Genomic DNA, 140,000 nt, shown 5'->3' with positions numbered 1-140,000 from the left:
AAAGATGAAGTGGATATTCTGGTTGGCGTTGTTTTCTGACCAGTCCAGAGTGTATTTCTGAGTTAAGACTGTTTTACCAATGCCAGCCACTCCCTTTGTCATCACTGTTTTGATTGTATTTTCTTCTCCAGGTAAAGGTTTAAGGATGTCATTTAATTTGATAGTTTTTTCTTGTCTGGCTGGTTTCCTGGATGCTGTTTCAATCTGTCTGACCTCATGTTCCATATTGACCTGTCCACTCCATCCCTCTGTGATGTAGAGCTCTGTGAAGATCTTAGTCAGAAGTGTTTTTTGTCCTTCTTTTGTGATCCACTCCAACAAACACTGAAACTTCTCCCTCAGAACAGACTTAAGTTGTTGTTGCCACTCAGCAGCAGGAGTTCCTAAATGATCAAAGAACAGAGGACATCAGTGCATGTTATGGTAAATGTGCTTCTCAAATGAGAGGTTTGGTTTTAATTCTAAAGTTAAAAGAAGATCATGTGAATGCTGCCGTATCTGCAGAGCTATGTTAAAGACTTCAATTTGATGTCAGATTATATAATAAATTGACAATGATGAACCACTTGAAAAAAAGAAAACAACAGTTAAAAAACAGTTGAAGATTCAGGCTTCCTATTGTTATTTATTTATTTATATATATATATATATATATATATATATATATATATATATATATATATATATATATATATATATATATATATATATATATATATATATTTGTTTTTATTCATCTTTAGTATTATATTATCACAATTAACCACTTAAACCCTATATATCGTACTTAGTTGACAGGAGTCCCACAGGGCTCCATAGTAGGTCCACTCGTTTTCACTCTAAACTAAATATCTTCACAGAAAGTAGCTGATCTACAAGCTCACAACATGCCGTACTTCAATGTGTTATGAGCTTTGTGTCCCGCCATTTTCCACTGAATTTACGCCTTAAAATAGGGACACTAGGTTCATGTTGTTTAATCACAGTGAATTACACTTACGTCCTTTATTATATTTGTAGCCAATCAAGAGAGAGAACCCCACAAAGATAATTTATCAGCTATAATTGTATTGTGTTCCAGTTCCAATTGTCATCATGAATCACAATTCATCATCAAGAAATTACACTTGTTTATCCTGTATCCAGCAGGAGTTCTCAAGAGTTTGTCTGACTGCTGAATTGTTTACAAGTACTCACATTGAGGAGAGCAGTCTGTGTCCTTGTTTAGCATGTTGTTGTTGTTGATAAAATAATAACAGCACAATCAAAAAACACTTTTGGTGGTAAACTTTAAAATAAAACCCATGTTATTGTGGATTCTAAATAAAAACCTATACATGTCAATGTAGGACAAAGATAAGCAAACTGAAAATGGTTGCTGAAACTGTTTAAACATCAGTTAAAATAATAACATAATAATAAACAACAGGTAGTAAGAGAAGAGAAACACACATACCAGGTTCTAGATCACTGTTCACGAATGATGTTGGATCAACTCTTGTTCTTAGGGGAATTCCTATACAAACATGCAAGCACACGCACGCACAACATATACACACCGCACAGAGACACAAAACAAATGTCAGTTATTTCCATGAACAAATGAGAAGCAGTTCTATGAGTAAATTAGAACTCTGCATCCAGCAGAAATATAAGTGAATTTTAAAAAGGGAAACACATAATAAATGTCTTTTAGCAGACCAGCCTCCATGTGGAGGTCTGAGCACAGGACCTGTCCTCCTTAACATGTCTTCACTTCTCTGATCTATTATTTGATCAAATAAAACACACAACAACCATGTTTTATGAAAGCTCTCTACAATTAATTTAGAGTGATGTTGCTGTTGTTGTTGTTGTCACAGTGAGATGGCAGCAGTCAAATAAGAAATGCATATAAAAACATTGTAAAATGACTATAGTCACTTGTGCATTTTATAGACAGAAACCATTTGCTTTCAATTTCTTCATCAGATTCATCATCATTGGCTGCATCAGAGTACAGAGAAAAGATCAGTTTAATTTCACGTTGTTACAGTCAAGTTAAGAAATCAACACCAGCTTCATTTTAGGGCTGCTGCAACTATCAGTTATTTTCTTTGCCTATTTTTCTATTGATTACTTTTTTAATTAATCTAATAGTTTAGAAGGGCATTATTTGAATATAAATGTATTTTTTAAATATATCATCAACCATTATTTTATACTTCATCGCACAACAATGTTGAAAATAGTAGATCTACAAGCCCACAATGCTTTGTGATGCATTGTGAGCTTGAAGATCTGCTATTTTCACTATTTTTTGTTTGTATGTTTAGAATTGCTTTAAAATTTTCATATGCAGCCTAATACGACCAAAATAGGGATCAGCTATTAATCAATTATTTCATTAAATGATTGATTATTGATTATGCTTTATAATTGATTAAGTTGATTAGTTTGATTTACTGCTGCATTCCTACTTCATGTTCTTGTTGGCTTTGTCATGTGAGGAGACGACCCAGATGCTAACAGTGAACTGTCAGATATACCAGCCACTGAAAGGTCACTTCACACACTTACAACTCTGTTTTATCACCTCTGGGTCCATATTTATCAAGCCTCTCGCGGTAGGAATATCAGTCCTAAGTTCCCAACAAGGTGATCCTACTTTAAGACACAGTAGCAGGAGGAATGTTGTCAATATTCATTTGTTAGCATGGAGCTCCTGTCTCCACCAGAATGTAGGAGAGCTCAAGAGCTAGAGAATAATATTGTACATACTCACACTGTGAAGAGTCAAAGTAAATTCTTAAGGTCATGTTTTTGTTTATTTTATTCTGTGAAAAGAATTATTGATGTCTTATTTCTTTGAATTTCCCTCTTCTAAGCTAGGGTCTCTGATAACACACAGGTTCATTCATTGCCCCACCACACAACGTCATGTATCCTAAAAATCTGGTAAATTCATGCAAATAGCTGCATTCCATGGAGTGGTCCTTGTCATGGATCAGATAGCACATTTAGATAATTGTCCCAAGCACAGATGAAGATAAATATGTGCATTGAAAAGTGATACCACAAAGTGGTTGTGGATGCAATTAACTACATACTCCTTGATGTTGTGTTTATTTATACATTTTGGCAAAGAAACTTTTGCCTATAACCTAAGCTATTTAGTTTAGTATATTCGTTTTCTGTTTTATGTATTCATTGATGTGGAAGACCAAACCTAAACAACCACTGCAGGTGTCCATAACCCATTAAAAGCAGGAAGGCATCTGTGTCATTTTAGATTTTAGCCATGTATAGCACATTGGGTCTCAAAGTGGGGTCCAGGGACCCCCAGTGGTCCTTGGGGAGGAGGGGGGGGGGGGGGTCCAGAGGGGTCCCTAGCAAAAGTAAAATATAGCATCACAATCATTTTAACCACTTTATCCATTATTTTGTACTTTGGATATTCAAAAATAGCAGATATACAAGGTCATAGCGCATACCTTTGTGATGAGCTTGTAGATCTGCCATTTTAAAAATATCAAGAACATTTGTGCAAATCTTTGACATTTTAAACTCAAATGCTTCTTTCTGGGGATCCCCCTGGAACAAAATATTTTGAGATGGGGGTCCGCGGCCAAATACATATAATTTTGGGTGGTCCTTGACATGAACAAGTTTTGAGCACCACTGATATAGCAACATAGGTTTTTCAGAAAAAACTTAGAATCAGTCTCAGGTCTTAATGGGTTAAGAGAGTCTTTCATTGTCAAGATCACACAGCTCGCAGCCTGTGAGGCATCACCGCTTTGTTGAAATATGTAACAGTGTAGCGGTGCAACAGTTAATCAAACTAATCGATTTAATCGATTATAAAAAGTTGATAATTGAATAAAACAATAAATTAATGTCATTATAGGTGTAAGTTTAAAAAAAATGTAATAGTGAGAATAGCAGATCTACAAGCTCACAACACATTGCGATGCGACGTGTTGTGAGCTTGTAGATCTGCCATTTTCACTATTTTAAAGTATAAAGTTATGATTTGTTGATATATAACGTTTCTCGATGAATGGATTAATTGGAAAAGTAATCGGTAATAGCTAAGAAAATAAACGATAGTTGCAGCATTACAACACAGATTGCTAACAACGCCAAGTATTCTCACAGGAATACTTTAAATACTCAATACTTGAGCTCAGGTTAATTATGAACACACACACATCATGTGTTATGGTTGTTTTGCTCATCCCTATGGATACTATTATTATTTTCATAATGACAATATTTTATAATTATTAATGTGGGAGTCCTGCACACATTTAAAAGAGCCGCCCTGTTAAGAGTGTGAGTTCTGATTGGAGTGTAGAGAAGTGTGGCTGCTTTGGTAATGACCGGCTTAGCTGTGATGCCAGGAAGCTAGGCTGATTATAAACAATCAGCAGACTGACAGCTTATTACAGCTGAGGCGTGTATGACTCCTGTGCTCTGTATGAACTAACACAATGCTTCATGAATAGTTTATGAAGATACAACGTTTCGTATCATACCTGATGAAGGTCCGAGCGACCGGAATGTTGTATCACTCAGTCTGCTGATTGTTTACAATCAGCCTAGTTTCCTACTCTCCAATCACAGCTATGCCGGTCATTAACAAAGCAGCCACACTCTTTACACTCCAATCAGAGCTCACACTCTTAACAGGGCGGCTCCTTTAAATACAGCTTCTCCACTCACTCGCTTGTTATAAGCAACTTTGGACTTGTTTTTCTGTAAAGTTGCTTGTAAATATTGGTAGTCATTTTGCCCTTTTTTCCTCAAGATTGTTTTGAAAATCGTAGATTTACAAGCTCACAACGTGACGCATTGTGGGCTTGTAGATCGTCTATTTTCAAATAGCTGACGCATATAGGTTTGAAGTGCTCATGTAGCCTAGTCGTTTCTTTTGGGCTTGTTTTCATAGACCTGTTTGCTTATTTATCTCGCGAAATCTGGCAATACTGGTCTGCTGCTGCTTTAGCTGCCTCCTCCACCCCAACCTCCACCTTTTGATCAGAGTCTGGCATAGGGTCAAATAGGGCATAGCAGTGGCGGCCATTTTCTGGTTCCACTTCAAAATAGTCAATGCATTTTTCCCATTGACATTTCCAAAAATATTTATATCAACTATTTTAAGCCTAGAATCAAGCCATCCAGGGTCCTGGTGAATCATGACCATAAAACGTTTGATTCTGTGAAAAAACTTTTTTGAAAACGGCAAAACAAAGGGTATTTATTAAATATGGTATATCATGTTCCTGACTGAACTGCTGTAAGTGACAGTGTGCAGGACCCCTCTTTCTTTCTCTTCTCAAGTTCATAACTCCTATATAAGCACCTGTCCATTTCAATAAGGACTTTTTCTACTAAATTATTATTATTATAAATTAGTTGGAGGTTCAACTCCAGACCAAGTCACATCACAAATTCCACAAATAAAATTCTCACACTCACGTTCAGGATCATCCACAGGCTCAGACCCATGTGAAGAAAACCTCTTCTGTATACGACCTGAGATAAAATTCAAACAGTGATAACATAACAGTGATATTAGGTTTCATGTGCAATCATGTGTGCGCTCGTGCGCCCACACCCACACACCCACACCCACACACACACACACACACACACACACACACACACACACACACACAATTCAATTCAAAGGGCTTTATTGGCATGAGAAAACATGCCACACACACACCTTTGACATTGCATGTAGCTGCTTAGCAGTAACTTTGAAAGCATACATTACAGTCATTTAGCAGATGCTTTTATCCAAAGCGACTTACAATAAGTGCATTCAACATATAGGTAGGGAACAAAACTACTAATCACCAGAAGTATTAAGTGCATTCTCTTCTAAACCAAGCAACTAAGAGTATACTTAGCGCTAAAGTAAAAGTGCAATATATTATCAGCTACCTACTTTCATAAACAGATGAGACAAAATAGGAAAATCAAATGAGCAAGAGCTAAAACAAATAAGTGTATCGAATAAACAAGATCCAATAAAATATAACAAGAGTTCAAGTTAACAACAAGTAGGCAAGGTGAAGAGGAAGGATAGTGTTTCCTGAAGAGGTGGGTTTTCAGCCTGCGGTGAAATATGGGCAGTGACTCCGCTGTCCTGACATCAGTGGGGAGTTCATTCCACCACTATGGGGCCAGAACAGAAAAAAGCTGTGACCGTGTAGATCGGCCAGAAGGACAACTGAGCGACGAGGCAACCAGCATGTTATGTGTAACTTAAAATCAGTAGAGAAACTTACCACGATATTTCACACCCAGCATCAAACCCACTGCAATGATGAGAGCAACAATAATGCCTCCAACAATCCCTCCCACAGGTGTCTGTTTCACAGGTTCAGGTTCTTAGGAGACAAAATAAACAATTACATTACTGGGTTTAATTTGCTTTCAATTCAAGAATAATAAACATGCTCTGCATTTAGTTGATCATTTTATTTGTTTAAATAATGGGAGTTCTCATGCCAATAAAGCCCTTTGAATTGAATTGAATTGAAATTGAGATGTCATCATTTTAAACACTCAGGTACATACAATAACTATAAGAGTATTTTCGTGTAGATGTGTAGCTGGTTGTATTTCTGGCAGGTCTTAAGGTCCTTACACACCGGGGCGATTTTTTCGTGCGAATAATGCGTTTTTAAAAAAAAACCTTATAAAGTCAATGGCTCCGTACATGGAGCAAAAAAGCGAAGCGAAAAAGCGTCTTTTAATTATTCGGAATGAGTCCGAATTTTGCGTATATTCGCTATATTCGCCGGTATGTAAGGACCTTAACTCTGCCAGCTGATCAGACTGAGTAGCCTGACTAATAGGCTAACGTCTTTATTTGTTCTATTTAACATGTTTTCTTTCCCTTTGCTGTCATTCTACCTCTATTCTCTCTTCTCACAGAATACTACAAAATGATGAAGCGCACACGGAAAGATAATTTCACCCACTGCTTTAGGGGTGAACGGGGTCGGTTGACGCACCCATTTCTATTTCCCTCCCTGCACAGAGATTAATTAATTTCATGTAACCATACTTTTTTGTGAACAAGAGACACTTGTCCTCTCCCATTACCCGCAGTCCGTTTTAATTTTAGTGAAACGAGTCGAACGCAATCGGTAAGTAAAGTGACGTTGCGCTACTCTCCGCACACGGCCGCCAGTCGGGGCGAATGGCGCATACATGGGGGGAGGACGGCGCGGTCGGATGAAATGTCCAATAACAAGCACATAAGTTACATTTCTGGCATCTAACTCTCATTGATGCTTCAGTAGAATCCTCCGAGCAAATGACCATGCTGATAGTCAAATAAATGTATCATGTTAATGTCGCCTCTGACTGTTTCCTCAACTTTGTGCCAAAACATGCGCCGTTCGTCCCTCCCTGTCTGTAATGCACCGAGTGGCTTAATGCGCCGTTCGTCCCTCCCTGCCCTCCCCGGATGTTTCGCTAGCTAGCACAAAAGCTAATGAATATTTTTCAATGGAACCTTCACTGAGAGTTAGCCCACAGATTAGCCTAACAGACAAAATCCATTTACAATCTTCACCAAATAAACACAGCAGTACAAATGGAAAACACTCAAATAGGGTATTTTTTACTACAGTGTGGAAATACACAAAAGTGGCTTCAACTCTGTCAATTTTGATCAGAACTGGGAAAAAATTTGTGTCTGATGTTTACGACCGAAGACGAAGAGGGTGACGTCGCCGGATGTGACGATTTTTTAGTGTAGCATGAAAAAAGGTCCGTGCGTCAACCGTCCCCCTGCGTCAACCGACCCCATTCTCCCCTACACTATAAGCTGTGATGTGACAAATACAACTGACTGTGATTCTTAGCCACAAGAAAATGAAACGCATGAAGTATAGATCAGTTTGAGATCATTTCAGAAACAATTATGACTTAAAACTTGAGGGTAAATTTCGCAAAGTTCTGATTGCATTCTTCCCTCCCTCTTTATTTTATCATCATCATCATCATCATCATCGTCATTATTATTGTGGGCTCGCTGCAGCGAGCCCACAAAAGTATGGCACCATATACTCCCACGTACTTTCACTTGAAAACTCCATTCAAAAAATACAGCTTACTGTGGACAAGTGTGCTTGTACTTTTCAGAAATTATTTGTAGTTTTTGAAATATTTAACTTTAAGCACCCAATGCATTTCCAATGGGTTTTGCTAGTGGGGAGAGAGAAGGACAGAGGAGAAATTCCCTGTGTTTTCGTACATTCACTGTGGCCGCATTTGTTACACTACAGACATGTTTTTTACATCACCAAGATGGCACGGGTCTGCTCTCCAATTTAATTAATAAATAATTAAATATCTAAGCTGTGTGATGTATACATTGTAAGTTAAGACCATTAATATAAACCCATGTCTCTCTTCACTCTAGAAATCAGTTCAACTGGTGCTAGATAGCTTGTCAGTCATTGGCTACAGTGGTGCTGCAAAGCAACTGAGTATATTTACTATGCAAGTGCTTTCAATGCACAGTTTAATTTTGAGGTCCTTTTACTTTCCTTTCCGTTTTTGTTACTTCTACTCCACTACAATGACAGCATTTGACAGCTTTAGTTACTTGTTACTTTGCAGAATTTATTATTAATACAAAACCTACAGTAACCACAAACAGCCGATCTACAATGTGACGCGTTATGAGCTTGTAGATCTGCTATTTTCTGAACATTGAGTACTTTTACTTTGGTACTCAAAGTATATTTTGATGCTAAGACGTTTGTACTCTGCAAGCTCTGACCCCCCCCCCCCCACACACACACACATACACACACCGTCATACTTCAACTATTCAAAAAAAGACGATCTAATCTACAATGTGATGCGTTGTGAGCTTGTAGATCTGCTATTTTGGGAAAACCTTGACAGTTTTTGGAAAGTGTGAGTACAGGGGGTGGCAGCGGCCGGATGGCAACTGCCAGGTTCCCAGTTCGATCCCGGGCTCCCCCAGAGTTAGTGTCGAAGTGTCCTTGAGCAAGATGATGAACCCCTAATTGCTCCCGATGAGCAGGTGCCTTGCATGGTTTCCTCCGTCATCGGTGTATGAATGTGTGTGTAAATGGGTGAAATTTTAACACTAATGGTGTGTATTGGTCAACATGACCTCACACAAGGCCCCCCCCCCCCCCCCACACACACACACACTGTAAACCATCGGAAATAGCTCATCTACAAACTCACTGGAGCCAGGGGGAAGCACAACACACCCATCACTCCTGCCCCCTACACCCCTCCATCCCCCCTTACCACCATCAGCTATGCAAGCAGGTGTGTAACTGATGACAATTGGGAGAATGATAACCGGTGCTCCCGATCTGATCAACCGGAGGCAAGTCTGCACCCACACACAACGCAAAGACAGAGATACAGAGTCAAACTGAATTTGTACTTTTTATAACTACATTTTTTGGCTTTAAAGCGAGCCCCCATTGTTTCTTTATAGGAACAATATTTTCTAGTTATTATTATTAATATCAATTATTAAGGAGAGAACTGACATAATACATTAATTTTAATTACTTACTTGGGATGTCAGATTCTATTCCAACAATGTAAAGTTAGTTAAAGATAATTAATTAATTGTTCCATACTTTACTGAGAGAGCACAGAAGCCAATCAAAATGTCATCCGCATTAGGGGCCAAAATATCAGTGTTGTCCCTGTAACACAGTGGATGCATTTCTACACATTGTGGAATAAACTACATACCTTTGTAAAACAGGTTGATTAAGGCATCACTCTGCTCCACACTGAACATGTTCTTCATTTCACAAAATAATTGTTTAACCTTCTTCCCTTCCTCATCGTTGGTGATATTAGACTCTTTAGAGTTCTGTCCAGAGTCAGATACCATCCATTCCCCTTCATCTTTCTTCCAGCGATAGGTGACCGGACCTGAATCTTTGATCATGTCCCCGTAACAGACGAGTACACAGCTGGTAGAGTTAGATGTACAAGGTTCCTTGATGGCCACTTTTGGCTTTGGAACTTTCTCTATTAGGAAGAAAGAGTGAACATAGCACAGAACAGACTGCAGTTAGAACATTATGCTGAGAAAAACACATGTTGGCTGTGAGATCTTCCGTAATGGTTGCGGTGCATATACATGCAGGGGGAGCAATGTGTTTTTTTTAATGCTATCCATTCATCCATTCAAAGCTATGAAATGTTGAGATCATCTCAACCTTATGCAAATGAGAAGCTAATTTTGGGCACAAGTCATTCAGATTGAATGAGACAGGGCAGCAATGGTTTTGTCAGTGACACACAGCACCACTTGAGATTGACAGAAATGAGACAAAGTTTATCATGGATATTATTAAGCGTCCAGATCTGAATGGATAGACAGGAGTTTATAAATGGCCCGCTGGCTCTGATGTGCTTTATAAACATTACTGGCCAGTGAAAATAATGCTTTAAAAAACAAAAAAGTTTTAAGTTGCTTGATTCAGTATTTAGATATTTGATATTCATTTTAACAGACACGCCCCCTTCCATACAAACCCATTGTAACTTCAAACTCCATTTGAACGATGATAGATTCATCGAAAACACTCGTGGAGTTTGAAGTTACAATGGTTTGTATAGGAAGGGGGCGTGTCTGATAAAATGAATATCAAATATCTAAATACTTAATCAAGCAACTTAAAAACTGTCTGAGTAGACGTTAGAATGACCAAACATGTTTGAAAATGAAATATCCCTTTAACATCTAATTTCACATTATTTCCTTGTGGTAGGCCTACTGTTGTTTTGTAATGATTTCTGTAAAATCGTCTGGGTAATTACAACATAGCATTTTTAGAGTTCGACCTCCGACATCATATTGGACAAAACCGAAGAATAAACCTTTTCACAGATGGGTAACTCTGCCCTGCCAAGCTAAAGTGCAGTAACTACGAGAAAAAAAAATCACTGAAAAAATGAAGGGATTCAACTACCAAATGATATATCGGCATATAAGTGATATTACACTAATTGTACATCTGTTCTTGAGGTAATTGTTTAATAATGAATTGCCCAGGTAATTGCCCAACCTGTGAATGTGATTACCCCTCTCACATGTATCTGTGCTGTTATGGTTAAACCCATTGGCTCAGTCGGTATAGAGCACTCGCCCTTTGACCACATGGCCATGAGTTCAATTCCGGGCACCGCCAACTCAGCGTATGAGTAGCATGGCTTGGGTGCCACAAGTCGTGCGGTCAGTACTGGGAGCTGATGGTAGTTGTCTCCCAGAGTTCTAGCGCATTGTGAAGCGGGGACAGACTCCTCCGCTCTGGCTGATACCTACAATAAGCCTCTCCGACCAACTACTTACTTACATTACTATTTCAGGTCAAATACAGTAGCTGAACTGACACAGCACTGATTATGTTCAGCATCACAATAAGTAACAGATAAAGTACAACACATAACCATGACATTTATCCTTCACAGAAAACAATCCATACTTACTGATCACTTGAACCTTCTTCCTGCTCTGCAGTCGGCCGTTTACCTCCACAGAATATTCTCCACTGTCTTCTATGGTCATGTTGTTGACGACCAATTTTCCAGTTTCTTTAATCAAATTTGTGCGGTTTCTATATGTCCCATAGTAATCTACATCAGGGCCAAAGCCCTGATCCCATTCTGCTACCTTATTGGGGCCATGTTTCCACAGGATGCCAGTGATGGGTTCAGTAACAGAGTTGGTATCTGGAAGCAATTCAAGGACTCCATCCCGTGGAATGTATGTCACATCTTGTTGGTCTGTGTGGAAAAAAATAAATAATAATAATTTCAGTCAAGTTGAACAGTTAAAGCTGTCGGGTTTAGAAGCACAATAAGCAGCTATATTAGACAAAAATAAAATTAAAAACATAAATGAACAAATACACCAAAACTCAACAATCTCCCCCACTGAGCCCAATTTGGCCCCACTGAGCCCACTTTGGCCTTGGTCCTTGAATGTGGACACGACGGCACAAGTATGCGGTGCGGTGCGGTGCGGTGCAGGGACTTCCAGTGGAAACCCAGCATAAAACTTGCCTGGATAAACCCTGAACTTCACATAGTGTGTGTGTGTGTGTGTGTGTGTGTGTGTGTGTGTGTGTGTGTGTGTGTGTGTGTGTGTGTGTGTGTGGGTGGGTGTGTGTGTGGGTGCGTGCGTGCGTGCGTGCGTGTGTGCGTGCGTGCGTGCGTTTGTGCGTGCGTGCGTGCGTGCGTGCGAGAAGTTGGCATCGTTGCATTCTTAAAATTCATGCAAGTTATGATATTGATATGTTATGCACACAGAAATGCTATAACACATCCATGCCAGTAAGGTAAGAGGTGAAGTATTCTACAGACATGTCAGATACTGTCTGTCTGTCTGTCTGTCTGTCTGCTCAACTAGTAGTGGTCCCACCAGACCCAGGATATAAATATTTCAATAGCAGGGAGACCAAATTAGCGTAATAACATTTTATTCAGAAAGTAAGTTACATCTTGTAGCTTCAAGTGATTAGAATATAGTATTCAATTCACTGTGCAACCATGCCATGCCAACCATACCATGGATGTTGCCTGAGGAATGTTTTTCACCACTTGCCAAAAACATGTCACCACATCAACATACTGTTCTCTAACGTCATCTTATCTATCACAACTGATCCTACAGAGCACACCACGGAGCGACTGCACACGCACGGACACTTACAAACAAACCATCCCACACCAATGACTGCTTTTTTACACCAACGTACACATTTCTACTTTCTACATGCACATATATACACTTGTCTACATTCCAAGGAGGCGTTTCGCCTCGTAAACTGTACAGCGATCTGATGACTATCTGACGACTTTGAAAGTCTTGCAGTGTGGGGGCATACTGTAACTAGGCTACTGATGTTATCCTATTAAGCCTGTAAAGCATGCCCTCAACTACAGTCACATGTAAGAAATGTAGCACATGTGTAAATAAATACACAATTCACATATTGTATAAACATTTTAAAACTCCCTAGAATACAGTGGAGACCATCAGAAAGAACCAAAACATAACAATAGAGAGTAAATCTCAACAAGTCACAGATATAGTTTGGCTTTTTTTTAAATAGTAATGAGAATAGAGGCCAGGAGAAAATGACAACATCTGTCTATTGTACGTCTATTCTAAATGATATGTAGCCTATTATGCACTAATAACACAAACTGACTTTGTGTGTGGTGTGTATCCGGACCAATATATTCAATAACCATAATACTAAAATTGATCAGTTTCAAAATCATAATCTCCTCCTCCAAACAGAGTGATGTGGCCACAACTCAGTATATAAAGTATTGTATGCATTTTGCAACTCAGTAAATACAGTATTGTATGCACTATATGAATCAGTAAACTAGAAAGTACTGTTCCTGAAGAAACAGTGTGGGATCGCTAAGAATGTTGCAGGTATTGAGTATTGATAGTGTTATAGGTTTGAAAGGTTTGAAAGGTTTGAAAGGTTTAAAGGGTTTGAAGGGTTTGAAAGGTTTGAAAGGTTTGAAAGGTTCTAAAGGTTTGAAAGGTTCTAAAGGTTTGAATGGTTTGAAAGGTTCTAAAGGTTCTAAAGGTTCTAAAGGTTTGAAAGGTTCTAAAGGTTCTAAAAGTTCTAAAGGTTTGAAAGGTTCTAAAGGTTTGAAAGGTTTGAAAGGTGTGAAAGGTTTGAAAGGTGTTAAAGTATTAGTGTTAAACGTTTTTATAGTGTTGGCAGTGTTGAATAGTGTAAAATGTATTTTTTTAGGGTAAAACAGTGATAGCTAGGTTCTAATAGGCGGTTGCTAGGGTCTAATAGGTGGTTGTTAGGGTAAAACAGGTGGTTACTAGGGTAAAACAGGTGGTTGCTAGGGCCTAATAAGCGGTTGCTAGGGTCTAATAGGTGGTTGCTAGGGTCTAATTGGTGGTTGCTAGGGTAAAACAGGTGGTTGCTGGGGTAAAACGGGTGGTTGCTAGGGTAAACAGGTGGTTGCTAGGGTGTAATACGTGGTTGCTAGGGTCTAATAGGGGGTTGCTAAGGTTTAATATGCAGTTTATATGGTCTAATATGCGGTTGCTAGGGTACAAAAGGTGGTTGCTAGGGTAAAACGGTGGTTGCTAGGGTATAATAGGTGGTTGCTAGGCTCTAATATGGTGTTGTTAGGGTATAATAAGCAGTTGCTAGGCTCCACTGTGGCTAAATAGCATTTCTCCATTGAAATGAATGGGATTGTTTTAGCAGTAAAAAGTGAAATATCTCTAAAAGTACAAATTATTTCAAAAATTCAAATGGTAGCCAATATGTCCTAAGTAGGCTGAACGTTATAGAGTTGGAACGGAGTTTCTAGCTAAAAGTATGAATTTCCCCATTGAAATTAATGGGCTTTTTTTAGAAGTAAAAAGTGCAATATCTCTAAAAGTACAAATGATTTCAAAAATTTGAATGTAAGCCGACATGTCCTGAGTAGGCCGAACGTTGAAGAGTTGGAACGGAGTTTGTAGCTAAAAGTATGAAGGACTAGTTAGGTGCCAAAAAACAGGGGTGACATAAATAAATATTGACAATAACAGTAGTGTGATCGCTTTAGCGATCCCACAATAACAGTAGTGTGATCGCTTTAGCGATCCCACAATAAAGTATTGTATGTGCTATATGGGGCCAGGAGGTTCTGTTACAGTTCCCCCAAATATCAGAATGAGCAAGTCACGTGATCTAAGTCAGGCAGAGGTTCCCAAACCTTTCAGCTCAAGAAAAGATACATTTGTCGTCAAACTTACACAAATTTACTATGAAGCCCGATTTCGGAGTGAAAACAGCAATCAACACATCACAATGTGACATGTTGTGAGCTTGTAGATTAGCGAATTTCACTATTTGTTAGATTTGTATGCGGTGCCAGCTGCTTCTACCCGTGGTCGTGTGTCTTTGTGGGTTTGTCTGAGCACGGCATAAACAGCTGCAGCTTGCAGCTGATTGCAACACAAAGATCCTATCCTACACTTCCGCAAGGTGTCCGGTGTTTATCTGTTCACCTCCTAATAGCACAATAATGCATTGCATGCCATTCAATAAACTACATTTAATGCTTTCAACTTTCCTTTCAACTTTCATTAAAACTGAGATGTTGCCCCTGATTTTGCCTAGTATAGAGCGGCCCTACTGTGCATGTGTCAAAGCCCTACAGCCACAGCATTCTGCACAGCCGCCACAGATGCACACGTGCAGGACTCGCGCATAAGCATTTCACTGCAGTGTTGACTACAAACAAGTCATGCCACCAGCAACGAGTGGACAGGAGAAGCCCTATTAGTGCACAGGAGAATTCTGTTAGTGTGTGACTGTGTGTGTGTGTGTGTGTGTGTGTGTGTGTGTGTGTGTGTGTGTGTGTGTGTGTGTGTGTGTGTGTGTGTGTGTGTGTGTGTGTGCGCGTGCTACACCTACAGAAACAGGTAATTACGGTATGTCAACACGTTGCATGTGTGTGCGTTTTGCACACGTGCATGTCCATGTCCGTGCACAAATTACGTGGGGATTGTCTTTGTGTACACACACACACACACACACACACACACACACACACACACACACACACACACACACACACACACACACACAAAGAGCAACATCGCCAGGGGGGAGGAATCGCCTGCTAAGTGCTATCCACACACACACACACACACACACACACACACACACACACACACACACACACACACACACACACACACACACACACACACACACACACACACACACACACACACACACACACACACACACATACATTTTCAGCTTTGCACAGCTGCCATGAGAAAGATGGCCACAGAAAGACACACACCAGGTCAATGGAGCAGCCTCCAGTCACAGGTAACTATGCATGTTATCACATTAACCCTGTACGGCATTGTGTCCTTGACACATTTTAATTTCCTGCCTCAATAACAATATAACATTGTCAGATATAATATATTCTATATATTACGTATCATTAGCTGTACTTCAGAACATAAATTAAAACTATCTTTACTTTGCGGCAGAGAATGAGACGGACCCGGTCATTGGAGACGCCTCAGGCCACAGGGTACTACTCATCTTTTCCCATCAACCCTGTAATGCATTGCATCCACTACACTGACATTTTAATTGACTACGTTAACAGCATTATCAAACATACTTTGTCCCATAGATAACATATATGTACAATTTTTGTATTTGGGTACAACAATTGATTCCAAGCTGACATGGAATTCCATCCCTGATGCCATCTATAAGAAAGGTCAACAGAGGCTGCATTTTATTCGCAGACTGAGACAGTATGATGTGGAAAAAAATGTAATGGTACTCTTCCATCGATCCTTCGTGGAGAGTGCACTGACTTTCTGTTTTGTTTCCTGGTAGGCCTATGGCTCATTATCATTGGTTAATAAGAACAAACTCCATAAAATCATCAATGTATCCAGCAAGATTGCTGGGGTACGACATGAGAGTATGGCAGCAATGTATGAGACCCGGGTGCTTAGGAAGGGGAGAGCTATTGCTCGGGATAGAACGCACCCGTTATACAGTCAATACCACCTTTTACCATCAGGACGATGGTACACAGTGCCAATGTTGCAGGCTAGGGCTTCAAGATCATTTGTCCCTACAAGTATAGGACTCCTGAACAAACAGGCCCCATCTCAGTTCTGTGCATAAAATGTAATGTGATGCCTCTTGAACCATGACTGGTTGCCTTGTCTAGTTGTATGTATTTTGTAATTATGTTATGTGTTTGTGATTTTTTGTATCCTGATGGCTGCTTGGCACAAAATGAATTTCCGCAAGGACAAATAAAGTATCTATCTATCATATATATACAGTTTATCATTACTTCTAATAAATATATATATTAAAAATATATTTACAGCTACCTTCTCTTCTCAGCTGAACGCTGTGTAATGTATTGTAGCGACTAAACTAATTTACTACATGAACACAAACACAATCATGTCATATTATGCAAACTTTTGACAACTCCCACCATCACTCTATTAAAAGGAAAGGTAAGTGATATGTTTTGGTTAAAACAAAACGTTTTCTGTTAAAATGTTAAAGCACTATATTCTGAAGTAATCATTGCTATAGAGTGTTTGTTCAGTAACAGATGTCTCCCTGTCTCTCCAGCTCTTTAATAAAACAGAAAATAGTTGTTCAGGTAGGTGACAAACTTTCAGCCAATCAGGAGTACCCATTTATCAGCTTAATTTTTTATAGTGTTCCAGTTCCAATTGTGTCTGCTAATTTCTTAGTGTCATCACTTCCAATTTCACTTGTTTAATCTGTATCCTGTCTGAGTTCTCTATCCTGATTGGATAAAATTTGTATCCTGACCTGAAAAAGCATTTTCTGTTTAATAAAGAGCTGGAGAGACATAGAGACTCATGTTCCTGAACAAACACTCTATAGCAATGATTACTATCAGAATATAGAGCTATTTAACATTATTTTAACCAAAGAAAATCACTTACCCTACTTTAATAATTCATGCATGATGATGCCCTCGCTAGCTTTGCAGAACGACTATCACAAAGGACCAAACAAAACAACAGAAAACATCAGAAGAGCCCGGACACCACCATAACAACGTATAAATATTGATCTATTTCATATACCAAAGCTGGGTGTATTTCATACCGTGTTGACATGTTCCCGTGGGAGACGTCAAAAGGTTATGTTGGCAATAAATCCTTCAGTTATGGCAAAATCCAACTCAAACCATTCATGGACCCCCCTCCCCTCCTGCACTAACATCTACACAGTCTACACAGTCAAGGCAATTCTTAGAGAACATCAGACAGTTCAATGGCTTGGTCTAGCACAATAAAGTTTTTGGACCAAAGCCATTCAAGGTGAGAGGCCAGATGAGAGAGACTCCCTTAGCAATCTTTCCTGCAGCACAAACAAACCCAAATTCTCTCAAATCTTTGATCACATTTGATTGCTACAACATGGTGCTTTTTAGCGGTGCCAACCGCTCTATACGTGGCTTTGACTCGGTGTCTGTGTGTCTGTCTGTGTGTCTGTGTGTCTGTGTGTATGAGCCCGGGATGAGCACGGCAAAGAAGCAACACATACAAACACACGCACACGCACACGCACACACACACACACACACACACACACAGACTTGGAGATTGCCTATGCCATCTCTCCTCTCATTTGCCACACGTGCCACCGGTTATCAAAGAGGGGTCCAGGGACCCCCAGGGACGTCCGCCCGTATGAGCACGGGATGAGCACGGGATTTTAAACAGCTATAACTCCAGTTTGCAGCATGCCACCAACTCCAAATTTGGTATGTGGACTTAGACCACCAATACGGGCCGAGCATGAATTGCTCAAGCCCCGCCCCCTATGTCTTCCCATTGGCTGGCCTTTAAACAGCCATAACTCAAGTTCGCAGCATGCTGCATGGACTAAAACCACCAATAGGGACGAACTGTAATTACTTAAGCCCCGCCCCCTCTGTCTGCCCATTGGCTGGGCTTTAAACAGCCATTATTCCAGTTTGCAGCATGCTACCAAGTACAAATTTGGTAAGTGGACTCAGACCACCAATAGGGACGAACTGAAATGAGTTAAGCCCCGCCCCAAAGGCACCGCTTCCTTCACACAGGGTGTGATTTTTTCTAGTTACACTAGAAAACACTAGCAAACAGGAGTCACGGTACACACGCGCGCGCACGCACGCACGCACGCACGCACGCACGCACGCACGCACACACACACACACACACACACACACACACACACACACACACACACACACACACACACACACACACACACACACACACACACACACACACACACACACTTTCAGCTTCGCACGAGAAAGATGGCCACAGAAAGACACACCCCAGGTGAATGGAGCAGCCTCCAGCCACGGGTAACTATGCATGTTATCACAGTAACCCTGTAAGGCATTGTGTCCTTGACACATTTTAATTCACTGCCTCAATACCAATACAACATTGTCAGACATAATATATTCTATATATTACGTATCATTAGCTGTACTTCAGAAATTAAAACTATCTTTACTTTGCAGCAGCGAATGAGACGGACCCGGTCATTGGAGACGCCTCAGGCCACAGGGTACTACTCATCTTTTCCCATTAACCCTGTAATGCATTGCATCCACTACACTGACATTTGAATTGACTATGTTAGTATAACAGCATTATCAAACATACTTTGTCCCATAGATAACCTATGTGTACAGTTTATCATTACTTCTAATAAAATATTTACAACTACCTTCTCTTCTCAGCTGAACGCTGTGTAATGTATTGTAGCGACTAAACTCATTTACTACATGAACACATAAAATCTTTGCTTCTGGGGGTCCCTGGAACAAAATATTTTGAGATGGGGGTCTGTGGCCATAATTGTGGGTGGTCTTTGACATGAAAAAGATTGAGCACCACTGATATTATAGCAATATACAGCACGTTCTTTTTTCTTTAAAAAACTGTTTAAGAACGGATTAAGAAGACATTTGCAGAATCCCCAGAAGCAAAGTTTTGAGTTAAAATGTTTGCTTTAAAAAATATGATTATATTCAAAGATTTGCACACATTTTCACGATCAAAAAAAAAAAGCAGATCTACAAGCTCATATCGCGGCACTCGGTGCCGCGCTATGAGCTTGTAGATCTGCTATTTTTGAATAGCCAAAGAAATCTAAAATGACACTCAGATTCCCGGTTCCCGGTCTTAATGGGTTAATGTGCAGAAGTAGAAGACCAGAGAATGTATATACATTCATTCATACATACATTACATACAGTAGATATATATATATTCTACTATGGTCATCGAACTTTGAAAAGGATGGGGGGGACCAATCAGGATTGTACCTGCCTGGTGGTAGGCGTGTTTAAAATGGCCACGAGTGTACCTTCACATTGCTGTATGGAAGTGTATCATTAATATATACAGTACCACAAACAAATAGGTACAAATACTATTACTGGTATAAATGTGATGCACTGAAACAATCAAAACGCCATCATTTTGGTTTTGAAACCATGATTAAAACAGACGTGAGTCAGGTGTGTCCATGTTATAAATGTTTTACTCCTACCTGATGTCAGTATGAGTCCAGCTGCTGTCAACAGACAGACGAACCATGAAGCTCTGAGGAGACGATCCTTCATGTTGATGATCGATAACTGATCGTCAATACGCTACACAACAACTACACACAACAGAACCACACACAAACGGTATTGGGCGGATTTATTTTCCGTCTCTTGTAAGACAGACCACGCCTTACTAGATCAAAATGTAACGTGCCCTTTATCTCCTCATTCGTGCAGTGGTGGAAAGTAACTAAGTACATTTACTTAAGTACTGTACTTGAGTACAATTTTGAGGTATTTGTACTTTACTTGAGTATTTCCAATTTCCAGTAGGGTACCCCACTGCATCTCAGACGCAAATATTGTACTTTTACTCCACTACAATTATTTAAAAACTTTAGTTACTTTTCAGATATAAATGATGATATTATAAGACATACATTAACCACTTCAGCCCTATTTTATACCTAGGCTATTTTAAAATAGCAGATCTACAAGCTCACAACGCGTCGCATCGCGATGCGTTGCAAGCTTGTAGATCTACTATTTTCAAACATTAGCACTTTTGGTACTTTAAGTAAATTTTGATGCCACTATAATCTGTACTTTTACTCGAGTCAATTTTTAATTCTGGCCTTTTACTTGTAACTGAGTATTTTTATATGTATAATTTTATATATATAATTTTATGCATTATTGATACTTTTACTTAATTAAATAATTTGAGTACTTTTTCCACCACTGCATCGTGTCCTCATTCCCTCCCACTCTATTCTGAGTTCCCAGAAGTTTTCGCCAGCTCTGGCGAGGAACTTCTGGGCCAGAGCCCTGGTATTTGTGGGCGGGATGTACCTTACGCTCTGAATCTGAGCGGACACGCCTCTTACCGGTCTGAGAGCTGTGCAACTCGTCTAAAAAGTCCGACGAGAGGCAAACAGCAGTACACAACAATGGCGGCCGAAATTTCTCAAGGGGAAATTGCTTCCCGTCGATCCTATTTAGATGCAACACCCACTGCATGTGGATCCCGCCCCCTTTTCTTCATTGGCTGTTGATTTGAATCACAACGCAGTGGCCGCGCCCCTGCTGTCCAAGCTCCGACGCTAACCCTCCCAGACTACTCCCACTCAGACTGCTTCTCTGTAGAACAGGTGTAGTGACATTTTCCAACAGCCCAGTCAGTCTCACTCAGCCTTCACATGAACACACATTCACATTATCATTAATAATCTACTTCCAAAAGGCTGCCAATGAAAACACATTTGAACGTCAGAAACTCTATTGATAGCATAATGTACATTATTCACAGTGGCTCTCGGCGTGGGGTCCGGGGGTCCCCAGGGGTCCTTGAGGGTGTTCCAGTGGGTCCCCTGCTAAATGACTGATAGTTAATGGTCACCATGTAGAAGTAAACTAGAGAACGTGCAACATTATATTATACAGTATCTACAGTACATAGATACACAGACAGTAACAGTGTTCCTGACCAAATGACAGACTGTACCAGCTCACATCATGTCCAACAATAAGAAATGTAATACATCAGTCATTGGGATCTCTAGAGGGGGAAAAAATAAGATCCTTAGCCTTTTTAGCATCCTGAAGTCCCTGAAATTACCAGTGATGGGCAAGCTACTTGGAAAATGTAGCAAGCTACACTACTAGTTACTCTCGATTAAATGTAGCTCAACTACAACGGAAGCTATCGTCAGAGAAATGTAGTAAGCTACACTACAAGCTACATGGCAAAAGTAGCTAGCTACATCGACACTACTTTTTTTTTTTTTTTATTTTTTTTATCAATTTTTTTTATTTATTTTTCAAATAAAGCAAACAGGTGAGATCACCAAAGCACACAAGGCTATAAACAGGGAAAACCAAGACAAAAACAAAAAAATAAAATAAAAAATACAAAATACAAAATAAAAAATAAATAAAAAATAAATAAAACACTACTTTTTTAAATCACTTTTTTTTATCAACTTCATGATCAAGAACAACTTTCCACCAAACAAATAGGCAGGCAAAAAACTGCCCAGTTTGATTGTTTATTATAATGTATAATGTGTGATGTCAAACAAAACTGTCATTTTCAAATAATAATATTCCTATATATTCCTCATTTTGTAAGTAAAATCAATTGATCAATTTAGACTGTATTTAAATCCAAATAAATGTATATAAAAGATATGAATTATCAACACTGCTCTAGATCAGTTGTTCTCAACGTTTTCAGGCCGTGACTCCTAAAAATAATCATATTTGAACTGGGGACCCCTCAAAATAATCAAATTTGAACTGGGGACCCCTCAAAATAATCATATTTGAACTGGGGACCCCTCAAAATAATCAAATTTGAACTGGGGACCCCTTAAAATAATCAAATTTGAACTGGGGACCCCTCCAAATAATCAAATTTGAACTGGGGACCCCTCAAAATAATCAAATTTGAACTGGGGACCCCCCAAAATAATCATATTTGAACTGGGGACCCCCCAAAATAATCATATTTGAACTGGGGACCCCCCACCCTGACAAGCACTTGGAATGTAGGAGTTGAGGCATTATTTAGTTTGACTTGGTTCCACAGATACAAATTGTGAAAATAGCAGATCTACAAGCTCACAATGCGAAGCCTTGTGAGCTTGTAGATCTGCTATTTTCAAAATGTTTTCCTCTTTCTTATATTATTTGATTATTTGGCCAATATCTGACACAGTTTTTATAGTATAGTTTGTTGATTGTAATGGTCTACTTTTTTCCTCTTTTTTTGTATTAAAAAGGCCTTAAAAGTCCATAAATGCCAAATGGTCACTTCACTGTCATATCATGTGGGGACCCCCCTGGGGATACCGACCCACAGGTTGAGAACCACTGCTCTAGATGATCTTTTCCCTCTTATGTAGCCTACTGTATGTCTTTATTTTAGTTTGCCTTTTCTTTTCCCCACCCCATAATATTATTCATGTTCTGCCTAAACTAAAGTGAAAAACAGCAGCTATCTGTTATCTGTTGACAAAAAAAAGGGCATTGACTAGTGTGCTGTTTGGGAACAGTTGACAATGGTTATGTAAAGCTTTTCATCAGCTTATTTGGGGCTTATTTTTATAGACCTGGTTGCTTGTTTCTTTCGCACAATTTGGCAACACTGCTTCTAATGGCTAACAAAACTAGCTGGCTCCGTCTGTGATCATAGAGTAATAATATATCGTCTGTGATCCATGCTCTGTGGCTGCTTTCAACAGCCATGGCTGGGACGGTGGATAGATCTTTCTGTTACTGTATGATCCATCTAAAAGTCCCGCATACAGCTGAAAAGTATTGCGGACACGTTATTATGGATATCCCACTGCGCAACGCGGACTGCTCTTCATGTGGTCTCACTGGTCTGTGTTTTGATTTCCTTCCTGGTTTGGCATGCATGACCCGCCCTATCCTGGCTCTGATTGGCCTACCCGTAATGTTCCCTACCCAATCGTGAGTCGTCATATCTAAACCAACCAATCACCTCCGTGGATTTCTTTTTTCTTCACAAAACTATTTAGCAGTCAACTTTTCTCCAGTGAGAGTAGCGTGTAGCGATGATGGACGTTACATCACTACTTGGGTCTAAAAATAGCTACACTACAGAAAACGCTACTTGGTTCAAAAGGAGCGACGCTACCGTCACGCTACTGGGAAATGTAGTTAAGCTATGTAGCGTCGCTACTTGTAGCTCGCTACTGCCCAACACTGGAAATTACTACATAGAGCACTTAGAATACATAATAGTTCACAGCTAATAATTGTATGCATTCTATTATTTATCATTTTATTTAGTATTATAACATGTTGACGTGGGGAAGTACTGATCTAGTAAATGAAACATAATTCATAACTTTTAGCATAGTTGGAATAATAAAGTGTGTTTGTAACTAAATCCCAAGGCACCTGAACTTGTCTCCCAGTGTTCCTCTGCACACTGTTTGGGGACCACCTCTCTATAGAGCACAAGCTTGTAGTTAAACACAGATTCACACAAAATCTAACACTTGATATCCATTGTGTTTACCAACAAACCAATGGGCATGGAAGAGGGGCGGGACTTGACAAAGGGTCAATTAAAGAAGTAGTTCACCCAAAAACTGACTTATTTTCTATCAATTACACACCCCATGAAGCTTTGAATTCATGGAGATTTTTTTGTTTTTGTCGCATTCCTAAGCCAATAATTTGATGACAGGCGGTAGGAGACTCAAAGGAGACTCTTTGAGTGGAGAGACCACCGGTCACCAAAATATTGTCTTGAATTCAATGCTTCATGGGGGTGTGTAATTGATAGAAAATAAGTAATTTTTTGGGGTGAACTACTCCTTTAAGCCTTTTTCTCTTTTTTAGGTCACATCTATGCAGAAAATTTGAGCATTCTAAAAAAATCTACACATGGGCAACATACCTGATCCGGCCCTTTGACCATCTCAATCAAGCCCACAAAGTCCTCAAAGAAAAACAGAATGACTCCCCAATAAGGTCACACATGCACTTCATATGAGCCATAAATGCCAGCTTACCCGTTCACATTGTATTGGAGTGAAGTGGTGGAGTGTCTTGTTGCGGCGCATTGACAGGCTTGGAGTTCAATAATGGTTAACATTCACTGGGTGTAAAACAATAGGAAAGAAGAGCTGTCCCCACTTGAGCTGACCCCCACTTGGCAGCCATTTTGCATATAGTTTTGTTTCAGTGAGCCAACCCCTGCAACATAACAGAAAAGAACTGCACACCAGAAAAGCAGCACCAGAACCGGCTCTGACCGGCACTGCCCACAACTCTCAAGACAACATGGGAAATTGACGCGTCTGAAGCCTCTGCATGTGTTGGCACCAACCCTTCTGATTTAGATGTGATCCCTTGTTTCTTGGCGCACACACACACACACACACACACACACACACACACACACACACACACACACACACACACACACACACACACACACATACGAGAGAACAGGAAACAAGAAAAAAACAACACTAAAACCATCATCACATTCTATATTCAACACTGGTTGATGTAGCTTTATTATTGTAAGGCAAACAAGTGTGTTAGTCATAGAACATTAGATGCAACATTAGCTCATCAAAGATAGGATCATCCTCCATCGAATTGTATAGATTTGGGCCTATATGGACAGCAATATGACTCACCTGTACAACACCTAATGGTTTACTAAAAGACAGTTAGTCTGAACTAAGTCTAGTTGTATTTAATTAATACAGATTTACACATTACATTTAAAACTGCTTACACCACACACAAACCAGTTGTTATATAAAGCATTTATGTATTTACTCAAGTACTATACTTGAATTTTGAATTGAATAGCTGTAGCACAGTGATAGAGGACATAAAGCTTCTGCAGGGAGTAGCAGAGCTAGCCAGATATCCAAATACTTATATTCAGAAACCTTACTGACTTATTGTAACTATAAGTATTAAGTTAAGACCACTTGCATCATTGCACTTTGCAGATGCAAAGATAAATACACAAAAAGACTCAAGTGCAGTAAACAAATGAGAATTACATTAACCCATTAAGACGGGGAAAGCCTATACATTTGTTATATCTTTAAAAAAACTTATTATTATTATTACATGTTATTTCAGATGTTGCTATGTACTGTACATAGCAACAGGATAAAAAAGAAATATAGAAGATTTTCTGAAAACTTAGATTGGGATTTAGAAGCCGTTTTTAAAATCGGCCTCAGGTCTAAATGGGTTAAAAACAGAAGTCAATGTGTGGGTTAATGCTGTGGTGACCTTTGTATTTGCTGCAGCTAGGAAGTCTAAGGCCAGGTACACACTGCAGGACATTAGGTCCGATATTGCTGTCGCCGACCATTTTTGGCGCTCGCCGAGAAAACCTCCCGATCTGACGCAGATCGGCCTTTGATCGGCGAGATAATGCTCGCTGTGTGTGAAAGGCTCCGCGACACGATGTGGCCGCGATTCTCCGCTCTGCGACGGCTTTCCGACCGTTTTCAGATAACTAAACTGTTAGATATTCGGCCCTGTCGCAGAGAGGAGATCGGACAGTATCATACAGTATGAAACGGTCTGCGAGGAGATCCACGCTACAGCCAATGAGAGCACATTACAGCAACCGTGGCTAGGGGAGCGTCGCTGGATCTGACCACAACAAACAGTCCCTACCGCAATATTACCGTCCAGTCCTGTAATAATATTTTAGAGGAATTGTACAGAGAGAGAGACAGAGACAGAGAGCGAGAGCGAGAGCGAGAGCGAGCTCTCTGTGTGTGTGTGTGTGTGTGTGTGTGTGTGTGTGTGTGTGTGTGTGTGTGTGTGGCTGTGTCTGAACAGCGTTGCCAAATGTTGCGAGAGAAATAAGCAACCAGGTCTATGAAAACAAGCCCAAGAAAAGGCCACTTGAGCACTTTAAACCTATTTACAAATACATTGGATATTTTAAAATAGCCAATCTACAAGCTCACAACGCATCGCAGCTATTTTCAAAGACAAATCTTGAGAAAATTGTGGAATATTTGCCAAATCCACACAGATCTTGTATGGGGGTCTATGGCACAACATATTTTCAGAAGGGGGATGTCTGCGCCTCTGCGGACAATTAATTATTATCATTAATTTGGGGGTCCTTGCCAAATGTTTGAGAACAACTGGTTCAAACAATATTAGGAAACAAGGCCAAAAAAAGCAACTACACTTTCAAGCAACTTTACAGAAAAACAATCCCAAAGTCGCTTATAATAAGCGGACATGGCAACTGTTTCAGCGCACTTGACGTGCGAGAGAGGGAGAGGGAGAGGGAGATAGGCATATCACGGGATACGTCAATTAAAATGAATTGGAATAAACACAAACGTATGTATTGGGTCTGACTGGAGATGGCATCCTTGTGAACTATCCTACAGTGTGTCAGCCCTTGTCGGGGATCAATCGTGGATCAAACGACATTATGACAGCCGATTTCAAGAAATAAACTCCTGCAGTATGTTATGCTTAACGATCAGATGACCCCCCGAGCACTTTAAGGTCCTGCAATGTGTACCTGCCTTAAGGCAGCTAAATCCCTGAGTGAGTGATGTGGTAGGTACTGTATGTGACATGAAATACACACACAGTGCACGGCCAGGCCTATAATCACCACCAGCAGCATATACGACACAGAATCCCCAGACACAGAGTAACAACTCTGACCCGAAAGTACAGCTACTAGGTGTGCAGAAACAGAGACAATAAGACTGTTAAATATGACTTCTACACATCAAAGGAATGATAGTGAACTGATCAATATAATGTATACACTTGTTAAGTTTTATGCTGTAAGTAATCCTGAATTAATTCTGAATCATCGTTTTAGAGCAGGGTTCCCCAATTAGTTTTCCCCAAGGGCCAAATTCTGTCTCGGGTGCCGAATTCAGCACGCGCGCTTAAACATTTTTTTGCGGTTTTGGGCGGGTTTTGGGCGAAAATTTCGCGGGTTTGGGTGGATTTTGATTTCTGTTTTTGTCAACTTTATTTCATTTTTTCCCCCCACTAATCTAGCTAATTTGACAGTTATTTTAGGCCTGGGGTTCTTGTGTAGTGCTTTTTAGGGGGGTCTGTTATAATTTGTACGCACAATTTGTAAGTGTGTGTGAATTTGATTATTATATTTGATTATTATTTTTTATTTTTTCAAAAAACAAAAAAAACAATTGCCATAACAAAGAATAATATGGCATGACACATCACTAAATGAATTGCTTGCACAACACAAGCTAGTTCTTAAGTACAGCTTACTTACTGTACTTACGTACAATTCTGAGGTTCTTCTACTTTACTTTTCCCATTTTTGATTCTATATGCTTCTGCTCCTCTACATTTCAGAGAATAAATATCATAAGGGGGCATGACATCTCTGTCATTTGATATTTGAATCTGTAGCGTTCATAACAATGTTTGTATGAAACCTGTTGGACCAGACTGTTGAATGCATTGGAAAAGTTCACCGCACATACCACAGTTCTACCTCTGTTTACGTTGCTATGGAAGCAGAAGCTAGTAGTATTTTAATATCAGCATTTAGTGTAACATTTCACATCTTTTCCTGCATCACCTTCTTGGGGTCTATTTCACAACAATGAACACTTCACTGTACATGATCCTGTACTCATTATGTTCATGACAGCGTGTGTGTGTGTGTGTGTGTGTGTGTGTGTGTGTGTGTGTGTGTGTGTGTGCGAGTGAGTGAGTGAGAGAGACACTAGAGTTGCTCACCTGTTGAGTGTGTTCGTTCAAGACAGCGGTGTGTGTGTGTGTGTGTGTGTGTGTGTGTGTGTGTGTGTGTAGAGAGCTGCACATGGCTGTAGAAGTCTATAACATGGCTGTAGAAGTCTCCTCTCTGTGCAGATGTCAGAAGACGGGTGATGACATGAAGACAAGATGGAAGGATGTGACCTGAACACATGGAAGAACAACATGAGAGAGAGTAAGAGGGATTCAAACCTGTGACATTAGCATGAGTTATCATGTGTCTACATGGAACGCTCACTGGGTCAGCCATTCCCAACCTGTAGGCCAGGGCCCACTGGTGGGCTGCGAGGGTATTGCAAGTGGGCCCTCGAATCATTGTCATAACACTATGATGTTAATGATAATATAACATTAATATAAAAACATTAAAAATCATGTTATAAATGTCATGGTATTTTATCTTTAAGTTCCTATTTATCCTTTTCACAATGAAAACAGCATTTTCAAGGTTTTAAAGCATACTACGTTTGTTCCTTGTTGTTACAAGCCGAAACACAATGGTTTGAATGATCATTGAAATAAACATGCTCTATTCAGCTGCCGGGTTAAAGGAGTAGTTCACCCAAAAAACGACTTACATTCTATCAATTACACACCTTGAATTCAAGCCTTGAATTCATGGAACTGTTTTTGTCACATTCCTGAGACAATAATTTAATGACCCAGTAGGAGACTCGGAGACTCAGGAGACTCAGCCAGTCACCAAATTATTGGCTAAGGAATGCGACAAAAACAAAAAAAAAAGTCTCCTTCATGGGGCTTCATGGGGTGTGTGCCGTGTAATTAATAGAAAATAAGTAATATTTTTGGTGAACTACTCCCTTAAGTGGTCAGATGGGTGGGCCCGGAACGTTTTTAAGATTTTCAAGGGGGCCCTGATCCAGAAAAGGTTGTGAACCACAGCTCTAGATGAAAAAGGCCACCAGGACACTGTCACACACTCACTAGATGAGACACCAGGACACTGTCACACACTCACTAGATGAGACACCAGGACAATGTCACACACTCAATAGATGAGACATCAGGACACTGTCACACACTCACTAGATGAGACACCAGGACACTGACACACACTCACTAGATGAGTGCAGGTTTATCTGGGGTTTGGGGCGGGTTAGGGTCGGCTTCAGAGAGTACTGAGAATGGGTTGGGTTTCACACTCGAGTGTGTGTTTCTCAATAATGAACAGCTCACGGTTCATTATATCTTCTGGGTGGTATTTATAGGCTTTTAATGAGAAGTTATACAGATGTATGTAGTGACGGATGTACTCACACCTCTCCTAGTGTCCATGTTTCTCTTCCAGTGGATGCACTGTGAGGTCAAACATGTAAGAGGCATGAAAACGGGTTCGGAGGGTTCAGTTCTGATACTCTCATGTTGAGTTAGGCGGTCTGACCCGTGCATCACTAACGTATGTAATGTTGTATTAGAAAGAGCAGAGAGGGTAGATCTGTACCTGTGATCTCCAGACTGCACACATTCTGGTAGGTAGAACATACCTGGGTCTTCACATTTACACTACCAGCTTACAGAGAGGAGAGAGAGAGAGTTTCAGACTCACTATCAGATACCATCAGAACATATTTGATGTGAGTATCTCCACAAACTAGCAGTTGTATATTGTTGCTGTAGGGCAGATACCTCTTATCTCCATATTTTAACTTTTTATGTTTTCGTAAATTAATTTCCTACTTCAGTGTCACACAAAAGCAGTAAATATAGCTGATCTAGCTAAAACACATTGCAACCTACAATTTTTTGAACATTTTGAATTTGAATTCAGAAAAGTAACAGTTTCGGATATACACCGTAATAATGATAATAAACTTTATTTGTACAGCTCCTTTCATGACATAAAATGCAGCTCAAAGTGCTTTATAGAGCAAGAATACAATTACAGAAAAAGTACAAATAATTTAACAATAAAGAAAATAAAGAAAAGCAAAAGCTTGAGGTTTCCACCCGACAGCGACGATATGTGAAATGAATCAAGACTGAGTAACTGCATGACCTATTTCTAAACTAACATGTACAGATCATTTACAAACAAGCTGCCAGAGATGAGCATGGAGTGTCTGTACTTCTCCTCCCTGCCTGTGAGCTCTCCTGCTGGGCACAGCTGCTGGCTTTGAGCCTCTCTGCACAGTGGAGCTCTCACTGCAAGACAACAATGTGTTGCATGGAGACACGTTGAGGGCTTGTAGATCAGTGTGGAACACCAGATGACTCATATAGATCTGTTCTCCATTCAACACAGAAGACTTTCCTCTTTGTGCTTCCTTAATAAATAGACTTAATAGAGTACATACTATCAGCCACTTGTATGATGATGCTGTTCCAATTGTGGTGTTAAAGAGCCACCTTGTTTGTGTGTCTGTCTGTCTGTCTGTGCGAGCGCGCGTGCATGTGTCTTGTCACGTGTGCCTCCAGCCTGCAGCAGCAGTGTTGCCAAGTCTCGTGAGAGAAATAAGGAAACATTCCTCCAAAACAAGCCAGAAAAAGAAGCAAAATGTTGTCAAGAAGTTGCGGTAAATATTCGGAGATGGCAACACTAACAACGAGAGTTAGCGCTTTCATTGTTGCTAAGATAAGATAGTGCACCAATAAGGAACCAGTAATGGGGGTGTTCTTAGATATAGAGAAAGCGTATGATTCTATGTGGAGGGAGGGGGTACTTATTAAACTCCACGAGGCAGGCATTAAGGGCCGGATGTTTTATTGGATAAAGGACTTCCTTAACAATAGGTCTATACAAGTGAGAGTTGGAGAGGTGTCAGAAACTGTTTTTGACATTGAAAATGGGACGCCCCAGGGCTCAGTCATTAGCCCAGTCTTGTTTAATGTCATGATAAATTATATATTTAAAGGAGTGGACAATAGATTAGGAAAGTCTCTATTTGCGGATGATGGAGCCATCTGGAGGAGGGGAAAAAACATTGGGCACCTATATAGACAAACCCAAGAGGCATTGGACCAGATTGGTCAGTGGGCAGTTAAGTGGGGATTCAGGATTTCATCCTCTAAAAGCCAATTCATGGTGTTTGGGTTTAAGAGGAAAATTCCAGAGTTGAACCTGGTAATGAACGGGCATCCTCTAGAGAGAGTAAAGGTCTTCAAGTTCCTGGGGGTGTGGATGGATGAAAGATTAACATGGAAAACTCATATAGAGAAAGTGCAGTGTAAGTGTGAGAAAGTGAATAACATTCTCCGTAGTTTAGCTGGAAGCGATTGGGGGGCGGAGAGGGAGACCTTGCACATGATATATCAAGCTATGATAAGATCCACTCTAGATTATGGAAGTATAGTGTTTGGGGCAGCCGCAAAAGCACATCTATGCAAACTTGACCGAGTGCAATCAAAAGCACTGAGAGGTTGTTGTGGAGATTTTAGGACAACGCCTATACCAGCATTGCTGGTTGAAATGGGGGAAGTACCATTAAGGTACAGGAGAAACAAGCTGGGACTCCACTACTGGGTTAAATTAAGCGGGTTTCAATACAGCTCGGCAGCTAAATGTATATTGGAGGAGTGTTGGGAGTTTGCAGGCAAGGAGGAGAAAGCAACCTTCTTTCACCACATAAAACAGTTAGCAGCTAATATTGGGTTAAAACAGGACAATGTTATTTGGTCAGTGTGGCCTCCTATCCCATTCTGGTTTCTCCCAGAGCTAGAAGTAGATTTGTCCCTGTTGGACGAGGGGAAAAAAGAGCTTACAAGTGACCAAGTGCACAGGTACCTAGGGCAGTATGAGAAAGAGTATGTGCAGATATACACTGATGGGTCTAAAGACCCAGTCTCTGGGAAAACTGGCTTTGGAATGTATGTGGAGGGGCGTCAGATCCAGCAGAGTATCCGGATAACAGATAACATGTCAGTATTTGCAGCTGAACTATTGGCAATTATATGGGCTGTATGGTGGATAGAGGAGGTCAAACCGGCAAAAGCTGTGATATGTTCAGATTCTGCGGCTGCTCTGGTGGGGGGAATCAAAGGCACGATCTTATTTGATCTGGGAGGTTATGTGTGGTATGTATAGGGTAGAGCGAATGGGCAGCAAGGTTGTTTTTCTGTGGGTACCGGGGCACTCTGGGGTCAAGAGGAATGAAATGTCTGACGGCGTGGCCAAGGAAGCTCTGAAAAAAGAAATCATTGATATGAAGGTCCAGCTAGGAAAGTTTGAGAGCTTTAGCTTGTGCAGAGAGCAGCTAGGGATCCAGTGGCAAAAAGAGTGGACAGAGGAGGAAAGGGGGAGGCTGTATTTTTCGGTACAGCCGTCTATTAAAAAAAAGAGGTGTGCAATGGGTTCTGGGAGAAGGGATGAAATTGTAATAACCAGGCTGAGACTGTGACACTGTGGGCTTAAAAATCATAGGCAAACACCCAGATGGGCTTTGCCAATGTGGACAGCTGGAGACAGTACAACATGTTTTGTTCTCATGTGAGAAGTACAACAGTGAGAGACAGCAGATGCTTGAGGAAATGACAGACGAGGGGCTTAAAGTCTTCTCCTTAAAGACTATTTTTGCACCAGAGGTGAATTCACAGAAAATTGGAAAAGCAGTCCAGAGGTTTCTCCACTCTACTGAACTATATGCTAAAGTGTAGGGTAAAACAGTAAAACCCTTCGCCTGTGGAAGGCAGCATTACACGCGTTAGTGTACAGCCTACCGGAAACCCAAAAGAAGAAGAAGAAGATGGTGCACGCTAGCCAAAATCCCAAAACACCAGACATTTGAAGGATTTTATAAACCCCCCCCCCCCGCACAGGCCCCCAAAAGAGGACATGTCCGGGTAAAAGAGGACGTATGGTTAGAACACTGGAAACATGTTTGTTAAATCACGAGTCATTTGGACGGATAAATAACAGTGTTGTTAAAACTCACTAAAACAAACATTTGAATTAAAAAAATGTTGGGAAGTAGCTTAATGTGTCCTAACATGACCTTATTGCTTCGGTGAGCAGAACAGAAGCAGCTGCTCCTCTGGTCTAGAATCAATTCACTTTGCCGGTTGTTGATCCGATCTGGATCTAGAGCGGATACGGAAACGGTGCATGTATGTGTAATACAGCAAAGGGCGGATACAGTAGGCGGGCTGGAGACCGCATCACACTGGTCAATTCGGAATAGAAACCAGTCTTTCCACAGGCAGCCTACAACCCGTTCATATGATGTTTACTGTACATATTTTTATTTTCGATGTGTATCCGTTTATATTATGTTTTTGCATAGTAGCCTAGAGTATATATCTGTCATTAAATGTTTCAATGAATTGAGTACAAAGGGCCCAGATGTAAACAAGCCATAGTGCTTTCTTGGGTTTAACATCCTCTTAACAGACCTTGTATAAATTGAACTGTAGCTTTGCAAAATAATAAAGTATTCAATCGATCAATCAATCAGAAATAATCTTACATGAGTTGGAGCTAGATTGTGGTCAAGGCACCATGGCGGCGCAGTTTTTCAACATTTGGAGCTGAATAGTCCAGATGTGCCCCCCCCCTTTTCTTTTACATAGCCTATTAAGAGTCAATTAGAAAGTTGGATCATCATTGGTAACCAAGAGGTTCCAAGTATAACTAAAAAACTAATATGTAAAGAAAACAAAAACAAGTATGACCAAAGTCATAATAAAGCGTCGCAAATTAACGCTCTAATGTTTTTTATATAAGTAGTGGCAACATTTTGTGACACCACACAGGTCTTCCCAACAATAGCTAAGATTGAAGTCAGTGTGAACATGGGCAAATAATAACTTAATAGCCAAACTAGGTCTAATGAAGCACGCTAGCATTTAGGCTAACCATCCTGGCTGAAGCTGTCTCCCTTTCTCTCTCTCTCTGCTGTGTAACTCCGTGCGTTGCCTTGTTGTGGTTTCTGTTCGTCCATGCTGGCCCCTAATATGGTGTGCTTCCGGGTGGTTCAACCTAACTTAACAATAAGGATCGTTCTGATTGGATCCCTTCCCAACTAGTCCCTCAAAAAGAGTAATTCTGATTGGATCTCTTCTCCATTCGTCCCGCCCTAACATTTTCGTCTCGTCTAATTCGTTGACTAACGTGTCCATTACATTTTCGTCTCCCCATTGGCTTAAAAGGGGAGCTTAAACGGGGGGAAGTGTGATGGACAGCCAGGACAGCCAATGACACTTAGGTGTCGACACTTTTGACTCAGGTGTCGAGAATTTTTACTCGGGTGGCGGACTACGACTGGTACTGTATACAGGGCCGCTCGCTAGCGCATGCGGCTAAAAATCATCCATGATTTTCATCACCATCAAATAAATACACTAAATACACTTCCATGACCATCAATACAATATTTCCTCTGTAGGTGTCCTTTCAGGATTGTCACCTGAAAGGACAATCTGACATTTTCTACATTTTAAATCTATACAATTGTATGACCATATCATGATGCAAATCGCTATGATGCAAAATAAAAGATGGTTGTTGTGATGACTAGGGTTGGGATCCTTTAGGATTTTAACGATTCCGCTTCCCCCTCGTAACGGTCCCATTCCTTAACGGTTCCTATAGGGGGTTCCAAATGGACCCTTACAGGTCTGTAACTCTGAGAGGGTACAAATGGAACCAAATGGACCCTTACAGGTCTGTAACTCTGAGAGGGTACAAATGGAACCAAATGGACCCTCACGGGTCCATTTGGTTCCATTTTTACCCTCTCAGAGTTATGGTGGTCCTTGAGAACCACTAGTATTGTAATAGTATAGCAGATGTGAAGTCCACATACCAGCTCTGACAGTGTGATGAAACCGGTTCCAGAAAAAGATTCCAAATGTGATGGAACCGATTACGGTTCCTCAATCGGTTCCTCAATGTTGGATCCGGTTTCCTCCGGTTCCGGATCCCAACCCTAGTGATGACTGACTCTCTCCAGAGTCCAAAGAAAAGACGTCTCTATACGGTTTAGTTTGGGTTCATGTTTCAGTGCCTCATGACAACGTGACAATGATAATTCCTTGTGGTTCTAGTTTTTTCTGTGTGTGTACACTGTATGTGTATGTGGCTCACCTGTTGGAGGTGTGTGTGTGTGTGTGTGTGTGTGTGTGTGTGTGTGTGTGTGTGTGTGTGTGTGTGTGTGTGTGTGTGTGTGTGTGTGTGTGTGTGTGTGTGTGTGTGTGTCTGCAGTGTGTGTTGCTCACCTGCTGAGTGTGTGTGTGTTCATGACAGCGTGTGTGTGTGTGTGTGTGTGTAGAGAGCTGCTGAGAAGCCTCCTCTCTGTGCAGATGTCAGCAGACGGCTGATGACATGAAGACAAGATGGAAGGATGGGACCTGAACACATGGAAGAAACTTGGTTTCATTAAAAGCTCAATCTCAGATTGACCTACTTATTGCCCTAGCCTTGACGACCTTATGCAAAGTTTAAAATGTAATTTAGATAGCATGTTATATAGATAGATGCCAGGTTAATTCGTTGACCTGGCATCCTACAGTTTGTATAGTTTCAATGTACAGATTATTAATTGTTTGATATTATACACTTTAGACTGATGGCAGGTTCTTGGTTTACCTATGATCCTAGATTACTATTTCTATGCATTTGATGTGTTACCTTGTGTTTACCTTGAGACTGTAAATCGCTCTGGATTAAGAGTCTCTGCTAAATGCCTAAATTATAAATTGTATTGTAGAATAATTATAAGTAGAACACTTGATAACTGACACACATCAGATGGATGGATAAGATCAATTTGTAAACACCTCTGACTGACTGTGGAAAGCGGTTTATTTTTCTCCATGTAACAGTAACACCTTGTATCTGCCACCTAGTGGTTACATGTCAATGAGTAACCATTTTGTTGCCTGAATTCAAACAACCTTTATCAGTGGTACACTTCAAAATGGCTGCCATCCAGTGCGTCCTCGAATAACTGTACACATCTGGTCTATACAATTTTGGTTTGGCCAGGGGTACAAACTGTGCCTTATTATTCCAAGGCAGGACGTGTGCATTGAGTTTCAGCAATAAAGAGCAGAGTAAAACTCTGGTTACTGATGTGCTGTTCAATCAGATACCTGCGGGGCCCACAGGTTTATGCAAGGTCTGAGACGGTTCAGGGTAGAATGTAAAAATCATTTGGTTGGGTGTATTTCTCCATAATGACCAGCCCACTATTCATTATTCCTTCTGGGTTGTATTTATATGCTTTTAATACTTGCACGCACTGTCATACAATTTGAGAGGTACGCATATGTCTGCTGGTGACATAATGTACTTCATATGACTCTAGTGTAATACCAACAGCCTGTCTGGTCTACTTTTCCAAAGCACAACAGTGTTCTGCTGTCACCTACGAGAGTCGCGTGACCATAAAGAACATTTATAAAGGACCATTTCCTAAAGAAGAATGTATGTAACAGGACTTCTGGGATATAAGCAATGTCATGTGTCACTGTCATGTTTTTTCAAAAGCCTTTGGAAAATTACCTTGACTGATTTAAAAAAATATATTATTTGGCTGGTTGTTTAATGTGCATGAAAACAGATCGGACAGGTTCTGATTCTTATGTCAACATTACATAGATCTGTACCTGTGATCTCCAGACTGCACACATCCTGGTACAGTAGGTAGAACGCACCTGGGTCTTCACATTTACACTAGGAGCCTAGAGAGAGATTCAGACTCACTATAACAGGTACAATGTATTGTATATGGGTGAGTTTGCAGCTCTATTCCTGTGAAAATCTGATGCTGAGTTCACACCAGCCTGTGAGCTCTCCTGCCAGGCACAGCTGCTGGCTTTGAGATACTCGGAGCAGTGGAGCTCTCACTGCAAGCCACAACGCTGTTGGCTTGTAGATCAGTTCTCCATTCAACAAAGAGGATTTTCCTGTGCAGCTGCCGTAGCTTGGTGTGCACACCCATAATATGTTCACGTGGGCATGCGGTTTTGAGTTCCACTCGCAAAACAAGGCTATTGTGTCGTTTGTTTTTTTGCATTAATGCGGTACACGCTTGTACCGAACTGAATACACTGTCCCAAAATAGTTTGGTACGAATATGTGAACCGTTACACCCCCTAGCTCAATCTGTTACAAGTAGTGTTGCTATAGTATATTCACCATTCATAAGTAGTTCATTCACCTCATGAAAGCTATAGCAAGTACAAACTGGTAGTGGCCTCACCTCATGGTTGCTCTTGCCAACTAGCACATGCTGAGTGTTCATATGCACATCTCTGAGCAGACTCCACTATATCCAGTATCATCCATAGTTTAGGCCCATATTTCTGTGCAGCACTAATGTCCACTGCTATTATTTTTGCCTGACTTCACTTCGCCTTCTTTCTTTTCATTCTTATTTTGGTCATCAATTCACTATGTAAACAATATGCTCCATGTGCATAAAAACAACAATAATAAATAGTAAATAGTTATGACCAAATATGGTATAGGCTGAAGCTAATTTGGCTTATTCTGCTTACCATTTCCTGACTATAATAAAGATATTCCTATTTTGTGTAATGATAGTTATCAGTTTTGGCACTAATGATTCTACACCTATTGTGGTGTTAGAGAGCCATCTTGTGGTCAATTTGAGTTGATTGATAGTCACACAACCCATACTTTCCATTACAGGAAAACACACCTATTGTATCTGAAAAACAACTTGTTTATGAATGCTGTGGTAATGGTTGTGTTCCATTAAAAGGATTGAATGTGACCCTTGGTTCTGATAGTGGGTTAAGGTTAGACATCTGCAACCTCTTTCGACTCAGAGAGCCTGGAAGATGGCAAAAAATGTGAAACAAATTGAATAATTCTTATCTACAGTGTTTTAATCCCAATCTGATTGATTGGACACAACCATGCAGGCCAGGGACTGGACTCAATACTGAAGGTATTGCAGCAAGGTATAGTGAGAACCCCGTACCTTCATGGCCTGATCCAACCCTACAACCCTTCCAGCCCTCTTAGATCGGCTAACACAGGAACGCTGTATGAGCCTTCCCTAACACACCCTGGACAACGCTCCACACGTCCTAGACTCTTCTCCCTCCTGGCTCCTAAACTGTGGAATAAACTCCCCATTGCAGTCAGAACTGCAGAGTCACTTCCAATGTTCCGCAGTAATCTGAAGGCTCATCTCTTCAGAGTCCACCTCAACCCACTAGATCTTCTCTCTACCTGTGCAGTGTGCACCTTATTCCTACCTTTTCTTCAACTGATTCTAGTCATTGACCAAGATCTGGCTATTACAGTATGCAGACATATCTTGGTCACTTGTTCACAAGTTTTGGTTTCTGGGATTCGTTTTTCTCAACCACAAAATGTTAAGTTTTAAATTTACCGAATCTGTCAAACACTTAGTCCGCCTAACACTAACACTGTGTGGTACAGGGTCAACAAGTTGACAGTCCAGACTAACATTTACCACCAGTCAGAAATCATATTTTACAGACAGTATTGGTTCCAGATGGAGATGCCTTCCAAATGCACAAAGCACTATGAATGAATGTACATTCTGCTGTCAAACATACACTTTCTAACTAGTCCCTGGGAGGAGAAATAACTTGTATTGAACACTAAAAACGCTTTCCCAGTGGGCCAATCATACGTCACTTACAGTAGTTGCAAACGTCATGTTGCTATGACAACCAAACAGACTTGGTCAATCATTCCCACAAAGTTGTCCCACAAGGGGAATTAGATTTGTCAAGTGAAAGGTTTAGAGAATAGATTTAAGGTGGAAAAGGTTTAAATAACACATATTCTAAGACCCTGTCAGAACATGTGTAGACCCTATACTGAGTTATGGACCAGGGGTTGAGAAACACAGCCCAGGTCACTCATCTCTCTCTGTTCTACCTTCACTACCTCAGGGTGTTTTCTGCACGAGACATTATTACTTTTCTTTATTTAGACAACAAGTGTAGAGACATGCAACAGGGGCCTCTCAAATGCTCAATGCATCATCCAGTCAGCCAGCGGTGCAGCTCTGTCTATAGACTATCTTCATGTGTACAAGTCTGACCACAAGGAGAATGAACGTCATTAGAAGTCTAAATGCGTATGATTTGTTATGACTGTGTGCATCCGAATAATAATTTGATTTGTAGATTGTATCATGACTTCAGAATGCCCCTGCGGTGCGTCGTAGACACATTGAGAGCTTGTAGATCGACTTTTTTCACTGCACAACATGCTTCCATAGAAGACATGCTGGCTTCTATGGAATCCAAATGACTGAAATCAGCCATGGCGACTAAGAACTTTAATCTGTGTGTGTGTGTGTGTGTGTGTGTGTGTGTGTGTGTGTGTGTGTGTGTGTGTGTGTGTGTGTGTGTGTGTGTGTGTGTGTGTGTGTGTTAATGCCACATGACCCACTTTAGGGTCCTGACCTGCGGGTTGAGCAGCAGTGAGGTAGCAGTACCTGTATGCTGTGGGGCAGGGTGGTGTACTGGGCTCTGCACTGCTGCGTCAGACCTGCAGCCTCCTCCTGGGCTCTGAGCTGCTCTGCCCAGGAGAACGGCAGCTGGGAGGTGAACAGGACCCTCGTCTCAGCCTCCAGTCGGCCGGGTACTCCTCACAGACAGGGGGCGCTATGGGGGCTGGGACGCTGACCTGGGCACTCTATGGGGAGAGAGACAAAATGAAGGTAAACAACAGGGTACATTAGTTACTAGACAGACACTGATGAGAGATGGAGAGAGATTAGTCTTTATTGATGAAAAGGTACGCAGGCTTCAGGTAGAAATGTGTTGATAATGTTGTGAACATGTGAATAATGTGACATTAAAGTTAGGATGCAGAGAAACCCACCTGCCTCAGTGGAGCCTTCATCTCTTCTTCATCTTCAAACAGGGAGTCATCCTCAGAGAAGGACAAAGGCTTCTAAAGCAGGAGGGAGAAATGCTAAAGTTGTTGATGGTTCATTAAAAGTAAAAGTCCTCCTCTTCTACAGAATCTACACAACACTGACATTACACCTGACTCTGCCTCTCTCAAACAGGAGACGAAGGGTTAATAGATGACAAAGTAATATGCTTATTGACAAGATGGTTTTATGGGAAATAGACACATTTTCTGGTCTCCAATTAATTGTAGTGGATGGAGATGTAGTCATGACCATTCTGAGTACTGTTACCAAGACAATTTAAAGGTAGGGTAAGTGATTTGCTTTGGTTAAAATAAGTGTTAAATAGCTCTGTATTCTGATCATTCATTGCTATAGAGTGTTTGTTCAGTATTAGGAGTCTACTTGTCTCTCCAGCTCTTTATAAAACAGAAAATGCATTTTCGTTTCAGTTTCAGTTTCATTTCCAATTTTATCCAACCAGGACAGAGAACTCAATCAGGATATAGATTAAACAAGTGAAATTGGAAGTGATGACACTAAGAAATGAGCAGACAAAATTTGAACTGGAACACTATACAAATTAAGCTTAAAAATGGGTACTTTCTCCTGATTGGCTGAGATTTTGACACCTACCGAAAAATGTATTTTCTGTTTATTAAAGAGCTGGAGAGACAGGGAGACATCTGTTACTGAAAAAAACACTCTATAGCAATGATTACTATCAGAATATAGTATTTTAACCTTTTAACAAAATACTTTTTGTTTTAACCAAAAAATATCACTTACCCTACCTTTAAACACTTTAAGTGTCAAATAAAGTCAACTCACTTCATGGATGGGGATTATTTATATATTTATGTCAGTTCTACATTGTATAGACTACATTATAATAGTCTATGGTAATTCACTAGTGTTCTCAGAGGCCCACTATTCCTGTTACCATTCACTACACCAATGTCTTCTTCTGTTTGGGTTTTCTTCTCTCACTTATGTTTTTACACTTCATCCTTACTTAAAATCAGCTATTGGTCCGACTTCCACAGCGGTATTATGGTTTTTGTGTCCTGCTACATTCTAGCTATGTTCTGCCAGACCACCTCTCCAATTTCCACCACATTTTGCCCTAAAATTCTATCATGCCCGGAGCCTTTGGATAGTGTACTTTCAATGTGTTACTATGTAGGAGTGCAGGCAGAGAAACAATGGAGATGTATTCCTCTTTGAAGAGCCAAGTAGTAGGGGTGTGCCGATACACTAATTTCATGAAACGATACGATATTGGGCTCACGACATCGATACGATACGATATATGGCACTTTTTTATTATGAAAATGTATGGGGGTGGGGGGGGCAAATGCAAACAAATACTTCTGTTTTTGCATTATTATTATTGGATTTTTTAAACATTTTATTCAAAATGATATTTATTTTCCCCAAAACGATAAATATCGTCACGAAAACGTATGGTGGGACGATATATCGGCACACCCCTACCAAGTAGCACTCCGTTTATTTCAAAGAAATAGCAATAACAACAAACCTGTCGCACAGGTAATTACGTCACCACCTCGGAGGTGTGCGTTTACTCTTAAAGGTAACAGCACCAATGCATTTAAAGGAAATACTGCCTCTGGTAAAGTGGAACAAACTATTGTAAACATTTTGAATTATAACTGTACTTAATGATTGTCCTGTGTGTGTACAGTATATCCACCACAACTATACATTTGTATCAATTATTTGGCCCATATTTTGCCTCCATTGCTCACAAACATGTACCAGCAGACTTTTACGTTGTTACTTCAGACCGAGTGAGACTGAATACACCACTTCCGGTTAACTCTTTCACAATAAAACGTTCCGTTTCATGTTGCCTGGCCGGAGTGAGACTAATGTGTGTGTTTGTTGGTTGCCAGGTTTGAGAATCAAGCAACCATTAAACCTTTAAACACATACAGTACATTGGCTATTTGAAAATAGCCGATGCTACATGCTCGCAAGCTTATGCGTCGCGATAAGCAACTGCACTTTAAGAAACAAGCCCAAAAAAACCACAACCACCAATATTTACGAGCGACTTTAAAGAAGAACTAGCCCAAAGTCACTTAATAAGCAGACATGGCAACACTGTGTGCAAGGTTGCCAGGTTTTGCGAGAGAGAAAAGCAACCAGGTCTAAAACAAGCCCAAAAGAAGCGAGCCCTTCACCCTTTAACCTGCACGCTACGCGACCTGACGCTGAAATGGACGGCTGTTGTTTCTGATGCTTCATCTGCAAATGCGTGTGCATTGTTCTTGATTTGTGGTTAGACAACATCTAATATTATTAATCATATTCATATAATTAATCATCATATGTTTTATTCATAATAAAATAATAACTATTCTAAAATGATACAATCGCGGATTGTGATTTTGCCAAAAAATAATTTGATATTTGATATAATTGATGTTGTTTTTTCCATATTGCCCACTCCTATAATGAATAGTATATCAGCATGCCCATATATGGGCAATTGGGCATATACTGATGACATCAGGGATCTCCATGCATGGGAATAAAAGGGACAAGTGAGTCTGTCAGTCCTTGTCAAGGCCTGACAGACAAACAGAACTCCATATATGGGCATATCAGGCACATCTGGTTGGCACCTATAGAGCACCTAAGTCTGACGTCACTGCCACTAGAGGGCGCTGTTTCACGGGTTCGTGGCTTTATTTTTTGTGTTGAAATCCCCATTTGGGAATCTTAGATCACGTCATATAAGAACTGTGTTCCAAACATAAACACACCACCCTGGGGTGGCTCTGCATCGTTTATGCATCATATTTGATACAGCCTGTTTCTGGCAAAAATCACTGTCCCTACAGCAGCCGCGTTCATGGGAAATGTAGTCTTTGGGTTGTTTGACTCGTTTCTAGTGTTTATATTGTGTTGCTCTTTGGGTAAATGTGTACATTTACACCTTCAGTCGATTCTTCATATCCATATGAGTAAAACTCTAGCCCATTAAGACCTGAGGCGATTCTTAAAAATGTTTTCTAAATCTTAACAGTCTTTTGAAAAAAAATCCAAAAAAAAAATGTTTACGATTTTTCAAAAAATAGCCAAAGAAATCTTAAGTGACACAGATGCGTTCCAGGTACTGGGCTAGATGTGAGGGCCGCGCAGCGGCCCGAACTTCTATTACTTACAGAACGTGGACATTACTTGTTACAGTCTGGCTGTCTCTGCTGCACCAACATGTCACACTAACTACACATTAATGAGTATATAGTGACTGACAATTATAACCTTTGAATCTCTTACAGCCTTTTCTCTGAACAGTCTGACTTCTGATAGAGAATAACTTGTGTTGTCACTTGTACGAGTTACTGTAGCTCCGTTAAGAACCTCTCACTCTTTTTTTTCCTCTCGGAGTGAGAGGTTCTTAATGGAGCTAGAGTTACTGCGATGTAGTAATCTAAATACCTGTAATGATGTGGAGCCCAGTGGTTCTCATGGGGTCCTTGAGGATGTTCCAGGGGGTCCAGGTTGTGGACGGACAGGAGGAGCGGCCACGGGGAGAAGAGCCGCACGCAGCCCGGGGACGAGGCTCTCTGCGCGGGGCTGCTGGAGGCTTCACTCCGGCCTCTTTTCCTCCTCATTCGCATGATGTCCGCCAACAGGGTCTCGTTACAAATTGAAACACCGGTCGCTTGAAGCTGGGACTCTAGAGTATCCGTCCTGTTGGGACATTCTGGACAACTGGTGACACGATGAGCTCCAAACAGCAACGACACCACGGTGGCTTTTCTTAATAGTTGATGTGGAGCTGATTTGTTTTCTCTTCCGCACTTTACAAAAGTGTGAAACATCAATCTGTTACCTTTCCCCCTTAAAGGAACAGGCCTGGCATATAACAAATCTATTTACGCCACTAGGTGGCAGTATAATGTAAGCTAAAGGAACACAGTTGTATCTGTCAAAATATGTTTCTCTGAATGCATGAACAAAAGAAAATGCATAACTATTCCATTTTAATGTTTTCAGATTTGACAAATGGCTCTATAACTATACTAAATTAAATTGTTTTAAATTCACCTTATGGATTAAATCATTACTTACATGTACATTCTCCTTTCTACCTGATAAGGTGATGTTATTTCCTTCATGGTATATTGTCCACTTTCTCATTTATTATTATGTTTAGGCTACTTTCCCATAATAAATAACAGTTTATTTTAGAGTTTGTACAAACTTTGTTTAAGAGCTTCTACAGGACAACCAGTAAAACCTGCAGTGTTCATTTATCTATTTGTAAATCTGTAACCTTCTGCCCAAACTACACATCCTCAGGTGAGTCATTGTCCTCATCCACATCATTCATCTCTGGCTCAGGTTGTGACATTACTGTGTGCTCCACAAACACCCCAAAACAGGGGTCTTCAACGGGGGGTCCGGGACCCCTAGGGCAGTGGTTCTCAAACCTTTTCATGTCAAGGACCCACAAATTGACACTTATTGGCCCGCAGACCCCCATTTGAAAAGATATGCTAGGGACCCAGCTAAATTAGTGATAGTTAGGAACCTACTATCAAATAGAAATGTTGTTTCTATTTGTACACTCTCAGAGTTATGGGGGTCTGTGGTCTAATGCATAACAAACTGGGGGTCCTTGAAATTAAAAAGTTTGAGGACCCGTCATATAGATGAATCAATAGATCCTATCAGCTGCTTTATCCTTCTGATAGCATCTTCCTCCTCTGCAACTTAGTATAATAACCTGTATAATAACCTAATTAAAATGAGTTACAGTACTTTGTGGCTAAAAAACGTGCTTTAATAATTTTGTTTTAATTCTATATATATATACAGTATATATATATATATATATATTTTTTTTTTTTCTTTTTTTTTTTTTTCTTTTTTTTTTTTCTCTTTTTTTTTTACATAAAGGTGTTACAGGTGTTACTGTTAGAAAGCTAAACCACCAACCAGCCACCCTAACCTAACTAACCAAAATGAATATAACCAAAACACAACGATTAACCTACAGTAACTCCAAACCGTCAAGACAGGAGAAAAAGGGAGCCAAATAAAATATGACTCACCCCTACAAAAAGCTGAGTCTTTCAGATAACTGCAACAGTGCAGAACACAAAAACAAAGCATGGCATGTTTGCTAGCAGAGAGAGAAGCCTGCAGGAGATCCTCCTCCACCATCAGCCTGGGACCAATCACCTCCTGGTCACCTCCTACACTCTCAGTCACTCTCTCTCTCCCCCTCAGCTCACACACCTGCCACACATCACACTCAACCAGGAGCACCTTTACACAGGGACACAGAAGAGGTGACACATAGGCCAGGCCGCAGAGGCGGCGTTTCAGAACAACTAGACGGTGGCAAAAAAAAAATGACCATTTAAGCCTGAGTTAACCCATTTAGACCTGAGACCCATTCTAAAAACACCCTCTAAATACTAACCTACGTTTTCTGAAAACCATTTATTTTTACTCTAAATAAATAAATAAAAATCATGTTGCTATATATCGTCTCTGTTGGGTGGAAACCTCAAATGTCCAAAACTGTTTCTTTTCAGGATTCAAATTCAAAAGTATCAAAAGGGAGGCCAAGTTTTAAAGTGATTAATGAATGTATGGTTGCAGAAAGAAAACAAGTGTCTATAAGTGTCTACATTTAAATAATACATCTAAAATCACGTTAATTTGCAATACACATTCAGTGGTGAAGGAAATATGAATAAAATACCAGAGTTGAGGTTAATGTTAATGGCCGGGTTTCCCAAACGAATTTGAGCTCGTGCGTAGCCTAGAACCTGCGTAGGAGCCTCCACGCAGCTGCGCAGTAGCAACCCCGCTGCGCACTATCTTCGTTAGTAGCAGCTGTGTGTGCCCTTAACTGGCTTCTGGAGACACCATCGTCGCAGGTGCTCAAGCGCACGGTGTTAACGTCTGTGCTAAAACTACACTCCGGAGGCAGCATGCAGTAAAGAGCTCCTGGACGTAGCCTACGTCAACTACGTAGTGCTTTCCTACTATAGTTTAAACACCCTTTGCATACATATATATATATATACAGAATTTTGCAAATATACTAAGATAAAGTCGCACCTTTATCTAACTTACCTTTATATGTATTGGACACTTACATTTTTATAGGTACATTCTGTAATGTATTAAAATGCATTTTAAGGTGACATTTCAATGATCTTAAATGAACACGGCGGCCATTGTTCGCCGTTCAAAAAAATTCAGAGGATAGAGGGGGCGTCCCCCTGCATGATTGACAGCTTTTAGCACCAATGGGGGGAATTTACTTTAGGAAAGTTTAGGAATATATATATAGGAATATATATATATATATATCTATATATCTATATATATAGATACAGATATATATAGATATATAGATATATATATAACGGCACGTAACGGGCGACGCCTCCCCAAAAAAACAGACATATATACAACAAACACACTGCGACATGCCGTGTTGATAGCTTGCAGATCTGTTATTTTGGGGCGAGCGGCTGTTAGGAGGAACAGCTGCGCTGTGTAGCCCCCACACTCAAATTAGCGAGAAGTGGCGTGCAAAAGACCTAACTATCGGGCTCAGTCTTATTGGCATGACTGGTAACGCGTTGGGCTGGCGAGTGGGAGCCTTGGGTTCGATCTCAGAACGTCCCATTTCCCAAGTCTACTATGCATAAAATCTTTTGAAAATAGCAGATCTACAAGCTTGTGACACGTTGTGAGCTTGTAGATCAGCTATTTTCAAAAGATGTTTTAACCATTCATAAACATGGCGAGCGCAACAGCTGTCACTTTGTGAGAGGAACTGCACTTTCATAATAACGTTTAACTATAAAAGTTCGAAATTAAGGAAACATATTTAGCTCAGCATCATTTATATACCTTTAGTTAACTTGGCATGTGCTTAATATTTTTATTAGATGATCGGATCATCCGTGAGAGTACGATTTGTAAACTTCGGGTTCATGCATAGAGGACGAAGCACTGCAGCCGCTCGCCCTACCCAAAAGAACAGATCTGCAAGCTATCGACACGGCATGTCGCAGTGCGTTGACAGCTTGTATGTCTGTTTTTTTTTTGGGGGACGTTACGCACCGGCCCGGACGTAATTTATATATATATATAAAAATGACGGCTGTGTGTGTGTGTGTGTGTGTGTGTGTGTGTGTGTGTGTGTGTGTGTGTGTGTGTGTGTGTGTGTGTGTGTGTATATATATATATATGTGTCTGTCTGTCTGTCTGTCTGTATGTATACATATATATGTATATGTATATGTACATATTCATATACATACATATTCATATACATACATATATATATATACAGTATATATATATATATATATATATATATATATATATATATACACACACACACACACATACACACGTGTGTGTGTGTGTGTGTGTGTGTGTGTGTGTGTGTGTGTGTGTGTGTGTGTGTGTGTGTGTGTGTGTGTGTGTGTGTGTGTATGTGTGTGTGTGTGTGTGTGTGTATGTGTGTATGTGTGTGTGTCGGTCTTTTCATAGATCTATTTCGCTACGATCGGTGTTACAAGCGGCCCAGGGCGCTCGTTACAAGCTGCTGCATTGAACAGCACTGAGGCTACGTCTCTCCCAGGAGGCGGGGAGTAGGTAGGCTGCATGCATGCTGATGGCAGAATGTAGTTTTAGCACACACGTAACTCCCTGCACTGCGAGAACCTACGACTATGGTGTCTCGTGAAGCCAGTTTAGATGGCACGTTGCCAGGTTACAACCACCTGCTACTAATGAGGGAGCGTAGGTTTGCTGTGTAGGAGGCCCTTACGCAAGTTGAGTAGGCTGCGCATATGACCTGAAATCTACGTGGCTGCTGAGGGCGTGACCTGAAATCTACGTGCCTGCTAACGCCTGTGACGACACACGTTAGACCCGTCGTCGGACCTGCGCAGCATCTCTACGAAGCATCTCTACGAAGCTGTTTGGGAAACCCGGCCAATGTTAATCTAGGGTGTGGCGTCTGCCATCCCCTGCAACCCCAAATGACGGCCCTGGGCCAGGCCTACACATTATGACATGTCCCCTACGACCTCAGGGTCCTAACAAAAGTTAAACCCATATCACTACACACAAGAACGGCCTTTGTATTAAACACATCTGTGTCCAGATCCTGCAGTTATATACTTTATGATTTCAAGTTAGACCTGTATTACAGCAGGCATGGATGACTTTGTCATATCAGACAAAGAATGTTAGGATCAAAACAGATCTGTGTGCTGCCTTGATAGCCTATGCTAGCAGCTGGCTTTGTATCCACCAGGCAGAGACCTCTAGTTTATACATGAACCATAGCATCCGTATTCTGGGCATGTCATAATACGTGAAGAGATTTGGTGTTGTGGGGAAAAAAGGAGCAGACCTAGTACAGAGCCCTGGGGTACCCGGGCAACTATAGTGTTTAAGTGGTTATGGGCCCACTCAGCCTATAACTACACAGTGCAGTGTTGCTCTGCAGACACTAATGAAACAATCCATCAGTACTGAGAAGTACTTTTAGACAGACCATCGCTGTGGGTCAGCGATATTCAGCTGTTAACATCCAAGTTTGACTAATGACAGCCACATCTATCCACTAATAATATTAATTAATACTAATATTATGCTATAAAAGAACAACAACATTTGGCTTAACGTTTCTCTTGTCTTCGTCTCCAGGTGGTTGCCAGGAAGTACCGTGGAGGGAGGAGTTTACCAACACCTGCCCCGCAGAGAGAGAGATTGAGTTTGCGTACCTGGATGTTGCTAAACGAATAAAATAGAATAATATATGTGTATATTCATCCGGAGTCTTTGAAGATGTGACAGAGCTGGGAGGACAGTTGGAAAGAGACATTTGTGTTGCACACCTGGATATCACACAATGATTCAAATAGAGGCAGCTGTAAAAGAAGGTACAATGAGTACAGGAGATGATGAACATTCTCCACTAAAAGATGTTGTCAGTTTGTTGTCCAAGTAATTGTTATAATTATTTGTTTTGGACAAATGGGAAAATGATTAAGGGTGTACGGAGAATGTTTGTAGCTACATCCAATATAAGTTACAGTATGCATTTTTTGTGTTGAGGTATATTCTGGTGGTTTGTTAACCCATTAAGACTGTCATTTTTAGATTTATTTGGCATTTTTTTGTGAAAATCGTGAAAATTTGTGCAAACCTTTGAATATATGTTTTTAAAGCGAACATTTGTAACTCAAATCTTTGCTTCTGGGGGGTCCCTGGAAGAACATATTTTGAGATGGGGGACCGTGTCCAAATACATATCATTGTTGGGGTCCTTGACATGATAAAGTTTGAGAACCACTGATTATAGCAACATACGTTTAAAAAAAAAAAACTGTTAGGATTTAGAAGACATTTGTAGAATCCTGAATCTGAATCTGAATCTGAAAATGACACAGATGCGTTCCCGGTCTGAATGGGTTAACATTACTTAGCTTAGACAGCCTTATATCTGACCTGTGTCAAATGTCTCAAATCATGAACCCAGAGTCCGATTGCCATGAAACATTGCTGACCCACAATAACCTACCTGCCCTGGCGGAGACCAGTGCTCCGAGGAGCAAATATTTGATATATATTGATAATTCATAGCATGTGTGTGGGACTCAGTGTTGATTGGCTTAGCTGGTGTTCTGCCCCCTCTCTCAATTTTCAATGACAACTTCTTTTATCTTTGTCTTTGTCTGGTGGGGCACAACCACCCAGACACTTTGATCTGAATCATTTGACACCAGAGTTCAAGTTGTTGTTCCTCTACACTCAAAAACACTTAAACCTTAGCGTCCACATTATGTTTGGCTTTTTTTGGCGAATAGATTTGGTGTAGAGGGAAATACTAGCAGTCCTAGTATAGAGCCCTGGGGGACAGCGGTCAGCTCAGTATAGGCTATAGGGTTTCAGTGGTTTTAAGTATGGCAGAAGGTTAGAGCTCTATGTATGAAATAACACACGCAATAACCCCACATTTGCAAGACCACTTTGGTAGAGGTTTGGGTTGTGTAGTTACCTTGCCATCATGATGTAACTCCAAAGGTGGACAAGAAATAAAAAATAATTTCTCCATTGACTAGAAATTGATAATTTAAAATATGCTCCTCATTGACTTACATTCAGTGAAAAAAAAATCTGTTATATATTATCAAACATCTAACAACAATATGAACTATAGTGTTAACAGAGTGACAATGACATCACATGAGTCATTGTGAAACAATTATGATTCATGGTCACACACTATTTCAGTAATATAATTAATTTGATTATATCTGATTGTATTTATTTCATTTTATTTGAATGCAAGGTCATTAAAATGAGTCCATATTCAAACACACGTGTTGAATTAACTGTGGAAAAACTTGAAGAACAAGGCACTGGATTAAGTAAGCTTGGCTGTTAGCCTGCTCCTGACCAGGCTAACTTCACAGCTAAATTGCCATGGTAACTAAGGTAGGCTTGCTTCAATTCTCTTTTGAGGAATCGGGTCATGGCTAAACTTAGCCAGGGTGAACTGGCTAAACTAATCTTCAAGCTAATTCAGCTTTTGAGGAACCGATTCAGCCCTAATCCTGGCTAAATTAAGCCAGGATAGGTGTTAAAGCCAGGCTTAAGCTCTAATTCCCTTTTGAGGAACAGGCCCCAGATATCTGCATTTCAACACAGGATCTAAAGGCAAGGGACATTTTCTATTTTTTGTCAGTGACATACATCAGTGGTTCTCAACCTGTGGGTCGGGGTCCCCAGGAGGATCCCCACATGATTTTGGGGGGGTCCCCAGATGACAGTTACAATTTAAGGACTTTTAAGAAAAGTAAAAGAAGAATACCATTACTGCATCAAAATAACCAACAAACTATACTATAAAAACTGGTCAAACATAAGCCAAATTGTCAAATAATATAAGAAAGAGGCAACATTTTTGAATATAGCCGATTTACAAACTTATAGATTGGCTGTTTTAACATATTTATCTGTGGAACCGAGTCAAACTAAATTGTATGCCTCAACTCATACAATTCCAAGTGCTTGTCAGGGTGGGGGGTCCCCAGTTCAAATACGATTATTTTGGGGGGGCACAGCCTGAAAAGGTTGTGAACCACTGACATAAATGACAGTTTGATGTCAGATGTGAGGGGTTAGAGCTTCCAGACTGAGACACATCTTTAGAACTCTGATTTGAATCATTTTTAACCACCTATGAATGTGGTTCAAACCTGATGAGCAAAAGTTTTCATGCATCAAATCATATTTGGGCTGCCAGTCTGAACATAACCAATGTGTCTTGTGTGAAAATAGTCCTGGCAAAGAAAATCTTTCTACTGTCCTTGAGACTTCAAGGAAAAAGACGTCCAAAAACCAAGACTAATAAATACATGAAGAACATCAGATATAGAATCAGATCATCTTGATTTAAAAAAAGAAAACAGTTTAAAAATCAACAGACCATAACAAGCAATGTCACATAATAAATGTACTATTAACTCTGCATTACTGGTTGGTTGTTACAGTATGAGAAAATATGAAACAAATACAAAACATGGGTTAATCTTCAACTCTGAAGCCCATATGAACCATATTTACAAAGTCTAAATATTAACAGGTTCACAAATGCTCACAATTTGGCAAATTATCAGTGGAATGGAGTGAAAAGATTTAAAGACCTTTTCCACTTTATAAAGGGTAAAAAGGCTCAGATAAGACATAGTGTACTATGCTGTCCATGTTGTATCATTATTCCACTAGTTAAGAGTCACATGTTGTTATTACTCTAACTAGCCTCACTAGTGAGCAGTGAAAACCTGACATGGAATCAACATAATGACTTGGAGTTGTGTCAGTGGAGTGGAGACTCAATACAACTGAAGTGAGATTATAAAAACAACAAACATCACATCCTGGTGTCTTTGTGAGGAAGATGAACAGACAATAATCACTTCCTGCCTTTATTTACATTTCACAATACAATGTCCATGTTGTATCATGAGTCTGCTAAATGATTCTACATTGAATGAACACCCTGGTTTGTGTGTGTGTGTGTGTGTGTGTGTGTGTCATGTCCTCACAAGTATAGTAATACAAACTTTACCGTGCGTGCGTGTGTGTGTGTGTGTGTGTGTGTGTGTGTGTGTGTGTGTGCGTGCGTGCGTGCGTGCGTACGTGCGTGCGTGTACTGTATATTTATTGTCGGGATGTAACCTCGTATCTCCATATTTCAAGTTATGTTTTCACGTAAATTAATGCTCTACTTCCACACAAAAGTATCAAACAACACAACGCACGTTGTGAGCTTGTAGATCAGCTACAGTATTATTATTTATTGTTAACCCATTTAGGGCGGGAACCCCTATTTGTAACTATCCGGTTGGTCTGTCTGTGTGCACCTGGATGCAGTGACAAGTCCTGAGCACCTCTACTGCAACAGCTTTGGTAGTGTCACAACACTATTAAACATCATATCCTTCAACTATAAATGTCTGTGTCATTACAGTTCTCAGATAGTGCCCATACTCACTCAGAAAGTTGTCTCACACACTCTCTTCTCCTCCAGGCTAGCGTGTTAGTTGACCAGCAGCCCACCTTGTAGTTATTAAAGTCAGCTGGTTATGGTAGAAATACTGAGTTAAAACTCCAAACACACTAACTGTCCTGTTTTCAACAGGACTACAAGCTTATTATGCTCACTGATCCCTGGCTCTTAATTTGGTGACATTCGGCAGATTATAACGAACACTTAAATATCTGTTTTCCCCCATTTCTCTCACTCTAAGACTTTGTTTTCGTTCCTCCTTTTTTAGTCCCTCCCCCTCACAGAACCTGGGAGGTAGACTAGAGTTGATAGACACCTGGCTCACCAACAGGCACGGAGTAAGACTCACAGGGGCCCCTGGGCCAATTATATTTGAGGGCCCTCCCACTATACCCAGAATGAGCAGACAGGTAACAGTTGGCCCAATGGTCAAGGCTCCAATAACAGACAGAATGCAAATTTTGTAAAATTTATTACCTCCAAAAATCACCAATCTGTGCAAGATGATAATGTACAGTGTAGCAGAGGGTAGCACGAGTCCGCCGGAACCAAACCGAACAGAGAACCGAGCCGGGGCCAAAATATTGACTTGTCCTCGGGTCGGATCCCTTTCAATTGCCACGGTTCTTGGTCGGTCCATTTGAAATGGATGGATGGACCCGTGAGGACCCGACGACCAGCTTTTTATTATTGTTATTATATTAAACTCTACTCACTTTGTTTTTAAAATGAGACATGCATTGTAATTACGCTCCAAAATCATATAGTCTATCCTCGCATATTGAATGAGCCACGTTTAACGTTAACAGTCAATTGAAACGCAGTAAAATCTCAAGCGCACTGCACTGCTGCTGAACACCGTGGAGTTTTTTTGAGAGGTGAAACGCAAAAAAAGTTGGAACGTCATCTATGTGAAGCATGTTTATGGACATTATCTGCGGGGACGGCCGGTATTACATATTTGAATTTGAATACCACGTGATTTTAGCATTAGCAAATAAGCATCGGGTCCAGTACGGGTCTAGAGAGCTGGTCGGACCGGGTCTAATAAATTCGAATTAACCAGTTATCCATGGGTACGTTTCAGACCGTGTCCAGTAATTTAGATTTTCAGTTTTTTGGACCCGTGCTACCGTCTAAGCCAAGGCAAAATAGAAAGGTTTGACTGGCCAAAAAGATAAGGTTTACAAAAATAGCAAATAAGCAAATACTTGAAGCCACACCAAAGAAAATAACAACCGAAACACTTGAGACCTGTTACTAAACATAAGTACAAAGATGAAGCTTGTCTCCTTCCAAAGCTCAACTTAAAGGGATATTTCACTTTCAGAAAAACTTTTGGTGATTTTATCATCTACTCAAGCCTTTGTGAGCCCCCCAGACAGTTTTTAAGTTGCTTGATTCAGTATTTAGATATTAGATTTTCATTTTATCAGACACGCCCCCTTCCTATACAAACCCATTGTAACTTCAAACTCCATTTTAACCATGTTAGATTCATCAAAAAACACCCGTCCTTGGTTCTGGTGAATCACCTTGCCCTCCTAATGCGTGAGGGGCCGTGTTTTTCCGAGATCTTTTTTCATTTTTTTTTTTTTTTTATTGTATTTTTTTTTTTTTTTTTTCCCCAAAAAAATTATTTAAAATAAATGAAAAAAGTAATTGAAAAAACACGGCCCGTCGCGTATTAGGGGGGCGGTAGGAGACGGGTGAACCAAGGATGGGTGTTTTTGATGAATCTAACATGGTTAAAATTGAGTTTGAAGTTACAATGGGTTTGTATAGGAAGGGGGCGTGTCTGATAAAATTAATATCTAATATCTAAATATTGAATCAAGCAACTTAAAAACTGTCTGGGGGGCTCACAAAAGCCTGAGTAGACGATACAATCACCAAAAGTTTTTTTGAAAGTGAAATATCCCTTTAACTCAACACTCGACAGCCTCCATTTTGTGCCAGGTGAAACATACCACAAACAAATAAACAGTAATTGGCATTCATTAATTCAAACGAGGTTAACTTCGACCCACAAATTATCTACACAATTAATAAACAGTTTTCCAGGCACCCGTTTCTTCACAAAACCCATCAATGTAAGACAAACATGATAAAAAAAAAAAAGGACAAACACCCGTACTACTCTACACAGTGCTTGGCACCTTCCTCCCAATGAACAGGATTACCAGCACTGCAGAGGAGAGACAGGTGACCACAATCAACAGATAAAAACAGATGTTTAAAACAGGGGTCTTCAACGTTTTTCAGCCCAAGGACCCCCTAGCTGAGAGAGAGATGAAGCAGGGACCCCCACTACATTGAATTGTGTTGCAGATTAAACTTTTTCATAGATTTCATAAATAGCTTCATTGACTATCATCAATGCTGTGTAAATTAAAGTTTTTGGTTCATTTCAGACATTTTACCTCAGACTTAAACCTTCAATACTTGGTACTTGATTTGCTCCACCAGACCTCTTTGCCCGAAAATAGCCGATCTACAAGCTCACAATGCCTCGCAGCGCGAGGCGTTATGAGCTTGTAGATCTGCTATTTTCGGCTAATGTTCCTCAGAATAGAGATGCTAGGGTTCAAGTGGTTAATGTAAAAAATAAATATATCCTATCACAAAGATTTGGCTGACCCCCTGGAGTAACTCTGAGGACCCCCTAGGGGTCCCGGACCCCCTGTTGAAGACCCCTGGTTTAAAACCATTTAGTAGTCCCTTGTTATTTTACAATGCATTGAGGTACAGGTACAGATTATGAGACATGCAACCCTAAACAGACAACAAACCCAAACCAAGATTTTCAGGAGAATTCAGGAGACATTCCGCTGCCTTACCTGAAGGCCGATTTGAGACGACATACGGTCGCCTTACCCGAAGGCCGATTTGAGACGACATACTGCCGCCTTACTCGGAGGCCGATTGGAGACGACATACTGCCGCCTGACTCGGAGGCGGATTTGAGACGACATAAAGTCGCCTGACTCGGAGGCCTCTTCATCCTCTTCAGGCCTCTTCATCCTCTTCTTCCTCCTCTTATCGGCAATCTCCTGATGCTCTTAGGGGTGTCACGATACGCCTAATCCACGATTCGATTCGACTTTCGATTTTAAGGTCACGATTCGATTCGATTTTCGATACGATATATATTTTTAAACCGTATTTTTTTTCAGCTTTGAGGGCTATATGATTATTGATTTAGGCTATTGTCTTGATTTGTAAAGAAAAACAATACCAAAACAAGTACCTTTTATTTGAATAATATCAAATGAGAATGACAATAACAAAAAGGGTTTTATGCCCTTACAACAACTGACATTTTCAGATTCTTCTTTAAGATGAGTTAACAACATTCTTGTGAAGCATTATAAATAAAATCTAAATACAAAGTTGAACATGTAAGAAAAAATGATCCAAAGACAACTGTTATTTGGCTACATGTTCTTAAACATCTTAAAGTATGTTCACATTGTTTGAACAGGTAAGAGCTTTAACAAACAAGAAATGTGAATAATAAGCTAGGCCGGGGGTCTTCAACAGTTTTTTTTTGTTTTTTTTTACCTTAACCCCATCCCCGACGTGCAATCGGATGTGTGCATGCGCGGGAGTATTTTTTTTTATTAACCCTTGAATCGCGATACGGCTTTTGATTTAGATACACTGTATCGAACGTCATTTTTGGTTTGATTTCGGTACGTATCGAGTATCGTGACACCCCTAGATGCTCTCCACACTCACTATCCACAGTCGGTTCCTTTTAAGAATGATCACAAGCTTATTTAGTTGTGCATTATGATCTAAACTTGACAGACATGATTATGATTTTTTTTTAAAGATAGATTAAGCACATATCCATAGTTTAGTATTGTTTCGATGGAAAAATAAAAGCTATTTCACAGCAGAAATTAATGCCCCAATAGCCATAGATCTGCACAAACATTGCTCTCACCTCTTTGATCTCCTCCATTCTCCCAGAGTTCCAGAGTCTTGTGTCTTCATTGACCTGGACCAGGGTGTGTTTCTGCAGTGCTGGGACAGTGTAGTGATGCTCGACATGATTCTCACAGTAGGAGGCGCTACACGTCACACAGGTCTTGATGGCTCTGCGTGTGAGGCTGGAGCAAACATCACAAGCTACATCTCCAGGTGCAGCTGTGACAGAGTGGAACAGGCTGGATTACAGCCTGTCTGCTGGAGAGCCTGCAGCATCCAGTTCAACTTGACAGACATTATTATGATTTATTTTAAAAAGATAGACTAACTCTACTCCATATCCATATTGTTTCAATGCAAAATATAAAAGCTATTTCACAGCAGACATTATGTCCAAGTAGCCACATATCTGTACAAACTTTGCTCTCACCTCTTTGACCTCCTCATTGAGCGGGACCAGGGTGTGTTTCTGCATTGCTGGGATGTTGTAGTGATGCCTGAGATGATTACCGGCAATTTCCTGATGCTCTTAGGGGTGTCACGATACGCCTAATCCACGATTCGATTCGATTTTCGATACGATATATATAAAATGTATTTTTTTTTCAGCTTTGAGGGCTATATGATTATTGATTTAGGCTATTGTCTTGATTTGTAAAGAAAAACACATGTTTCTCAATAAGTCCCTTTTATTTGAATAATATCAAATGAGAATGACAATAACAAAAAGGGTTTTATGCCCTTACAACAACTGACATTTTCAGATTCTTCTTTAAGATGAGTTAACAACATTCTTGTGAAGCGTTATGAATAAAATCTAAATACAAAGTTGAACATGTAAGAAAAAATGATCCAAAGACAACTGTTATTTGGCTACATGTTCTTAAACATCTTAAAGTATGTTCACATTGTTTGAACAGGTAAGAGCTTTAACAAACAAGAAATGTGAATAATAAGCTAGGCCGGGGGTCTTCAACAGGTTTTTTTTGTTTTTTTTACCTTAACTTCTGAGGTGAACTTCTACAAGCTCACAACGCCCCGCGCTGCGAGGCGTTGTGAGCTTGTAGATCGGCTATTTTTGTCCGAGAGGTGTTGAAAGGTCCGATTCTCAGTTTTATATAATGTGTGATTATAAGTTCTGTTCATATTTGAATGTGTTCATATAATTAATGCATAAATGTTCATTTCTATTGTGTTGGGTACTGAGAGGAGGAGAGAGCTAAGAGCCAATATTGGATGTTCTATTATTGTTACCAGGTCCATGTAAGTTACAGATGTTGACATTCCACGGCTATCTTATAGTGTCTCCAGCCCTTGGAGGCACAGCTCTCTGCTCCCACTGAAGTCTCAAATACGCTCTAATCTATTACATTTAGTACCTATTACTCGTAGTATCCTAATACTTTTAAATACTTTCTGTCCCGCCTCCCTGCTTGCTTCTCTGTTTCAATAAATTGGTGGCGAGGGGTTTTGGACGCCAGAATGACTCCATAGAGTGATGGTGGTTGTTCCCTTGCGCAAGTAAAAAGAGATCTCAAAGCTTCCGTGTGTTTTATTTGGAGTGTACTCTAAGCCCTAGGGTGTGTGTAAAATGATAAGAACCTATCAGGTGTAGAGGGGAAAAAGAGAAGAACAAACAGCTACTCAAAATGGACTATGTTGTTAATTTTGACTTATTTGGTGGACTTATGGTTGATCAATGGTTAGAAGAGGATGAGAAGGAGAACGCGAAACCAAATGAGACACATGTCGCGATGACAAACGAAGAACTCGATAAATTAGAGAAGTCTAGGAATGAAGTCACTACAGCCAGGTCAACAGCTTGGGCTGTGAAATGAAAATGTCATTTGAAAAGTACATGTCTAAAATTCCAAAGAGCCTGAGGCCTTTTATCTCCATCCATTGAGAGGAGAACAGTTGGGTGATGTGTGGTACTCATTGGAGCCAATGGGTGTAAATTACCTGACTTCCATGCTAACACGACAACACGTATCTGTAAACAAGCAGGCACATCCATGATTTACACAAATCACAGCATCAGAAGCACTACTATTCAGAAACTGTCTGATTGTGGGCTGGAAGCCAGATAAATTATGTCCATTAGCGGACACAAGTCAGAGAGTTCTTTACACAGCTACTGGGCACCTTCTCTAGGTAATAGAAAACGGTGGAGCAATATGCTTGGTAACAGCAGTGGTGGAAACGTCAGGCCGTTGGAGACCAGCCCTGCTTCACCTGCTTGGACATAATGGACAGTACCTTCACCAACTGTGCTTTCAATGGCAGTGTGCAGGTCATTATTGCCACTTCAGTGATGCTCACGGAACTCGGCTGCACCTCGTTCCTGACCGCATCACTGGCGTGCCAATAATGACGGTAAAGCACACCCTCTCGTGTAATATTGCTTAAGTACAGACGCAACGCTACAGCGGTGTCTCTCTGTCTCCTACAAACTCTTCTGTGGTGTGTGTGGGTTTGTCCTGTCGTCTTTTTTTCCTCCCCCCTAGTAAGCACTGTGCGTACGACGGGGGGGAGAAAAAAAAGACGTGATGTCGCGTTGCACGGAAGAACACAGCAGACGCTTGCGCATGGCTTCACCAGGACGTGCAATCGGATGTGTGCATGCGCGGGAGTATTTTTTTTTATTAACCCTTGAATCGCGATACAGCTTTTGATTTTGATACACTGTATCGAACGTCATTTTCGGTTTGATTTCGGTACGTATCGAGTATCGTGACACCCCTAGATGCTCTCCACACTCACTATCCACAGTCGGTTCCTTTTAAGAATGATCACAAGCTTATTTAGTTGTGCATTATGATCTAAACTTGACAGACATGATTATGATTTTTTTTTAAAGATAGATTAAGCACATATCCATAGTTTAGTATTGTTTCGATGGAAAAATAAAAGCTATTTCACAGCAGACATTAATGCCCCAATAGCCATAGATCTGCACAAACATTGCTCTCACCTCTTTGATCTCCTCCATTCTCCCAGAGTTCCAGAGTCTTGTGTCTTCATTGACCTGGACCAGGGTGTGTTTCTGCAGTGCTGGGACAGTGTAGTGACGCTCGACATGATTCTCACAGTAGGAGGCGCTACACGTCACACAGGTCTTGATGGCTCGGCGTGTTTCGCTGGAGCAAACATCACAAGCTACATCTCCAGGTGCAGCCTGTGGCAGAGTGGAACAGGCTGGATTAAAGCCTGTCTGCTGGAGAGCCTGCAGCATCCAGTTCAACTTGACAGACATTATTATGATTTATTTTTAAAAGATAGACTAACTCTACTTCATATCCATATCCATATTGCTTCAATGCAAAATATAAAAGCTAGTTAGAGCAGACATTATGTCCAAGTAGCCACATATCTGTACAAACTTTGCTCTCACCTCTTTGACCTCCTCATTGAGCGGGACCAGGTTGTGTTTCTGCATTGCTGGGACGTTGTAGTGATGCCTGAGATGATTCTCACAGTAGGAGACTTTACACGTCTTACAGATCTTGATGGCTCGGCGTGTGAGACTGGAACAAAAATCACAAGCTACATCTCCAGGTGCAGCCTGTGTCAGAATGGGACAGGCTGGACTAGAGGGTGAAGAGAGATAGACAGTGTGAGAGAGAACATGATATGGGTGCAGAGGGAAAGACAGAATTCACAGAAACATTACAGTCTACTATAACATTCTAAACTTCCTCACCTCAGATCAGGAGACATAATCTGTCTTTTGAAGATCATGGGTGGATCCATTGACTTGTCACTCTTCATGGACATACTGCTGGGAAAGGGACAGTCTGAGCTCTCCTTCTGGATCCTGAAAACCATGCAGCTGCATGTTAAAGGGATATTTCACTTTCAAAAAAACTTTGGGTAATTTTATCATCTACCCAGGCTTTTGTGAGCCCCCCAGGCAGTTTTTAAGTTGCTTGATTCACTATTTAGATATTTGATATTAATTTTATCAGACACGCCCCCTTCATATACAAACCAAGCCCCCATAACCCAGTGGTTTCATTGAAGCCAAATGGACATGCTGGTCATTCATGATACTGCAGCTTATGGGCCTCAACATGAACGAGCGAAAACGGTTTCGACCAATGGGCTCGACTCACAAGCATGCATACGAGCTTGCGCACTGGGCTGCGCGCTTCTGTGACGCAAAACGCGTCACAGAAGTGACGCACTGGGCCCAAAATAGGCCTCGCCCACCACATTTCACAACCCGGAAGAACGGGTGATTTAGGCCCATGCGCTGGGTGAGCAACTCAATGCAAGTGGATGGGAGGAGATTTCGGGTGCCCTCTCTATTATTTTTAACTCTATGATACAAACCCATTATAACTTCAAACTAAATTTTAACATGTTAGATTCATCAAAAACACCCGTCCTTGGTTCTGGTGACTCACCCTGCCCTCCTAATACGCGAGGGGGTATTGTATTTAATTTTTTTCATTTTCCAAAAAAAAATAAAATGAAAAAAGTTATCAAATGAACACAGCCCCTCACGTATTAGGAGGGCAGGGTGAGTCACCAGAACCAATGAATCTAACATGTTAAAAATGGAGTTTGAAGTTATAATGGGTTTGTATAGGAAGGGGGCGTGCCTGATAAAATGTGGGGTCTGACAAAAGCCTGAGTAGACGATAAAATGACCCAAAGTTTTTTTTAAAGTGAAATATCCCTTTAAAGTTATACAGTGCAGATTTCAAAAAATATTTTTTAGCAGCCTCTGCTGGTCATTACTGTCACTGCAGGCCGTTCATTTATTACTGTGTTACCCAGAATTCCATTTGTTTTCACCGGAAGACGGAAGCGTTTCAAAAAGCGTTCTTTTAATTGTTTTATACGATCTGTGGATCGTTTCTCTTAGACAGTGGGGCTTTAGTTACCGTGAGCTGTGTTTTCTTTTTCTGTTTTTTTTCGTTCTTCAAATCATACAATCTCTTAAAATCAGCGTGAGTTTCCTTTTTGTTATTAGCGCGGTAGTTCCTGGCCAAACAGGAAACCGGTGCAGTAGTTCCTGACCAAACAGGAAACCGGTGCATTTCCGCTTCCATTTTCCGGCCAGATGACGTCATTTTCGTGGGAAAGTCATGCTCGACAACGTTCAATAGAAAATATATAAATAAAAGGCTTTCGGGGGTGAAATTCATGGAGTGGGTGTTGTGAAACATTTGCCACTCACAAAAGATATACAATTTAACTTTAGTTTTATTGAAAAAGTTACCTAGCATTACTTTAACATATCTGGTCTCAATAAAAGGCCTCAATTCCTGAATATCTTTCAAATTGCGCAATGACAATCTCTCTCTCAGCTAAGGGGTCCTTGGCCTGAAAAAGGTTGAAGACCTTTTTTGAGGACAAAAATAAAATCATCAACAATAATGAACTTCTATTATTATTAATATTGTAATTATTCATTGTTTAAATCACACCAGCCATCTAGATTGTACAGTTTTTTTTCTCACCATGATGAGTGTGGATAAGGGACATCTTTAAAGTTATGAGGGTGATCCATGGACCAGTCACTTTTCATGGACACACAGCTAGGTTCAGGAGACTCCATTCTATCCTGCTCCACCCTGTAAACCACACAGAAGTCAAATGCAACACAGAGGTCAAATTCAATACTTTTATGGCACCGACCGTACCATCAAGTACCAAAAATGCCTTGTCATTCAATACAACATTTTGATACCTCAGTATCAGTGAGCCAATAAGCATGCAGCATGCTTAACAACATCAGTGTTTGCACATACAGTTTGCACTTCATAGGTAAACAAGTGTCCATTTTATCAAGCTTGACGCCAATAGCGAGTGATGCAATATAAAGTATGCTAAGACCAGCACTGAGTTTGATTTTACACTCGAACGTGCTTGGAATAAGCTGCACCATGTTTGACTGCTTTGATTAAAGGACGGCGTTACAATGACTGTGATTTTAGCAGGTAACATAATTAGTCTAACAGTGTTTCATACAGAACACCTTTTCCCACAGATTGCTAAATTGCAACTTGGCGGTAGTGTGCGTTTGTAGTAGAGGTCTTCGCGGGTCCGCCGGAACCGAATATACCCGACAGGACCCGAGACTCACCCGAGTCTGGTTATGCGAGTGTATTTACCATGGCAGGGGTTGACACCAACGCCTTTCCGACTGCCCGGGGCAGGTAATAAAATGGTCGGGCAGGTGAAGTTTGCTTTAGGGTTCCCCGAAGGGCAGGTGCGCATTTTGAGTGGGGATGCAACTGTGTTTTGTTCGCTATAAAACACAACATGAGATATCCGTCTTTAGACACTTGAGAGAGAGAGAGAGAGACACACGCACGCACGCACGCACACACGAACGCCCGCGCGCGCGTACGTGAGCTCCGGCGAAAACAGCTAATCTACAAGCTCACATAATGCTGAAAACACGGGCAGGCGACTAGTTATAAATCACGGGTTGCAAAATCACGTTTGGAATCTAGCGTGAATCGATACGTTTGTGAGAACGTGGAGTTGATGACGAGCACGGCTGCTTGCATCCCACCCGCGATATAAAACAAAAACACCCGCTGACTTTTGTCACATGTGCTGCAGTTCCCTACTGGTCTCTAACCGACGTGTGAAGAGCCTTCCTTATGGAGGTATCAGTTCAAAACAGCAGTGTCCGCCCAGTACCTTCTGTTTTGTGTATTGAACGGTCAAAGCTTAACACGTGTCAAGTCATACGAACATAAACCCTTGACTTCTGGTGGGTGGACAAAATAAGAGCGCTCTGTCAAGTTATGGGAAAGTAAGTGTCTTCTGATCTGTGGAATGTAAAATAAGAGCACTGTTGGCCTATAATATGCTGTTTTCACTGTTGCTACACTTAAAAATATAAAATAACAAGTGTTAACCCAGTCATATTCATAGCTATTTAGATATTTGGCATAAATATTGAGTCAGGTCATGCATGACACACTACCATATACTGTAAGTTCTAAGCAAAGACGTTGCACTTACTTCTATTGTCATATTCACATGATAGAAGTCTCACAGGGTAAGACAGCAGGCAGAATATGTAAGACGAAAAAAGAAGAAAAAAGTCAATCGTTTAGTTGAGGAAGTCAGACGAAGTTGTTGCTGCTTGACTCACTTCCAACCATAGAGTTAGCTTCCAACAGAATGAATGAATGGCAGACCACACCTCCACAGTGGGTGAGCTCAAGCCATACCTATGTGTGAATGCGGTGAACTTCTGGTCTCTTAAAGGGGCAGGCTATATTTATGTCGTGTGTGTGTGTGTGTGTGTGTGTGTGTGTGTGTGTGTGTGTGTGTGTGTGTGTGTGTGTGTGTGTGTGTGTGTGTGTGTGTGTGTGTGTGTGTGTGTGAGAGAGTGTGAGAGTGTGAGTCTGTCAAAAATAAAAAATAACACACAGAGCAAACTCTCAATCAATCAATCAATCAATCAATCAATCAAACAAACAAACAAACAAACAAACAAACAAACAAACAAACAATCAATCAATCAATCAATCAATCAATCAATCAATCAAACAAACAAACAAACAAACAAACAAACAAACAAACAAACAATCAGTCAACAAAGGTAAAGTCTGTGTGTGCCTGAGTGTTCATATTGATGTAGTCTCTCCTGCTCATGGCTTTAAAAATCATGTTGCATAGACAAATGATCGCTGATAATTGCCCAGATTTCAATTGATGTGATTCTGACAAAGGCTTATAAAACAATTCCTACACTTTGTTTTTAATTATTTCTAAAGATAAAAACACCCCAAAAAAACAAAATAAAAAATGTTCATAAATCATACATATAATACACATTCTTACATTTTTCAAATGAATTTCATAAATGAATAAATCAAAGAAATTCCATGAATTAGAAGAAATAGCATATCTACGGCTATTTTCACTAGTTAGGGTCCCGGAGAGACATCAAATTTCTCTTTTGGGTCTCGAGCTAAAAAGTTTGGATCCACCCGGATGGAGAACTCAGCACCCCACCTGTCTGTCTGTCTGTGTGCTGGAGAACCCAGCACCCCACCTGTCTGTCTGTGTGCTGGAGAACCCAGCACCCCACCTGTCTGTCTGTTTGCTGGAGAACCCAGCACCCCACCTCTCTGTCTGTCTGTGTGATGGAGAACCCAGCACCCCACCTGTCTGTCTGTCTGTGTGCTGGAGAACCCAGCACCCCACCTGTCTGTCTGTGTGTGTGCACCTGGGTCCTGTCCTGAGCACCTCAACTGCAACAGCTTTGGTAACAGAGTCCTCAAGCACACCAATCAAAACACCACAACACTATTAAACATTCTATCCTTCAACTATAAATGTCTGTGTCATTACAGTTCTCAGATTGCATCCATACTCACTCAGAAACTTGTTGAAATGTCTCACACTCTCTTCTCCCCCAGGCTAGAGTGTTAGTTGACCAGCAGCCACAGCCCACCTTGTAGTTATTAATGTCAGCTGTTTATGGTAGAAATACTGAGGGAAAACCCAGCTCCAAACGCACTAACTGTCCGTGTTTTTAACAGGACTACACGCTTATATATTCTTCTCACTGATCCCTGGCTCTTAATCTGGTGATTTGACAGATTATTGAATTTATAACCAACACTTAACATCTGTTTTCACCCATTTCTCTCACTCTCAGACTGGCTTCCTTCATCCTTTTTTGTTCCACCTCCTCTCAGAACCTGGTAGGTTGACTGGAGTTGATTGACACCTGGCTCCCCAATGACATTGTGTCCATGAGCTTGGTATAAGTGTAATGAGAACATGTCTGTTCTCTAGGGCCTGGCCCTTCAGTTCAGCCCACTGATTGATGAAACTGCCTGTGATTTAAGAGAGACACAGGTTCAAATCCCAGTCTGTACCCAAATCTTTGGTTTTTGATGCTCGCAAGGTTAAGAGTTCAAAAACTACTCTTACGTAAAAGAAAACTATGTTTGAAATAAAAACAGGTTAATGTGTCAGATCAAATCAACTTCATAGTCAGCCTTTATTGATTTTGACTCCTTTGAGTCAATCAGTTTCCTTTAAGTAAAGTCAAGTTATTACGTTTGACAGTGTATGGTAGAATTTGAGAAATAGACGTTGTTGATTTATACTTAGTTCCGCACCGGTGTTGTGGACCGAAAATAAGTGATCTACAAGCTCAACGTGTCCGACTCGTTGTGCTGTGTCCGACTATCCGATGCGTCATGTTGTGGATTGTTGTAGATTGTTGTAGATTGAATCTTGAACCTCAAGGTTCAAGGTAAAAGGTTGTACTTTATTGTTACATCCTGTGTACAGGACAGGTACATAAGAGTAAAACTTATTTTGGTTTGGCGTCCTTCAGACAATGAAGCAGCATAGGTAATAACAACAATAAAATAATAGGAAAAAGTAAAAAGATCAGGCTTTAAGGATAGAGTTAGGGCAACATTTTTAAAGATGGCCTTTATAAAATGTGTGTGTGTGTGTGTGTGTGTGTGTGTGTGTGTGTGTGTGTGTGTGTGTGTGTGTGTGTGTGTGTGTGTGTGTGTGTGTGTGTGTGTGTGTGTGTCAAAATCATTACAATCACTGCGCTGTGACTTGCTGCTGTCACATTGAGTGTAACAGATTGTAATTCACGTCTTGCACCACTCTGTGGCACCAAACACCATTTTATACACAGTATACACAGCCAGATGGTTGTACAACCTGCTCTGTATTTCTATTATTATATATTTGTATCTGTTTATCACTGATCTCTTACTCAATGAACATGCTGATTGATTTGAAGTATTTAGAGCAGTTTAGTCACATCACCAGGGCTTTCAGGAAATATTAAAAGACTAATATGTGTCTCAGAGACAGAGAGAGAATGTGTGTCTGTCTGTCTGTCTGTCTGTCTGTGTAAAAAAAAAATCTCTTTTTCCCTCTCCTTCCCTCCCTTTTTGGGTTTTGTGCACAACTTTCTGGCCTATCGACCAGTAGGCCTTGTAAAGTAGTCCTTGTAAAAAATAATTGATGTTCAGTTGCGTTCTGCTTATTGGATCCTAGATGCACTAATAACCAAACAAAGGCTACATATCTTGAAAGGACCAATGAGCTCAACTAGAACAGAAAGGACGTACACTACATAGCTACTGCCAGGACCTGTCAGTGGCTGTATACCTCTCACATTGTCTATGAAATGAATACCAATGAATGAATGAATGAATGAATGAATACCAAGGACCCCAACGGAAACAATTCAGCAAGGACTTTTTTGGACGGCCTTTTAGACAAAAGTATACTGTGTAACTGTGTTGTTTTACATTCTTTTTGCCTAATAAATATTTCAATCAATCAATCAATCAATCAATCAAATATCAACACAGACAGAATCAGAATTGGAAAAATCCTAACTACCCACCCATCCCTAATTTTCTCATATGATTTTTGTTGAGGGGCCTACTGTAAACTCTGTGCCTTTCGTATTTCTCTCAAGTCTTCACACAAGATAAGTTATGACATCTTGTGTTTGGAACATCTTTACATAAAGGTGTACCATACTACCATGCCAACTTATAAATAAAAGTGAGTTAAAGGACAGTTAAAGTAACAGCATCGTAAGTTAGCAGGGCTGTGAACAGAATTCAAACTAATTTGGTGCTCCCCTCCGGTGCCTTGAAGAGACACGGTATAATAACGTATAGGTTTAAAGGTATAGTTCACCCCCAAATTGACTTTTTTTCTATCGATTATACACCCCATGGAGACTTGAATTCATGGATTTGTTTTTGTTGCATTCCTAAGCCAATAATTTGATGACCGGTGGCGGCTCCGGTAGGAGACTTTAGTGTCAACTTTTGAGTCTCCTACCGGAGACATTGGCATCTTTCCACCAGTCATCAAATTATTGGCTTAGGATGAATGCGACAAAAACAAAAATATCTCCATGAATTCAAGGCTTCATGGGGTGTGTAATTGATAGAAAACAAGTTTTTTTAAAATAAGAAAATAAGGTTAAAATCCTTTTGCATTTTGAATATTTTTTATATGTTCAAAATGCTTCACTCTTGTACTCTTGTACAGTATTTACTGAGAGGACATGAGATGTCATAAAGGAGGTTGAGCTGAGAGAGTAGCGATCTGTCCACGCTTTGGAATAATCCACCGGTGGCTATTTTTTTTCTCTCTCTCTCTCTTCTCACATTGAAAAAGTATGAAGATGCTTCCAACGTTTATTGTATTAGCTTTTTTTACCCGCGTTTTCTCCCCAATTCTATCGTCACTTCCCTGTGTGTTGTCAGTGAGGGGCACCCACCGGGGGGGACGTAGAGCATCCTACTCCTCCCGGCCAACACCCGTAGGAGTACGTACAGTGACAAATATCATCCTCCCCGCCCGGCTTCCTTCCCCCAAACAAGGGCGTATAGACGCTCGACAAAGCCGGATGCAAAGCGGTGGATTTTAACCCGCAGCCTGCACCACCCGAGCACCAATGGAGATTCACCATGCTCCAACTCTGGACTCTTTTAAGGCTGCCTTGAAAAGACACATTCTCTCAGGTTTATGGCAACTAGTTGTGAGCTTGTAGATCTGCTATTTTCAAAAGATTTGTATACATTTTGAAAACTTGAAATGGGACATTCTGCATAATGAGTACTTTTACTTTTGGTACTTTAAGTACATTTTGATGCCAATACTTTTGTACTTTTACTCAAGTAAATTTAGAATTCCAGACTTTTGCTTGTAACAGAGTATTTCTACATTGCATGTCCTTTTGTACACCTACAAACGGACAGGTGCGTCGGAGTATGAATGCTGAATATGGAAGAAAAAGGGAGAAGGGAGAGGGAGTCCCGCACATTGTCTTCACTTGTAAAGAGGTTTTTATTTAGGATGCAACGTTTCGGCCGCTTGGACCTTCATCAGGCATAAAGAAGCAAGTGGCATACAGCCAGTATATATGACATCTCTCAGGGAGGTGAGGGCCAATCAAAGCCAATCTGTTACCATGGAGCAGGGGGTGGCCCATATAGGTGAGTGGAGCTAGTACTTTTCCACAGTAAAAGGAATATTCTTACAGAACATGAGAAAATATTTTGCAACAAAACTACAAATAAGTAAGTCAGTAGAAAGGTATTACAATCACAAAAATATAAAATGCAAATTCATACAAATACATATAAACATGGATATAATAACAAATACAAGCAAAACAAAGCTGTGTCCCTGGAGGGCATAATATCCAATAAATGTATTGGGGGTCAGACCTAGTAAATTACAGGTGTAAGGATCTAAACTCCAAATACACCAGTAGGACATCACACACAAAACCTAAAGAGATAAATACCTAAAGATTAAAATACAGTTGATCAGGACACAAAAAAGAAAAAAAGAAAAAAAATCTCACATTGAACGGCTACAGGGTAGTCCCTATCATCCCACCCGCTTTAAAGACAGCCATCATTACACCCCTCCTGAAAAAACACACCCTTGACCTGGCCTTCGATACAGTCGACCACAACATTCTCCTCAACCGTCTTCACTCCACCATAGGACTCTCCGACTCTGCACTAAACTGGTTCACCTCCTACCTCACAGACAGAACCGAGCGTGTCTCCTGGGAGGTGCAAGTTCCCGGACACAGCCTGTCACCTGTGGCGTCCCCCAAGGTTCTGTTCTCATTTTTCCACCTCAAAAACATAGCCAGACTCCGCCCCACACTCACCCTGCCAGATGCCCAAAAAATTGTTCACGCCTTTGTCTCCTCAATGCTTGACTACTGCAACGCACTTCTCATCGGGATCCCTAGCAAGAGCATCCAGAAGCTCCAGTACATCCAGAACAGAACTGCTAGGATCCTGATGAGAGTGCGGAAATACGAACACATCACACCCATCCTCCATTCACTACACTGGCTTCCCGTCTCCTTTAGGATCGAGTACAAGGTACCCATCAGTGCATCCACAGCAATGCCCCCTCCTATCTAAAGGAATGCCTCAAACCCCCGAACTCCACCCGCTCCCTCCGTTCTAGAAACTCAAACACACTCGAACCCCACACAACGAATGGGGGATCGGACTTTCTGCTCAGCTGCTCCTCGACTGTGGAATGCCCTCCCTGACCATTTGAGAGCACCACAGTCCATTGACACTTTTAAAAGGGGTCTAAAAAAACTTTCTTTTTAACAAGGCATTTGCCTAGATAGAGATGTAGTTGTTTTATCTTTTTAAACTTCTACTGCGTTTTGCTGACTTTGATTTGAAGTTTATTCATTTCACCGTTTTATTATTATTATTATTGTTGTTTTCTTGTTCTCTTTTTTTGTTTTTAACCTGTAGCACTTTGAGATTTGTTTCAAATATAAAGTGTGTTACAAATAAAATGTATTATTATTGTCTCCGCCAGGAGACATTGTTTTCACTTTCCACATGTCAAGCTAACATTGGTCAAGCCTCACGTGACACGTGACAATACGGTGAAATAGTGTGATCTGTTTGGCTAGTGACGTATAGCGGCCTATAAATACATGTGTCACTTTGAAAGAGTCTCAGCCTCTTTCAAAGTGAGGTAAGACAGGAATAATCACGAAATGGCTGAGAAATGGCGGATACTGTAACAATTGGATAGGACACTTACACAGACAGGACAGATAGGACACTTACACAGACAGGACGGATAGGACAATTACATAGACAGGACGGATAGGACACTTATACAGACGGATAGGACACAACACAAGTCTGCTGGCGGAGACTTGTGCTCCGAGGAGCACTTTTTCTAGTTATTATTATTATCATTCCTGCGAATAGAGCTTTTGTGTTCGCTGATTCGGGTTTTAAGTTTCCTAGTGGTCTTACCAATATAGGCCAGGCCACAGGGGCAGTGTAACATATAGATTACATGGGTGGAAGCACAAGTAATCACACTTTGTGTAGGGATTTTTTGCCAGTTAACGGGTGACCAAAAACCTTTGCTTTGTTGGTATTATTACATTGTGCGCAGTGGCCACAGGGATAATTGCCATTGAGAATAGAGCTGAGTAGGGTTTGTGTGGATTGCGCTAGTCTGTTACTTGAAAAGTTTACTTTTATGAGAGAATCTCTTACGTTTCTCCCGTGTTTGTTAACAAAGAGTGGGGGGAATTGGAAAGTATGTGATAATTCCGGATCAGACTGTAGCAAAAGCCAATGTTTCTTGAAGACTGACTGGATGCGATGGGAATGTGGGGAATAAGTAGAGATACAAGTAACTGAGAAGTTCTTGTACTGTTTTTTACTCTTTTGTAGTAAATCAGATCGGGGTTTCTCTAAAGCTGAATTAAACTCCTGCTCAACCCATTCTGTCGGGTAGCCCCTTTGAATAAATCATAGTTTCATCTCACTGGATTTATCCATAATATAGTCATCTGTTGTGTGACATATTCTTTGGAGTCTGTAAAATTGGCTTTTTGGCTAACCTTTTTTGAGGGTTGTGGGGTGTGCGCTCTTGGCCAACAATAATGTGTTCCTGTCTGTGACCTTTACCACAGTATATAAGGTGGTTGATAGACCACCATTATCAATAGATACCCACATATCCAAAACATTTTCCTTTTCCAGGCTAAACTCGCAAGTAAAAAACAAATATCTCCTAAAGCTATTTAGTAACTTACGTACATTGCAGTACTGAAACATTCCGATTTTTTCCACCACTGCATGTGACACCTAGGGCCATCCATAGCATTCCTGTGTAGAAGACGTCATCTAGGCCCCTTTCCTGCTGTGCTGTGAGGGTCCATGTCTCGGCCCCATACAGCAGCACTGACTCCACTGTAGCTACGAACAGCCGCCTCTTGAGGTCATCTCCCATGTCAGATCTCCACACTCTCCCCATCCCATGCAGGGCATTCCAGGCAATTAAGTGCCCTCCGGACCTTCAGATCCTGTTCTGTTGAAGCAGTCCAGGCCCGAGATATTTGAAATCCTCGACTATTGTAGTGTTTAGTGTTAAATGTCATATTGGTTCAAAATGTACACTCTTTAGAGTGGATCACACTGAAAAAGTATTGAGATGCTTCCAACCTTTATATCGGTTCAAAATAGAGAACAAAGTTATTTTGTTCCATTGAAAATACCATAGGTCTCAATAGTATTGTGGCATATAAGAACTGTGTTCCAAAAATAAACAAATGAGTTTTACTCATATGGATATGAAGCATCAACGGACGGTGAAAAAGTACTAATTCGATCCAAGAGCAGAGGAGCGGCCAAACAGAGCTCTATGGAAGATCTGAAGTTGCAGATCTTTCATTGTCAAGTCCTGCAGTTATTGGTGCTGAAAGTCCTGAAAAGGGGAGGGGCAAGTAGGCGGATCGGAGCCCGATATTCCGACTGGCGAGCCTTCCGTGTTGTATATGGCTTCTGGTTGGTCGAAGGGGAAAACGGGCGTGTCCCAGTATTCAGCAGTGGGGGAGAGTTGCCCGGTGGTAGAGTCAAGGCTGTGTGTGTGTATGCCTGGAAAAGGCTGGGAGCGTGAGAGCATATATGGATTGATGAAGGCATTTGCACTCAATGGACCCAGCGGGAGGGCAGGCGGGAGCATGTGCGTGGGTATTTGTGCACAAGTTGTCGGTTTGAGCGTGTCTGGTGTGTGTGTGTTGGTCAGGTCGTTGGGTACCATCCTGCGTCTCCTGTTGGCACTGCAGCCGTCCACATCCATAGCAGGAGGTGAAGCTTGTTGGAACATCTCATCCTTTTCAACAGCCATTCTCTTCCTCTTACATGCAGTAAGTTCCTTTTAAGAATGATCACAAGCATATTTAGTTGTACATTTGATCTAAACTTGACAAACATGATTGCTATGATAAAAAAAAACAGAAACAAAGAACATATCCATAGTTTAGTAATGTTTCAGTATGAAAAAAAAAAAAGCTATGTCCCAGTAGCCACAGTTCTGTACAAACATTGCTCTCACCTCTCTGATCTCCTCCATTCTTCCAGAGTTCCAGAGTCTTCTGTCTTGATTGACCTGGACCATGGTGTGTTTCTGCATTGCTGGGACGTTGTAGTGATCCCTGAGATGATTCTCACAGTATGAGACGTTACACGTCACACAGGACTTGATGGCTGGGCGTGTGAGGCTGGAGCAAACATCACAAGCTACATCTCCAGATGCAGCCTGTGGCAGAGTGGGACAGGCTGGACTAAAGCCCATCTGCTGATGAGCCTGCAGCATCCAGTTAAATGCTACATTAACAGAGAGCTCAGGACGGACTGGATAACTTTTCTCACACTGGAGGCACACATAGTCTCCTGTAGGGCCTGGCTGGGACCAGAATGTATTGATGCAAAGCTTGCAGTAATTGTGTCCACAGGGGATGGAGACAGGGTCCCTCAGGAGGCGAAAACACACAAAGCATCTGACATGGTCTGAAGTCAGTAGACTGGAGCTGAACTCACTGGGGAGAGGAGGGTGAAGAAGACATTAGAAGACATTAGAAAGAACATGATATGGGGGCAGAGGGAAAGACAGAAACATTACAGTCTACTATAACATTTTCAACTTCCTCACCTCAGCTCAGGAGACCTAGTCTGTCTTTTAAAGCTCATGGGTGGATTCATTGACTTGTCACTCTTCATGGAGAGACTGCTGGGAAAGGGACAGTCTGAGCTCTCCTTCTGGACCCTGAAAACCATGTAGCTGTACGTTACCATATCAAGTCTTTAAAATTGATCAACACATTTTAAAGAGCTTTTGTTATCTCCAAGGCACGACTACAGGCATGCAAGGGCCTCAATACTGCAATCCCTTGTGAATGTGCGTGAGTGTGTTAATCTCACAAACTACAAAGCTGATCAACATCATACAGTATTTCCTGTGCTTGCTGCCAGCAGGCCAAGAGGCTCAATTCCTCAATGACAATTATATCAATTAACTAGAAAAAGTGCCCCTCGGAATACAGGTCTCCGCCATGCAGGTCAGGTAGTTTATTGTGGACCAGCAATGTTGATGGAATATGAAAAATCGGACAGATCCGTCTTGATCACATGACTATAGAGATAATGGCCCTCATTTATCAACGGAGCGTATAAACCGGCGTATATTTTTCCATATATTCGGCCATACGCCAACGTCGAAGTCACATTTATCAACGAATCCTACACAGCCGATCCGAGCGTACATTTGGTCCCAGCCTTGATAAATCTCACGTCTCAAAACGAGCGTCATTTAAATAACACGCCCTTAAATATTCTCGAAACACCCCGATTTTACGACATGCAGAACCAGAATACGACCAAAGAAAGAGTTTCGCCGGCTCGGCTCGCCTCGCTGCCTGTCAAGTCACACACACACACACACACACACACACGCACACGCCTCTGCCTCATTCATATTTCATATCATTAACATTGATTCAGATCATATCTCCTCTGTCTGTGCATATGGTTAATATTAAGGAGTTGGGGAAATAAAATATTTATTTACCCTCCTTGAGGAATTGAAAACACTCACACTGTCATTCATTTTGAAGTGTACAGCTGTAGGGGGACTCTTTTCAATGCAGTCAGATCTGCAATCTTATCTGAATCTTATCTTACTGTTAAAGCAGTTTGTTTAAATTTCTTTATAAAATGTTATATTTTCACAGGGATTATTTTATAGTGTAGATAATACATTTTGGAGTGGATATATTTGTTCAGATGCCTGTCAGACGGTGAGACAATGCTGCTCCACAGGTCTAGGATAGAAAAACGGGCGCAACCAAAGTCAACAACTGCTCTCTACCAGACGTGAGATTTCAGCATAAGGTAGGATGAAGCCCACGTCAGGATAAATTGATAAATGCCGAAAGGTGCGGTGATCTCGCCGTACGGCCATTATTTGGGCTGCACCGCGTTGATAAATGAGGGCCAATGTGTACCAATTCGCGTGATGATTAGACAAAATCTGTAGGAGTAATATAAAAAAATGTGTTTTGCAAAGCTCTGCCTCCTGGTAACGGTATAAAAAGGTACAGTAGATGTGAAAAATACAGGGAGGTTTTTCTTGGCCTGTAGGAAGTGTGTGCGTGCATGCCATGTCATTATTAGACCCCATATTGGTTTAATTTATGCTCTTCTTGATGTTCTTTTTAACAGTGTTTTTTGTCTTTAATGGATATTTAACCACTTAAACCCTCTAGTCTTAGTAAAACAGACTCGAATTACAACTGTACTTGGACTGCTTTTTTCCATCTAAATCCAAATGTCTCAGCAAAAAATAGCAGATAAAGCTCACAACATGTTGTGTTGTGAGCTTGTAGATCTCCTATTTTTGGCTAATGTTCCCCCAGCAAATGGATGTTGGGGTTTAAAGAGCAAGACCAATTTGGTAGAGGTTTGGGGTATGTAGTTACCTTGCCATGAGGGTGGGCAAGAAATCAAAAATAATTTCTCCATTGACTAGAAATTGGTAATCCAAAATATGCTCCTCACGGGCTTACATTGTACGGCAAAAGGGTTTTTCTGCCAAGCCGTCCGGGCCTGGAGGAGCTCTTTTAATCCCGTAAACGAACGCAAACAAGATGATTCTGACAACACAAAACCCAGTACCGTTTGTTTTTTTAATACATATGTCAACTTCCTGTTGATTTTACTATTTGAAGAACAGTCCGGGTTTTCTTCCTAATAAAAATAGCTAAATCAATAGGAAGTTGACATCTTTATCTAAAAACAACAGTAGCCTACTGGGTTTGGTGATGTTCTATATACTGTCAGAATCAGCTTTGTTTGCGTTCGTTTACAGGCTTAAAGAGCCTCTATACTGTACAAAGTAAGTCAACGAGGAGCATATTTTAACTGATCAATCTCTTGTCAATAGAGAAATTATTTTTGATTTCTTGCCCACCTTTGTTGTTACATCATGGCAAGGTAACTACACAACCCAAACCTCTACCAAAGTGGTCTTGCCCTTTAAGTGGTTAAGTTGTTTTTTTCATTACAATGCTGCACAAGCTGGTAGATCTGCTATTTTCCTGTCCTATACCATCACACGACCAAGTATAAATAGACATCAGCCGTATAGCATTGTAGAGAAAGGGAGAGACAGTGCACGGACAGAAGACTTAATGCAGCCCTTGCTGCTTACAAAAAAAAAGTATTTTCATTTTCTCACCATGAGTCATCTGGAAAAGAGACATCTTCTTTGAAGTTATATGGTAGACTCATGGACCAGTCACTTTTCATGGAAACGTAGCTATGTGCAGGAGACCTGCACATAGCTGAACCACTTTGCAAACTGAAACCAAACACAGATTTATGCTGGCAACCAAAGCATCATCATTAACAACAGCAATAACAACGACAATAATGTACACATCTGCTGCTATGTGGACCTACTGAAGTGTTACCAGCTTTGTGTCTAACCATAAGCACCGTATGTCTAACCTCATGTACATACTGTACTAGTTGGATTATCCTAAGTGTATTTATTTAGACTAGAGGTTCAGGCCGCTACGTGGGCCTCACACCACCGATCCGACTGATATGCCCATATATGGAGATATATCTGTCAGTCCTTGTCCCTTTTATGCCCATATATGCAGATCCCTGATGTCATCAGAGGTCCACCCACCCGCCTGCCCGTAAGCCAATTTTAATATAGCAGGATATCTTAGATTTTTGCCTATCCTTGATATGTTTTTTCTTTACTGTTAAGATTTATTTTATTTTATCCCTGCCCCCCACCATCTTCTTTTATTTTCTCTTTCTGAAAATAACAAAACATAGTGGAGCTTTCCCAAATACAAATTTCACCCACTTCTTTACACATGTAAACCCGTGAATAAAGTTGATTCTGAATAACAATAATACAATATTAATAATAATAGTAATAATAATAATAATTATTATTATTACTACTATTATGTGATTAACATTATGAGTATCGTGTATAATGTAAGTAACTGTCTAGATTTTACAACCTGAGGCATTTTTATATTCTCACCATGTTGAGTGTGGATAAGGGACATCTTTAAAGTTATGAGGGTGATCCATGGACCAGTAACTTTTTATGGACTCACAGCTAGGTTCAGGAGACACCACTCTATCCTGCTCCACCCTGTAAACCACACAGAAGTCAAATGCAACACAGAGGTCAAATGCAATACTTTCATGGCACCGACCAAACTGCTTTGATACTATCAAGTACCAAAAATTCCTTGTCATTCGATACCAAATTTTGATAACTCAGTGTCAGTGAGCCATTAGGCATGCAGCATTCTCGTATCAACGTCACAGTAATGCACAATGCGATTAAAAAATAAATAAGTGTAGCTCCATCCATTGTATCAAGCTTGATGCCAATAGCGAGTGATGTAATATTTAGTATGCTAAAATACCAGTTTGATTAACCACTTGAACGAGCTTGGTATAAATGTAAGAGCAGAAAGCTGCTCCATGTTTGACTGCTGACTTTACAAGGACGGTGTAATAGGGAGACTGGGATTTTAGCAGGTAATATATTAGTCTACAGTGTTTTCATACCTTTCCCACACATCGCTAATCTGCAACTTGGCAGTAATGTGCGTTGTTTGTAGTACTTCACAGGTCCGCCGGGAACCGACGATACCCTACAGCAGGGGTTTTCAACGTTTTCAGGCCAAGGACCCCCTAGCTGAGAGAGAGATGAAGCAGGGACCCCCTCCTCTATATTGTATAAAATTGTGTTTCAGATTAAACTTTTTTTGTTCTCTTGGTCTGCTCTTTTTTCCCTCTACGCCTCTTTGCCAGAAATAGCCGATCTGCTATTTTTGGCTAAAGTTCTCCTCAGAAAAGGGATGCTTGGTTTCGAGTGGTTATGGTAAAAAGAAAAATCATATCACAAAGAGTTGGCGGACCCCCTGTAGTAACTCTGAGGACCCCCTAGCGGTCCCGGACCCCCTGTTGAACACCCCTGCCCTACAGGACCCGAAACGCAGAGTCCGGTTGCGTGAGTGTATTACCATGGTCACTCAGGTCCGGGTCAGTTCAGATTCTATTACCTTGGATTTCGGGTTATCATTATGTGTAATACCTGGGTGAATCCGAGAACACCCATACTCAGTGCTGATCGGTAGAGAAAAGCATGAAGTACTGCGATGATTACACTCAACTGGGATCAGATTACTGCAATATACAGGGTAAAACATTTTAGCTGCGCATGATGTCAGTTCAGTGACTTGGAGAGTGGCAAGAGGGCATCGAACTATGGCTCCATGGAATCAAAGTGCACACTGTGCTGTGTGCAATCATGGATTCATTCTTCATGGAGGTGAAAACACACAATTTAATGTCATTGTTTCTTCATGTAAGCTGCTACATTTGATTATGTAGCAGTCTTATAACTGGAATCTAGCCTACTGTTAAATCAGCATTTTTGCCAGCAATTGTAATTAGCCTATTATGTTTGTCAGGGCTGGCTCTGTAATATCAATCAAATCTCACAATGACATTTTTTATATTTAATGATCAGTAATGCCCATATATAATCATAGTATATTATACAGGGGTCTTCATCCTTTTTCAGGCCAAGGACCCCTTAGTTGAGAGAGAAACTGTATTATATAGAATCTAGTAGTCACAATAGTATTGATATACTGCCTATATAGCCCTCATTGTGACCAACCTGCTATCGTTGAGGTGAGAGTTACCAGAATCCATGTCTTCCTATGGTGGTTACACTGCCTTTGTCTTCAATCCTTCAACCAGTGAGGAATATGACCTGCAGTTTTTGCACATGCACACAGACAATGAGGACACACGCACACAGAGACACACAGAGACACACACACACACACACACACACACACACACACACACACACACACACACACACACACACACACACACACACACACACACACACACACACACACACACACACACACACACACACACACACACACACACAGAGAGAGAGAGAGGTAAGTATTCTCTATAAGACCTCAGGGAGTGCAGAATTGTTGCTTCTAGTCAGGGTCACTTCAACTTCCTTCTATTGAAATAGTAGCAACGTCCAAGAACACACACACACACACACACACACACACACACACACACACACACACACACACACACACACACACACACACACACACACACACACACACACACACACAGGCTAATCAATCTGATTAATTATTTTAAGTTGTCTTTCTGAATGCATCAGTCTACTAAAAGTAAGTAGCCTATAGGCCAAACTAGTCGGGTATGTGTGTGCTCCAACTACTGTATGTGCAGACTCGACAATAATGAGATTATAAGACTGATAGTTCTGGTGCTTGATTCTGACGGGGTCAAAGCCACATTGTAAAATAAATCTAATATATCTCTATGACTCTATACATTGTTAGATACTTGAATATGTCCTTATATTATCATCACTTTACCCAAATACAGCTCAAGTGGACTCAGGAGGTTTTTGACCATTAATGTGGAGATATGGTTGTTTTTCCGTCTGACTTCATCATTCTAATCAATGATGGAAAAAACTGCAGGTTTAGTCTTTAAGCACTTTTTAATACTTTTCATTGGTTCAATATTTGTAAAACCCACACACAGATGTAAAGGGTGTTCAATAGCACTGATTTATTTTTTCATTAAAAATAGAGCTGGTTTCTGCCCAACAACAGCGACGATATCATGTATCAGTATGAGTCAATATGTATCAGGCTTTCCAAGCCTGGTGAAGCGAGTTCACCAAAACATTACATAATCCTCATTCACTGTTCTTCCTGAGTGCTGAGATCCTGTTGTCTGGTGTCTTGATTGGCCGTGAAGAATATACATATGACGTACCCGCTCCGGGCTATGGGACTGTGACTGCAAATGGCGATACAACTACTCAGAAATGGTGAAATGCTAATGAACAGCTTAAAAAAATCAGTTTTATTTATCCGTGCCTTATGCCAAAGTTCAATATCCATGTGGAAGTTCAGATTGATTAGTGCGACCCACTGTGCAGGAAATGAATGCAGATGAACAGACTGTATGCATTCTGCTGATGTATTTTGATAATTGTGAAATGAATTGCTTGTAGTACTGCTTATAAACATAAGCATGCCAGATGTAGTTTCGCAATATAAATAAGACAATGAAACAATCTCCCTTTTTAGCTAAGGCCTTGTTGTCTTTTGGTTCAATGCATTTTCATCCATAATGGCTCTAGTTTTAAAACATTCGAATTTTGGGGTTCTGTAGTTAAAAGGTTTCAGAAATTAATTCATCACAAAATCGGTGTATAAATACAATATCAATGTTCTGCCCATGTTAGAACATTGTCTACTACTTATCTGAAATGAATTCTACTGCGTCACTTTTTCAAAATGGCGATCTCTTTCACACGCACTTTTATGCACAAGTCAGGTCATGACACACTACCATATACTACTGTAAATTCTAAGCAAAGAAGTTGCACTTACTTCTATTGTCGTATTCATATGATTGAAGTCTCAGATAGTAGGAAAACATTGTTTAGTTGAGGAAGTCAGAAGAAGTTGTTGCTACTTGACTCACTGAGTGGCAGACCACAGGTAAACAGTGGGTGCCTGTGCACAAAATGTTCTCCTAACAGTTACTGGATGTGGTTGCATTTCCCCTCATTTGGTGAGCTCAAGCCAATAATATGTGTGAATGCCGTGAGCTTCTGGTCTCTTAAAGGGGCAGGCCATTTTATGTCACACGCATAGAGGAAGTCAGGCCAAGTTTGGCAGTCTTGGTTTTCTATCGTCATTTAGCCCCGGCCGTCTGTAACCCTGTGTGTGTGTGTGTGTGTGTGTGTGTGTGTGTGTGTGTGTGTGTGTGTGTGTGTGTGCGTGTGCGTGCGTGCGTGCGTGTGTGTGTGTGTGTGCGTGCGTGTGTGTGTGTGTGTGTGTGTGTGTGTGTGTGTGTGTGGGGCTGTGTGGCTGTCTGTCTGTCTGTCAAAAACACACAGATCAATCAATCAATCAATCAATCAATCAATCAATCAATCAATCAATCAATCAATCAATCAATCAATCAACAAAGGTAAAGTCTGTGTGTGCCTGTGTGTTCATATTGATGTAGTAAAAAAAATCATAATTGCATTTGTTTCTCCTGCTCATGGCTTTAAAAATCATGTTGCATAAACAAATGATCGTTGATAATTGCTCAGATTTAGATTGATGCGATGACAAAGGCTTATAAAACAATTGCTACACTTTCTTTTGAATTATTATTATTTTTTATAACATTTTTATCCCGCGATTTTTGTAACCCATTTTTTGGGGTTTTCCTAAGTGATCCGGGGCGCTACACCAGCCCTACACCAGCGCTACACCAGCGCTACACCAGTCCCCCACAGCCAGGGAGGCCAGAGCCGAGCTCATGCCTCCTTCAATGCATGAGAGCCAACTGACCTTCTTATCACCTGACAGGGGGGAGTATCCCCGGTAGGACGTAGCGTGTGTAAGGAACACGTTATTCCAACCAGTTCCCTTCCCCTCCATCAGGCGCCCCGGCTGTCATGGGGGAGGCGGTATAGCGACCAGGATTACTACATGGAAGACACGGCCCCAGCACCCACAGCGTCCCTGGCGGGAATTGAACCCAGCTGTGATGCGACAGCGCTACCGACTGTGCCACCGTGCCCCCCCTTTTGAATTATTTCTAAAGATAAAAAACACCCCAAAAAAACAAAATCAAACATTTTCATGAATTAAATACACATTCTTACGTTTTTCAAATGAATTTCATAAATACATAAATCAAAGAAATTACATGAATTAGAAAAAAAACGAGAAAGTTTGGATCCACCGTGATGGAGAACCCAGTACCCCACCTGTCTGTCTGTGTCCTGGCGAACCCAGTCTCCCACCTGTCTGTCTGTGTGCTGGAGAACCCAGTATCCCACCTGTCTGTGTGTGTGCTGGAGAACCCAGTATCCCACCTGTCTGTGTGTGTGCTGGAAAACCCAGTACCCCACCTGTCTGTGTGTGTGCACCTGGATCCTCTAGTATGCAGTGACAAGTCTTGAGCACCTCTACTGCAAATATGTAAAACACCACAACACTATTAAACATCCTATCCTTCAACTATAAATGTCCATGTCATTAAAGTTATCACATTGTGCCCATACTCACTCAGAAAGTTTGTGTTGTCTCACACACTCTCTTCTCCTCCAGGCTAGCGTGTTAGTTGACCAGCAGCCACAGCCCACCGTGTAGTTATTAATGTCAGCTGTTTATGGTAGAAATACTGAAAACCCCAAAGCTCCAAACAGACTAACTGTCCTGTTTTTAACAGGACTACAATCTTATATATTGTAACACTTAAAGGGATATTTCACTTTAAAAAAATACATTTGGTCATTTTATCATCTACTCAAGCTTTTGTGAGCTCCCCAGACAGTTTCTAAGTTGCTTGATTCAGTATTAAGATATTTGACATGCCCACTTCCTATTTAAACCCATTATAACTCCATTTTTAACATATTAGATTCATCAAAAACACCCGTCCTTGGTTTTGGTGACTCATCCTGCCCTCCTAATACGTGAGGGAGCGTGTTTTTTCGATTACTTTTCTGTTCTTTTAATTTTTTTGTATTTCATTTTTTTTTATTTTCCCCCAAAGATATAAAAAATAAATTAAAAAAGTAATTGAAAAAACACGGTCCCCTCACGTATTAGAAGGACAATATCAGTCACCAGAACCAAGGACGGGTGTTTCCGATTATTGGTTAAAATAGAGTTTGAAGTTACAATGGGTCTTATAGGAAGGGGGCGTGTCTGATAAAATGAATATCAAATATCTAAATACTGAATCAAGCAACTTAAAAACTGTCCGGGGTGCTCCCAGAAGCCTGAATAGATTTTTTAAAGTGAAATATCCCTTTAAACATCTCTGTTTTCACCAGTTTCTCTCACTCTCAGACTGTTTTGTTCCTCCTTCATTTTTTAGTCCCACCCCTCACAGGACCTGGGAGGTAGACTAGAGTTGACAGACACCTGGCTCCCCAACAGGGACGGAGTAAAACTCTCAGGGGCCCCTGGGCCAATTATCTTTGAGGGCCCCCAGAATGAGCAGTCAGGTGGGCAGTTGGCCCAATGGTCAAGGTTCCAAGAACAGACAGAATCCAGGAGTTTTTTTTTTAAACATTTATTTACCTCCAAAAATCTGTGCAAGATGATATGTACAGTGTAACCCAGGCAAAATAGTAAGACTGGGCCAAAAAAAATAGTAAGGTTAACAAAAATAGAAAACAAGAAAATACTTGAAGGCAAACTAAGAAAAAATAACAACCCAAACAAGAGACCAGCAGGCTATACTAAACCTTAGTGCAAAGGCCCTGGCAGCTTTCCCTGGGATTAATGACATTGACCTTGAACATATGACACTGAACTTGAATTGCTTCAGTCACCTCATAAATCAACTCAGCACCCCAGAAAACCTATACTTAGCAGAATCATCCAAATTGACTCATTAGTTACTGAGTCATATCATTCACTATATATACCTTTTCTTTTCATCAATTTTCGGATATAAGGGCTGAAAACAAGTAATCAGCTGCTATTTTGACATTGCTATCATATAATGTCATAAACTACAGACAAAAATCACATAAAAATTGCAACCTTTGCCCCTCTAATGGTACCGATATCCAAAAATGAGGGGTCTGGCCCATGGACTAAAATCCCAAACAGCAAGAACGTGTGTCTGTTCTTCAAAAAACTGCCAGAACAAAAGGCATAACATAGCATAACGGTGTGGCTGGTGTGTGAGTGCTGGTAAGGTCACAGGGTGCCATCTTGTGGTCCCTGATGGCACTGCAGACATCCCAGTCCCTAGCAGGAGGTGAAACTTGTTCGAACATCTCATCCTTGGCCTGGACCTCTGGGGTAGCGGCTACATTGAGCACCTAGGCTCAATGTAGCCCGACAGCACGTCGCGGGATCGAGTCCCGATCCCGACGGCCTTTGCTGCATGTCACTCCCCATCATCTCTCTCTCCATTTCCTATCAGCCTACTGTCCTATCCATAAAGGCATAAAAGCCCAAAAATACATCTTAAAAAAGAACATCTCATCTCATCTTTTCAACAGCCATCTTCTTCCTCCTCTTCTTCCTCCTCCTCTTCTTCCTCCTCTTACCAGCAATCTCCTGATGCACTTCACACTCACTATCCACCATCGGTTCCTTTTAAGAATGATCACAAGCTTATTTAGTTGTGCATTATGATCTAAACTTGACAGACATGATTATGATAAAAAATTATATACAGTAGGCCTACATATCCATAGTTTACTATTGTTTCAATGGAAAAAATAGAAGCTATTTCACAGCAGACATTAATGCCCCAATAACCACAGATCTGCACAAACATTGCTCTCACCTCTCTGATCTCCTCCATTCTCCCAGAGTCCCAGAGTCTTGTGTCTTCATTGACCTGGACCAGGGTGTGTTTCTGCATTGCTGGGACGTTGTAATGATCCCTGAGATGATTCTCACAGTACGAGACGCTACACGTCACACAGGTCTTGATGGCTCGGCGTGTGAGACTGGAGCAAACATCACAAGCTGGACTACAGACTGTCTGCTGATGAACCTGCAGCATCCAGTTCAATGCTACGTTAACAGAGAGTTCAGGACGGACTGGATAACTCTTCTCACACAGGGGACACACGTAGTCTCCTGTAGGGCCTGGCTGGGACCAGTAGGTATTGATGCAGTGCTTGCAGTAACTGTGTCCACAGGGGATGGAGACAGGGTCCCTCAGGAGGGAAGAACACACAGAGCATTTGACATGGTCTGCAGTCAGTAGACTGGAGCTGAACTCACTGGGAAGAGGAGGGTTAGAGAGATGGACTGTGTTAGATTGAACAAGAGATGAATTAAAAATGTGTTTTAAACATTTTAAAGAGCTTTCTCCCATGGGCACGGCTATAGGCATGCAAAGGCCTCAATATTGTAATCACTTGTGTGTGTGCGTGAGTTAATCTCCCTTGGACCAAATCTCTTCGGCAAAAATAGCACATGTGCAAGCTCACGTGTCGCGCTATGATTTGTTGTGATGTTGTAGATCTGCTATTTTTGGCTTATATTCCCCCCAGCATATGGATGATGGGGTTTAAGTGGTCAAGTAGTTTTTTTCCCCCATTAGAATGCGGCACAAGCTGGTAGATCTGCTATTTTCAGTGTCCTATATACCATCACATGACCAAGTATTGACATTACAGCGAAAGGGAGAGACAGCGCACGGACGGAATGTGCTGGGTGGAGTTCACTATCAAATTAATGTAAATCCGGCCGCATCAGTAGTAAAATCAAGGGCACTTTCTCAGAGGTGCTCGGGCAACAAAGAACCCACAGGATCGGCGCCACTGCAGCCGTTGCAGCAAGATATTTGTTTCCACATTCACGTTGCTGATTACATTAATGACATCACTGTGAATGTGTGCGGGAATGTTAAACTTGTAGGACTCAATTAAATATTCCCTGTGATCCACACTGACAGGCTCCAAAGGCAGTAGTTTATGGAGTCTTTGATTTGTTTAAATGTCAATATCGGTCGATCATTTAATTGTGAGAAGCCAAAATCGTGATCATGATTAAAATTAGATTAATTGTGCAGCCCTATAGTGTAAGTAACTGTATATCTGAGGTACAGTATTTTAATTTTCTCACCATGAGTTGTCTGGAAAAGGGACATCTTCTTTGAAGTTCTGAGGTAGACTCATGGACCAGTCACTTTTCATGGACACGTAGCTATGTGCAGGGGACCTGCACCTAGCTGAACCACTCTGCAAACTGAAACCAAACACAGATTTATGCTGGCAACCAAGGCATCATCATTAACAACAACAATAATTGTCTCCGCCAGGCCGAAGGCATGGCGAGAGAGTATGTTTTACCCTCCGTCCGTCCGTGTGTCCATGTGTGTCCGTCCGTCTGTGTGTGTGTCCGTCCTGTCTGTGTGTTAGCAGCTAATATCCGGCACCGTTGGCCCGGTCGCTCTGAAACTGTGCACACACACTCCCTGGATGCCAATTCAGAACCTCTGCCCCAATTTTTTCACATGGGCCTGTTATAGCGCCACCAGGAGGCCGATTTGTGCAAAACCCATTTTTTTTACATTACTCCTACAGATTTTATCCAAACGTCATGCAAATCGGTACACAGCATCTCTATAGTCATGTGATCAACACGGATCTGTCCGATTTTCCATATTCCATCCTCATTGCCTATGGTTGGCTTCCAAAGTTTGCAGGATTGGTCCGTTTTGAACAAAAAGCCTCAAACTATGCACAAAGCTTGCGATTTCCGTGAAATTTCACACGCACATTCCCACTAGGCCGAGGAAGAAATGCCACACTTTTTCACATTGGCCTGTTATAGCGCCACCAGCAGGTCTAATTTAGCAAAACACATTTTTGGAACAAAATGTCTCAAATCATGAATGCAGTGTCTGATTGCCGTGCAAGACCTAAGAATAAATGGCACCCTTATCACATTGGCCTATTATATCGCCACCAGGAGGCCACAATAACGTACCTGACCTGGCGGAGACCTGTGCTCCGAGGAGCACTTTTTCTAGTTTACACATCTGCTGCTGTGTTACCACCTTTGTGTCTAACCTTATGCACCTTATGTCTAACCTCATGTACATACTGTAACAGCTGGATTAAGTAGACATATTAGATTTTTGCCTCTTTGACATGTTTTTCTTTACCGTTTGATCTCTTACCCCCCTCCTCCCTTATTTTATTTTCTCTTTCTGAAAATAACTAGAAAATGATGGCGCTGGCCCAAGAACACATTTCACCCACTTCTTTCATACAAATGAATCCAGGCCCTTCTTCTCACTCTACCATGGGAAAGTGAAGGTGGACAGAGAGGAGTGGAGATTAACATGGGGTAACGTTTCAGGCTAAGCCAATCAGAGACAGAGTTGTGCGGGTCTTGCCTTATGGGGAAAATACACAGACACACAAACCCTTGCTAACACACACACATACACGGCAACACGCCCACCACCGCACAGGCTCACACAGTCTCAGCGACAGCGCAGCTTTAGTTTGCAGCTTGGAAATGTAACCATTATTTTTAATTTGTGGGGATAAAGGACGCAAAAAATATTGCAGTGAAATGTGAACTGTGTGCAGGACAGAAAACATTGTCCACACCGAAGAACAGCAATGCTAATCTCCTGAAGCACCTAAAACAAGTACATGGGGTTATAAAATTAGTCGCCAAATACCCCGCCGTCTCTACTACCGACAGTGACCCAGATGGAGCTACTGCATCTAAACAGCCAAAAAACGCCAGAACATGTTACCCAGACTCAACTAAACAGATTGATTGCCAGGTATGTTGTTGAGGCAATGGTTGAGTCTGTTGCCTTCAGAGAACTAATAAGCAAAGTCCCAGTGAAAGCAACGGGGCCACTACAGTGTAGAAAGACATTTAATTGAGTGTGTACAGCCTGTACAGGGGTAAGCAACATTGGCAGAGGGAGGTGAGGTGATCACTGGCATGTGTGAGAGAGGTTTTTTCATATTTAGTCAGTTAAATTAAGTCCCCTCACATCTATATGCAAATGACATCAAATTTGTTCAAACTGATAACTCTGATTGGGAGGGAGTGTGGGAGATAGGTGGGTTATTGCTCTGAGTGTAATGATCATAACATCCTGATGTGAAAGAAAATATTTCTAAAGAAGAAGCAACAAATAAATGTTGTTACACCTATCAAAATCATATGGAAATAATAAATTTGTATTTATTTATTTTATTTTATAAATGTTTTCTTCTTTTAAAAAAAGTAAAGTAAAGTAAGTCGTTATTAGTTACTTTCATAATTTAGTAACTAGTAAAGTAACTAGTTACGTTTTTGGAGCAGTAACTAGTAACTATAACTAGTTACTTTTTTTTAAAGTAAGTTGCCCAACACTCTTTGTAGTAAAATTGAATGATCCACAGTGTACGTGGCACTAAGATCCAGTAGAACTAGGACAGAGACATTGGCAGAGTTATTATTAAGGCGAATGTCATTTAGAACCTTTATGAGTGCGGTCTGAGTGTTATGATGGGGCCGAAATCCTGACTGAAACTTGTCAAAACAATTATTTAAAAGTAAAAAGTGACTCAGTTGTTGAAGAATAACCTTTTCAATAATGTTACCTAAAAAGGGTAAGTTTGATATGGGCCGATATTTATTTAGTACAGCAGCATCAAGGCTACTCTTTTTAAGGAGAGGCTTGACAACTGCAGTTTTAAGGTCCCCAGGAAAAATGCCAGATTGAAAAGAACCATACACAATATTTACTAGTTCTTTCACCAGACTGCCCAAAACAACTTTGAGAAAACTAGTGGGTAAAACAATCAAGGCAAGAGGTAGATTAATTCAAACTGGAAACAATATCTTCAAGTATTTTGTCAACAAATTTTAAGTTAATAAAACAAAAACAAAAAATTAAATTGCACCATACATACCATGTTGCTTCTGGAGGTCTGTGGTAGTGATAAGATGGCCGTGTTTGACACTGAGGAGTTACAAGCATTCCTGATACCTTGAATCTTGTCATTAAAAAATGATGCAAACTCATTACATTTGCTGGTAGTGACTAGTTCTGATATTAAAGCTGGAGGATTAGTTAGCCTGTGTAGCAAATTATGCAGTGCAGATCACTGTGTTGGTGCAGGTCTTTTGAACACTATAGATGACCTGTAGGAGGATGCTCACTGCTTCCTTTTTCTTGTCAACCTGAGCAGATAACAAGATGTGTGGTTCTGGCGGTGACGTTGCAGGGTATGATTGTATTCCAGTTTGTGGCGTTTTTTGTCTGAATAGACTGTGTCTGAATAGGGTGTCAGGGTTTAAACACATATCTATTGAATCCTGTTCCTTGGCTACAGTATATATATGAAGCACAGTCTTCCTTGTGATATGAAGTTTTATTCAATTAGAGTATTGTAAAGTTACCTTTCAAAGCATAACATCACTTTTGTGCAGTTATAAATATTTAACATATGTTAAATATTTATACAAAATTAAATGACTGTGTTATGCCTTCTTAAATTCACTGTATAAATTGTTGTGCGGACGTGGGGTGGGGTGGTCCTTGGGGATTGTTTGAAATATGCTAGTGGTCCAGAGCTCCAAAAAAGGTTGAGAACTACTGCACTAGAATAACCTTTTGAATAGTTATTTTTTAGCAGGAAATAGATTGTTGACAACGAGACAAGAGAGAGAGGATGACATTAACACTCATTGAAGTTCACTGACTGTTAATGTGTCAAAACCCAAATATTAGATCTTTATTAGATTTCAGTGCACTTCCTGTCACTCTCTCAGAGAGAAATTATTTCAGCTTTCATAATAAGAACTGATGTGCCATGTGGTTATCAAGTAGAGCTAGGATCGACCAACTCAAAAACAAAAGCTAAGCAAGGTGCGTGTGTAGGTGCTCCAAATTATGTGCAGATTCTGTAATAATACCATTATAAAACTGATAGTTCTGGCAAGAGTACAGGCCAGAGGGTCAAAGTATAGTAATAGGGACGTTAGGGTTCATGTGGTTAAAGTAAACCTACTGTTCAACCCCCCAAAGCCTCCGCCCCAAGATGGCTACATAACGCCGATAAGCAGAGGAAGGAAGGTGGAAGTTCCCCCAGTTACTACTTGCTCACCACACTAAGCTTTTTGAGCGCCCTAAACCACCCCCACATTAACCAGAATTCTTTTGCGTCTACAGTATGTGTTATGAGACACACGTGCACGCACGCACGCACGCACGCACGCACGCACGCACGAACACACACACACACACACACACACACACACACACACACACACACACACACACACACACACACACACACACACACACACACACACACACACACACACACAGAGTTAACCAGGATAATCAATCTGATGCCATATCCTTATTTTTTGCCTTATTTACTGTACATATAATCTCAATAGTAAAGTAGCCTATAGGCCTAAATCCAACTAGTCAGGTGTGTGTACGTTCCAAATATGTGCAGATTCTGCAATAATGCCATTATAAAACGGATTAACTCATAGTTAACTGCACAACCACAATACAACCTTAACTCTGGTTACTTGTGTGCGAGAGAGAATTTGCAGTAAAGCTGAATCCTCCTCAAATGCCTTTAATCAACTATTCCACCATTTCTTGGGAAGTCCTTAAGAATAGAAGAATAGATGAATACAGCTTCCAGATCCAGTGGAAACGAGAGGCTCAGTCCTGGTTTGTGTGCGTGCTTGCGTGGGTGACTGAGCATATCTGTCAGATATACAGCAATGAAAAGAAAGAGAAAGGAGCGACTTTGCAAAACTTTTACACTTGCATGTATGAAATGTTAAGCTAAATCCATAATTCCCAATTGTCAGGATGCCTGGGAGAGAAACATATCACATTGTGGGTTACATTGCAGCATGGAGCTGGATCGAGAAGAGGATCTGGAGCTAAATGAAACATACCAGGTGCGAGTCAGAGTTCTGGCCAGTGACAGGTTACAGCTTACAGGACCAACTAGGGGTGCGTTCGGAAATTACGCACTGGAGCACATTCGCCTATTAGTTTGTATTGGCCAGTGCGCTCAGTGCTGTATTTTCGAACGTGCCCTAGGTAAAGAACACAATCAGACAAATGCAATACACTCAATAATCACACTGGAGGACTGGATTCTGGTGGTTTTATCCATGAAAATAATAACTAGTTTGTTTATTCAGTCATTTATTTATTCATCTTTTTTCTAAATAACTTTTTATGTATCTCTCCTGTGGTGTAATCTTGCTGTTGTTGCTGCTATGCCACCTGCATTTACCTCCAGTAAAATGTCAGTAAGAGAAATGCATAGTCACTGACTGAATTTAACTGCAATCAACCTAACTGGCTGCATGATGGTATACAGTAACAAAAAAACTAAAACAAAGTTATAAACATAAAAAAATGTCAACAGAATACAAATTAAAATCATTCACTGTCCAAACGCAGCAGTTATTTTGCTGTGACGGCCAAAATGGACTAACAGAGTAGACATGTCTACCCAGTCAGTCTATTTGTTATCCCTTTGTAAAAAATAATTTCCTGGTAAAGTAGTACAAACTGCCTGGTAAAATTGTAGTGACTCATACATTTTGCAATGCACCCTCCAAGGGGGACACCAGAGGTGGGACACAAACATTAATGAAAAAACAAACAAAAAACGACTTTTGTAGTAAAAAAAAAAACTGTCCTCATAACAGTACAACATTATTAGTAACCGGATTGGCTTTTGTATACTAAAAACAAAGTTATTTCAGTAAATCAATTTCTATTCTTGATTTCAATTTTGTCATCTACTGTCAACCCTTCCTCCTCCAGGCTTGGCTGAATCCTCAGTTTAACAATGAATCAATTAATCAAACAATACTTGCTACGTGCGGATTAAGCCGCTAATCTACCTAAATCTAATGAAAGTATATAATTAATCATGCTAAACCGGAAGTGCGTCACTTCTCCCACAATTAGCTGAAGAAACGGTCATTCACCACGGGATTGATTGATTGATTGAATATTTTATTAGGCAAAAAATGTAAAACAACACATTTACATTTAAAATACTTTGTCTGACAGGTCCGTTCATAAAAGTCCTTGCGGACTTGTTTCCAATGAGGGCCATGGTATTCAATTCATAGACATATATAGTGGCACCACAGTTCGAATATCATTACACAAAGAAAATAAAAAATAAAACAGCAAAAAAATAATAATATATATATATATATATACACACACATATACACATATATATATATATATTAGGGTTGTCCGATATTGGCTTTTTTACCGATAACCGATATACCGATATTGTCCAACTCTTAATTACCGATACCGATATCAACCGATACCGATATATGCGGGGATTATTGTGATTAGGGTAAGCTCAAATTTCATATCACACACACCATATACAGTAAGAACTCCTGTAACTTATTTATAAAGCAAAAAAAAAAAAAAAAAAAAAAAAAAATTTTTTTTTTTTTCAAAAACCGATACCGATATTTTCCCGATATCAATTTTTATGCTAATATCGGCCGATAATATCGGGAGGCCGATAATATCGGACATCCCTAATATATATATATATATATATATATATATATATATATATATATATATATATATATATATATATACACACATACATACATACATACATAACACTATGTACAACAAAATAAATAAAAAAAGGGGGGAAAGATATGTACAAGAACAGGGGGGGGGTCGGCTGTCTAACGGGAAATAGTACTACCTCCTCTTTTGGCCTCCTGAAAGGTGATTTTTTTTAAGGCTCTTTTAAATGAGCCCAGCGAACTGCATTTTTTGAGGGATGGGGTTAGACCATTCCAATCCTGGGTGGCAGTGCTGTAGAAGGAGAATTTGCCCATGTTTGTTTTATGGGTGGGTGGTACCAAATTGTTGTTAACATTTTTAGTTGCTTAACCCTGTCTTCCACCCTGAGCCAGCCTAGGCTGGCAAAATGGGTGGGAGAAAGGTGGGTCATGGGCCCCAATCCGAGGAGTAGCCGAATCAGTTTGTTTTGGGAGGTTTGAAGCTTAGTCTTCAGTGACACTGAGGTGTTGGAGTACCAGGAGGTGCTAGCATAGTCAAAATGTGGTTGAATCAGGGCCCCTGAGAGGGTCCTGAGGGCCTGAGGGTTGACAAAAGAGGAAACTCTGCCCATAAATTTGGTTCTCTGGTTTACTATTTTGACCACCTTTGTCCCCATGCTTTCACCTGACAGGTATTTGTCGAGAATACAACCCAAATAGGTAATCTCTTCTTTGCTAGAGATAATTGTGTCATCGACTTTGACCTTGAAATCATTTACCTCCATCTGTCTGAGGGAATGTTTGGTCCCAAAGAGAATGGATTCAGTTTTCCCAAGGTGTAGTGACAGTTTGTTATCGGTAAGCCAAGTACGGATTTTTGAGAGTTCGGAGCTGAGCGCCTCCTCAACTTGCAACTTGTCCTCTCCCGAGATCAGGAGTGCCGAGTCATCAGCGAACAGGAACAATTTGCAGTTACAGGCAGCATTCATGTCGTTAATGTATAAAAGGAACAGTAACGGCCCTAGAATGCTGCCTTGAGGAACCCCACAGCTCACCGGGAGGGAAGAGGACATGGTTCCGTTGATGTCAACCACTTGTTCTCTTCCCTCCAGGTAGGATCTCATCCAGTTTAGTGATGTGCAGTCAAAACCAATCGCCCTCAGCTTATCAAGTAAAATTGAATGGTTTACAGTGTCAAACGCTTTTTGGAGGTCCAACATGACCATGCGGCAGTATTTGCCGGCGTCTACCTCACGTTGGATGTAGTCGGTCAAATACAGCAGGCATGTGTCAGTGGAATGGGAGGTTCTGAAGCCCGATTGGAATTCAAACAACAGTTTATGCTCGCTGAGGTAGCTGTTGATTTGTTCTTGAATTAATCGCTCTACAACCTTTGAGATGGAACAAAGGATGGAAACAGGCCTATAGTTGCCAGGTTCTAATTTGCTTCCTTTTTTATGCAGAGGGATTACTCTTGCCAATTTGAAATCCTGTGGGACGTGACACTGGCTGATGGATAGGTTTGTGATTTGGGCTACTATGGGGGCAATAGCAGTAGCTGCGTCTCTGAGGAATCTGGTGGGGATATTGTCAAGGCCGGTGGCCTTGTTCGGCTGGAGGGCTAAAAGTTTTTTCTGCACATCATCAGCATTTACTGGTTTGAATGAGAAGGAGTCTTTTTTAGCCCCTAGTTTGTCATAGTAAACATGGATGTGGTCAGAGCCGTACAAACCTGAATGCTGAGGAAGTTTGCTTACCAACTGGGTTGCAATGGTGGTAAAAAAGCTGTTAAAACAGTTCGCTACCGCTTGCTTGTCGTTAATGAGCACGCCACTTGAAATAATGGAGATGTTTGTAGTTTTGGTTTGAATTTTGTGTTGCAGCCCAATTTCTGTAGCGCTTCCCACAGTTTTTGTTTTTAAATTTAAATATGGCGGCGTCTTTCCGAAGTACATCAGTGTTGTAATCGCCAATTAAAATCAATTCCGAATTTCCAATGATTGCCATGTGCTCCTCTATTAAATCATAAAAATCATTTTGATCTGGGGGCCTGTAGATTGCGCCAATTATCAGGGGTTTAGCGTGAGGATAGATGATTTCTATCCAGACCGATTCCGTGGAGTTGTTCTCCAATTTTGGGTACACATTGAAAATGATGTCAGATCTCACATAAATGCATACCCCCCTCCACAAAGAGTTCTGTCTTTCCTAATGACATTGTAGCCTATTATCTCAATTTCAGAGTCGTCTACTGAGTCATCCAGTTTTGTCTCTGAAAAAGAGAGAACCCCTACCTTGCCATTTGCAAACATGGATCTTAGTTCAGACATCTTTGAGGAGTTTTTGAGGCTATTCACATTTAGGTGAATGATGTGTAGACCTTTTTTGGAGAAAATCGTGTCCATCTGTTCAGTCTGGAAAAATGCAGGTTCCTTGAGCTGTTTTGTCCCTGTAGCTTCAAAGGTGGGTGGGGGAGGAGTAGGTGGGTGGGGGAGGAGTGGGTGGGTGGGGGGGGGTCTGGAGTTGCTGATGGGCGGGGGGGTAGAGGGGTTTGGGTTAAAACCTGATCAGCTGGTTTCGTGGTCTCTGCAGGGGGGACTGCCAGAAGGCGCTAGAAGGCCACATAAGTAGGTACAGGTCAATAATACACTCCACCCTCATAATAATCATGGATTATTCCACAGTAGTAGTTAGTAGTTATTAGTTAGTTAATGATGAATTAATGTCAATCATATTGCATCAAGTGTGCTGACAATTCTAACCACAGGAAGTTGCAAATTGCCTTCCTTAACCCTGCGTTGTGAAAGACACAAGGGGTTCATCTGACCACAGAGCTGCTGTAAAGTGTGCATATGTGAGTGTGGCTGTAGTTTTTACGTCAAGAAATGATATAGCAAAAGTATCTGAATGCAATTGGTGGTAATTCTACTGGTTTTAAGACTTCACTTGATTCATTACAGAATATGACTGATTCAAGAAATAATATGAAATAATATGAAATAACTTGCTTTACATCATTTCCATTTGTTTCAAGTAACTGAATCTTGAAAGAAGTTATATTGTGAACAAATATTTATACAAACAAAATTACATGCCAATGCAGTCAAGGAATATTTTTGAATAATATTAATGAAACCTAAAAAGTCTGAATGCAAGTAAAAATCACTTATTTACTTGATTTTGCAGTGCATAGTCTGGCCACTTAACTACGCAGATATGGTAAACATGCTAATAAACAGCTTAAATTTAGGGAAACTGAAAAAACTGCTTTATTCGTCCCTGCTTTTGCCAAATTCCCATGTGCAAGTTTAAATTGATTGGTGCAACCCAACTGAACTGTTCACAAAATGCAGACAGATGGATTGTCTGCTTTAAGTATTTTTGATCATTTTCAATGTTATTCTGCTTATAAACATAAGCATAACAGATGCAGTTGCTGCGATATAAATGCAAGTTACATTTAGTCTATGCCAATCCATCCCCTACGTCTTTGGGGGATTTCCCAGTACAGTACCCTATGGGGACTTTCCTAGGCTTTATGCAATAAGGGTCCAATACCTTTCCTTCTACGAGGCCGATAGAGTCCTCTAGTGGTGACTACATGTCAGTGAGAGGTACAGAGATCTAGTGGGATTGAAAAGTAAAAAGGAATATGCCTGCCAACTTGTTATTTCAAGGGATCTGATGTTTTATACGTCCCAGGTAGTAATGCTAATGTTGTTGGCCTATAGCCACTTGAGGGTCATTTTAAATGCATACTTAGGCATGGGCTACTGTACTTCCCGTCTCTCTTTTGCTCCATGAAACATAGTTAAGAGTTGAAATCATAAGTCATGGATTAAAACCATAACTTGAACAGTAAAAAGAAAGTCAAAATTGATTGATTGATGTACTTTATTTAGTAGAACATCAGTACATGGAAGTACAAATTCACAATACAAGGTCTACTAAACTGGGAGACTCATTAAGCACTGAGCTTGTTTAAGATGAGATCCTCATGCACACAAATCATAATGAAAAGTAGACAGACACTTGAATCTGCTCTGAGATCCTTGAGGAGGGCCATTTTGACTGGTCAGCGCCATTTGGTTGGTAGACATAGGAAGTTGAAACATTACTAATTGACTAAGTAGCTGTCCAAATATCTAATCAATCACACCTTGTATAATCGTAGATTTTCCTTTGGAAAGGCAGGTAGCGCCGTGGCCAGTGGATACAACTCAAACAAGTGTCTTTTATGGCGTTTTATTTCTGTTTCATTCACACACAAACTCTCACACCCTAATCTAAACACTATAATGGTTGTTACAACGGTAGGTTATAAACCTGCAGATAAAAACATAGAACATAACAATCATTACCGACATGAAATACATCTTCACAAGGTATAATATATATGTAAGAAAATACGTTATGTCGTGTAAGGTCGGCTCTTATTTTTACATACCATCTGTCCACCGCGGCTCTCCTTTGTTACTGAGATACTATTCTGAAAACCCCGGTGTTTTAAGAAGCTGACGCATGCGCATGTGACGGTGGCCAGGTTGTCACATGTAACTTGCCACTTCTTTTTAGAATGCTGACACTCTTTACTTTGTCTCAATAATAAATAAATAACAATACACATTAAACTCACAACAATAAAATATCAGTTGCACGGTAAAGTGCGGGGTGCGTAATTACTGTGAGAATAATACTGTTTGTTAGGTACTGCAAGACTACGCCACCTTTTTATTTAAGAGGTAGGGTCCTCTGTAACACTCTTTCTTAGGCTATTCACAGGTTCGAGTTTACCCAGGTAAGTACAATACTTTTAAATGAGAACAACACTTCAACACATATCCCTTGGAGAAAGCTGGACGGAAACAGGTTTGTATAAAAAGGTAATCTATTTTATTAAGCTAATACAGTGGCGTCTATAAGCCATAAAATATTGAAAAGCATAAACAAAATATAACACTAATTCTAAAACCTCAACCTCCTAATGCGCCCACTAACTAACTAAAATACAGGAATACAGACAATCACCAAACACTAAAAACAGACAGGGCTTGTGCAAACTATAGCAAATAAATAATGAATTTAGCGTTAAAGTGCCAACTATTACTGAAGCAGTAAAGTGCCAAGTGCCAATTCAATTGCTATGTTGCTATGTCATATACTCATCACGGTTCAATGCAAAAGGTGGGAATGTCCTTATATGGGGTTTAACTGGAGCGGGGGTTTAGGCCAGGAATCACTGTCTCTTCTTGTCTTCGTGCGTATTGCCTGCAATCATAGAAACTAGAACCAGTTCATCTGTTCAGGTATATTTCACATATGAGGTTTAGGACCGTGGGTTTATAAAGGTAACGTTGCATAGAAGGACACTTACTCGCCCGCCAGACTGTACGTCTGGCTTTGAGGGTGTGAAGCGCGCAACGTTATCGCCACTGGACCTCTCCTCCGTTCCTTGGTTCGTCTGTCTGTCCTCCCCGTCTCTGCTGCTACTGCGCCGTCTGCTCACCGTCCGCTGCTGGTGGCTTGGTACGTGCCGCGATCACTGTATTCCCCACCTCTGCTCCGTGGTATGTCTGCTCCTCCTGTGCACAACCGTCCCTTCTGGCTGTCACTTCCACACTGCCCTGTATGCCTGTCTCTCTGCTGTCCAAGTGGCTCGCGCTCACTTTTGAATAAGGTGGGCCACACCCTACTCCGCCCTCATTCGCTCTGCCACCAGCGTGACCTGGGGACATTGGCCGTCCGCTGTCACAAGGCCAATGTCACACAGCCTATAGGGGAGTCCAATGTCAAGTGGCTCGGGGACCGGGGGGAAATACATTGTCAACCATAAAACATGCAGTGCAGAAATATAGTTAAGAGAATGATGTTTTTAAGTGCGTAATACAGGTTTTTCATCATCAATAAAAAATGTTACAATTTGGTTTCACCCCCCTGCTTTGACCCTGTCACATCCCCCCCCACTTTTCCGTTGCCAGTCCCTGCAACTGTCCCTAATCATGTCCATACCTCTGGGGTGGCTGGCCTATATTTGCTCTTCCCGAGCGCCGTGGCTCATCTGGTGCTCTCGGGACGGAGAGAAACCCATAATACTGCGGCGTTGTTGCTTCTACCTGCTCGGGCTGCACTACAGCTGGGGGGTCCTCGTGGGGCGACCTGGGGGCTACACACACTTTCAACGCATTTCTATGTATGGTCTTTTCTCGCCCCCCCTTCTCGGGTCTGACTCGGTACACCAACCCCGTAGCTCCCACCTGTTCCATCACTGCGTAAGGCTCGGGGTCCCACCACGTACTCAATTTCCCCTGGCCATCTCTCTTCCTATTTCGAATCCACACTCTCTCTCCTGGTAATAGGGGTGTAATACCGGCCCTACGGTCATAAACCTGCTTTCTCCTCTTGGCCGTTTCTCCCATCCTCTCCCCTGCGGTCCTATAAGCTGTCGCCATTCTCTGTTGGTGGTCCTGTACCCAGCCACCCACTCCCATGCGCTCTTGCGCTGACTGCACTCCTAACTGGACATCTATAGGGCGCCTCAAATGTCGGCCAAACATTAAGTAGGCGGGGGCATAACCCGTAGCACTATGGATCGTGTTGTTATAAGTATGAACTAACTCGGGTAAGTGCTCATTCCATCTTCCTTGTTTATCAGTGTCTAGTGATCGCAACATGTTCAGTAATGTCTGATTAAATCGTTCCACTCCACCGTTCCCAGCCGGGTGGTACGGAGTGGTGCGACTTTTTGCAATACCATAAGTCTGACATAAATGGTGCATTAACTCGGACTCGAAGTTGGGGCCTCGATCTGAGTGGAACCGGGCCGGACAGCCGAACGGCTGGATAATATGCGTCCATAACGCACGGACAGTGGTGTGCGCAGTCTGGTCTCGGGTGGCAATAGCCCAACTATAACGGGTGAATAAGTCAGTAGCTACCAGAATGTTTTGCCACGCATCAGCAGGCCTACCTAATGTGAGGAAATCAATGGCTATTACTTCTAGTGGATATGAGACTTCAAAGGGTTGTAAGGGGGCCCGAGGCTCTGACCTGTTCCTCTGCAGGCTGCAGGCGACACAACCCTGTTGTAACTGACGCACCGCTCCCTCCATGCCTGGCCAATAGAACCGACGTCGCAGCTGGGCCAAGGTCCTCTCCAACCCAGCATGCGCCGCGGCCGTGTGGATTCCTCTCCATACCTCCTCTCTGCGTGAACCTGGACAAATGATCTGTGAGTATTGTTCTTTGGTATAAGGATCGGTCACCTTCCTATATAACACATGATTTCGTATAATCAGTTTGTTCCACTGGCGTAACAGTTGCCGCGCTCCCCGAGTCCAATTCTTCCTCTCCACCATATTAGGGGCTCTCCCCCGTTCCACGCACCTCTTCACCACCTGCACATCTGGATCCCGATCCTGCGTCTCTCTCCACTCATCCTCCCGGGCTGCTGGCGTCGATTGTACAGCCGCCACATCTACAGGCTGCACTGGGAACCGCGATAGGGCATCAGCGTTGGCGTTGTTTTTGCCCGGTCGATACTTGATGTCGAAAGTAAACGACGCAAGTTGAGCAGCCCACCGTTGTTCCACAGCTCCCAATCTAGCCGTTTGGAGATGCGCAACAGGGTTATTGTCCGTGAATATTGTGAATCGAGCGCCAGTGAGATAATCTTTAAACTTCTCGGTCACGGCCCATTTAAGGGCCAAAAGCTCCAATTTGAACGAGCTATAATTTGCGTCATTCTGCTCGGTCGGGTGGAGACTGCGGCTTGCATAAGCTATTACACGTTCGTGACCGTCTTGGACCTGGGCTAGAACCGCTCCCAACCCACGGCCACTCGCATCAGTGTAAACCACAAAAGGCTGTGTATAATCCGCATACGCTAACACCGGGGCTTGTGTGAGGGCACTCTTTAACGCATCAAACGCCCGCTGGCACTCCGAAGTCCACTCGACTTTACACTGGTGGGATTTTACGTCATTTGGGATTCCTATCAATAAGTTGTTTAAGGGTCGTGCTATAGCAGCAAAGGAGGACACGAAACGCCTATAGTAACCCGCTAGACCTAGAAACGCGCGGACCTCGCGGACCGTTGAGGGTGGTGTCCAGTCCCGCACTGCCACCACTTTCTCCGGATCGGGCCGCACTCCCTCTTTGTCCACGACATGGCCCAGAAATTGCACTTCCCTCCGCAGAAGTTTGCATTTGTCTAACCGCAGCTTCAGTCCATGTCTCCACAGGCGTTGGAAGACGAGCTCGAGGTGCTGTAGATGAGAGGAGAAGTCAGGTGAATATACTATAATGTCATCAAGATATACCAGCAAGGATTCTGTCACCTGACCACTCAGACACTGCTGCATCAGCCTCTGGAACGTCGCGGGCGCATTACAAAGCCCGAACGGCATGCGTTGAAACTCGAACAGGCCCAGCGGGGTCGTAAAGGCGGTCTTCTCCCGGTCCCGGGGATCCATTCCTACTTGCCAATACCCGCTGGCCAGGTCTAACGTGGAGAACCATTGCGCCTTCGTCAGGCTGGTGAGCGTCTCTTCTATCCTGGGTAGGGGGAAGGCGTCCTTGTGCGTCACGGCGTTAAGTTTCCTGTAGTCGACGCAGAACCTCCAGCTGCCATCTTTCTTCTTGACCAGTACGATAGGTGCCGCCCACGGACTGCAACTCTCCTTGATGACTCCCTTCTCCAGCATCTCATTCAGGAGGGTCTTCATCTCCCGGTACATGGAGGGCGGCAACGGCCGGTGTCGCTCTCGTATGGGTGCCGCGTCTCCGGTCGGTATCTGGTGTTGCACGACGTCCGTCCGTCCGAAATCCTCGTCATGGATGGCGAACACCTTCTTCCACCGACACAACATCTCGTGTAACTCTCTCTTCTGCGCCTCCGGCAGGTCATCACGCTCCGTCAACACTTCCATCTCTTCGGGCAGGGTCTTCAGTGGTCCATCATCTTCCACACTGATTACGGCCACTTCCACCTCTCCGTCGGTCCCCAGGGACAGGCTCAGGTCCCTGCCGCCTCGGACATCCGCTTCTTCCACCGGGTACAGCCTCCCCAGCTTCTGGTGGCGGTCCAGGACCAGACTATATGCGTGTGGGTTGCACACTCGTATGGGAACACGTCCGTGGCGCACCGTGACGAGGGCACGGGCCACTCCCAAATCTTTTCCATCCGGCAAGGCTTCCATCAAGGCCTCGTAGTCCGCTCCATTCGGTCCTCTCCAAGCGCGGCCCCAGATCATCACTTCACTCTGCGCGGGGATTCGAATCTTCCGCCGGCCGACCGGCCACACATAACCGATGGACCCATCTTCGTTCGTCACTGCCTCCACCCTCCTACAGGTGGCGAATGCGTCCTTCCACAGCGTCCTTCCCTGCTGACATGGAAACACAGGCCTCCCAGGCCATTTAAAGAGGGCATGCCATACAGCGTTCACGACATTCATCCCAATAATCAGCGGTTGAGTACAATGTTCATCTTTCACGATTACAACTCCTCTCCCTGGGATCTTCATTCCCTCCAGCTCTAGGTCCAATATGGCATAGCCAGTGTACGGTAAGTCAAGACCATTAGCGGCGCGTAATTTAAAAACAAGGGGCCCATTTCCCAACGTTAGGTGTGAGAATTTTTCCTCAAATAAGCTTTGCTGCATTAATGTGACTTGTGACCCAGTATCCAGTAACCCCCTTAAGTGGACTCCTCCCATAGTGATCCCAATAGTCGGACAGTCCCCAATAAACACTTCATTAGCCCTTGATCTGGCGAGTGCGCGCTGCACCCCTGTCTCCCGGACCTCGGCGACAGGGCGTACTAGTTTAAATGATTGGGGTCAGATTTACAAAAGCGAGCAATGTGCCCAGACTGCCTACAGCTCCTACAGATCGGCCTACCTCCCTCATCCCACTCGTTGCGTTGGTACGGCTCCCGGCGTCGTTCAGATGGAGGCGAACCGCGAGGTCGTGTATCGGTGGTGTTGGGTCGAAGGAGCGGTCTGATCTCTTTCATGAGCTCCTGCGTAAACCCCTGCATTTGCGATTTGACGTCTTCCATAATCTCCTGTTTCAGTTTCTCTCTCCATTCAGATTCCTGTGAGGGTGTTGGGATAGAGACAGGTTTAACAGCATGGCACAAGATTTCAGCAGTCCCTTCTCTTCTATGTTCAGTGTCTAGTAGGAAGGCCTCATTTTTTAGGGCGGCGAAGTCTTCTGTGGGGTTTCGACGGGCATATATTCTTAAGGCTTGACCCAGAGGGCCTTCAGACAGTCCTACAAGTAACTGCTCTCGCAGAATGGCATCGGAGGGAGCGGTGTCTGGGTCGAGCCGCCGCAGCCCGCAGAACAACTCTCTAAGCCTCAAAATATAAGCCTGCACACTTTCGCCTGCGCGTTGCGCACAGCCATAGAACAAGGCACGAGCTTGGGAAGCAGAAACAGATGTTTTATACAACGTGTCTAAACATTTAAAGACTTTGGCCACTGTATTGCGATCTTCCTTGTCAATTACACTAATTTGTCGCTTAGCTTCCTCAGTAAGGGTCTGTACTACAAAAGCAACTTTTTTCTCCTCTGTTAAATCCTGAGTGCCCAATAATCCTTTAATCTGTTCTCTCCATTCCCTGTATTTCTCCTCACCTTCTATGCCCGAAAACTTAGGTAGCCACGGTGCCCCTGGATACACTGGCATCATCATCATTACTTTCTTGATTCAACCAAACAAAACAAAACAAAAAGCAGCAAAACAGCAAAATTTCAATACAGTTTCTCTTAGGGATTTTGTGTTGTTCTCTACCCAGTCCTGCCGCGCTACGCCAAATATGTGACGGTGGCCAGGTTGTCACATGTAACTTGCCACTTCTTTTTAGAATGCTGACACTCTTTACTTTGTCTCAATAATAAATAAATAACAATACACATTAAACTCACAACAATAAAATATCAGTTGCACGGTAAAGTGCGGGGTGCGTAATTACTGTGAGAATAATACTGTTTGTTAGGTACTGCAAGACTACGCCACCTTTTTATTTAAGAGGTAGGGTCCTCTGTAACACTCTTTCTTAGGCTATTCACAGGTTCGAGTTTACCCAGGTAAGTACAATACTTTTAAATGAGAACAACACTTCAACACATATCCCTTGGAGAAAGCTGGACGGAAACAGGTTTGTATAAAAAGGTAATCTATTTTATTAAGCTAATACAGTGGCGTCTATAAGCCATAAAATATTGAAAAGCATAAACAAAATATAACACTAATTCTAAAACCTCAACCTCCTAATGCGCCCACTAACTAACTAAAATACAGGAATACAGACAATCACCAAACACTAAAAACAGACAGGGCTTGTGCAAACTATAGCAAATAAATAATGAATTTAGCGTTAAAGTGCCAACTATTACTGAAGCAGTAAAGTGCCAAGTGCCAATTCAATTGCTATATGTCATATACTCATCACGGTTCAATGCAAAAGGTGGGAATGTCCTTATATGGGGTTTAACTGGAGCGGGGGTTTAGGCCAGGAATCACTGTCTCTTCTTGTCTTCGTGCGTATTGCCTGCAATCATAGAAACTAGAACCAGTTCATCTGTTCAGGTATATTTCACATATGAGGTTTAGGACCGTGGGTTTATAAAGGTAACGTTGCATAGAAGGACACTTACTCGCCCGCCAGACTGTACGTCTGGCTTTGAGGGTGTGAAGCGCGCAACGTTATCGCCACTGGACCTCTCCTCCGTTCCTTGGTTCGTCTGTCTGTCCTCCCCGTCTCTGCTGCTACTGCGCCGTCTGCTCACCGTCCGCTGCTGGTGGCTTGGTACGTGCCGCGATCACTGTATTCCCCACCTCTGCTCCGTGGTATGTCTGCTCCTCCTGTGCACAACCGTCCCTTCTGGCTGTCACTTCCACACTGCCCTGTATGCCTGTCTCTCTGCTGTCCAAGTGGCTCGCGCTCACTTTTGAATAAGGTGGGCCACACCCTACTCCGCCCTCATTCGCTCTGCCACCAGCGTGACCTGGGGACATTGGCCGTCCGCTGTCACAAGGCCAATGTCACACAGCCTATAGGGGAGTCCAATGTCAAGTGGCTCGGGGACCGGGGGGAAATACATTGTCAACCATAAAACATGCAGTGCAGAAATATAGTTAAGAGAATGATGTTTTTAAGTGCGTAATACAGGTTTTTCATCATCAATAAAAAATGTTACAATTTGGTTTCACCCCCCTGCTTTGACCCTGTCACACGCAGTACACTTGGTCACGTTGGCAGGCATAACAAATAGCTAAATACCCCTCAGAAAAGTAGATAGTAAATACATAAATCACCCCACTACTAGGACAATACTTGCTACGTGCGGATTAAGCCGCTAATCTACTAATGAAAGTATATAATTAATCACGCTAAACCGGAAGTGCGTCACTTCTCCCACAATTAGCTGAACAAACGGTCATTCACCACGGGATGGCGCTAGAAGGCCACATAAGTAGGTACAGGTCAATAATACACTCCACCCTCATAATAATCATGGATTATTCCACAGTAGTATAGTAGTTATTAGTTAGTTAATGATGAATTAATGTCAATCATATTGCATCAAGTGTGCTGACAATTCTAACCACAGGAAGTTGCAAATTGCCTTCCTTAACCCTGTGCTGTGAAAGACACAAGGGGTTCATCTGACCACAGAGCTGCTGTAAAGTGTGCATATGTGAGTGTGGCTGTAGTTTTTACGTCAAGAAATGATATAGCAAAAGTATCTGAATGCAATTGGTGGTAATTCTACTGGTTTTAAGACTTCACTTGATTCATTACAGAATATGACTGATTCAAGAAATAATATGAAATAATATGAAATAACTTGCTTTACATCATTTCCATTTGTTTCAAGTAACTGAATCTTGAAAGAAGTTATATTGTGAACAAATATTTATACAAACAAAATTACATGCCAATGCAGTCAAGGAATATTTTGAATAATATTAATGAAACCTAAAAAGTCTGAATGCAAGTAAAAATCACTTATTTACTTGATTTTGCAGTGCATAGTCTGGCCACTTAACTACGCAGATATGGTAAACATGCTAATAAACAGCTTAAATTTAGGGAAACTGAAAAAAACTGCTTTATTCGTCCATGCTTTTGCCAAATTCCCATGTGCAAGTTTAAATTGATTGGTGCAACCCAACTGAACTGTTCACAAAATGCAGACAGATGGATTGTCTGCTTTAAGTATTTTTGATCATTTTCAATGTTATTCTGCTTATAAACATAAGCAGCATAACCGATGCAGTTGCTGCAATATAAATGCAAGTTACATTTAGTCTATGCCAATCCATCCCCTACGTCTTTGGGGGATTTCCCAGTACAGTACCCGACCTGTTTGTCTGTGTGCTGGAGAACCCAGTACCCCACCTGTCTGTCTGTGTGCACCTGGATGCAGTGACAAGTCCTGAGTCACCTCTACTGCAACAGCTTTGGTAACAGGGTCACAACACTATTAAACATCCTATCCTTCAACTATAAATGTCTGTGTCATTACAGTTCTCAGATAGTGCCCATACTCACTCAGAAAGTTTGTGTTGTCTCACACATTCTCTTCTCCTCCAGGCTAGCGTGTTAGTTGACCAGCAGCCACAGCCCACCTTGTGGTTATTAAAGTCAGCTGGTTATGGTAGAAATACTGAGTTTTTAACAGGACTACACGCTTATATCTTCTCACTGATCCCTGGCTCTTAATTTGGTGACATTCGCCAGATTATAACCAACACTTAAACATCTCTGTTTTCACCCGTTTCTCTCACTCTGAGACTGTTTTTGTTCCTTCTTTTTAGTCCCTCCCCCTCACAGAACCTGGGAGGTAGACTAGAGTTGATAGACACCTGGCTCGCAACAGGGACAGAGTAAGACTCACAGGGGCCCCCCCTGGCCCCCCCACTATACCCAGAATGAGCAGTCAGGTAACAGTTGGCCCAATGGCCAAGAACAGACAGAATGCAAATTTTGTAAATTTTATTACCTCCAAAAATCACCAATCTGTGCAAGATTATAATGTACAGTGTAGCAGAGGGTAGCACGAGTCCGCCGGAACCAAAGCCCCGAACCGAGAACCGAGCCGGGGCCAAAATATTGACTTGTCCTCGGCTCGGTCGGTCCATTTGAAATGGATGGACCCGTGAGGACCCGACGACCAGCTTTTTATTATTATTATCATATTAAACTCTTTAACCTTCGGTTTTAAAATGAGACATATATGCGTTGTAATTACGCTCCAAAATCATATAGTCTATCCTCGCATATTGAATGAGCCACGTTTAACGTTAACAGTCAATTGAAACGCAGTAAAATCTCAAGCGCACTGCACTGCTGCTGAACACCGTGGAGGGTTTTTTGCGAGGTGAAACGCAAAAGAAGTTGGAACGTCATCTATGTGGAGCATGTTTATGGACATTATCTGCGGGGACGGGCGGTATTACATACACATGGCCAATTTGAATACCACGTGATTTTAGCATTAGCAAAGAAGCATCAGGTCCAGTACGGGTCTAGAGAGCTGGTCGGACCGGGTCAAATAAATTCAAATTAACCAGTTATCCACGGGTCAGTTTCAGACCGTGTCCAGTAATTTAGATTTTTTTCTTTGGTCCGTTCGACTGGTCCAATTATTCACAGTCTGTTCGGTCCGTGTCCAATTTTTTGGACCCATGCTACCCTGTAAGCCCGGGCAAAATAGAAAAGCAAGACTGACCAAAAAAATAAGGCTTACAAACATAGCGAATAAGCAAATACTTGTCAATCCAAGGAAAATAACAATCCAAACACTTGAGACCTGTTACTAAACATAAGTACAAAGTAATTGGCATTAATTAATTCAAACAAGGTTAACTACGACCCACAAATTATAATTATAATTTCCCAGGCACCCATTCCTTCACAAAACCCATCAATGTAAGTGTATGGTGTTTAAAACCATTTAGTAGTCCCAAAAATTAGTAGGCCAAAATCAGAAGATTTTCAGTAGAATTCAGGAGACATTCGTGGCCGATTTGAGATGACATACCGCCGCCGTACCCGAAGGCTGGTTATAGACGCCTTACCGCCTGACTCGGAGGCCGATTTGAGATGACATAACGGCGCCTTAATCAAAGGCCGATTTGAGATGACATACCGCCGCCCTACCCAAGGGCCCTACCACCGGAGGTCGTTTAGAGACGCCTTACCACCTGACTCGGAGGCCGTTTAGAGACGCCTTAATGTCTGACTCGGAGGTCGTTTAGAGACGCCTTACCGCCTGACTCGGAGGTCGTTTAGAGACGCCTTACCGCCTGACTCGGAGGCCGTTTAGAGACGCCTTACCGCCTGACTCGGAGGCCGTTTAGAGACGCCTTAACGTCTGACTCGGAGGTTGTTTAGAGACGCCTTAACTTCTGACTCGGAGGTCGTTTAGAGACGCCTTACCGCCTGACTCGGAGGCCGTTTAGAGACGCCTTACCGCCTGACTCGGAGGCCGTTTAGAGACGCCTTACCACCTGACTCGGAGGTCGTTTAGAGACGCCTTACCGCCTGACTCGGAGGCCGTTTAGAAACGCCTTAACGTCTGACTCGGAGGTCGTTTAGAGACGCCTTAACTTCTGACTCGGAGGTCGTTTAGAGACGCCTTAACTTCTGACTCGGAGGTCGTTTAGTGACGCCTTACCACCTGACTCGGAGGTCGTTTAGAGACGCCTTAACGTCTGACTCGGAGGTCGTTTAGAGACGCCTTAACGTCTGACTCGGAGGTAGTTTAGAGACGCCTTAACGTCTGACTCGGAGGTCGCTTAGAGACGCCTTACCGCCTGACTCGGAGGCCGTTTAGAGACGCCTTACCGCCTGACTCGGAGGCCGTTTAGAGACGCCTTACCGCCTGACTCGGAGGTTGTTTAGAGACGCCTTACCGCCTGACTCGGAGGTCGTTTAGAGACGCCTCTTATCGCCTGACTCGGAGGTCGTTTAGAGACGCCTTAACGTCTGACTCGGAGGCCGTTTAGAGACGCCTTACCGCCTGACTCGGAGGTCGTTTAGAGACGCCTCTTACCGCCTGACTCGGAGGTCGTTTAGAGGCGCCTTAACGTCTGACTCGGAGGTCGTTTAGAGACGCCTTAACGTCTGACTCGAAGGCCGTTTAGAGACGCCTTAACGTCTGACTCGGAGGCCGTTTAGAGACGCCTTACCGTCTGACTCGGAGGTCGTTTAGAGACGCCTCTTACCGCCTGACTCGGAGGTCGTTTAGAGACGCCTTAACGTCTGACTCGGAGGTCGTTTAGAGACGCCTTAACGTCTGACTCGGAGGTCGTTTAGAGACGCCTTACCACCTGACTCGGAGGCCGTTTAGAGGCGCCTTACCGTCTGACTCGGAGGTCGTTTAGAGACGCCTTAACGTCTGACTCGGAGGTCGTTTAGAGACGCCTTACCACCTGACTCAGAGGCCGTTTAGAGACGCCTTACCGTCTGCCTCGGAGGCTGTTTAGAGACGCCTTAACGTCTGACTCGGAGGCTGTTTAGAGACGCCTTACCGTCTGCCTCGGAGGCCGTTTAGAGACGCCTTAACGTCTGACTCGGAGGTCGTTTAGAGACGCCTTACCGACTGACTCGGAGGTCGTTTAGAGACGCCTTACCGCCTGACTCGGAGGCCGTTTAGAGGCGCCTTAACGTCTGACTCGGAGGCCGTTTAGAGACGCCTTACCGCCTGACTCGGAGGTCGTTTAGAGACGCCTTAACGTCTGACTCGGAGGTCGTTTAGAGACGCCTTACTGCCTGACTCGGAGGCCGTTTAGAGACGCCTTAACGTCTGACTCGGAGGTCGTTTAGAGACGCCTTAACGTCTGACTCGGAGGTCGTTTAGAGACGCGTCTGACTCGGAGGCCGTTTAGAGACGCCCTAACTTCTGACTCGGAGGCCGTTTAGAGACGCCTTAACGTCTGACTCGGAGGCGTTTAGAGACGTCTTACCACCTTACTCTGAGGCCGTTTAGAGACGTCTTACCGCCTTACTCGGAGGCTACTAGACATATCGCCGCCTTACCCGGAGGTTGATTTGAGACGACATTCCACCGCCTGACCTGTGGCCGATTTGAGAGGACATACCGTCGCCTTACCCAAAGGCCGATTTTAGATGCCTTGCCGCCTGACTCGGAGGTCGATTTGAGACGGCATTCTGCCACCTGACTCGTGGCCGATTTGAGACAACACAAGCCATGCATCTTCTTCTTCCTCTTCTTCCTCCTCTTACCGGCAATCTCCTGATGCTCTCCACACTCACTATCCACCATCGGTTCCTTTTAAGAATGATCACAAGCTTATTTAGTTAGCATTTGATATAAACTTGACTGACATGATTATGATAAAAACAAAAGATAGACTTAGCACATATCCATAGTTTAGTATTGTTTCAATGGAAAAAGAAAATAAAGCTATTTCACAGCAGACATTAATGCCCCAATAGCCATAGATCTGCACACACATTGCTCTCACCTCTTTGATCTCCTCCATTCTCCCAGAGTTCCAGAGTCTTGTGTCTTCATTGACCTGGACCAGGGTGTGTTTCTGCATTGCTAGGACGGTGTAGTGACGCTCGACATGATTCTCACAGTAGGAGGTGCTACACGTCACACAGGTCTTGATGGCTCGGCGTGTGAGGCTGGAGCAAACATCACAAGCTACATCTCCAGGTGCAGCCTGTGTCAGAGTGGAACAGGCTGGATTAAAGCCTGTCTGCTGGAGAGCCTGCAGCATCCAGTTCAACTTGACAGACATTATTATGATTTATTTTAAAAAGATAGACTAACTCTACTTCATATCCATATCCATATTCAATGCAAAAAATAAAATCTGTTTCACAGCAGACATTATGTCCAAGCAGCCACATATCTGTACAAACTTTGCCCTCACCTCTTTGACCTTCTCATTGAGCAGGACCAGGTTGTGTTTCTGCATTGCTGGGACGTTGTAGTGATCCCTGAGATGATGCTCACAGTAGGAGACGCTACACGTCACACAGATCTTGATGGCTCGGCGTGTGAGGCTGGAGCAAACATCACAAGCTACATCTCCAGGTGCAGCCTGTGTCAGAGTGGGACAGGCTGGACTAGAGGGTGAAGACAGATAGACAGTGTGAGAGAGAACATGATATGGGTTGTGGTATATTGAGTCTGGCCTTGGAGAGAATGGTGGCTATGAAAATGAGTGAGTCAGTCAGGCAAAAATGAGGTTTACATGGTCTGTCTAACGGGCTGTTTCTCTCTCTAGTACATCGTAGGAAGGTTCTCGGGGTAAGGGCTCTGGGGCTATTGTCCTGTATGAGGTACTTATATGTTGGTTGTCCATGTATGTGTATGTATGTGCTCTCACTGTCCACATGTGTGGGGGTTCAGATGTCCGTGCGTGATGGAGATGCATGTGTGAGTGAGTGTGTATTAGACAAACGTGCATGGATGGAGATAGCAGTATTTGTCCCTATTAGGCATTGGGGTGAGCCTGTATGTGCGTACATGTGTCGTGCATGTATGTACTCTTAATGTAAACCATGGGGTGCCAAGTGTCATCTGTCTGTTTTATGGGTGAATGTGTGTGTGTGTGTCCTAACTTATACTATGTGTATGTGGGTGCGTAATACGTGCGTGTGTGTGTGTGTGTGTGTGTGTGTGTGTGTGTGTGTGTGTGTGTGTGTGTGTGTGTGTGTGTGTGTGTGTGTGTGTGTGTGTGTGTGTGTGTGTGTTTAAGGAGTTAATGGTCATCAATCTCTCAAGGAATGTGTGTGTGTGTGTGTGTGTGTGTGTGTTTAGAGGAGTCTGTGTGTGGGTGTGTGTGTGGGTGTGTGTGTGTGTGTGAGTGTGTGTATATGTTTGAGAGATATGGGTGTAAGTGCGTGTATTGTGTGTGTGTGTGTGTGTGTGTGTGTGTGTGTGTGTGTGTGTGTGTGTGTGTGTGTGTGTGTGTGTGTGTGTGTGTGCGTGCGTGCGTGCGTGCGTGCGTGCGTGCGTGCGTGTGTGAGGGGCCTTGTGTGTATGTGTATGTGTATGTGTGTGTGTCTGTGTGCATGTTGTATGTGTGTCCTCAGATACGACAGGGTGCAGAGGGAAAGACAGAATTCACAGAAACAATACAGTCTAATACTAGAAAGAAATTTCCTACGAAAATTTAACTGTGCCTGCGTTGGCTGGGGGTTTTGTCGCCGTGGTAATGCGAAACGGTGAAAAAAGTAATGCGGTAGGTGGGCCGGTCGTCCCGCACGTTTTGATGTATACATTGGCGGGGCTGTGTGAACCGTGTGGGAGGAGTAGCATTTTGATCCCTTCGGGCGGCCAAAAAAGTAAAGAAAAAAACAGCAAAATAATGTTTCAGAAATTAAGAAAAAATAAACCGAAAGTCAAAAAAGAAAAATCAAAAAATAGAAAAATTGAAGGTAAAAATGAGCATCTAAAACAACATTTGAAAAAAATGTAATAATTTTAAAAAATATATAAACAATTACTTAAATGGGTTTGAGTGCTTGTTTCACCCACTTCTGAAGGTCTGACGCAGAAAGTGCCCATTATACTATTGTTTGCAGTCCCCCATTTAGGGGGGGCAGGCAAAGTTTCGGAGCAGTTCGGGAAATTTTCAGAAACCGGAAGTGAATAAATGGTTTGAGTGCTTGTTTCGCCCACTTCTGAAGGTCTGACGCAAAAAGTGCCAATTATACAATTGTTCGCAGTCCCTCATTTAGGGGGGGTAGGCGAAGTTTGGGAGCATTTTGGGCAATTTTCAGAAACCGGAAGTGAATAAATCCACTTCCGGATGTGACGCTTTAGTTCGCAGATCCCTATTTAGGGGGGGTAGGTGAAGTTTCGGAGCATTTTGGGCACTTTTCAAAACCGGAAGTGAAATATCCACTTCCTGTTGTGACGGATGTGTTGGCAGACCCCAATTTAGGGGGGGTAGGCGAAGTTTCAGATCATTTTGGGCACTTTTCAAACCGGAAGTGAAGAGGTCCAAGTCCGGGTTGGACCATCGAGTTGCATACCCTTCAAAACGTGTTTTGGTGTAAAAAAAAAAAAATCGAAAAAAAAAAAGTTCGGGAAAAAAAATGTCGAAAAAAAAAAAATGTCGAAAAAAAAAAAATCAAAAAAAATAAAGTTTGTAAAAAAATAAAGTCCATGACAAAGTTTGGGGGCGGTACCATGCTGCAAACAGAAGTTATGGCCATTTAAAGCCCGGCCAATAGGAAGGCAGAGGGGGCGGAGCTTCAACACACGAAGCTCATTGGTGGTTACAGCTGCCACATGGATTATAGCAGGAGCCCTAGAGTCTCTGGGTGGTTTCCCCCCCTCCCCGTAACCGTTAACATGGGAGTGAATGGGGGAGTGAGGATGATGATGGTTAACATGGGTGTGAATGGAGGATGATGATGAAGAGTAAGTCAAGTCAGAATGAGTCTGAATTTGGGACTGAAAGGGGGCGCGGCTACATGTTTTTGCTAATAACGTGGGCGTGGTAACGCGAAACGGCAAAAAAAGTAATGCGGTAAGTGGGACGGTCGTCCCGCACGTTTTGATATATACATTGCGACTAACGAGTAAACCGTGTGGGAGGAGAAGCGTTTTGCGCGGTACGTGCGGCCAAAAGGGGCGGAGTTTAGCTGTTTTTTGCTAATAACGTCGGCATGGTAACGCGTGACGGAAAATCGTTTCCGAGCACACTACTCCGGGCCAAGCCGCACGTTTTGATGTATATATTGCGGCGGTAGTGTAAACCGTGCGGCTGTTACGGACGACCGAATTTTGTGGCTTGAAACTTGTATTAATAAATCCGGCGGATCTCAATAAGTGTGCCTCTGCCATTAACATGGCAGGCACACTTAATAACATTCTAAACTTCCTCACCTCATCTCAGAAGAACTAGTCTGTCTTTCGAAGATCATGGGTGGATCCATGGACTTGTCACTCTTCATGGACACACAGCTGGGAAAGGGACAGTCTGAGCTCTCCTTCTGGATCCTGAAAACCATGCAGCTGCATGTTAACATATCTGGTCTCAATACAGTGCAATCTACAAAGCCCATCAACATACAGTATTTTGTTGTGCTCGCTACCAGCAGGCTAAAGGCCTCAATTCCTGAATATCTTTCAAATTGGACAATGACAAATGACAATCTCTCTTTCAGCTAAGCGGTACTTGGCCTTGAAGACAAAAATAAAATCATCAACAATAATGAACTTCTATTATTATTAATATTGTAATTATTCATCGTTTAAATCACATCAGCCATCTAGTTTGTACAATTTTTTTTCTCACCATGAGGAGCGTGGATAAGGGACATCTTTAAGGTTATGAGGGTGATCCATGGACCAGTCACTTTTCATGGACTCACAGCTAGGTGTCGCCCTGTAAACCACACAGAAGTCAAATGCAACACAGAGGTCAAATTCAATACTTTTATGGCACCGCCCGTACCATCAAGTACCAAAAATGCCTTGTCATTCAATACAACATTTTGATACCTCAGTATCAGTGAGCCAATAAGCATGCAGCATGCCGAACAACATCACAGTGTTTGCACATACAGTTTGCACTTCATAGGTAAACAAATAAATAAGTGTCCATTTTATCAAGCTTGACGCCAATAGTGAGTGATGCAATATAAAGTATGCTAAAAAGACCAGCACTGAGTTTGATTTTACACTTGAACGTGCTTGGAATAAGCTGCTCCATGTTTGACTGCTTTGATCAAAGGACGGAGTTACAATGACGGTGATTTTAGCAGGTAACTGATGGCAACTTATTACATTACATTACATTACAGTCATTTAGCAGACGCTTTTATCCAAAGCGACTTACAATAAGTGCATTCAACATAGGTAGGGAACGAAACTACTAATCACCAGAGGTCTTAAGAGCATTTCCTGTAAAAGCAAGCAACCAAGAGTATACCTAGCGCTAAGGTAAAAGTGCAATATATCAGCTATCTACTTTCATAAACACATGAGATAAAATAGCCAAATCAAATGAGCACGAGCTAATAGATCCAATACAACAATACATCAATAGTTCCTACAACTAGTTAACAACTTATGTCCTTTTAAGCTTTAGTATTAGAAGTTGGTATTAGACTAAGAACATATGTGTGTCCTAAATACTGTTGTTTCATTGTTGCTCATATATACACCCAAAGAAAATACATTACTACCCTACGAAATCATTAAACTGGAAGGGAATTATAGTTCTGTTAGAATGATATTCTTAGAATTAGATTTTTTGTGATAAATATGTTTATATGCATGTAGCCTACTTGTCCACTGTCTGACATTAACGTTAGAAAACTGCTTGCATAGTGGAACTATGTGTGCTATCTCTCAGTTCCCGGCCGATGCATTGAGACAGTAGATGCTCAGACTGTTATCTGTAGGGAGGATGTGCTGCATTCCATAGGTGCGAGGCACTCGGTCCGTGGGATCCAAGGTCGTCATTCAAACCCCTAAATCAGCCAGGGGGGGGCCACTTGCCCACCCTGAAGAAGAAACCCTGGTGGACCAACAGCGACTTCTTCTGATAACTTTTAGTATAACATGTATAGGATATTATAAAAAGGCTCCAGGGAGAGGTAGCGGGGCTCAGACCTGAATGAACTGACCTCGAAGTAACTTGTTGCACCTAAGGCCAGTTAATGGGGAGCCCAGAGATCTCTGTTAAGTAAATTTCTATATTCAATCTATATTCAGTCTCCTAACATAACATAATTAGTCTAACAGTGTTTCATACAGAACACCTTTTCCAACAGATTGCTAAATTGCAAATTGCAAATTGCAAAGATTCAAACGCAGAGCAGAATCTGTTCTTGAGAGATTAGTTTATTTGTAACTGGGTGGATTCGAGAAGACCGTACTCAGTGCTGATCGGTAGAGAAAAGCATAAAGGGCTGCGATGATTGGCTGATATGGGATCAGATTACTGCAGCACAATATACGGGGTAAAGCTGTCAGTTCAGTGACTTGGAGAGTGGCACAGAGCGCATCAATATCTCCTATGGAATCAAAGTGTGCACTGTGGCGTGTGCAATCATGGATTCCTTCTTCATCAAGGTGAAAACATGCAATTTAATGTCATTGCATTGTCTAGTCCAGAGAATTGTCACTTTACTCTAATGCAGATGATTTGAAACCAGGAAAAGACAACTCTTATGCCATATCACAATTTTACACCATCAAAAATCAAGTCTCATATCAATAGATATACACTGATATTGCCCTCATTGTGACCAACCTGCCATTCTTGACGTGAGGGTTAACAGAATCCATGCCTTCCTATGGTGGTTACAATGTCTCGGTCTGCAGGCTTGTGCGCGCACACACACACACACACACACACACACACACACACACACACACACACACACACACACACACACACACACACACACACACACACACACACACACACACACACACACACACACGGTTAACCAGGCTAATCATTCTTTATTAATTATTTTAAGTTGCCTTTCTAGACCTTTCTGTCAACTAAATCTTCTCAATATTATAGTAGCCTATAGGCATAAATCCAACTAGTGGGGTATGTGTGTGCTCCAACTATGCGCAGACTCGACAATAATGGCATTATAAGACTGATAGTTCTGGTGCTTGATTCTGACGGGGTCAAAGCCACATTCTAATATATCTCTGCTGTCGGATAGAAACCAGCTATGTCCAAAATATAAACTTTTCAGGAAATGGAAAAAAAATGATTGCTGAGATCCTACAGGCCACCTGGTGTCTGCTGATTGGTCGTGAAGAATATAACGATGACATACCGGCTCCGGGCTATGGGACTGTGACTGCAAATCCCATAGTCCGGCGATACAAGATGTGGTAAAATGCTAATAAACAGCTTAAATTTGCAGAAAACGAATGCAGATGGACAGACTGTATGCATTCTGCTGATGTATTGTGATCATTGTGAAATTAATTGTAATTAATTTTCATCATGGCTCTGCTTTTAAAACAGTAGAATGTTGGGGTTCTAGTCAAAAGGTTTCAGAAATTAATTAACAAAATCGGTGTTTAAATAGAATATCAATGTTCTGCCCATGTTAGCATGGATTGTCTAGGCTACTACTTATCTGAAATAAATTCTACTGCGTCACTTTTTCACGCGCGCTTGGGTGCTCTAGTCAGTTCATGACACACTACCATATACTGTAAATTCTAAGCAAAGAAGTTGCACTTACTTCTATTGATGCATTCACATGATAGAAGTCTCATAGGGTAAGACAGCAGGCAGAATATGTAAGACAAAAAAGAGAAAAAAAAGTCAATCGTTTAGTTGAGGAAGTCAGACGAAGTTGTTGCTGCTTGACTCACTTCCAACAGAATGAATGAGTGGCAGACCACACCTCCACAGTGGGTGCCTGGCACTGCCTACTGGATGTGGTTGCATCACACCTCCTCATTTGGTGAGCTCAAGCCAATAGCATGTGTGAATGCTATATTCTCTTAAAGGGGCAGGTCATTTTATGTCACACAGACAGAGGAAGTCCTGGTCTTGGTTTTCTATATTGTCTTTTAGCCCCGGCCGTCTGTAACCCTGTGTGTGTGTGTGTGTGTGTGTGTGTGTGTGTGTGTGTGTGTGTGTGTGTGTGTGTGTGTGTGTACTATATCAAAAGTAAAAGTACTAAAATGTTTGAAAAATGTTTGAAAATAGCAGATCTACAAGCTCACAACGCGCCGCGATGGGACGCGTTGTGAGCTTGTAGATCGGCTATATCCAAATAGCCTATATATAAAACAGGGCTAAAGTGGTTAATGTATGTTTTAGAATATAAAAATGTATATCTGCAAAGTAACTAGCAACTAAAGTTTTCAAATAATTGTAATTGAGTAAAAGTACAATATTTGCCTCTGAGTAGAAGTAAAAGTATTTAAAAAAAGTATAGAAAATTGGAAATACTCAAGTAAAGAAAAAAATACCTCAATATTGTACTTAAGTTCAGTACTTGAGTAAATGTACGTAGTTACTTTACAACTCAGCTCCAAACACACTAGCTATCCTGTTTTTAACAGGACTACATGTAGCAGTGGTGGCTTGGAGCCTCTGCCTCATAGATATAAAAACCTAGATACAGTACCTCATTGGCCTCTGCAGTTCATTGGAGCAACTGGTATAGCAATACCCTTGTATTGCTTCCGCCCTCACAGAAGGGGGCGTTCAGTAGGCCTCTGATTGGCCTACCGAACGTCCCCTTCTGTTAACGCATGCGACTGAGGGCGGAAGCTGGTGCGCGCCTGAGATAGAGACGCCTCAGAGCCGGAGCAGGCGTCTACCTTTATATGCCTATGCTCTGCCTGATGACCAAGAGCCTATACAGTATCTCCCCTGGTCAAGCGGGAATATGCGTGTGAAATTTCATGGAAATTGCAAGCTGCGTGCATACTTTGAGGCTTTTTAATCAAAACGGACCAATCCTGCAAACTTTGGAAGCCAACCTTAGGCAATGAGGATGGAATATGGGAAATCGGACAGATCTGTGTTGATCACATGACTATAGTGATACTGTGTACCAATTTGCATGACGTTTGGATAAAATCTGTCGGAGTAATATAAAAGGAGTGTGTATGCAAAGTTTCGGAGCGACCGGCTCAACGGTGCCGGAGATTAGCTGGTAACACACGGACGGACACGCGGACGGACGGACAAACAGGGGGCAAAACATACTGTACTCTCTCGCCATGCCTTTCGTTCTGGCGGAGACAACAAAACTGGGCAATAACAGTACAATAACATTGGCTCACATGAAGCATGTGAAAGTCAACGTTAAGTTATGACACTGGTTGTGCTGAAACTTGGCCTAATATATTCGGTCAATTTCAGCACATGGACCATTGGAGTTTTCCTTACTTACTTATTTATTATTATTATTACTTACTTAAGGATAAGGAATCCTCCATCTGTCAGAACCAAATTTTCTCCTCAGTGGGTCGAACAATCGATCTGAACTTTCACACACATATTGACCATTGGCACATGAAGAGAGTGATGAAGCCCATTTTTCACTTACCCACATTTAAGCTGTTTATTTGTGTTTTTGTGAACCCTATCTGTAAGCAGCAGAGTTTGCAGAGTTACGGTTATGGTCCCCGCAGGCTATACACGAATCCACGGAGCGCTGCCCTGCGCGCAGCCATTGCTACGGTGTCAACGCTCCGGGGACGCGAGACTGCAGCAATGGCCGCCTACAGGCAGCTACAGGCAGCGCGTCTGTGGATTCGTGTATAGGATAGCACTCCTACCATGGAGGCAGAAGTTAGGTGGGACAGGGGGATTGGCCCTCCCACTTCCATAGGGACCGGGGATGATCCCCTCCTTTTGAGAAGAAGAAAATAATTGATCTACAAGCTCACATCGTTGTGAGCTTGTAGATCTGCTCATTTCTATGCTGCTTAGCAGGCCATATATAACAAAAAAATACAACAATTTTAGTTTCTAAAACATTTCAAACATCATTTATTCCTTTATAAGGAATACCAGCACTCACGTTAATCCTTTTAAGATTTCTTGTTTATTTAATTAAATTATAAGCCCCAGCTTTGTATACAAAGAATAAAGGCACAGTTTAAATATACACAGTATAAAAAATAGAGGCATAAACCCTTATTTGCATCTTTAAAAAACACATACCAACTCATTACACTGACAGGGGTGTATCAAGTTCTCACTCTATTAATGCACTGTATTCTTCTGATTTAAAAAGGCCACATTTAATTTATAAAAAACACACGCAAACTGTGAACTACTCGTCTCTTTTTCAAACATAATTTATGTAAATCTGGATTCGGGTCAGGTCGGTCATGTTCAGGGGCGTAACTAGCGTGACGCAGGCGACGCAGTTGCGTTGGGGCGTGGTAAGATAAAATAATACTGTATACATAGATGGAAAGGCTGTTGACAAAATATTGGCGGAGCCCGTGGCTGCTGCTAGCACCTGCGGGCCCCAGAGGGTAATAACGTGGAGGAAGTCAGAAGAGGTGAGGACCTAGGCTATACCTGGCTACTTCTATTTCCAGTAGTACGATTTCAAAATAAAACATGTGTTGAACGATCACATTACAAATATCCAATAGTATATAGATAAAACAAAAATTCATTTGTTCATTCTCAACCCATTTATTTTCAGTGCTGTGCAATATGCACATTGAACAACACAAGACAATTTACAAAACCGCTGCACACTTGTGTTGTGGTAAACATGAATCAAAAGGTTTAAAAAAAATGTACTAATAAATACTTACAAGTATTATAAAATGTGTTGTTTTTTGTTTTGGGAGAGACTAATCCCATGGGGATATTTTTAGTTTTGGGAAAGACTAATCCCATGGGGATATTTTTTAGTTTTGGGAGAGACTAATCCCATGGAGAATGGCTGACTGCTGACACGGAACACAAATGGTTGAATTTGGTCATAGATGCACAGCATCTGTTGCACACTTGGAAGTTGTAAGCATAAACCAACAAACTAATCAAAGCTGCTTTACTATTTACAAACTTTACAAATTACAAAAAAGCACATTCGGGCATTTGGCCCCATCCTACCTGAAACCACCTCCATAACCAGTGTTGGGGGTAACAGTGTTAAAATGAACGGCGTTACTGTAACAGAATACTTTTTGGGGTAACGGAGTAACCTAACGCGTTAGTTTAGCAATTATTGTACTTCGCGCAGCCTGCAGTCTCCCTGCACTGCAAACACTGTGTGCGGCATTTCAGCATAAAGTTTAAATATAAAAACTTTGAAATTAAACAAATATGTTTAGCTCAGCATCAGCTATATAACTTCAGTTAACTTGGCATATGCTTACATGTTTTACAAGATGATCGGATCATCTGTGATAGCACGTTTTTAAAACATCGGATTTTCATGTTGCGGTCGCTCTGCTGTCTCGTTAAACCCAGCTGGGTGAATATCCAACACTTCACCACGGTAAACGCTACGTTCATGTTCCCTGCATTAACGTAAACTACAAGCAAGTTACATGTCCATGTAATGTTACAGGGTGAGGCTTTACAGGCTTATTTGGTTTCCAAAATGTGTAGTGTTGTATACTCCGTCGCGCCTTATCGTTTATGCCGCCCAAAAAAACAGATCTGTAAGCTGTCGACACGCCATGGCGCGGTGCGTTGATAGCTTGTATGTCTGTTCTTCTCACGCACAGACGTTACGTGTCGTAGCAAATGTATCTGGGGTTGAGAGGCTATGACGTAAACTTACACTAGCCTACTAGATTATAGCTGGCAGTTGTCACAATATTATGATTATAATGAGTATTATAATTTGGAACAAAGGGAGTCTACCGGTGCGCCTCACCCTAACGGCCAGTCCGCTGCGTCACAGGGGCAGGGACAACAGATGAGTATTATAATTAATGTAATTATTAATTATTATTATTATTATTACTAAATTAATACTGAGGGTGTCACTATGTAAGGATAAATGTAACAAATGTTGGAAAATCGCTTTTAAATGTCGGTAAAGTACAAAAGTAATCCAAAAGTATTCTAACAATTACTTTTCTCAGTGGGTAATCCTGTAACGTAACAGATTATTTTTCAATGGCAGTAATCCTGTAAGCTAACAAGTTACTTTAAAAAGTAACGTCACCTAACACTGTCCATAACCCCATCCCCCCATACCACAATGAGGGCAGGCTGGAGCATGCGTGTGGGTATTAGCGCACAGGCTGTCGGTGTGTGTTGGTCAGGTGATAGGATGCCGTCCTGTGGCCCCTGATGGCTTTTTGGATCATCTCATCCTTTTCAACAGCTATCTTCTTCCTCCTCTTCTTCCTCGTCTTCTTCCTCCTCTTAGATGCACTCTCCTGATGCTCTTCAGACTCACTATCCAGCATCAGTTCCTTTTAAGAATGATCACAAGTGTATTTAGTTGTGCATTTGATCTAAACTTAACAGACATTGTTATGATTCATTTAAAAAAGATAGACTAACTCTACTTCATATCCATATCCATATGTACATATTGTTTCAATGCAAAAAAACAAAAGCTATTTCACAACAGACATTATGTCCAAGTAGCCACATATCTGTACAAACTTTGCTCTCACCTTTTTGAACTGGACCTGTGGCAGAGTGGGACAGGCTGGACTACATGCTGTCTGCTGATGAACCTGCAGCATCCAGTTCAATGCTACGTTAACAGAGAGCTCAGGACGGACTGGATAACTCTTTTCACACTGGAGGCACACGTAGTCTCCTGTAGGGCCTGGCTGGGACCAGTAGGTATTGATGCAGTGATGGCAGTAATTGTGTCCACAGGGGATGGAGACAGGGTCCCTCAGGAGGGAAGAACACACAGGGCATCTGACATGGTCTGAAGTCAGGACACTGGTGCTCAACTCACTGGGGAGAGGAGGGTGGAGAGAGATAGACAGACAGTGTTAGAAAGAACAAGAGATGGGGGCAGAGGGAAAAAGACAGAAACATTACAGTCTACTTTAAAGGGGCTACACCATGAATTTCATTTTTTTTTAGTTTTTTAGTATTTTTTGGGCTCCCCAGTGTCTCTTGTACCCCAAAAAATATTTTTTTTTAACATTCAGTCATTCATGCTCATTTCATGGATTTCCTGAATGGGCGTGTCTGAACAGGCCATTTCAGAATGGCTGTGCAAGTGATGTCACTTGCACTGCTTTTGCATTGACGATGGCCAGACAGAATTGCTCAGTAGCTCCCCCCTGCCCAATAGGACGTTTTAGTATTGCAGCTGAAAAAGCTTGGAATGACAGACAGTCAGATTGTGAGAAAAAATATCTGGATGTTTTTTAGGCTTACAACCTGTTTAAAACGTATTAGGGGGCAATATTTATATATAATATATTTTTTTTAAATTCATGGTGTAGCCCCTTTAACGTTCTAAAGTCTTCTTGATGACAGAGCTTCCTCACCTCATTGTAGGAGACCTAGTCTGTCTTTTGAAGTTGAAGAGTCGATCTATTGACTCGTCACTCTTCATGGACAGACAGCTGGGAGAGGGACGGTCTGAGCCCTGCTTCTGGAGCCTGAAAACCACGTAGCTGGACGTTAGTCTCTCAAGACAGACCGTTTTTGACTCACACAATGTTCAAATGCTTCCGTCAAACAGTCTGTGCAACGAAAGTGCTGAAAATGATACGGGATTTACACAGATGCGCCCAAATATGGCATTCAGGAGGTGTAGTTCCAGACCCTATGTACAGTAGCATTCAGAGATTGTGGAATGTCTGGTCTCAGTACAGTGCAGGGCAAAGACAGTTGAATCTTTAAAATTGCTCAACACAGATTTGAATGAGATTGTGTTATCTCCCTGGCACGGCTACAGGCATGCAAGGGCTTCAACATTGCAATCACTTGTGAATGTGTGTGTGTGTGTGTGTGTGTGTGTGTGTGTGTGTGTGTGTGTGTGTGTGTGTGTGTGTGTGTGTGTGTGTGTGTGTTATTCTCACAAGCTACGAAGTCAATCAACATCATACAGTATTTTTTGTGCACGCTGCCAGCAAGGCAAAGGCCTCAATTACCTTTTTTTGTTTAGATTATTATCAATTTTGTATCAATATATTATTCATTAAATCAGCCGTCTAGATGTTCTCACCATGATGAGTCTGGATGAGGGACATCTTTAAAGTTGCAAGGGATATCCATGGACCAGTCACTTTTCACAGACACACAGCTAGGTGCAGGAGACACTCTCTGAACACTGAAACAAAGCAGAACTTTATATTGGCAACCAATACATGAAAAATAATAATCATTTATATTATCATGTGATTAACAATATGAGTATAATGTATATAGCTTGAGGAACCGACAAAATATGTGCACTGGCTGTACTATAACTAACCTAACCATGTAAGCACTGGGTTACATAAAAACGTGTTACCAGAATTTAGCATCATTTTCCATAAGAAAAGCCCACCAGATGCACCTCCTGGCCAGAAGATGGCACTATTGTCACCATAAACAAGCCACGCCAATGTACTTACAAAGATAAAATACCTGTGGACTTTTGCCAAGTTTGATATATTGTCACTTTATTTGGGTCCTTTCATTGTTTATATTGGTCATGAAATGTTTTATTATTGATGCCTCACTGACGCCTTTACATTTTTTGGAAGAATTGAAAAATATACATATTTGTGTATTGTTTATGGAACACAAAATATTAAAAAGATCCCTTGAATTTGTACATTTTAAGTATTTGAAAAACTTAAGGTAGCTGCGCCCCAGCAATGCCTGTCTTTAATGATTTTTTTTGTTTCGCCCAGCCATGTGTATCTGACCACTCCGCAGCTCCGCTTTCAGTTTCAACAGTGTGGCAGTCACAGAGTTCAATTAACACTGAGGATTTTTTTACTGTGTTCGACCTTCTCGTGTGTGGGCAACTCAGAGGATGTACAGTATAGACAGGTTTCTTGTTTACAAACATTACTGGGTGTGTGCGCATTCAGGGTGCAAAACCACTTTAAAAGAAACACGCACAGCTCAGATTAATTAACTGTTTGATTAGAGTCAGCTAGAGCCATGAGCTGCAGTGTGTGATAGTGATCACTTTACTTGTGTCTAAAGTGTCTAAAACAAACTAGATAAGATAAGACCTTTATTGTTAGAAGGCATTCCAGATAATGTAAAGAGTTCTGTGTTCATCCCTAGATGTGCAGAAACCTGTTTATTAATTGCATGCATGCACAATGTATTCAACAGCCACCTATGTGAATGGCAACGACGTGCAGCAGAGCACGTAAGTTACATTTCTTTGACATACATAAGACTTTCAGAGTTCTCCAGTTTGATGCCTTCCGCTGGGTAAAATCCTGTCTAGGGCACCAAATTCCTCAGGGCCAGCACTGGCCGTCCGGCCTGGTGGAAATTGAACCTAATTGATCCTTTGACTCAAGTGGACTTTGCGGATAGCTACACACTTTCAATTGTGCCAAAAAATGAGAAATGGGCTGATCTAATGTAAAGCATGGGTTCTTTTTTATTTTATTTCATTAGATTTATTTGAAATGCAATAAACCACCGCCCACTCTTGTTTGGCTCTTCAGACATTGCAATTCTGCATGAACATGATGTTCGTCTGATGCGCTTTGGTGATGTGGATCTATGACCAACAGCAGTGAGGTTTCTGTCACTGACTGACTGTAATATACAGTGTACAGTACAGTACAGGCCAGGGTGTGAGCGTGCTTTGAGCTACAGTCTGATTATATTGTAGTCTATTAATGTAGCTACTATATGTGTACAGTCATCCTACGCGTGAAACTCAATAATTTATTCTGTGCGTAATACCAGGCTGCAAGCGCCAATCGCTCATTTTGCAGCAACACCAAAAGTGCGCGAGTGACATCTCCTCATCTGTCTGCAGTGGTGTAAAGCACATGTACTCAAATACTGTACTTAAGTACAATTTTTAGATATTTTCACTTAACCAGAGCATTTCCAATTGTCAGTACTTTTACTTCTACTCCACTACATCTCAGAGGCAAATACTTTTACTTTTACTCCACTACAATTATTTGACAGCTTTAGTTACTACAGTAGTTACTTTGTAGATTTTGATTATCATTACAAAACATACATTAACCACTTCATTCCTATTAAACTTTGGCTATTTGAAAATAGCCGATCTACAAGCTCACAACGCCTAGTGATGCGACGCAACGTGTTGTGAGCTTGTAGGTCTTCTATTTTCAAAATCATTTCAAAAGATGTTTTATACATTTTATACATATGAATATGATACCTTGTGAATATGACATTCTGCATAATGAGTAGCCTGTACTTTAAGTATATTTTGATGCCAATATTTTTGTACTTACTCAAGTAAATTTTGATTACCCGGACTTTTACTTGTAACAGAGTATTTCTACAGTGCAGTATTGATACTTTCTCTCTGTCATATTATTAATTATTACGTTATTTCGCCATAAATGAGCGTGCCTTTGTTCCATAGACTATAAGTGTTGCCCTCTCTCTCTATTTATTATTATAATGATGACCATGAGCGGTCCGGTGTTTATGTATATTATTTATTATTATAATGACCATGTGCGAATGAGCGGTGACGTCATCGTTTCTCAAAATCTCCGGATTACATGTCTACACAGGTCCACTGAATCGGATGTTTTGGAAAACCTTCACTTATTTATCAGTTTACAAAAATATCCGTTTTAGCGGCCAAAAACACAGTTTGCATGTGGCTGAAAGGCCCAAACGCACAAATAAATGTGCGTTTTGAAAAATATCCATGCACGTGTAGCTTAGACCTAAGATTGCGGTGGCATTTGAAAGCACGCCGGAAGCATGCCTCCACAGACCTGCTACTATGAAATGGCGCGCAGTGCTGCGCAGTGTGTGCATGTCTAAAATAATCCTTTAATGTTTAAAAAATCCTTATGTGTGTGAGGGATGAAAAAGTATTTATTTTTTACTATAGCAGGTAAAAAGAGATACAAGGCCTTGTAGTCATTTGGTTCAACGCATTTCCTGTTGTCCCGGACAGATGTCATAATGTTTTAAAATAAATTATGCTTTTAAAACATTAGAGTGTTGGGGTTCTGAAGTCAAAACGTTTCAGAAATTAAAATCGGTAGATAAATAGAACATCAATGTTATGACCATTTTAGCACATGCATCATCTACTATACAGTATATCCTCAATACATTCTACTGCATCACGTTTTCAGAAGGGAGCAGTGTCTTTTGGGAGAGTTTGGGTTTACAAGTCAGGTCACGAGACACTGCCATAAAAGCTCAAAGCAAAAAAGTTGCACTAGAATAGCACTTACTATTGTCGTATTTCCAAAAGTTTAGTTGAAGAGGAAGAAGACGATCTTTGTTTGGCTCAACTGCAACAAGGAAGAACACACATAGTGGGTGGTGCCTGAGCCTTAAAGGGATATTTCACTTGTTTGAAAACGTCTACTCAGGTTTTTGTGAGCATGATATTCATTTTTACACGCCTTCCCTTCCTATACAAACCCACTGTAACTTCATACTCCTTCATACTCCCATTGTACCTTCATACTCCATGTTAGATTAATTGAAAACACACGTCCTTAGTTCTGGTGACTGATATTGCCCTTCTAATGTATTAGGGAGCCATGTTCTTTCAACAACGCTTTTCATTTATTTTTTTATAATTCTAAATGAAAAAACAAATTGAAAAAATATGGTTGTGTGGACACAAACCCTAAGACTTCACAGTATTCCCGTTTTGGTGCACGATTTCCCCTAGTGCCCACACTTTCGAAGTCTGGTGCCCACATTTCCCTAGTTCCCATTCTTCCGAGGCCTGCTGCCCACTCTATTTTGGTGACCACATTTCCCTAGTGCGCACTCTTCTCCCCCCAAAAGGCCCACAATTCTGGGTGCCCACATCTCCCTAGTGCCCAGTCTTGGGAGGTGCCCAGAATGTTTTGGTGTCCACCTTTCCTGTTACCATGTAGAATACCCTATATAAACATTAAATAATACAGATGAATGGCTCTTACAATTGCATTTGATTCATACTTTTTTTGCGTTATGCCTGCAGTGTCTAAGCAGTTGTAAGCATCCTGCAGACCTTTCACCGAGTCTACACACTGTACATGTTCCGCATCATGGTCTTGGATTAAATTATCCTTGAGTACACATCCACACAATAACAGTACAGACCATACTGTAGTACTGAAAATGTAAAATCTACCCGAAGGACACCAAACCAAAATATCCACACTTTTTTTTTACTTCTAACCAGAAGTGAGATGACAACTTGTCTGACTCTTTAAGATGTGTGAACATGTGAGTTCAGATGTGAGGGCTTCAATCAATCAGTGACTCATCTCACTCTCATGATTTGACAGATCTTCCTCACTCACACTTTCTCTCACTCTGTGCAGCTCTTTCCACTACTTTCTGTTGTGAACCCAAAGCACACGGTGCTGCCATTTATAAACATTACGTTATTTTGCATTTGACTCACTCACTTCAACTGAAATCTGTGTCATACGTTATACGCGCAGATTTCACATTTAAAAGCACCTTTATTAAAACACTGAAATACAAAATGTTGCATCACAGTTACAAATAATACGCCTTGGGCACTACTCATTGTGTACAAAAAAAGCCTAAAGAGAGAAAAAAAAAGGACACACTTTTTCAAAAGGTAAGGCACAAATCTCCCTCCTGTGTGGCACTGCTAAAAACACCCAAATACTTAGTTTTTTGCACTTATAAATTAAACAATAAAATGTAAGTTAATAAAATATAAGTTAATAGTTTGTAAAGTGCTGGATGCTTAAAGCTAAAACCAATACATGTTAAAACAAGGCCGACTACTCCACATTTAGGAGGTCTGGTCTCACAGGTTTGTATGACAATTTTGGATTAAAAGGCAATAAAACAGAGGCAACATTGAAAAGGTGAACAATTGTACTTTTATTTAAATTAACCCTGATACAGTGGTATCTACAGTAAAAGGGCCCAAAACACAATAATAAAATGTCTACCTAACTAACTAAAAAGGGCCCAACTAACAAAAATAGAGTAAAAGCATAAAATGAAACCAGGCAGTTGTGAAGAAGGGGTCGGAACAGCTGGGTTGGATGGCGCCACCTCTCACACCGCCTCCGCGGTCCCTGTGGAGGACAAGGAAGAACGCCAATCACCAGATACAAAGGTTTCTATCTAGTGGCAAACGTTCTGAGCAAGTATTGTTGTCGATCTGGGACTTACCAGCAAGGCAGAGCATATGCCCTGCCGCTGCGGTGATGTTGTGTCTTCCTTCTCGGTGGTCCTCCACAGGGCCCGATGTGGTCCTGTTGTGTGGTTGCCGTCGTATATTGGGTCCCCTTCTTGGCTGTTCACGCACCTATCTCTGCTGGTGGTCTGCCGTGTGTGTCTGTTTCTCTGGCTTTTGTCCATCCTGGCCTCCTCGCCGTTGCACCTGCGACCTGGCCATCCTCAGGCAGCCTCCCACGGACGAGGTCCTCCCGCAGGCAGGCAGGGCACACACTCCACCGGCCGCATAGCAGTTTAGGTGTCGTGGCTCCCACTGGCCCACCACCAACTGGGGTGTCCCTGCCTACCCGAACCCCAGTCCGTGATAGCCGCCCTTCGTCAGGCCAGGCCGCAGCGCTTTATGGGCTCCTTCACCTCTCCCGACAACCTTCTCCTCTCTCAGCAGCTCACTTCTTGCCTCAACTCTCCTCTGTCTCTTATGTAGGGTTCTAAATTAGGTGGCACGGCCCAAACCCAGGTAAAGGTCTTTAAGCTGCAGGTCCATAAATCACCCAGCTTGGTCAGTGCAGGTCAATGGAAAGAAAATAAATGCATGCAACTCAAAACAACTTAGAACACGGAGTAAACAGGTGTGCCACTGTTTCAGTCTGCAAACAAAAAAGACATCCCTCCCTCCTAGTGTGTTGAAATTCTTTATTGGGAATAACACCTTGAGATGAACCATCTCGTTTTCAACCGCAATTACAGAATATAAAAGACATATTAAGAAAACAACAAAACATACAACACCAATACACAGAGCACATACTGTATGAATCATCGTGTCATACTGTAGTTCCGTTATACTGCTTAGCAGTGAAAACATGAACAGGTAATCTCAAGGTGAGAGGACAGCGCAGTTTTAAACAATTGAAGAGATGTTATTGACCGAATATGAACAGGTAGATTGTCCAGTCAAAAGGAGCTTTAAACCTAAAGGATTTTTTGGAAACTGAATAGATACTGTTGGAACTTCAAAGAAAACCTGTTCACAATGTCTCAGTTGATGTTTAGAAGTGAAATGATCCATATACTGTTTGAGATACTGTGGGTAATTAAAATAAATACATTCTAAAATGAACGGTAACCAGTGCTGCTGTCGTCTTATGTAGGAGATGGCAAGTTAAGGTTTTCAAACATGGTGCAATGAGTCATATACTGTATATGGACAGCCACAAGAAAAATCTGCATAAGCAGTTGTATATTGTATTGAGTGGAAGGTGGTTAGTTTTAGATGCAGTCTGACAGATATCAGTATAATAGTTGGTGTGACTATGAGTTGAAGAGACAGTTTTTCTGACTGTAAATGTAAAACTGTTTCTGTTACGGTAGAGAACACCAGTACAAAGTTTATTTTCCTAACAATGTCATCAATGTGACATTTGAATGAGTTCTGAAATTAAGCCATAGGCCAAGATATTTGATGTGATCAACTCTATGCAGTTGCCTACAGTCAAGACAAGTATGATTGATTGATTTATGGTTTTAGATGAAAGATTCTGATTAGTCCCAAAAAGCATAGTGTTAGTTTTTGTTGATGAGTAATTTATTGGCCGAAAGCCTTAATTCGAGATGATTGAAATGTTGACAGAGAGAGAGAAAGAGACAGAGCCGAAACAAACAGTATGTGGACTAGAGGTTCGTTTGAGCCGCTGTGACGGACCAAACAACTTCAACCATGCAGGCACTTGTCTGGGGATCACCGTATGGTTATGATTCTAAGTAGTAAATACAGTTTTTCAACCATTTGCACACCCTTCACTTCATGTACTAATCGCTCGACCCAATTTGGCACTACTTCACACTCCCTTATCTGCATTAGACTCTGACTTTCCTTCTTTACACTCTGATGTCAATTACATTCTCACCTTGTTGTCCAAACACTACACACAATGTTCAGTTGTTGCACACACTTCTCACGTAAAATCTCAAAGCATCAATCTACAACACACAAATATTAAAATCTTTAAACATTCAGGTCTGGTGAGCAATTTGAAATCAGGACTGCAGCATAAGGGCCTTGAGCCTCTGTTTTGTTTGGTGCACAAAAAAGGATAAAAGCCTCCAAATTGTCAACTATTTTATGAAAATATATGGAAGTCCCAGAAATAAAATTCAACAGTGTGTGTACAACCTTTTTACGGAGGGAATATTTTGGACCAAAAACAAACGGTTCATGATAAAACCCCAGCCCTTGAAACCACTGTATCAACAGGTTGAATAACCCCCCAACCTAGAACACTGAGTAAACAGGTGTGCCACTGTTTCAGTCTGCAAACAAAAAAGACATCCCTCCCTAGTGTGTTGAAATTCTTTATTGGGAATAACACCTTGAGATGAACCATCTTGTTTTCAACCAAAATGACAGAATATAAAAGACATATTAAAGAGCTGGTGCCATGTTTTTGCACTTTCTCTGTTTTTCATGTGTCTATGAGGTTGATAGAACTTAATTAAGCCCGCCGATGGTGGTTTTATGGTGTTTTATGTCTTCTCTGACTATTTGGAGTATCTTCCAGGAGGCTGCAACCTTGAGGGTCAAACGTGCCAATAGAGAAACAGCACTTTAGTGACATAGTAAAAACATACCCTCCCCCTCATTATCATAACACAACAGGTGTGGGCATGAGGAGGAGGGACTAGGACAGGTGGGTGGTGCTAAGGTGGTGGAGGAGGTGCTAAGGTGAGAACCAGGTATACTTACAGTTTTTCACAATTGTTAACACACAAAAAGCGAAAAATTCTGCACAATTTTCACACCCTTCACTTCATGTCCTAATCGCTCCACCCAATTTGGCACTACTTCACACTCCCTTATCTGCATTAGACTCTGACTTTCCTTCTTTACACTCTGATGTCAATTACATTATCACCTTGTTGTCCAAACACTTCACACAATATTCAGTTGTTGCACACACTTCTCACATAAAATCTCAAAGCATCAATCTACAACACACCTTGTTGTCCAAACACTACACACATGTTCAGTTGTTGCACACACTTCTCACGTAAAATCTCAAAGCATCAACCTACAACACACAAATAGTCAAATCTCTAAACATTCAGGTCTGGTGAGCAATTTGCACCACCGGGCTGCTGCAGTGAGTGGTTCCAGGACCACCCCCATTTTCCCGTTCTGTACCTTCGACCTTATTCTCCTTTCCTGAATCCCATTGAGGAGTTCTTTTGAGCTTGGAGGTGGAAGGTAAATGAACGGAACCCACAGAGCCGGGTCCCACTTCTCCAGGCCATGGAGGAGGCTTGTGGCGACGTCACTGTTAGGGTGTGAATCTTCTGCTATCTCACGATTCGATTCCGATTGTTGGGGTCACGATTCCGATTCTTTTCCGATTTTTTCAAAACAAACGATTGTCAATGTCATTCATATGGTGTGTTCCCTTTCTATGATTGTGTTTTCAATTTTGCCCTGCAGTGTGCTCTAAATGTTTGGTAGTGTGCAGCACATGCTTAGTTGTGTGTACTCAATGAATGGTATGTGTGTGTCATTTGAAAATATGGCTGTGTGTACCAAATGAAAACACAACAGTTAAAAGATTTGATGGCAAAGAGTCATCTTGCAAAGAGTGTAGGAGTGTAGGGTTTAGCCTTTTGTGTGTGAGGTTTGCAGTTTTGTGTGTGCAGTTTTGAGAAAGCCGTTATTGTTTTGAGAAACGTGTGTTAACAATTGTGAAAAACTGTAATGAACTGGAGGCGTGTCCACATAAAAACATAATTTTAACAATTTCTGTACACTTTTTTGAAAAAAATCTTCCTCCTAGTGTAACCATAATACCTGATGATTAGGGTTTTTTTGGGGGGGGATCACTGAAAACCATGGCACCCCGTCTTTAAGAAAACATACAACACCAATACACAGAGCACAAATATGAATCATTGCGTCATACTGTAGTTCCGTTATCCTGCTAAGTAGTGAAAACATGAACAGGTAATCTCAAGGTGAGAGGACAGCGCAGTTTTAAACAATTGAAGAGATGCTATTGACCGAATATGAACAGGTAGATTGTTCCAGTAAGAAGGAGCTTTACACTAAACCTAAAGGATTTTTTTGTAAACTGTTGGAACTTCAAAGAAAACCTGTTCACAATGTCTCAGTTGATGTTTAGAAGTGAAATGATCCATATACTGTTTGAGATACTGTGGGTAATTAAAATAAATACATTTTAAAATGAACTGCAACCAGTGCTGCTGTCATCTTACTGTGGGAGAGAGAGAGAGAGAGAGAGAGAGAGAGAGAGAGAGAGAGAGAGAGAGTGAGAGTGTGTGTGTGTGTGTGTGTGTGTGTGTGTGTGTGTGTGTGTGTGTGAGAGAGAGAGAGAGAGAGAGAGAGTGAGAGTGAGAGTGAGAGTGAGAGTGAGAGTGAGAGTGAGAGTGTGTGTGTGTGTGTGTGTGTGTGTGTGTGTGTGTGTGTGTGTGTGTGTGTGTGTGTGTGTGTGTGTGTGTGTGTGTGTGTGTGACGTGACGTGACAAGTTCCTGTCTTATAGTTTCTGTGTTACCACCAGCTCTGTTTCCTGAGAAAAACAGTCATGCGAACACAGTATCCGCACACATGCATCTACAGTATGCATCTATACTGTGCACCTACTACACACAGTCACATCTGCACGTGAACATTCATGAATGCATACATGCAGGCACATGCATGTATGTACATGCACACATGCGCCATCATACATATAGCATTTGCACACACAGACTGCATACACCACGTATCTGTGTCAGTGGTGGAAAAAGTACTCAAATGTTTTACTTAAGTGAAAATATCAATACCACAATATAGAAATACATGGCAAGTCATACATGGTGCAATGATGAGTCATAATTATATGGACAGCTGCAAGAACAAATCTGCATAAACAGTTGTATGTTGTATTGAGTGGAAGAAGGTTAGTTTTAGATGCAGTCTGATAGACTACATCAGCATAATCCATAAAGGTAGTATGAGTTGAAGAGACAGTTTTTCTGACTGTAAATGTAAAACATTTTCTATTACGGTAGAACACCAGTACTAAAGTTTATTTTCCTAACAATGTTATCAATGTGACATTTAAACGAGAGTTCTGAATCAAGCAATAGGCCAAGATATTTGATGCGATCAACTCTATGCAGTTGCGTACCATCAAGACAAGTGATATGGGGTATGATTGATTTATGGTTTTAGATGAAAGATTCTGATTAGTCCCAAAAAGCAGTGTTAGTTTTAGAGTAATTTATTAGCCGAAAGACATAATTCGAGATGATTGAAATGCTGACAGAGAGAGAGACAGACAGACAGACCACTCTCCACATCTCCTCGCAGAAGACTTCCGCATCACATGTACACGTTTTTTTCCCCGTCTCCCGTGACGTATACGGTCCTCCTCCACATGTGGCCACAAAAAAAACTGCTTCAAACCCGAAACCAAGCCAAACAACCCCCCCCCCCCCCCCCGTGCTCCCGCCGCCGCCGCTCACTTGCTGCTCATCTCACACACACACACACACGCACGCATGCACGCACACGCACACACACACACACACACACACACACACACACACACACACACACACGCTTAAATAAAAAGCGAAGTGAAGACACACATTTAATGCTGAATTACAGAGCTTCAGCTGATAAAGTAACTCAAAGACCACAACAAGCCACTGGCTTGTTGTTGTATGATATAAACTAAAGCATAATACAATTATATACATTGTAATATATTGTGCACACTTCTTCTGTCTCAAAAGCTGATAGTTCATTTCTCTCCATGCATGCCTCAATGCACGGCAAAGATGAATTATGTTTAAAATAATGTATTGTATTTATAATTGTACTGAATATGATGCAATTCAGAGTCAGACATACTCTGTTATATACAGTAGCAGCACTAGCATGTTGCGGGACTGCTGCGGGGGGCGGAGGTGGGGTTCTGGGGACTGTACAAGCAAACGAGTTTGTGGAATTCAGCTTAGTGTTTGTCACTTCATTTCAGTGTTGTGTTCTACTTTTTTTTTGAAGGTATACTATGATTATTCCCTGCCTCCCACAAAATGTAAAAAATTTGCACGCGCGCTTCGCGCGCGTGTGTGGCCCCCAAAAATATTGAATGTGAAAACAAGAGCAACGCTGGAATCGACAGGCTGGTTTTCCTTATTGAGTGTAGTGTCAGCAGATGAGAGCAGATGAGAGCAGAGAGAGCGATTCTGTCCGGGACAGTGGTCGTGTCTCTGCCTCTGGTGCAGACGGAGGCTGTTCTGGAGACGCATCAGATGGGGCACTCTAATCACTGCCTGATTAAAGTACTTCATTAGTATTCGCGTCGTTGTTAATGTGTGAATTCCGTTGCAGCCATTACTTATCACCTGAAGAACAATAGCTTCACACTTGATAAGCCATCAACTCAGAGTTAGCCCACATTCTTGTTGCCCCCCCTGCCTTGGGCAGTTAGCGTATCAGAGCGTATCACAGCGTATCAGATGCGCTGTTTTGAACAGTTTTTGAAGGTATACGATGGCGACGAAAAATAATCTCAAGGTGTACGCCGTACACAGCATCTGACGGTAGAACACACCACTGCTTCATTTCTCCGTCCCGTTCTGGGGGGCTTGGTTTGAGCGTGGCTGGTGTGTGTGAGTGTTGGTCAGGTCGTAGCATGCCATCTGGTGGTCCCTGATGGCACTGCAGCCGTCCGGCTCCACAGGAGGAGGTGAAGCTTGTTGGAAGTGGAACATCTCATCCTGTACAGCAGCCATCTTCTTCCTCCATATGCATGCAATGTCCTGATGCGCTCCGCACTCACTATCCACAATCGGTTCTTTTAAGAATGATCACAAGCTTTACTTATGCGCTTGCAACTTGACAGGCATGATTATGATTATTTTTTAAATGGACAAAGCATATAACTCAACTTCTCATTCATAGTTTACTACTATTTAAATGCAAAAGCAATAACCAGTAGCCACAGATCTGCACAAACATTGCTCTCACCTCTCTGATCTCTGAGAGTTCCAGAGTCTTGTGTCTTCATTGACCTTGACCAGGGTGTGTTTCTGCAGTGCTGGTACAGTGTAGTGATGCTCAAGATGATTCTCACAGTATGAGACGTTACACATAAGACAGGTCTTGATGGCTCGGCGTGTGAGGCTGGAGCAAACATCACAAGCTACATCTCCAGGTGCAGCCTGTGGCAGAGTGGGACAGGTCAATGCTACCAGTGCTTCCAGTTCACTGCTACGTTAACAGAGAGCTCAGGACGGACTGGGTAGCTCCTCTCACACTGGAGGCACACATACTCTCCTGTAGGGCCTGGCTGGGACCAGAATGTATTGATGCAATAGGCTCTATGCACAGCAGCCATATTGGGAATGAATTGGGCCCCTTCCTTACTTCCTTCACAGGTGTTACCAATGATACTAATTAAGGCTCTGTTCCATTTAGTGTGGCATAGTGGTTGTCTTATTTTCAAGGACCCCCATAACTCTCAGAGTTACACACCGACCATAAGGGGTCATTTGGGAAACAAAATGGAGTGTTTCTAGTGAGCCAACATGCACGATATCAGCACCCTGACAAAAATGGAACAGAGCCTTCATTAGTATTGTTGGTAACACCTGAAGGAAGTCAGAAGAGCCCCAATTTTTCTCCAAAATGGCTGCTGTGCATAGAGCCTAATTCTTGCAGTAACTGTGTCCACAGGGGATGGTCCCTCAGGAGGGAAAAACACACAAAGCATCTGCATGGTCTTAACCCCCAGTTTGGGAACCACTGCTCTACTAGAACCGTGTAAACTCTGATGATCAAGCTTCCTCACCTCGCACCCTTGAGGCCAGGACGACGATTATCGGCCTCCCGTTCAGCGTAATTAAAAAAGAAAAATTGCCAGGACCGCACGTACGCTTGCCCGGCGCCCCAGTCTTGTCTCTTCCCACTCAGCACGGCGACCCACCGCCCCCCCCGACTCGTGCCCAAAATCGGGCTCAAAAAGTATTCACATGTTTTACTTAAGTAAAGAACAAAAGTAATGGTATAAAAATGTACTTAAACCAAAAGTACAAAGTAGGCCTACTCATTATGCGGAAGGTCCCATTTCACAAGTTTAAACATCTTTTATCTCCTTGTTTAACTCCCAGAGGTGTTGGAAACCAATCTGTACAAAATGCATTTATTTTAACACAATCTACAGGTGCGCTGTATAAGGATTGTAGTGATTTGTAAAACTTTCCATTCACTCCATATTCTAACAGTCAGTCTTTTTGAAATCAATAAAACAAGTACATGTGGGTTTCCTCCCATCTAACCTGGTCCTTATTATTGTACATAGTGAATAAAGATGGTCAATGCAAGCTCTATCTTTTGCGGAACCCATTTTGTATGTATGTATGTATGTATGTATGTATGTATGTAGGCTATGTATGTATGTATGTATGTATGTATGTATGTATGTGACGACGGATGAACACATTCCATTCCTCAATGGACACACCCACGTTGACCCTCGGCCGGTCCAGTTTCGGGCCCTGGGGGGCCGGGGCCTGGGGTGGAGCGGCCACGACAGGGGGAGCACTCGGATGGGCAAGTCCATGATTTGTCAACAGAGCAATGGCCAGAGCTTCTGACACGTTGTCCGTCTTGAAAGTGCAGCCAGGGGCGGAGCATTCAACGATGACCATGGCTTCTTCATTAAGAAATACACTCCTCAATGTCAATAATCAGTTTTTAATGACAGAGATGAAGAAGCCCTGCAGTAACAAACAAGCAGATAAAGACATATAGGCTAATTAAATAAAACAACAAAAACGAAATAGTTTCATAAGTAACTATAAGGAAGACAAACTTGCAATAACACAGTGTACAGCTTCATATGTAAGTATAAAGAAGGCAAACTTACAATAATAAGGTGAACAGCTTCCAAGCACAGTAACATGTCTGTCTTCTCATGACGCTGACATAAACAATAATGGCTGCCTACTAACTCAGCCAGACAGTCAACCCAATGTAATAGAGCCCCCTAGTGGCTGGCGGAGCACCCTGCAGTATGTATGTACGTATATGTATGTAACCAATTCGGTTCTTAAGTCTGACGTAATTGTAGTCCGATGTCACGTCCGGGTCCAAAAGGCACCAGCGCCGTCCACTCTTCATTGTAAACAACATGTTGGAACCCGTAAATCTTTTTACAATAACCTCCTTTTTCAGAAATGAACCATTGAGGGTTAATAAGGGTCTTAATGCTAATATCATAGAAGTACAAAGTATTTATTTATTATTATGATTTAACATTATTATTATTAACATTAAAACACTTGGACCCGGAAGTTATTCTAGCGGGGCGCAACGTCACGTCTTAACAATCGAATACAATCACTGTGCTGTGATTTGCTGCTGTCACACAACAGATTGCAATTCACGTCTTCAACCACACGGTGGCACCAAACACCAGTTTATAGAGCTCAGATTCTTGTACAGCCTGTTCTGTATTTCTATTATTTGTATTTGTATGTTCATCACTGATCTCTGATGTGTCTTTGTCTTCATATCAATACATATTGTCATTACAGGCTAATTGTGAGACGCACGCATACACACAAAAACACAACTCTCACATTTTGTGATGAATTCATTCCAGCATGATAATTGCAATGCTGATTTGGGTACATCACCACCAGAGCTTTCAGGAAAATATTTAGAAGTTTCTGTCTGTCTGAGAGAGAGAGAGAGAGAGAGAGAGAGAGAGAGAGAGAGAGAGAGAGAGAGAGAGAGAGAGAGAGAGAGCGTGTGTGTGCGTCCATAAGTGTTTATTTTGATGCACTAATAATGCATAATTGCATTTTGTCTCTCCCTCTCGATCATGGCTTTTAATAAAACATGTTGCATAAACAGATGATCGTGGATATTTATTTGCCCAGATTTATTGCTGTGATTCTGACCGAGGCTTCTCTATACTGATTTGCTGAGTAGGCCTATAAATCCACACAGTTTGTGAGGGACACAGTCCAACTCCACCTTTTATCTGATGTTTGTAAAAGTATTGGATCTTGACCAAAAGCATCCGGATGGTATGCTTTTGTGAGCTTGTAGATCTTTAGTTTTTGCACACGTAAGTGGGTAATTTCACTATAAATCCACCAGCTAGGCAATCCAATGAAAGAATGTATAAGAATAACAATTCACATCACATGTTTCTCTCTCCGCCTACAGAACAGACAGCTGTAGAATTCTCTGTATACTTCATCTAATCCAGTGGTTTTCAACTTTTTCCATGCCAAAGACCCCTAAATTGATATACATTTGGCTGCGGACCCCCATCTGAAAGTGTTTTTTTTTGCCAGGGACCCCCAGAAGGAAAGATTTGAGTTAAAAATGTTCGCTTTGAAAAATGAATATATTCAAAGATTTGCACACATTTTCAAGCAAATTTTTTTTTAGCAGATATCTATACAAGCTCATAGGCTATGATACGCCGCTTCTTGATACGTGTCAATGTGGGGTAACCTGACTCTGCCAGATGGGGGCGGTGTTGAGTAACCAGTTCCTCAAGACAGCTACATCTGAGATCGCTCAGGGGGTTGCGCTAACATCGAACCGCTCCCGTTTCGAACCAATCAGCGTGAGCTAAGGGCGGGATAAGTGCGAAACCGGATGTGACGCCATATAGAAGCGGCAGCTGTTGTTGTAGTTTTTTCACTAGTCAACATGGCCGCTACCGCATGAGCAACACCGATATGACGATAGATGCTGCAATAACATCGAATTGGCAGTGAAACAAATTTGTGAAGCAAGCTTATTGGATCTGGCAGCGTCAGGTTAAATGTGGGGGTCTTTGACATGAAAATGTTTGACTGCTGCAAGTGGATTGAACTATGAAAGAGGAGTATGTATATGTATAGGCCTACGCATGGGGATGGGGGGGGGATTGGGATAAACGTGCCAGCCCACCACAATGCCACAATCAGTGGCAACAAAGGCCTGCATGCCTTCAGTCTCACATGCCCCCCCCCCCCAGCAGTGGTGTAAAGTATAACATTTACTCAAGCACTGTAAGTACAATTTTGAGGTACTTTTACTTTACTGCAGTATTTCCAATTGTCTATGCTTTTACTTCTACTCCACTACATCTCAGAGGCAAATATTGTACTTTTTACTCCACATTATGCATTAACCACTTTAGCTCTATTTTATACCTATTTGAAATACCTATTTGAAAATAGCCGATCTACAAGCTGATCGCATCGTGACGCGTTGTGAGCTTGTAGATCTGCTATTTTCAAACATCTTAGTGCTTTTACTTTTGGTACTACATTTTGATACCGATACCTTTTGTACTTTTACTCAAGTCAATTTTGAATTCCGGACTTTTACTTACTAACAGAGAACTTCTACATTGCAGTATTGATACTTTTACTTAAGTAAAACACTTGACTACATTTTCACCCCCCCCCAGTGCCACAGAGGAAGAGGAAAGGGGATATCCTCCTCTTCCTCGCTGTGTTTATGAATCATTTCGTAAACAGGAGGGGGCTCAGTCAGTCTGATGTGGCCGTGGTGTTGTTTGTGCCCTCAGAGCATGAGCTTTGATCAAACCCTCCCCCACAACCTTTAACATGTCATATCGTTAAAGACTGAGGCTTCTTTTGTGAACTACTAGGGTTTCTGGTGAACGTTCAGATGGGTTCCCTTAGTTCCCTCCACCAACGTGAGACGAGACTATAACGTTTCTCATTTGAGTTCCAGGCTGGAACGCATTGTGGCCTTTCTGTTGTGGTGCGACTGTGTTTTGACACCGAGGTATTTGAGTTGTGACATTTGCTGCACAGGGAAAAAAATAGTTTTTTTCTCCCCCTCTCCAGATTCTCCAAAACGATGCCAGCGTTAATGGTAGGATTTACCCACTGAGCTGTGCAGGCTCTTGAGAGCTTTCTAGGTGTAGTGACAGGGTTGCTGCAGTCCCCACTGGCAAGTGGACAGGGCATTTATTCACCCATTCAATCCGGGAACGCATCTCTGTCATTTTAGATTTCTTTGGCTATTCAAAGATAGCAGATATACAAGCTCATATATTTATAAAATTCAAAATGTTCACATTCACATTTTTGAAAAATCTTTGAATGTATATATTTTTAAAGCGAACATTTGTAACTCAAATATTTGCTTCTGGGGTCCCGGGAACAAAATATTTTACAAATGTTCGCTTTAAAAATATATATATTCCAAGATTAGCAAAAAGTTTCACGCTTTTTCAAAAATAGCAGATCTACAAGCTCATAGCGTGGCACCGAGTGCCACGCTATGAGCTTGTAGATCTGCTATTTTT

At 41.7% G+C, this 140,000-nt stretch overlaps 4 protein-coding genes and 1 long non-coding RNA gene across 15 annotated transcripts in view; all 5 read right to left on the bottom strand.

Moving 5' to 3' along the window:
• Positions 1-20,382, bottom strand: part of LOC311058247 (NACHT, LRR and PYD domains-containing protein 12-like) — a 46,197-nt gene extending 25,815 nt beyond the window's left edge. The window contains exons 1-7 of one of the 3 annotated variants that reach the window (XM_084075619.1): positions 20,166-20,382; positions 11,512-11,808; positions 9,763-10,047; positions 6,282-6,383; positions 5,464-5,520; positions 1,457-1,516; positions 1-383 (exon numbers count right to left, since the gene is read on the bottom strand). The exon at positions 1-383 is cut by the window's left edge and continues 1,391 nt beyond it. In XM_084075619.1, coding sequence (XP_083931745.1) covers positions 1-383; positions 1,457-1,516; positions 5,464-5,520; positions 6,282-6,383; positions 9,763-10,047; positions 11,512-11,808; positions 20,166-20,238 — 1,257 coding nt within the window. In that variant the 5' untranslated portion in view covers positions 20,239-20,382. The remainder of the gene's footprint in view (positions 384-1,456; positions 1,517-5,463; positions 5,521-6,281; positions 6,384-9,762; positions 10,048-11,511; positions 11,809-20,165) is intronic. The other 2 variants (XM_084075617.1, XM_084075618.1) reach the window with 2 other exon arrangements.
• A 15,281-nt stretch (positions 20,383-35,663) lies between these two features.
• Positions 35,664-43,955, bottom strand: LOC311058256. Its single transcript, XR_014602036.1, has 4 exons — positions 43,782-43,955; positions 40,274-40,345; positions 39,885-40,084; positions 35,664-35,781 (listed from the first exon to the last, which is right to left on the bottom strand). It is a non-coding gene; the product is annotated as an uncharacterized lncRNA (long non-coding RNA).
• A 15,100-nt stretch (positions 43,956-59,055) lies between these two features.
• Positions 59,056-63,975, bottom strand: LOC311058074 (uncharacterized protein; the record flags this gene model as incomplete). The annotated part of the gene is made up of 6 exons (XM_084075381.1): positions 63,841-63,975; positions 60,554-60,667; positions 60,245-60,440; positions 59,825-60,028; positions 59,547-59,629; positions 59,056-59,206 (listed from the first exon to the last, which is right to left on the bottom strand). The coding sequence occupies exons 2-6, from the start codon at positions 60,625-60,627 to the stop codon at positions 59,056-59,058; spliced, it is 708 nt and encodes a 235-aa protein (XP_083931507.1). The 5' UTR covers positions 60,628-60,667; positions 63,841-63,975.
• A 4,659-nt stretch (positions 63,976-68,634) lies between these two features.
• Positions 68,635-116,276, bottom strand: LOC311058250 (uncharacterized protein). 9 transcript variants are annotated; one of them, XM_084075628.1, is made up of 8 exons: positions 116,116-116,276; positions 115,152-115,223; positions 113,187-113,276; positions 112,775-112,888; positions 109,803-109,998; positions 109,386-109,589; positions 109,081-109,209; positions 108,107-108,973 (listed from the first exon to the last, which is right to left on the bottom strand). In XM_084075628.1, exons 2-8 carry the CDS (start codon positions 115,184-115,186, stop codon positions 108,902-108,904), a joined length of 840 nt encoding a protein of 279 aa, XP_083931754.1. In that variant the 5' UTR covers positions 115,187-115,223; positions 116,116-116,276; the 3' UTR covers positions 108,107-108,901. The 9 variants fall into 9 exon arrangements, with proteins under 9 accessions (XP_083931748.1, XP_083931749.1, XP_083931754.1 ...); XM_084075630.1 differs by having other exon boundaries at positions 108,526-108,973; positions 109,081-109,189; XM_084075622.1 differs by lacking the exons at positions 108,107-108,973; positions 109,081-109,209; positions 109,386-109,589; ... (3 more) ...; positions 115,152-115,223; positions 116,116-116,276 and adding exons at positions 68,635-72,573; positions 72,754-73,237; positions 73,351-73,464; ... (2 more) ...; positions 78,424-78,519; positions 80,219-80,335.
• Positions 116,277-118,540: 2,264 nt separating this feature from the next.
• LOC311058254 (nuclear factor 7, ovary-like) lies at positions 118,541-125,815 on the bottom strand. Its single transcript, XM_084075636.1, has 5 exons — positions 125,720-125,815; positions 122,524-122,628; positions 121,841-121,954; positions 121,001-121,295; positions 118,541-120,793 (listed from the first exon to the last, which is right to left on the bottom strand). The coding sequence occupies exons 2-5, from the start codon at positions 122,571-122,573 to the stop codon at positions 120,608-120,610; spliced, it is 645 nt and encodes a 214-aa protein (XP_083931762.1). The 5' UTR covers positions 122,574-122,628; positions 125,720-125,815; the 3' UTR covers positions 118,541-120,607.
• Positions 125,816-140,000: the final 14,185 nt, after the last annotated feature.

The sequence above is a fragment of the Gymnoscopelus microlampas genome (assembly GCF_963454915.1).
Source record: "Gymnoscopelus microlampas genome assembly, chromosome: 13".
NCBI classification, from domain to species: domain Eukaryota; kingdom Metazoa; phylum Chordata; class Actinopteri; order Myctophiformes; family Myctophidae; genus Gymnoscopelus; species Gymnoscopelus microlampas.
This window is presented reverse-complemented; position numbering and strand designations above follow the sequence as displayed.

What these genes read in the sequence shown, in the direction of transcription:
- LOC311058250 (XM_084075622.1), bottom strand. Translation starts at nt 78,458, where the DNA reads ATGGATTCTGGTAACTCTCACCTCAACGATAGCAG. An exon ending in TCTTTTCCAGATGACTCATG is followed by an intron (nt 73,465 to 75,933) that starts GTGAGAAAATGA and finishes CATGGTTTTCAG; the next exon opens with GGTCCAGAAGGAGAGCTCAG. An exon ending in ACTAGGTCTCCTGAGCTGAG is followed by an intron (nt 73,238 to 73,350) that starts GTGAGGAAGTTG and finishes TCCTCTCCCCAG; the next exon opens with TGAGTTCAGCTCCAGTCTAC.
- LOC311058254 (XM_084075636.1), bottom strand. Translation starts at nt 122,573, where the DNA reads ATGGATATCCCTTGCAACTTTAAAGATGTCCCTCATCCAGACTCATCA. An exon ending in CCTCATCCAGACTCATCATG is followed by an intron (nt 121,955 to 122,523) that starts GTGAGAACATCT and finishes CGTGGTTTTCAG; the next exon opens with GCTCCAGAAGCAGGGCTCAG. An exon ending in ACTAGGTCTCCTACAATGAG is followed by an intron (nt 121,296 to 121,840) that starts GTGAGGAAGCTC and finishes TCCTCTCCCCAG; the next exon opens with TGAGTTGAGCACCAGTGTCC.